We start from the raw sequence: 144,179 nt of genomic DNA, 5'->3' as shown, positions 1-144,179 counted from the left end.
AAATTCAGATTCCCTTGCTAGGGGGAGTATATGGGGGTCCCAGCAGTGGATAGGTGATAAGCTGCTGCTTTCTGGGGGTCTTGCTGCGGGGACCCTCAGCTATCTCAAGAACAGAGGTTTGAAGTTTCTCATTTATAGAAAGGAAGGATATGTGCATGGGCATTTTAAAGTCCCATTTTGGGATCAGTGGGGGTCCCAGCTGTTCTTGGGATTGTTGTCTCAGAGATGAGTCCCCAGAGATCAGCAGTTTATGTGGGACTCATCTCTGAGATAACAATCCCAAGAACAGGGTTCTGACGTGTCCAATTTGTAAGAACCGATCGGGGCGCATGAGCATGGGAACTTTACAACCCCGTTCTTGAGATCAGTGGGGGTCCTAGCTGTGAATAACTGATAGGCTCCTGATCCCTGGGAGTCTCACCTTTGTGACACCAAACAATTCCAAAAACAAAGCTCTGAAGTGTTCTATCTGTAGGAAAAAATAAACTCACATGTATATGGGAACTTCAGAGCCCCATGCTTGGATTGAAGTAATGGATTTTAGTCTCCCCAAAATCCCAAGAATTGAGCTTTTATGTGGCCCATTTGTAGGGTGCAATGGGTGTGCATGCACATAGGCACGTCAGAGCCCCATTCTCAGGGTAAGTGGGGTCCCAACTGTGGATAGGTAATAAGCTGCTGATTGCAGGGTGTTACGCCTAAGGACCCCCTTTCAATCCCAAGAACAGAACTTATAGAGAACAATGCCCACACATACTAATCCGCACTTAGGAGCCTTATGCTGAGATATATGGGGGTCCCATAGGTGTGACCCCCAGTAATAAGTTATCACATACCCCCTAGATAGGTGACACCTTGATAAGTTGGGGCAAATCCTTTAAGATATGATAACGATAGCACAACCCCCAATAAATCATACCCTTTACACAAATCCAGCCATGATCACTAGACACAATTGTTTAGCTACAAGCAGGAAGCGTGCGTATGATAGCAACATGTGACTGTCCAAAAAAGGTGAGTGACACTTAATGATTGTTACATTGTAACAGACAGACCCACCTATGGGGAGTGGGGGGGGGGGTAGGCAATGGGAGCTTTTAAAGTGCTAATGCCCCGTTAAATATAAATGTTTGATTCTTTAAAATCTTCTGTGAATATTTTCATCCGGATTAGGAAGTTTTCAGCGGCTACAATGAGCTGTTTACATCGCCACGTCACTTGTGAGGGTGAGCATTGGTTCATTAGCACAAAGGCTGGAAGGTGATTTCACGATGGTGGCGGGGGGGGACGTTCATAATGTAAAAATAAAAAAAGAGCCCCTGCGACGGACAAAGAGATCTGCAAATGTTTTCAATAGGTTTCCTCAATGAGGAGGACGTGTAGCGGAGTTTGCATTGATGGCTGAGTGTGGCGCCGAAGGCCGAGCACAATTTAATGGGAACTTGCAAATTTATTTGTTGGGAATCACATTTAATTAGCCGCGTACGATCTTTCAGGGACAAAGACGTCTCAATCTGGAGCCAATCTAAAGCTCATTTCTAAACCACGGCTCTTGCAAAAGTCAAAAGAAGCCAGCGAGAGAAAAGGGCCAAGCTTGAAAAGAGGCTGGAGGGTCCACGGGAGGGGTCTGCAGGTGACTGGCACGTGTGGAGACAAGGGCCCCTCTGCGCTATAAAGCTCCATTCAAGGAGAGTGGAAACAAATGGGGGTTTCCTCAGGTTCTGCCTCTTTAAGGTTCAGTAAAAAACAAAAGATTTGAGGGGCTTAAAAGGGAGAATCTCCCGGCAGCCAGGCAAACGAGGGCCATTAAGAGAGCGTCGAAGCAGCGGGGCCACCATTGGTTATGGGAATGCTCCCAAATGGCACCTGAAGTAGTATTTGTGCCGTCTACCTAGCCGTCCGCCCCCGCTCCTTCGCCATTAGTGAACTGGCGGATTACTGCCTTTTTTTGTGTGTTAGAGAAGTGGGTGAGTGGGTGGGGGTCCTCAATATTTAGGTGCTAATTGCCGGCCAGACAGCTGCACAACTCACCGACAACCAGCCAGAAAAATATGGCTGCTGCTGCGGTCTCTATTTCAAGGGTCTGTATATATCAAGGGTATGTGAGGAAATAAACGGGATTGAAGGACCCCCACTTCCAAGAGGGTCTGAAAGTATAAGGAATGCAGGTGCAAACTGAAAACACCCATATTATTGGGCGGTGTATGGTGGTATATGTTTCGTCTTGGCACTATATGGCAGTATTATGTGAGCACCTTAACAGAGAACTATTTGGACCCTGCTTATCATCTTGGAATTATATGGCGGTATAATTTGAGTTTGTTGAAAAATGGTTAGTTAAATCCTCCATGTTATTTTAGCATGTTATGGCAGTTTTACATGGGGTCTTTATGGGAGCATTATTAGTATTCTTGCATAATATATTAGATAGTTTTATGTGAATGTCTTAAGGTAGCATTATTTGGATTCTACATACAGTCATGACCAAAAGTGTTGACACTTGTAAATGTTCCCGGAAATGAAGTATTTCTCCCAGAAAATTATTGCAATTACACATATTTATTTCCTTTCTGTATGTTGGAATAACACAAAAAAAAACACAGAAAAAGGACAAATTGGACATAATTTCACTCAAAAATGGTCAGGACAAAATTGTTGGCACTGTGAGGCAGCAACCGGTCTCATATGCGAGGGTCGCTATGTGTCCCCCAGGATGCGCACTGAAGCTTATTGAGTCTGCTGGAGTGCCTTGCAGTCACAGGCATGGCATTGATTGCAATGCAAAATAAAAGAGTGTTCGCCTTAGGCTGGGGTCACACTTGCGTGTCTCTCGCATCAATACCTGGCACTGCCGCCGGCACTCGGGACCGGAGCGTTCAGCTGCATAGAAATACATGGAGCCTCATTTAAGAGTCTCAAACACGGGACTAGCCAGACACTACCTGGATGGTGGGGCACCACACCTTAGGAGAAGGTGCAGTACCTCTGTGGCGACTGAGCCTCGGGGCGCCACAGGAGCAATGCCTAGTAGACCCTAGGTCTACTAGGCATTGCTCCCACCTAGCCAGAATCCTACTCCACACTGATGAGGGGCAACACCCCGAAACAGCTGTCTGTGGATGGATATCTGGCCTTGGTATTTCCCTTGTCGTATCTGTAAACTCGTAAAGAGCTGGATATTGACTTAAAGGGCCACTTAATATGGTGGTAATGGTGGTTTCCGAAAAGGAGCCACTCCTTGGCTGGGTCCTTCCCTGGAGGAAGATCTGGCTAGTCCCGTGTTTGAGACTCTTAAATGAGGCTCCACGGACTTTATTTGCATATTCGTATTTCCCAGGGAGTAATGCACCTAGGATTTCACTGATTGAGCGCCTTTGCCAGCTGCCGCAGTGTTTTCTTTGACTGGTCTCCCTGAGGTCAGTGATTGTTTTGTGGCATAGAAATACATGCAGCCGCACACTCCGGTCTCGAGTGCCAGCAACAGTGCCGGGAATTGATGCGAGTTTCTTGCATTGCACTCGCAAGTGTGACTCCGGCCTTAGGCAAGTTATTTGTCCATGGCAGATTTAGGAAAGCCTGTCATGGGCTTTTATTTTTTAAATGGACTACAGGTTGGTAGTGGGGCGGTCCGTTTCCTTCCCGGCCGTGTTTTCCATGTGGCCTATGGCCACAGATTCCTTGTCAAAGCCCCTGCAGGAGAGGGTTGGGTGTGTCAGTTTGGTCTTGCAAGCGTGCAGAGCAGGAGGTTCTGCAGAGCTCCACTTGTGTGAAGCAACACAGGCAAGCAGAGCCAAAAGGCATGGCACTCCTCAGCGTACACGGTGGTGCAGTCGCCAACGGCAATAAGTCTGTGTCTATGTAGACTGTCTTGTTTCCGGGCTGCGATCCGGAGGATACCGTGTGCTGTTTGTTTTCTGTGAGCTTGGGAATTAAACACGTTTTGCTTTGAACTTTTCCTGGGTCACTGCCTCATCACTGCACAGTGTGGACACCGCTGCACTACATATGGTTGGAGAATGCGGGCAGTGTGAACTGAGGCATACCCCAAAGCGTGCTGCATGTCGGAGATCAGGCCTGCAACGCTGCAGTCTAAGCCTGCTGACAAGATGGAGGAAATGCTAAGACAGTTGGCTGTCTCTCAAGCGCAACAGCAAAAGGTGCTGTAGTTGCAGCGGCAGCAGCTGTAGCATCAACAACGGCAGCAGGAGCTACATAATCAGCAACCGCAGCAGATAACTAACCTGTTGATGCAGCAGATTTCGACTCTGCTAGAGACCAGGAACCACATTCTGTTCAGAGGCCAGGTACAAAGTCTGGTCAGCGCTGAGGAAGATGATTCCTGAGGACAACATGGAGGCTTTTCTCACCGTCTTCAAGCGCACTGCAGAGCGGGAGAGCTTGCCGATGTCCCAGTGGTGTCCCCCTTCCTGACGGGAGATTCCTAGAAGGTCTACCTGGACTTCAGTCGGGAGGATGCCCTGGACAATGAAAAGCTGAGAGCTGAGATCCTTGCCCGACAGGGGGTTAACACATATGTATGTGCACAGCAGGTATTCCAGTGGTTGTTTGTGGAGTCGTGTCCCTCCAGATCTCAGGCATATGACTTACTGCAGCTGGTAAAAAAAAGGGCTCCAGCCAGAGATCTTAACTCCTTTCTCAATGGTAGAGAGGGTAGTGGTCGACCTACTGGTGAGGGCTCCGCCAGCAGCCATACAGCGTTGGGTGGGGCAAGGGGACCCGAGCACTCTGGACAAGGTGGTTGGACTGGCTGAGTGGTATACAGCCACTCAGGACTTTATATGGGACACTGCTCCACTTCGGCTGTCACATAAGGCCCCGCCAGGTCAAGAGTCTGGGAAAAGTCCACGACCCTTCACTCGGGACAATCCGGACCGAGCCCATACTGAGGGGGGTATCCCGAAGAGGGAGTGACAACAGACCTGTGACCCCTAAATTGGCCCCAAGGCCCACTTGCGCCATAGTTAATAAGTGTTGGCGGTGCCAAGGGCCCGGACATGTGGCTGCCAACTGCCCCCTAACAACTGAACCCATGGACTGCGGATATACTCGCTGAATGTCTATGTACACCCAGCCCGTCTGCACCACAACTACAGGCATTGCTGGCAGTGAGCCCCAATTGGGCCAGGTATTCGTCAACGGGTACCAGACAGAGGCTATCTTGGACTCGGGGAGCTTAGTGACTCTGGTCCATGGGTCCCTTAATGCTGGAGACAACCTCAAGGGACGGAAAGTGGGGGTTGTGTGTATCCATGGGGAACTCAGAGATTACCGGACCGCGGAGGTTACTTTTTCCACACGGAGTGGAGAAATCAAACGTGGTAGGAGAAGTGAATTATAGCGTGTACCAACCCGGAAAAAGGAAACCCGATCAACTGTATCATGTCAACCTGCTAAAAACCTTGAAGGACCGGGAATGTTTGGTAACTGAGGTGACTCCGGTCATACCAACAGGTATCCCTCTGGCAACGGCCCAGGACCCAGTCGGGGGCAGGTTAAGATAAATGACGCTTTCACCAAACAGCAGTGACGGGAGGCTAGGGTTCTTGTGCAACAGAATATGGATGTTTTTTCAGAGCTGCCGGGGCGGACCTTGGTGATCCAGCATGACATAGTCACTGAGCCCCGGGTAAGGGTACTTATGAAACTGTACCGAGTGTCAGAAGCCCGGAGGCAAGCCATCATGGCCAAAGTGAAGCAAATGCTTCAGTTGGGAGTCATCGAGGAGTCACAGAGTGAGTGGGCTAGTCCCGTTGTGCTAATACCAAAGCCAGACGGGTCACTACGATTCTGTAATGACTTCAGAAAATTAAATGAGGTATCAAAATTTGATCTCTATCCCATGCCACGGGTGGACAAGCTGACTGAGAGACTGGGGGAGGCCCAATACTTCACCACGCTTGATGTCACAAAAGGTGACTGGCAGGTCCTGTTAACAGAATCGGCGAAAGAAAAGACGGCTTTTATAATGCCAGAGATCTCTATCAATGTCGTCTTGCGTTTTGGGTTGCATGGGGCTCCGGCCACATTCCAGAGGCTGATGGACATAGTGTTAGAGCCCCATCAGAAACACGCGTCGGCATATGTAGATGACATAGTGAACTTTAGTACAGATTGGAATACCCACCTGTCCCAGGTACAAGCAATGCTGCAGTTTCTTAGAATGTCGGAGTTAACAGCAAACCCAATGAAATGTGCGATAACCCCACGGCCAATAAAGTAACTTAAATACCAGGCTTCCATGAGGCTTATCAAACCCCAAGTAAACAATATCGAAGCCACTAAAAACTGGCCCAAGCCATTAAGTACCAAACAGGAGAGGGCCTTCCTTGGCATCATTGGGTACTACCGCCAATTTATACCCAATTTTGCTGGGAAATTGGCACCCCTAACTGACCTGGTAAAAGGTAAGAAGTCGGTGATGGTCTGGTGAAATCCTCAAGCGGAGAAGCATTCCAGTCCCTGGAGTTGGCGATGTATGGATAACCGGTCTTCATCAGCCCCAACTTCGAGAAACCGTCATCGTACAAACAAATGCCTCAGAGGTAGGCCTAGGAGCAGTGCTGTCGCAAGAGGTGAACGGGGATGAGCATCCAGTCACCTTCTTGAGCAGGAAACTGACCCCAGAAGAGAAAAAGTATAGCGTAGTAGAGAAGGAGTGCTTGGTGATTAAGTGGGACTTGGAGTCCCTACACTATTATTTTCTTGGGCGCCAGTTTTGTTTAGTAACAGACCATTCACCCCTCATCTGGATGAGAAATGCAAAAGAGAGGAATGCTCGAGTAACCCAATGGTTCCTGTTCCTACAAAACATTAGTTTCTCAGTGGAACATCGAGTGGGGAAGTCACAGGGAAATGCGGATACCCTGTAACGGGTCCCATGTATGGGGACAAATGTTCAACCCCACAAGTTTGAACTGAAATGGGGGGTATGTGAGGCAGCGACCGGTGTCATATGTGAGGGTCGCTATGTATCCCCCAGTATGCGCACAGTAGCATATTGAGGCCGTTGGAATGCATTGCAGTCACAGGCATAGCTGTGATTGCAATGCAAAATAAGAGTGTTCGTCTTGGGCAAGCTATTTGTCCAAGGCAGATTTAGGAAAACCTGCCATAGGCTTTTATTTTTGAAACGGACTACAGGATGGTAGTGGGGCGGTCCATTTTCTTCCTGGCTGTGTTTTCCATGTGGCCTACGGTCACAGGTTCCTTGTAATAACCCCTGCAGGAGGGGGTTGGGTGTGTTAATTTGGTCTTGCAAGCGTGCAGAGCAGGAGGCTCTGCAGAGCTCCACCTGTGTGAGGCAAAACAGGCAAGGGAAGCCAAAAGGTCTGACTGCCCTAAGCGTACACGGCAGTGCAGTCGCCAGTGGCAACCGGTGTCGGATGTGGACTGTCTTGTTTCCCGGCTGCGATCCAGAGGATACTGTGTGCTGTTTATTTTCTGTAAGTTTGGACATTAAACATGTTTTCCTTTGAACTTTGAACCTGGGTCACTGCCTCATCACTGCACAGTGTGGACACCGCTGCACTACAGCACCCTCAACTTAATATTTGTTTGCAAATCTTTTTGAACAAGTAACTGAAATCAATCGATTTCTGTAACCATCAAAAGCTTCTTACACCTTTCAACTAGAATTTTGGACCACTCTTCTTTAACAAACTGCTCTGGGTCTCTCATATATGAAGGTGCCTTCTCCCAACAGCAATTTTAAGATCACTCCACTTCAATGGGATTTAGATCCAAACTCATTGCTGGCCACTTCAGAAGTATGTTTGGGGTCATTGTCCCACTGGAAGACCCATGACTTAGGATGCAAACCCAGCTTTCTGACACTGGGCACTCCATTGCCACCGAAAATCAGTTGGTAATCTTCAGATTTCCTGATGCCTTGCACACAGTGAAGGCACCCAATGCCAGGGGCAGCAAACAATCCCAATATATATTTGAACCTCCACCACATTTGACTGTAGGTATTGTGTTCTTTTCTTTTTAGGCCTCATTCCGTTTTTGATAAACAGTAGAATGATGTGCTTTTCCAAAAAACTCTCTCTCTTGGTCTCAACTGTCCACAAGACACTTTCCCTGAATGATTTGACTTAAGTAAATTTTGACATACTGCAGTCTAGCTTTTCTATGTCCCAGTGTCAACATGGAGGTCCTCCTGGATCTCTTGCCATAATGTTGCATTTCATTTCGTTTGTGCTTACACTGTTGCACCCTGAGCCTGCAGGACAGCTTGAATTTCTTTGGAGATTGATTGGGGTGGCGTATTCACCATCTGGATTATCCTGCGTTGCAACCTTTCATCAATTTTTCTCTGCTGTCCAAGGAGATCAGCTACAGTGCCATGGGTTGTAAACTTCTTGATTATGTTGCACACTGTGGACAAAGGAACATCAAGATCTCTGGAGATTCATTTGTAACCTTGAGATTGTTGATACTTTTTAATAATTTTGGTTCTCAAGTCCTCACACAGTTCTCTTCTCTTTCTGTTCTCCATGCTTAGTCTGGCACAAACAGATGCAAAGATTGAGTCGACTTCTTCCCTTTTATCTGGTTTCAGGTGTGATTTTCATATTGCCCACACCTGATACTTGCCACCGGGGAGATTGAATGGGCATCCCATGCTTCAAACAAAGTTGTTTACCCACAATATTGGAAAAGTACCAACAATTTTGTCTGGCATATTTTGTAGTTTTTGTGTGAAATTTTGTCCAATTTGCCTTTTCTTGTCTGTTTTTTTTTTGTGTTGCTCCAATACACATAAAAGAAATAAACATGTGTAATAGCAATAGTTTTCTGGGAGAAATGCTTAATTTTCTGGATAAATTTCAAGGGTGCCACACTTTCGGCCATGACCGTATAATCCTGGCATTGTACGGAAGAATTACTGGGGCTCATTAATAAAGTATTAGTCAGATTCTGCACATTATCTTGGCATTAGTTGGATATTATTTGGATTCTTGTATATTGCACATTATATTGGATACTATTGGGCAATATTATGCAAGCTCTAAAGTGAGTATTGTTTGGATCCTATACAGTTGGTGAAATAAGTATTGAACACGTCATCGATTTTCTGAGTAAATTTATTTCTAAAGGTGATATTGACATGAAATTATCACCAGATGTCAGTAACAACCTCCATCCAATCCACACAGGTAAAGAAAGAAGACCTTAGATGTCCATAAATTAAGCTACAGTTATGAGTGAAAGAATAAGAATGTTTTGAACTTTTGACTTTCAGGCTCCATATCTCACCATCCACTCCTGCTTTCATCATGAGACTACCATCATTTTATAGACAATCATCTTGGTTATCTCATACATAAATTTGACTTGCAGCTATTTAGCATATGATTAGTTATGCAGATTCTTGCCATGTCACTGCATTGTACCTGTTTTGCTTCTGGGGTTGAAAAAAATCTTTTTCTTCCTGAATACTACAAAATACAACCTGTTCTCACATTCCCTAATATCTCAGTGTATTATTGGGTTGATTCCCATGCAAATGTTCACTGGTTCGAATCGAGAAGCAGCCATGAAGACGATTTCCCAAGAAAAAAGAAATAGCATCATCCCGCTCATCAATATTGGTCTCTTGGCCAAGAAAATTGCTGAACTGCATCATGTGAGTGCCATCTCAGCTGGAAAAATACTAAATGAAGTCCGTCCATCCATTCAGAAGCCAAGAGGCGGACGTCCAGGCAAAATATGAGAGTCAACAAGTTGGCTCATCCCAAGGTCTATCAGTTCTGGCGTGGCAAATACGGCAGTGGAGGTGGCTCTTATGCTTCTTAATAGTGATATTACAGACGTCCATGCAAGCACCGTGCGACGCGCATTACACAAGTTTGGAATGGTGGCCCAAAAAAAGGTGAAGAAGCCTCAACTAAATATCGTCATAAGAAACGTTGGCTCGGGTTTACAAACAAGTACGAAAAGTGGCCACTAGAAGATTGTAAATGGGTGATTGGGAGCGATGAGATGAAAGTCAATAGACTAGGCTCTGATGGATGCAAATGGGTCTGGAAGACACCAGGGAAAAAGGGCTAACGGATCGGGAAATTGAAGGAACAGTGAAATTTAATAGAAGAAGCCTGATGATATGGGGTTGTTTCACAGCCAAAGGCGTTGTATACTTGACCAGGATGGATAGTGGTCTCAATGCTGAGCTACATGTGAGAACCCTACAAGATGAGTTACTTCATACACTCGAGTACTATGAAAATGGTGACATAGTGCTCCAGCAGGACAACAACATGAAGCATATGTTGAGATTGTCAAAGACATGGTTCGATAACAATGAAGTAGAGGTGCTGGATTGGTCCCACAGTCCCCAGACCTCAACTCAATCCAACACTTGTCGGTAGAATTGAAGAAAAAAAGCTGTATACATACCCAAGTGAGTCGACCATTATGCACCAACTGAGACAAGGACTGAATCTGATAGAGAACATGCCCAGATGGATTCACTGAATGTTGAGGCCAAAGGTGGATTCACAAGTACTAACATAATAATAATAAAATTAAAAATTAAAATTTAGATCTTTAGGAGCAAAACTAACATTGCAGTGATGCAACAAGTGTTAGGGTTGTGGATCGCACTAAATATAAAATATAATAAAGTGCGATCGCAACCCGGAGTCCACTGTGTAGAGATGGTAAACTGCTGCTCGGTAATGGCGGACACTAGCTGATCACCGATGGAGTAACCGCTGACCCGGTGTGCACAGGAGCGAACACTGTTACAGCACAGAGCTGCAGAAAGAGACACCGAAGCCTGTTACCTCACAGACTACGGCTTAGGGAACCGCTACTGCGGCACCAGGGATTAACCCTAGAGAAACGCTGTGCCCTGTTAGCGCTGGAAAGTGCAGTAACTGCGCATGACACTGTTGAGACTGACACTGCGGTGTATGTGGTACAGAGGTATCTCATGCAGATGACACTCTCTGGCATAACGTGTGAGAGAAGCTGGAAGCACTGCGGCGCTATGCAGTGCCCCCGCTCGGCGCTGACTCAGGACTCTAAATCCTACCAACATGCGTATCAAAGGGAAGGGGTTTCATAATGAGTCATTCAGCGGTTCACAAGCATCCATCATCACACACATCACTACCAATTACTGTCTATACTAGTGCATGGCCGAGCGGCCATACGAACCTTTTATAGCAGCGTCCTTCCGGGACCTTCCTGATGGTCCAATCCGAGCTGGAGAAGGATCTCAACATGTGACCTCTGATTTCCAATGAGAGATCGTCCCACAGGCATGCTCAGTAGACCCAAAGGAGGACTTTGTCCCTGGAGTAGCTCGCTGCTGACCAGCATGCGTTGCTATAGCTGGACCAGAGGTGGCAGCAGCAACCAAACCCACAGAGCTAGTTTGAGCAGAGCGCCGAGATCCACGAGTCTGCTGAGCAGCCTCCTCTGTGGCCGGAGAGGAATGGGACACTGCCGAAGGCAAGGCTCGGGATTCCCGCTGTGCAGCGACAGGAACCTGACGCCTAACAACAAGAATCTGCATAACTAATCGTATGGTAAATAGCTGCAAGTCAAATTTATGTATGCGATAACCAAGGTGACTGTCTATAAAATGATGGTAGTCTCAGGATCAAAGCAGAAGTGGATGGTGAGATATAGAGTCTGAAAGTCAAAAGTTCAAAGCATTGCTACCCTTTTGCTCTTCAATGTATGTGTAATAATGAGAAATGACACAGGGAACAAGTATTGAACACAAGAAGAAAGGTGCAAAAAGCCATTGAAAGTTATGACACCAGCTGAAATCTATCAGTAATTAGAAAGCAATCCTGCCACTTAGTGAAAGCTAATATCATCTGGTTCAACCGATGGCCTATAAAAAAGTGTCTGATTACCATGGTGCGGCACAATAAACATCTCATGATGGATAAAACTAGTGAGCTGTCTCAGAACCTTCTCAAACTTATTGTTGCAAAACATACTGTTGGCATTGGTTACAGAAGAATTTCTAACCTACTGGAAGTGCCAGTGAACACTGTTGTGATAATCTGGAAGTGGAAATAACATAATTTCACCATAAGGCTATGTGCACACGTATGCAGAAAATTTCTGCATGAAAACCTGACTCCTTCCCAGAAAACGGACGCTTTTTTCTGCAAGTTTTCTGTGCATTTTCTGCTCAAAAAATGCATGTTTTTTCTGCGTTTTTTTTTCCGGAGCGGTCCCAGTCACATAGAAAATAGCTAGAAATGCGGAATTTTCCAAGAAATTAATGAGCATGCTGCGTTTTTTTCCGCGATGCGTTTTTTTCGCGGGAAAAAAACGCATCAATATGTACAGAAAGTGCGGAATTCATTAAATTGAATGGGAAGCTTCTTATAAGCGTTTTTTAAACACTTTATTTGGTAAAAACATGAAAAAAATGCAACGTGTGAACACAGCCTAAATCGGCCACAACCAGGTGATCCCTGCAAGATTTCAGACTGAGAAGTGAAAAGAATTATCAGAAGAGTTGTCAAAGCGCTAAGGACCCCCTGTGGAGAGTTATAGAAAGAACTGCAATCAGCTGGTACAATTGTTTCAAAGAAAACTATAAGTAAAGGCCCCGTTACACTTAGCGATGCACAAGCGATTCCGACAATGATACGACCTGGTCAGGATCGCTGGTGCATCGCTCAATGGTCGCTAGTGAGCTGCCAAACAGACAGATATCACTAGCGATGCAGCAGCGGTCGATACTTACCTGTCACACGCAGCGAGGGTGACGTCTTCCGCCTGCGTCCATGGAGTCGCTCGTCGGCGCCAGCAGGAAGCCAGCGACGAGAAATGGACCAGGGCAATCTCGCACGATCAGCGATAGCCAGTGATTTGGCCACTAGGAGGTAAGTGTCAGATGTAGCGAGATCGCTACCGATATCGCTGTTGCATCACTAAATTGGTGGCGCTTTAGCGATATCGCTAGCGATCTTGCTATGTGTGAAGAGGGCTCTATGCACTCAACCTCCATGGCCTGTGTGCATACTCACCACACAAGACTCCATTACTGAGCAAAAAGCATGTCCAATAGAGTTCATAGTTTGCTCAACAGCATTTAGACAAGCCTGTGAAATACTGGGAGAATATAGTCTGCTCAGATGAGATCGAACTCTTTGGATGCCATAATACACACCATGTTTGGAGGCCATAGGGCACTGCATATCACCCCAAAGACAGAATACCAAAAGTGAAGATTGGAGATGAGAACCTCATGGTGTGGGGCTGTTTTTCAGCATACGGCACGGGCAAAATTTTGTATAATTGAAAGAATAGTAAATAGACAAATCTACCAAGACATTCTTGATAAAAATCTGCTGCCATCTACCAGGATTATGAAGATGAAACGAGGGTGGACATTTCAGCAAGACAATGATCCCAAACATACAGTCAAGGAAACTCTCAATTGCTTTCAGAAATAGAAAATAAAGCCGCTAGAATGGTCCAGACAATCACCAGACATAAATACAAGAGAAAATGTATGGATGGAACTAAAGCTCAGAAGTCACAGAAAGAGCCCACGGGACCTTCAGGATGTGAAGAGTGTTTGTGTGGAAGAATGGGCCTAAATCACGCCTGAGCAATGCATGCGACTAGTTTCTCCATACAGGAGGTGTCTTGAAGCTGTCATCTCCAACAAAGCCATTTGTACCAAATATTAAATACATTTCTGTAACCGTGTTCAATACTTCTTGCCTGTGTCATTTCTCATTATTGCACATAATTTATGGACTTCTATGGTTTGAATTCTTTGCCTGTGTGGATTGGATGGGTTGTTACTGATGTCTGGTGAGAATTTCATATCAATATCACCTTTAGAATTATATTTACTCAGAAAATTGGTATTCAATATTTATTTTACCCGCTGCATTCTGAACAATACAGGTAATGAGAATTACACCCAATATACGGGACAAGAGAAGTGAAAATCAGAAAGAAAAAATTGTACACAAGAACCATTGATAAATAAAAATACAAAATTTTATTAACAAAATAAAAAAAACAAACAAGGTAATTAAAAAGTGTGAAACCAGAAACAAATGGCAAAGGAAACTCATCACATGTTGTACAGAGGCACTAGACACAAATAAATAGGCTAATATTCTACACATGATATTACGTCAAAAATACAAAGATCACAGTGCTTGGTATTAAACCATTCATAAATACAGACCTAAAAACAAGACAAAAAAAATAAGTCACAGTAGTACAAAGATTACCTCTGGTGGGTGCCAGTGCCTACCCTTATGTACGTCTCGGCTATTGCTTTCTTCCCCCAGAAGACTACTATGGACTACTACTGTCCCATCATTGGCTAGTTGTCACTGTAGCAGACATAGCCGGATGGGACTAGTAGTCTCATCGGACGATGCCTGCCTACATACAGACCCACACACATGCACACAGACGCCGCACACAGACCTGCACACATTCTCCGCACACACAGTCTCCCCCCACACTCCCGATCTGCAGTGTTTCTCGCTCCCACATCTGCAGCAAATCCGCAGATCTTTTTTACACCAGCGGTTTTGCTGCGGATTTGCCTCACTCAATGGAAGTCAATGGGTGCAGAAACGCTGCAGATCCACAAAAAGAACTGACATGCTGCGGAAAATAAAACACAGTGAATCCGCGTGTATTTTTCTGTAATGTGCACAACAAATCTCCATTTCCCATAGATTAAGGCTAGTTTCACACTAGCGTTACCAAGAGCAGTGCAGTGCCGCAGCTAAGCTCCGCCCCCGGCCATGCCTCCTCTGGTCAGCTCCTCCTCTGATCGCATGACGCTGCATGCGACCAGCGTACCCTATATTTAGTGTTGGGTATGCTGGCCGTGCGCTGGTATGGTTTTGCCGGTGCATGTGTGGCGCCCCTGAGGGTTCAGTCACCACAGAGGTACTGCACCTCCTCCTGAGGTGTAGTATCCCACTCTCCAGGTAAGATGGGAACACCTGACCAGCCTCCAACACCTGCATCCCACACAAACACAGTAGTGTAGCAGATCAACCTTCATGGCTCCCTGCTTGGAACACGAAGAGTGCTGGGAGGTGGGTGGAGCTTAGCCTGCACAAGAGAGTGGGAGAATATTAGGAAATAGGTCAGTCTGTGAGAGAAGATCCCCAGAGAGGAATAGAGTGAAGGAGGTGCTGCAGCAGACTTCAGTGACCTGGAGCTGCTGGCACGGGAAAGGGCAATAGTATGCCTGATACTTCAGAAGGAAGATAGTTTAGTACGGAACGTAATGAGAAGAGAACTAAGGACTAGGGTCAAAGCAGAACCCTTCCTGAAGTTTGAAGCGCATGGTCGGGGTTCGGTCCCCGAGGCTGTTTGTGAAACTAACGTTCCAGCAGCAGACACCGGAGGAATAGGTGCTGTGACCACTCTATTCCCACAAAAGACTCGAAGACATGATGGCAACCTATGTATGAGCCGGGACATGATGGATGGAGTCCTCGAAGCAGGCTACAGTCACTTGTCTTGCGAGTAGAGTTCTAAGGAACATCTGAGAGGAGGAACTTGGGTTTAACACACAACTACAAGTACTTCAGTTTAAGCGCTAGTGAGGAGACGTTCAGAACAGGCACACGAAAGGGAGAGCTGGAAAGGTTAATTCCATCTGCCTGGGAGTTGGCTGAGCCCCTGATCTGGAGACCGCAGCATTGAAGCGGGCACCTGTCTGTGCCAAGAACGTGAGTAAAAGAACTGGAACTGCATTCATCTGTCTCATTGCCTTTTTCCTGCGCCAACCCACTCAGCACTGCTACATCTCTGTGCCTAACCCTGCACCATCTACTTCTCCTCACTATCTCCTCATTAGCCAACCTCAACTACTCTGCCCTGGGACTACAGCCCTACCTGTGGAGGGCTACAACATCATTGCTGCACCACACCATCTGTCCCAGAGAAGCAACCCTGCATCGCTGGTCAAACTGACCAGAAATCACAGGTGGTGTCACGAATCATCTCAATGACTTTATCCCCATCACTCTACCCCTTTTACATTGACCGCCTGAGGCCACGGACCGGGTCACTGCCACTGTGACATCTCCCATTGAAATCAACGGGCCCGGCTCCGAGTACCCCACGGCCTCTGGGGGCGAGTCAATTTTGGCATCACGAACAGGATGACGAAGCCCGGTACCACCGGGTCTTGTGTGCTGAAGATTTATTGGACTTAAGTTTGCTGAAAATGTGCAAAACAACCAAAATGATAGACTGTAAAATAGACTCTCAAAATGGCCGCCGGCGCGGTGAAGAAGGGCGTGACAACATGGGTGGTCCTAAGAAAAGAGCGCGAACTTTCCTGGGCCTCCCCTGCCTGAACTTCTATGCAACAGCAACATGGGCCACCCCCAGAGGGGTTCATATACTGGCTTGGTATGGAGGAAGAGGAAGGAGACGCTGCCCCAGGAAGGAGGAGCAAAGCCCTGTGGCGGGAAAGGAGCCCAGGAAGGAGAGAGAAGCGAGAATGCCAGGATGCCATGTTGGAAGGAGGACGGAGGCCAGGAGAGTGCGGTGGAGAAGAACACCTTTCCACTGGCACAGTGGTCACAAGCACTGGCTGGCTGGAAACCATGGATGTGGAGCAGCTGGAGGAAGAGATTGCCCAGCTGAATGACAGACTGCAGCTGAGGCAGGACTTGCTGAAGCAGCGGAGGCAGCGAGCCCAGGAGGGGCCTGCTGAAGAGGTACCCTTCCCCGCTGCACCAGCCTCATCGCCGGCAGCATCTGCTACCCCCGCAGCACCAGTAACATCGCCGCCAGCGTTTGCTGCCGCCTCCACCCTGGCACCGCTGCCGGACACCGCCGCCTGCCAGGAGGTGATATCCTCGGGTCCAGGGACCGACATCACTGTGTAGGCTGTGCTCCTGCCCGGACCTGATGCGGCTGCGCAGGTCCTGTCACTGACACCTGCTGCTACCGCTGATCTGACATCTCCAACACCGGAGGATGCTCTACCCGACCTGCTGCCGACGCCTGCGAAGGACCTGAGCAGCCATGAGGAAAAAGGTATTGCCGTCTCTCCTAAGGCCTGGGAAGTCCTGTCAGGCCCCATCGGGTCCCCGCCTGTCCCAACAGTCACCGCAGCCTCCATGTCCATAGCAGTTGTGACACCAGCTGCACCCCCACCAACACAGTGCACACCAGCCACACAGACACCGGGTGTGAAATCCATGATCCTGGTGCTAGGCAAGGTGCCTATGGACAGAAATGATCCTGTGCTTGCACAGCCATCAAGTGGCAGTACCCAAGTTTTGCCATGCAAGCGACCAAAGACCAGAACAGTTACCGCACCATCAACAGCTGCTGAGCTACCATCACAGGCAGCCATCCCCAAGGCCCAACAGGAGGAGTACCTGCAGTTTGTGAATCCATCAGCAGGACGTGGACATCCTGAAAATCTCCCCTGGAAGCCGCAAAAGAAGCCCGCTTCCACCACCCCAGGAGGGGACCACAAGTATAAGAACATGCTTACAAATAACTAACTGAACTGTTACCTAGGAGGGTATTGGCACCGTTGTGCCCCATTGTTTATCTTGTTTCCAGTTTTTGCCTAGTTTGGGGCATCAGTTTTCCCCTTTTATACAGAACTGCAGTGATCATGAACTTGAAATGATTCACAAACTTTCCTGTAAATAGTTGCGCCTCTTAAGGTGCTCTTTCTTGGTTTTACATGAACCTTCTTCAAATAAGGACTACCTCAGACCTGGAGTTCTGCTCCAATTCCAAGGACACTGCAAGACATCCTGGCTGGACCAGTGTCTATATCACCCAAGAATGATTGCCCTTAATGTCTTAATAATTAATGCTTAGTATTTTATAGTGAAAGCATTTCTTCTACAAGAATAGGTTGTAGTGGTAGTCTGTAATAAAAATGTTGATAGCAGTAGAATATAGTTATGGAATTGCAACAGATTTTCTATAGAATTTAGTTGGTAGTAATGATTTAATTAAAAAAAAAAATATGAAACTCTGAATAAAAATTTTGAATTCCGGTGACGAACCAGGAATCAGCGGTTGTCACCTATGGGTCTAGAAGAAACAGCAGAATGTGGAAATGTGAATGACAAAAGAAAAAGGTGTTGAAGTGAAAATGGTAATACTTGAACTGGTAGCAAACTTCTTTGCAATGGTTACTGCCAATGGCACTTTAAATTAGGTAAAATGTTAAATTATAGGTAGTCTGTTAACTTGTTATGCAACGTTCAAGCTTTAGTCCTCTCTTTAAGAGAAGCTGTTTGTTACATTGTTAATCTAAAAAGAACATTTTTGTATGTTCTGATAACATCTTAATTCTCAATTGTTTACAGCCCGCGGACGTGCTGCGGTTAACGGAGGGGGTATGTGGCGCCCCTGAGGGTTCAGTCGCCACAGAGGTACTGCACCTCCTCCTGAGGTGTTTTATCCCACTCTCCAGGTAAGATGGGAACACCTGACCAGCCTCCAACACCTGCATCCCACACAAACACAGTAGTGTAGCAGAGCAACCTTCATGGCTCCCTGCTTGGAACACGAAGAGTGCTAGGAGGTGGGTGGAGCTTAGACTGCACAAGAGAGTGGGAGAATATTAGGAAATAGGTCTGTCTGTGAGAGAAAATCCCTAGAGAGAGATGGAGTGAAGGAGGTGCTGCAGCAGTTTTCAGTTACCTGGAGCTGCTGGCACGGGAAAGGGCAATAGAAAGCCTGATTCTTCAGAAGGAATATAGTTTAGTGCAGAATGTAAGGAGAAGAGAACTAAGGACTAGGGTCAGAGCAGAACCCTTCCTGAAGTTTGAAGCGCATGGCCGGGGTCCAGTCCCCGAGGCTGTTTGTGAAACTAATGTTCCAGCAGCAGACACCGGAGGAATAGGAGCTGTGACCACTCTATTTCCACAAAAGACTTGAAGACACGATAGCAACCTATGTGTGAGCCGGGACATGATGGATGGAGTCCCTGAAGCAGGCTACAGTCACTTGTCATGCGAGTAGAGTTCCAAGGAACATCTGAGAGGAGGAACTTGGGTTTAACACACAACTGCAAGTACTTCAGTTTAAGCGCTAGTGAGGAGACGTTCAGAACAGGCACACGAAAGGGAGAGCTGGAAAGGTTAATTCCATCTGCCTGGGAGTTGGCTGAGCCCCTGATCTGGAGGCCGCAGCACTGAAGCAGGCACCTGTCTGTGCCAAGAACGTGAGTAAAAGAACTGGAACTGCATTCATCTGTCTCATTGCCTTCTTCCTGCGCCAACCCACTCAGCACTGCTACATCTCTGTGCCTAACTCTGCACCATCTACTTTTCCTCACTATCTCCTCATTAGCCAACCTCATCCACTCTGCCCTGGGACTACAGCCCTACCTGTGGAGGGCTACAACATCATTGCTGCACCACACCATCTGTCCCAGAGAAGCAACCCTGCAGCGCTGGTCAAACTGACCAGAAACCACAGGTGGCGTCACAAATCATCTCAATGACTTTATCCCCATCACTCTACCCCTTTTATATTGACCACCTGAGGCCACGGACCGGGTCACTGCCACTGTGATATCTCCCATTGAAATCAACGGGCCCGGCTCCGAGTACCCCACGGCCTCTGGGGGCGAGTCACATGCGCCCTTTGTGCGCTGCGCCGAGTGCACAAAAATGCAACAGAGTGCGTTTGGCGCACATCGGCACAGTGCAAAAGGCGCATGCGCCAGCAAAACCATACCAGCGCACAGTCAGCGTACCCAACGCTAAATATAGGTTACGCTGGTCGCATGCAGCGTCATGCGCTCAGAGGAGGAGCTGACCGGAGGGGATGCAGCCAGGGCGGAGCTTACCAGCGGCCCTGCGCTGCGCTTGGTAACGCTAGTGTGAAAGTAGCCTAACATTGGTGGTGCACTACACTGCGGGTTTGATGAAACGTATCAAAATCCGCAACGTGTGCAAAGACCTTCATTTAAAAACTTATGGTTACTTGTGATATCTTTGTTTAATATTTACATTTGTTTGGTGATCTGAAACATTTAAGTGTCACAAACATGCAAAAGAATAGGAAATCAGGAAGGGGCAAACACTTTTTCACACAACTGTACATAAGTAGAGGTTAGGCCGGTTTCACACTAGCGCATTTTCAGCGCGCGCACGGCCGGGGGTAGCTCCGCCCCCGAGCCGGCTCTCTGCCCGGCGTGCCCGCCCCTTGCCTGTAGCGCCGCCTCCTAGCGGACGGCGGCGCCTGCGATCGGCGCACCCTATCTTTAGCATAGGGTGCGCCGATCGTGCGCAGGCCGTGCGCTAGTTGCGCTTTGACCTGCGCTGCGCACTTTTGACGGTGCGCCGTGCGCGCCAAAATCCGAAAAGTTTGATTTTGGCGCGCACGGCGCACCGTCATAAGTGCGCAGCGCAGGTCAAAGCGCAACTAGCGCACGGCCTGCGCACGATCGGCGCACCCTATGCTAAAGATAGGGTGCGCCGATCGCAGGCGCCGCTGTCCGCTAGGAGGCGGCGGGGCGGGCACGACGGGCCGAGAGCCGGATCGGGGGCGGAGCTACCCCCGGCCGTGCGCGCGTTGAAAATGCGCTAGTGTGAAACCGGCCTTAAATACTTATTTCACCCACTGTATATTATGGGTGCTATTTAAGCTGCCATTATTGCATCTCATCCTGGCACTATAAGGGATTGTCACATTGGCTCTTTAGAGGAGAATTAGTTAGATCCTGCATATTATCATGGCCCTATTTGGAAATATTATGCTCCTAATATCCTATAAGGGAGGATTATTGGGACTATGCCTATTTTCTGGGCACTATATGATGATATTTTGTGGGCTAAAATTATAATATAAGAAAAGCTATGACATAATGTCATTGAGAAGCTTTACTTCACCTATTGCCTAGGGTCCCATTTTCTTCCCTGGATGGTCTGACCTCCCGAAACAAGATCACACTTTATCTAAAAGTGGACAATTCCTTTAAGTGTTCACCTTTTGATGTGATGTGGATACAATGTCACCTCCTGTGGCATTGGATCCTCTTACTATGGATGGTACTCTGACACTTTCTCTTCCTTTGAGTCTTATCTACAAAGTCTTTTCCCCCTAGCTGGTATTCATATCAGAGCAGATATCAGCCAATTCTTGAACCCTGAGGCCTCAGATAAGGGAACAGTCAGTGAAGACCTTGGGGCCACAGCATTATCTCCTGTAATCTCACAGGTCTCTCCCATTGAACCTCCCCTGGGAACAAAGTACACTTAATTGAATCCAAGGACCATTAAGCTTTTCCATCACTGGAAGAAAAGAAGATTCTGATGTGTAAATATATAGATTAGGAAGGAAATAAGAGAAAGATAGATAGATATGGGATGGACAGATAGATAGATAGATAGATAGAGAGAGAGATATGAGATAGATAGATAGATATGGGATGGATGGATAGATAGATAGATGGGATAGATAGATAGATGGGATAGATAGATATGAGATAGATAGATAGATAGATAGATAGATGAGACAGATAGATAGATATGGGATAGATAGATAGATAGATAGATAGATGAGACAGATAGATAGATAGATAGATAGATAGATAGATAGATATGGGATAGATAGATGATAGATAGATATGGGACAGATAGATAGATAGATAGATAGATAGATATGGGATAGATAGATAGATAGATAGATATGGGATAGATAGATATGAGATAGATAGATAGATAGATATGGGATAGATAGATAGATAGATAGATAGATATGGGATAGATAGATATGAGATAGATAGATAGATATCCAAAGAAAATAGGAGAAGCAAACAGTCATGAGTGAAATAGAGCTATTTTATTTTAGCCCATAATTGCGACGTTTCAGTCCTGAGTGCAGACCTTTCTCAAGCACTCAGGACCGAAACGTCACCGTTATGGGCTAAAATAAAATAGCTCTATTTCACTCATGACGGTTTGCTTCTCCTATTTTCTTTGGATCTCTGGATACAAGGTTTGGTACTTGCCTTAGGGGGCCCTTTTTTTGCACCCGGACACATTGTTTTTGTATAGTGCTGCTCTATGCTTTTTTGACTCTAGATAGATGATAGATAGATAGATAGATAAATATGAGATGAGATAGATAATAGATATGTGATAGATAAATAGATAGATAGATAGATAGATAGATAGATAGATAGATAGATAGATATAGATAGATAATAGAATCCCTAATATTGAAATAAAAAAAACACCAAGAAGGAGAAGTGGTGGATGATGTAAATCGTGGGACGGAGTCGTCACTGATCTGTAAATAATGGAAAAATCGAAACAACATTATTACTATCTCTGGCTGTGTCTAGTCTGGAGTCTGAGCCCCGTGCAGATGTAGGAGGGTAGATGTATATGTTGTGGCAAGAAAGGGTTAAAATGAATAAGGGTTATATGTTCATTAGTTAGGATTATATGTTTGATAAAAGAGTGTAGTGGCAAGAAAGGGTTAATATGAATAAGTGTTATATGTTCATTAGTTAGTATTATATTTTTGATATAGAGTGTTGCATTTTATCCTTATGGCTGATTTGTTTTTCAGTTCTCCTGGAGGCTTTGCCTCAAGGCCGTCCCTGGAAATGGGGGGAGGTCTTTCCACTATGGGAACCATTCCAGAACATAGAGATATAGTTTGCATCACACCGGGTAGTATTCAGTTAACAACTTGGGATTAGTCCACTAGTTGGGAGAGGTTAGATCAGGTAATAGGAGTAGCACGTCCTGCTTCTTGAGAGTAGAGAATAAAGTTCAGAGTCAGGTGTGTGAGTGGAGTCAGAAGAAGGCTAGACACTACAGTATTAATGTTATGACTCAGATGTCCAGTGACCCCGGACCTGGAGCTCCTTCCCTGTCCCTAGCGCTAGGGGGCACCTAGCTTACCCTGTTACCTGGGATACTTCTGAAGGTGAAGATGCTGAGGCCATGTACCTTGCCATATCTCCAGTATCCACCCTCTGTCTGTTCCCTTCCACCACACAGGGAAGAGGGGAGCTGCCGTGCACCGCGGTACACCAACCCGACAAGGCAACACGAACAGGGCAACTAAAAATACAATGCATACAAATATTCACTCACATATAACAGAGGAATGCATTGGGGAGTGGAGGATGGGTAAACCCAAAGTAAGAGGAGGAAAGAGAATTATCACATTTACTAACCCACGCAACAGTCACAGATAAATCCACCATACTCATCATTTACCTACCAAACACCTCTCCTCTAAGCCATGCAGCATAAGCTACCTCTGACGATGTGTGTCAGTCAGGACTCAGATTATGTAGTGGATAGGAGAGGCTAACCGAGCTCAGCTGAGAGAACATGAAGAAAAAAAATAATTCAGCTCACCCCTGGACGGTTCCTTATGATCTCCAAAGAAGCATGGAATCGCGTCTCTGTCAGACGCTGAATTGATGCTTGTAGAAGAAAGCATGATCCACTTTCTTTAAATAAAATCAAAACTTTTATTCAGAGCCATTAAAATAAAAAAATAGCTGCAAAGACATACTTAGCCGGGGAAACCGGATGAAGGGTGACGATGAGAGAACTGAATGCATTTCGAACACCGCATTTGTTCTTAGACTCAGCTGAGAGCCCTAGCTCCCAACATGGCCAATTAACCCCCATACTGCCAAAAGAAATTTACACCATTTAAAAAGGAGAAGTGCTTCTTTTCAGCGCAAGAGTAGGAGCAATCAGACACTGCGGTCTTCTGGCTCAACTTTGTCATGGTAATCCCGTGATAGTTAACAGGTTCTAAGTCAGTGGATGCAACAGAGGCGACAAGGTTCTGTCAATGCCGAGTCTCCTAACAGTATGAGGACACATCTGAAGGTTTGTGAGGACGCTGGGGCAGTCTTGGGCCTATGGCTCAGAAGAGGCATTTAGTGTCATGTCATTGTCTCCCCTGAGGAAAATGTCAGCAGGGTCTCAGCAAAAGGGAAAGATGGTGGCCCTCAAATAAGAAATACTGCCAGATACAAGGTCCCTGGTATCAACACTGTAGGCTGAGGTATGAGAAAGTTGTGCAGAATGGAGGCAAGGACTGATAGTACACAATACAAAGGGAAAATCACCAAAAAGGGACTTTGTTTCAATCTGTATGCTGCAGCCGTGTGCAGCCGAATTGCACAGTAAAGCTGAACCCGTTAAACCGGACCCAAGGTCTCTGGTCTTGTCTGTAGCCGGATCTGTTTCCAAGGACAAGGAGGTAACAAGGACTCCCAAACTACAAGTGAGTAAAAAGCAAACCCTACAGTACAACACACATAAGTCAGACTCCTGTTTAGAAGAGGGGTTTCAGGGGAAAGATAACTCAGTTCAGTCTCTCAGCAAACTGTCCCTGTATCTCCCTTCACAGAAATCCCAGCACTTCCAGCCTCAGCTGCTGTCACTGATGATAATGGTCATCGGAGGAAGTTTTCTGCCGCTGATAACAAATCATCAGGATCCGCTGATGGCAGCTCCCGTGTGATCACCGACCAATGACGCCCCCAATGTGCTCAATGGAGAGAAGTCCGGAGACGTTTGGGCGTCATATGTGGCTCACAATAGTATGAGAAACACGCTGCTTGGGGTTGTTGTATTGAGACACAGCTCATCGGACACTTTGTAATAATGTCAACACCACTGGTTCCACCACCAAATCAGTGAAATAGCGAGCAGTTACTGCACCAGGAATGATGACCAGAGGGTTCCTGGCATCATACATTATCGCCCCCCCCAATCATAATTTCAGGGGGAGGATCGTTGTGACATTCCCTCTTGAAGGGTTCTTTGTTGCAACTTGTTGAGGAGTGTAGATAGATGTGAGATTTGGGATAAGAATATGGAGGAGACAAAGGAGTCTGCGGGGTATAAAAGAGCCTGGTGGAGGGGTCTGGAGCAGGAGGATAGAGGAAGCTGGAGGGGAAAGAGGAGTCTGGCGGACACAGAGGGATCTGGAGGAGGACAAGGCCACATTCACACATCAGTATTTGGTCAATATTTTACCTTAGTATTTCTAAGCCAAAACCAGGAGAGGAACAATAAGAAGAAAAGTATAAAAGAAACACGTCACCACTTCTGCATTTCTCACCCACTCCTGGTTTTGGCTTACAGATACTGATGTACAATAGTGTTCAAAATAATAGAAGTGTATTCAAAAACATGAGTTTATCTCAAAATCTTTATACTAGTTTTTATTTCCAGCATTGCACACTGTTTTCTAATTCAAAACATGAAAAGAAAAGTATATAACTTTTAACTACTTTACAGAAAATAACAAAAACTGAATAACTGAATATTGGGCTTTTTCTACAAAAATAGCAGTGTCTGCTTTTATCTTTATGAACTCACAATATGTACTTTTTTGTGGATTTAGCATTCCTGTGACTCAATAATCTAATACTTAGTTGTTACCCACAGTTTTTTTTAGGACTGCCTCACATCTATGTTGTATAGAGTCACCCAACTTCTGTCACCTGTTATTCCAGCCTAGGATGCTGGGACTACATCCCACCATTTTTTGGCATTAGTTGGCTTCGACTCAGAAATGTTCTATCAGATTAAGGTCTGGGGATTGGGCTGGCCACTCTATAACCTCAATTTTGTTGGACTGGAACCAAGATTTTGCTCGTTTACTGGTGTGTTTGGGGTCGTTGTCTTGCTGAGACACCCATTTCAAGGGCAAATCCTCTTCAGTGTAAGGCTGTGTGCACGCACTGCGGATTCTGCTGCGGTTCTGCAGCGGATTTGGACGCTGCGTATCCGCAGCAGCTTTTGCTGTGGTGTACAGTACCATAATATCCTATGGATATTAAAAACCACAGTGCAGACAGTGCAGATTTTTCCACGCGGTTTTCCAGCGGCTTCTAAACCGCAGAAAGAATTGACATGTCAATTCTTTCTGCGGATTCCGCTGCGGTTTGCCATCTCCTCCATTGTGGAGATGAAAAACCGCAGGGCAAAACCGCAGAGCAATCCGCAGGTAAAACCACAGGATAATCCGCACCCCAATCCGCAGCGTGTGCACGTAGCCTAAGGCCTCATGACCTCTTCAAGTATTTTAATATATGGAAACTGGTCCATGATCCCTGGCATGGTGTAAATAGGTTCGACACCATAGTAAGAGAAACCTGCCCATATCATGATACTTTGCACCACCATGCTTCACTGTCTTTAGAGTGTACTGTGGCTTGACTACAGAGTTTTGGGATCGTCTGAAGAACTGTCTGCAGCCCTTGGATCCAAAAAGAACAATTTTACGTTCATCATTCCGCAGAATGTTTCTCCATTTCTCTTTAGGCCAGTCAATGTGTTCTTTGGCAGACTGTATCCGCTTCAGTACATGTCTTTTTTTTAACAGCGGGACTTGTGGGGACTTCTTGCTAAGAGATTAGCGTCACACACGCGTCTTCTGTCACAGTACTCACCGGTAACGTGAGACTGTCTGTGATCATCCTGGAGCTGATCATTGGCTGAGCTCTTGCCATTCTGGCTATTCTTCCATTCATTTGAATGGGTCTTCCGTTTTCTTCCACCTCTCTCTGGTTTGGCTTTCCATTTTCAAGCACTGGAGATCATTTTAGCTGAACAGCCGATCATTGTCTGCACTTCTTTATAAGGTTTAACCTCTCCAATCTACTTTATAATCAAAGTATGCTGTTCTTCTGAATAATGTCTCAAACGACCCATATATCTCTGGCTTTCAAGGAGAAATGCATGTACAACATGTCCTGGCTTCACCCTTACATAAGGGCCACCTGACTCACACCTGTTTCTTCACAGAATGACTGACCTCACTGATTGATCTCCACATTGCTATTATTGTGAACACAACCCCTTACAATTAGTTATTCTAATACACAGACTCCAAAACCTGCAGATCATGAATGCGGAGGCTGGTGGTTTTCGTAGAATCTTCTGTGTCAACTGGTAAATTGTTTGACAAGTGGTAATATAATTTATACCAAAGACAGTGATTAATCTGGTTAGTCATATTGGACTGCTATTATTTAAAACACTACTGTAAAATACTGACCAAATACTGAATGTGTGAACGTGGCCTAACACAGGAGTCTGGAGGAGAGAGGTCTGAGAGCACAAACTCTGGCCTACTGGTGAGAATGATGTGATGTCTTTAGTGGCACTGTGACAATGAGCAGCTAGCTTTTCATTATGGCAGATATTCGGGTCTCGCCCCATGCACCATGTAACCCCTGGGGTCACCCTGCCATCCACATATCATGATAAGCACAGGCCGGAGTAGTCTCTTGGAGTCGGCTGGAGGTAGTAGTGCCACTCCCCTTTGCAGGCCATGTGTTCAGTGTCTGGGACACCGCATGTAATGAGCCAGGTGTAAAGAAGCTTAATATCCAGAGAGAAAGACGACAGATTCCTGCAGATCGTGATGTGTCCAGCAGGGTCGCTGGCGAGGAACTGACACTGCACACAATGGCGGGGCCGCACATAATCCCACTGATGAGCGACACCTGCGCCAGATTAGAGCAGCGCTGCCTCGGACACGCGATTAACGAGGATCCAATATCTGACATTATCAGATCCATCACCTCACATTACACGCTTCACTACTACTCCCAACCTCCAGGGACAAACCAATCCAGAAGGACCCAAGTCACTTGTCCAAATCTCACACCACACGGGTACAGCACAGTCCGGATACAGCACAGATACAGAACATAGATACAGCACAGATACTGCAAGGATACAACATAAGGCCCCGTCACACATAGCGACTCACCAGCGATCCCGAGAATGATATGAACTTGTCGGGATCGCTGGTGTGCCGCTACATGATCGCTGGTGAGCTGCCAAACAGACAACTTCACAGCGATCAGCATCAGCTCGCGTCGCTGTGTACCTTAGTTACCAGCGCGCTGGTGCAGGGAGCTGGTAACCAAGGTAAACATCGGGTTTCTAAACGCTGCACGGCACTTAGAAACCCGATGTTTACCTTGGTTACCAGCTCCAGCTCGCTGATCGCTGCTCTCCTGCCTGCCACACGCAGCGATGCGTGCTGGCCAGCGGGAGACCAACGATCCAAAAAAAGTCGAGGGCTTTCGAGCATGATCAGTGATACCGGCAGGGGGGCCGGTCGCTGATACCTGTCACACACAGCGATCTCGCTGATGAGATCGCTGTTGCGTCACAAAACTTGCGACTCAGCAGAGATCTCGCTAGCGAGATCGCTGTGTGTGACGGGGGCTATAGAAACAACATGAATACAGCACAGATACAGAACATAGATAAAGCAAACATACTGCAAGGATACAACTCAGAAACAACATGACTACAGCACAGAAACAACAGGGATACAGCAAAGATACAATATAGCACAGAAACAACATGAATACAGCACAGATACTTAACATACAGCTGTGGCAAAAATTAAGAGACCACTGCACAGTTTTATGAAAATCAGCTTCTCTATATGTCTGACAGCCATTCCATTCCAGGGTCAGTTGAATTCCAACCAGAGTACACCTCATTCTACTTAATGTGCTTCTGATTAGGTGATCACCTGAACCAAATCTTACTTAACAAAGGAAAGTATAAAAAACCCTGCTGTGGTGTTCACAATCCTCTTGCAATAGGACAAGCTGACAAAGCTACAGGCAGAGGGCGAAAACGACTCTCCACTGACCGGGATGACCGTCATCTTATTCGAATGTCACTCAGCAACCGAAATAGCATCACGTGACCTACAAAAGGAATGGCACCCCCACTCAGCGAGGACTGTCCCTCACTGCCCTGTCAATCCATGGTAACATAGGTATGAAAACAATGGTTGATAGTATAGAGATGAACAATAAGAGTGCCCTAGAGCTTATGCAGACATCCCAGAAAAATAAGACAAAAAATTACCACATCATGACAACAAGGTCTACCATATTCCAAAACAGTGCCTTATAAGATGAGGCATACATAGAAGTAAAGAGTCGTGGCCACCTATCATTTGTGGAGTCACGCCAAGGGTGAGAGGGTGCCAACCTCCACGGATAGGAAGGTATCAGTTGAGTTTATTGTAGGGCCTTGCAGCATCTTAGTTTAGGTCTATATTGTGGCATTTGCCATTTTTCACTGGGAATGGGGTGGTTTTATTTTTATATGCAATTAAAGTCGCTTTTATAGGGATTATATGTTGACTTTTTGTTATTGATAATTCATGGAATATTGAACTTTTGCAACAAACTACAAAAGGAATGGCAAGTGGCAGCTGGGGTGACATGCACGGCAAGAACAGTTCGTAACAGGCTCCTAGAGGCAGGGCTCAAGTCTTGTAAAGCTAGAAAAAAGCCTTTCATCAACGAGAAGCAAAGGAGAGCCAGGCTGAAGTTTGCCAAAGACCATAAGGATTGGACCATAGAGGACTGGAGTAAGGTAATCTTCTCGGATGAGTGTAGTTTTCAGCTTTGCCCAACACCTGGTCCTCTAATGGTTAGACGGAGACCTGGAGAGGTGTACAAGCCACAGTGTCTTGCACCCACTGTGAAATTTGGTGGAGGAACGATGATGATCTGGGGATGCTTCAGCAAGGCTGGAATTGGGCAGGTTAATCTTTGCGACGGACGTATGAATCAAGCCGCATACAAGGTTATCCTGGACAAAGAATTGATTTCTTCTGCTCAGGCAATGTTCCCCAACTCTGAGGACTGGTTTTTCCAGCAGGACAATGTGCCATGCCACACAGCAAGGTCAATCAATGTGTGGATGAAGGACCACCACATCAAATCCCTGTCATGGCCAGCCCAATCTCCAGACCTGAACCCCAGTGAAAACCTCTGGAATGTAATCAAGAGGAAGATGGATAGTCACAAGTCATCCAGCAAAGAACTGTTTAAATTTTTGAGCCAGAAGCAGTGTGAAAGACTGGTGGAAAGCATGCCAAGACGCATGAAAGCTGTGATTAAAAATCATGGTTATTCCACAAAATATTGATTTCTGAACTCCTCCTGAGGTAAAACATTAGTATTGTTGTTTCTAAATGATTATGAACTTGTTTTCTTAGCATTATTTGAGGTCTGCAAGCACTGCAATTTTTTTTGACCATTTCTCATTTTCTGAAAATAAATACAAAATTTAGTGCTTGGAAATTCAGAGACATGTTGTCAGAAGTTTAAGAATAAAAGCAATTTACATTTTACTCAAAAAATATACCTATAAAGAGAAAAATCAGACAAACTGAACATTTTTCAGTGGTCGCTTAATTTTTGCCAGAGCTGTATATATAGCAAAGATACAGCACAGAAACAACATGAACACAGTGCAGATCCAGAACACAGATACAGCACAGCTACGACAGGGGAAAAAGCACAGATATATTACGGATACAACAGCAAAGATATAACAGATACAGCAGGATATAACAGGGATAATACTCAGATACAGCAGCGATTCAGCATACATACACATGAAGAAAGGAAGAATCCAGCTCACGAACAGTGAATAGTCTTTGTAACAGAGGATTAAAAGCAAAGTTTTCATGATGATGGCAAGATCGAGGATGACAACTTCAACGTGTTTGGAGTGACCAAGCACCCTTCCTCAATGTTGTGTAAGGGTGCTTAGTCACATGAAGCCGTGATAATGTTACCACCATCATCAAAACTTTGGTTTTAATCCTCTGTTACACATTTGAGAATAAAGACTGTTGGTGAGCTGGATACCTCCTCTCCATGTTGGCAATTTCTACAATGTGACAAAGTTTCCGTGCTCCCTACTACTAAGATGTATCAAACGGTGAGCTGGAGAAGTTCTTCAGACAGCACAAATACAGCACCAAAATAGCAAAGATATAGCAGGGATACAGCTGAGATGCAGCCGGGATCGGAACAGATACAGCAGATATAGCAAAGGTACAGCAGGGATACGGCGTGGAAACAACATGGATACAGCACAGAGACAACAAGATTACAATACAGATACATTGAAATAAAGCAGAGATACAGCAGCCAGTTTCACACAAGGCAGACTTCGATACACGGCTCAGCAGACAGTACCACACAGGATAGGATTAGATACACAGCTCAGCAGTCAGTATCACACAGGATAGGATTAGATACACAGCTCAGCAGACAGTATCACACAGGAGAGGATTAGATAAAGAGCTCAGCAGTCGGTATCACACAGGATAGGATTAGATACACAGCTCAGCAGACAGTATCACACAGGATAGGATTAGATACACGGCTCAGCAGACAGTATCACACAGGATAGGATTAGATACACGGCTCAGAAGGCAATATCATACAGGATAGGATTAGATACACCACCCAGAAGACTGTATCACACAGGATAGGATTAGATACACAGCTCAGCAGACAGTATCACACAGGATAGGATTAGATACACGGCTCAGCAGACAGTATCACACAGCATAGGATTACATACACAGCTCAGCAGACGGTATCACACAGGATAGGATTAGATACACAGCTCAGCAGACGGTATCACACAGGAGAGGATTAGATACACGGCTCAGCAGGCAGTATCACACAGGATAGGATTAGATACATGGCTCAGCAGGCAGTATCACACAGGATAGGATTAGATACACGGCTCAGCAGTCAGTATCACACAGGATAGGATTAGATACACGGCTCAGCAGTCAGTATCACACAGGATAGGATTAGATACACGGCTCAGCAGGCAGTATCACACAGGATAGGATTAGATACACGGCTCAGCAGGCAGTATCACACAGGATAGGATTAGATACACAGCTCAGCAGACAGTATCACACAGGATAGGATTAGATACACAGCTCAGCAGACAGTATCACACAGGAGAGGATTAGATAAAGAGCTCAGCAGTCGGTATCACACAGGATAGGATTAGATACACAGCTCAGCAGACAGTATCACACAGGATAGGATTAGATACACGGCTCAGCAGACAGTATCACAGGATAGGATTAGATACACGGCTCAGAAGGCAATATCATACAGGATAGGATTAGATACACCACCCAGAAGACAGTATCACACAGGATAGGATTAGATACACAGCTCAGCAGACAGTATCACACAGGATAGGATTAGATACACGGCTCAGCAGACAGTATCACACAGCATAGGATTACATACACAGCTCAGCAGACGGTATCACACAGGATAGGATTAGATACACAGCTCAGCAGACGGTATCACACAGGAGAGGATTAGATACACAGCTCAGCAGGCAGTATCACACAGGATAGGATTAGATACATGGCTCAGCAGGCAGTATCACACAGGATAGGATTAGATACACGGCTCAGCAGTCAGTATCACACAGGATAGGATTAGATACACGGCTCAGCAGTCAGTATCACACAGGATAGGATTAGATACACGGCTCAGCAGGCAGTATCACACAGGATAGGATTAGATACACGGCTCAGCAGGCAGTATCACACAGGAGGGGACTAGATACACAGCTCAGCAGACAGTATCGCACAGGATAGTATTAGATACACAGCCCAGCAGACAGTATCGCACAGGATAGGATTAGATACACAGCTCAGCAGACAGTATCGCACAGGATAGGATTAGATACACGGCTCAGCAGTCAGTATCACACAGGATAGGATTAGATATACGGCTCAGCAGTCAGTATCACACAGGACAGGATTAGATACACGGCTCAGCAGTCAGTATCACACAGGATAGGATTAGATACACGGCTCAGCAGTCAGTATCACGCAGGATAGGATTAGATACACGGCTCAACAGTCAGTATCACGCAGGATAGGATTAGATACACGGCTCAGCAGTCAGTATCACACAGGATAGGATTAGATACACGGCTCAGCAGTCAGTATCACGCAGGATAGGATTAGATACACGGCTCAGCAGTCAGTATCACGCAGGATAGGATTAGATACACGGCTCAGCAGTCAGTATCACGCAGGATAGGATTAGATACACGGCTCAGCAGTCACTATCACGCAGGATAGGATTAGATACACGGCTCAGCAGTCAGTATCACGCAGGATAGGATTAGATACACGGCTCAGCAGTCAGTATTACACAGGATAGGATTAGATACACGGCTCAGCAGTCAGTATCACACAGGATAGGATTAGATACACAGCTCAGCAGTCAGTATCACACAGGATAGTATTAGATACACGGCTCAGCATTCAGTATCACACAGGATAAGATTGGATAAATAGCTCAGTGGACAGTATCACACGACATGAGCTTAGATACACCGGCCAGCAGACAGTATCACACAGGATAGGCTATGATACATAGTTCAGTAGACTTTATCACACATGCTATCATTAGATACAGCAGACAGTATCCCACATGACAGTCTTAGATAAATGGCTCAGCATGTTGTCGCTGTAATGTAGATGCTTGTGATACAGCTCTGTTCCTCGGTACACAGAGATGCTTTTGGCCGCAGACGTCGTAGGATGCGCAGGTGGAGTAGAGATGGATGGATAGTGCTGCGGGCCGGACTGACAGCAATAGAGCGGATGAGACAGCCTGTAATGCTGAGTATCGGGATGGGAATTGAAAGTGCAGAATTACAGCAAACATTTCCCTGTAATTCACCCTCGGAGCTCTGTGCCAAGATCACATTTGGCCGAGACCGGGGGGGTAATTGAGCAGTAATGAACTCTGAGGTGTCCCGTAATTGAGGACTGAGCATTGTGTTCCGTGCCAAAGCCATAAATGTCTGAGGATCTGCGGGCGGATGCAATCTCGCAGATATCTGTAAGTACAGCTCGGGCCGCTCCCTGTGGATCCCTTACTATGAATTATAGAAATCCTTCATTAGGACTCTGAGGCTTTTATCACGGGCGGGGCGAGGGGCGAGAAGCAACCACCACTGTCAGTGCGCATTTCTATTAGGATGGTACGTGGGCGTCTCGTTGGCGCGTCCATTACCTGCCATCAGCGGCCATTTTTATAGTCTAGGAGGTGCACTATGGACTGGGGCTTTAGGTTTTTTTAGTCACCCCTGCGGCCTCGTAATGCAGAATGATAGATGACGCTTTGTGCTTGGCGCCCAGGAAGACAATATATACTCTGCAATCTGTACAATGCATAAAGGAAAATTTTTACAATGACCGACATGTGATGGCGTCAGCCCTTTTATGTATGCAACTCCTGCGAAAAGGCCTTAAAGCACGACGCCTACCAGAATGTGACGTGGGATGCCATGCCTGGCACCTAGATCATTAGCACTGGCGGGAACAAGTTGCCAATAGCAACCGCTCAGATTATCGCTTTCATTATTCCATAACAACCAATATGCAGCCAGCTTGAATTTCTCTAGTGCTGGTTAGAAATAAAAGCAGTGAGCTGACTGGTTGCTAGGGGCAAAAACAAGCAATTAGAATTGGCTGCCAAGGGGAACACTTTAGATTGTCCTTAAAATTAACACTCGTTTCCATGCATTATGCCAGATATATTTTGGGCAGACAAAATGTCCACCTCAGGTCAAAGGATTTGATTAGAATCCCTACCACACAAGCTCCGGGTTGAGCTTCGCCCAATGTGTGCTCAGTCCCAGGATGAGGAAAGATCCGGTCACAATTGCCAAAGGGTCCCTTTTTCTTGTTCCCCTTCCCGATCCACCTCCCAGTTTTATAAAAACTTTAATAAAAATATTTAAACACAATTGCCAAAGGGTTTGGGGGGGGGGGGGGGGGGACCAGATGGACAAGAAACTTCTAAAAAATAGCCAGAAATGATAAATTCAAGCAAAGTATGAAATACTGGAGGAATATAGAACATCAGAAATACCTCCATTCCATGTATGCATCTACACAAATCTCTGTAATATGTATCCTCACCCACATATGGTGGAGGATGCGGGCACATTTCTCTATTAGCTGCAGTGCCGGGTTATTGTTAGCAAAACATGGGAGGTTTTTTTTTTCCCTTTTAACAGTTTACTTGACCCTGTATCAGGAGAGCACAGCGGCTGCTCCATCCACAGAAATACCTTAATGTCTCACAAATTTAATATTCAGGAAAACTCCCCTCTTGTCTTCCAGATCTAAGGCCTAATTTAAATTTTCAGCAAATAATATCTGTTGTATTAGTATTACATATCTAGGGGATATCCCCCTGCCCCAGCATGTGTGTTGGTGACTGTGCAGAATATCTCCATATGTACATTTCTATACATGAAGGATTTTTCCATTTTAGTTTTCTTGCTATCATTCTGTCTTAAGAGAAGTGGTGATATCTACCCCTTCAGTAGTGATCTCCTGTCAGGAGAAGAGGGTCCTAAAGAAATTCTCTAATGACAGAGTATTTACTGCGCTTCTACAGGAAAAGTTTGTTGTCCAGAAAAATTAACGGCCTGACCATGTAATGCAATACACACCAGGTCCACTGGAGTAAGGAGTAAAGCCGCTCTCTGATCAAGCTCAATCCTTAAAAAAGACCAAGGACTTTCGCTTCTAGTAACAGCAGTTCTCACAGCCCCGTCCCAAGTATGATATGACTAGGAAGATGCTCCTGAGATGGATAATTAACAGGAAACACCACCCAAAATATTTACTTGCTCCTACAGCAACGGAATCACATGACTAAGGAGAACGCTCAAACTAAGGCCACCATGTCACTCGTTTCCTGAACCAGTTGTAGACCCTAAACCATGACCACCACGGAAAAGCAGTCTTCCAGATATCCAAGAACCAGAAATATCAGATGACCCTCAGGAGCATCACCATAACATATAGGATGAAAAGAAGCCTCAGATCTGCTGGAAAGTTCCACGTCCTCAGATAATGGAGCAGTCACCGCCTCCCCACCACTGCCTTCCCCATAGGCCATTTATTAGTGACAGCGCAGATCACAACAACTTGCAAAGAGAGATGTATGGATGGGAGGATGGATGACTTCTGCCTACATGGCTGATGTCACCGCAGGACCCTCAACACTGCAATTTACAGGGAATAATTGAAAACGGCCGTGATGAAGTACGCATGAACCAGAGCATGTGTGAAGCATGAAATCCAGGGGGAGAGGGGTCTCTGCCATTGGACCCTGTACCCATCCCTTCCTCACTCAGTGGCATGAGGCATGTAAAAGGAAAAGCTGCACCCAGTGCTTGAACCTGACGGGGTGCAGTAGCAGATTTTGTATTTGAGCCCAGAATAATTTTAGTTAATCACAACTTGCCCATCACTCAAAAGCAGATATCCCCAACCAAAAAGAAAATGCAAGCCACTCAAAACTTGATGGACTTCGTGGTCTCATGTGTATGGAGAGCACCACAGCTGCGGGTCAGTGGTACAGACGAGTGAGCGATGCAGAGGGTAGAATATGGGGGTTCACAGCCAGCAATGATGGTATCACACAGCTATTAATAGCTCCGAACACGGAAGAAAAATCACTGGGAACAAAACCAGAAAAAACACAAACATTGTTGGACTCGGATTGATCAGCGCGAGAAAACGTAAAATAACTTTTTTTTTTTTAGAGCCACTTAAAAAAAAACAAAAAACCCCACACAGACAAGTCCATTAAGCATATTTCTTTCCCCAGCACCCCACAGAGATCTCTATGACTCCAGTGCTAATTGTACAACTTCTGCTTTTCACTTTAATTATTAATGTTTCTTCTTTTCATTTCGGCTTAAAATCATATTTTAATTACCGCAATACAAGAGGTTAAGAACCTGCCACCAGGGCTACAAATTACCACCAGAAATTTAAATGTCAGGAATCCCCCCCCCCCCCCCCCCCCCTCAAGAAATTTCAATGTTTTTGTATTTTTTTTTTTCTTTACACAACCCAAAAAGACAACAGACAGCAGGCAAATTTCATCCACAAGCAGGTGTGTGGAGTTTTTTCTTTTTTTTATTATATAGAGTGTAAAATGCAATTGTCAGATAAGACATCTCTGTAACATAATGAATATCATCCAAATGTGATTTTTTATTTTTAATTTGTTAAAACATTTTTTAAAAGGAAGGAAAAAAAAAATAAGTCAAACTCAATTTCCAAAAAAACGGAATGTTCTTAAAGATTAAAATTTGAAATTCACACAAAAAAAAAAAATTAGCTTGAATTCCGTTTTTTCGTCACCCAAAGAAAAACAAAAAAGCAAAAAACAAAATGTCTGTACAAAGAAAAAATAAAATAAAACTACAAACATTCAAAATCACATCCCTTTTATTAAATCAAATGTTTTTTTATTTTTAGCACATACTGTGGTTAATACTAGAGTCTTTACTTTCTAGGATAAATTTGACAATTACATAAGAAAATTTTTAAAACAAAACAAAAAAAAACAAACAAATCAAAAGCGACATGAACAAACCCTGGAGTTAAAAAATAGTTATTACGATTCTTTTTTTTTTTTTCTTTCTTTTTTTAACCTAGGTTTCCACAGTGTTTGCATTTAAAGATTCTTCTTACAGTTGAAACTTTTTTTTTTTTACTTTTTTTCATATTAAAAAATAATAGTATTTATTTCTGACAGCACAAAAAAAGTAAATTTCTGTTATAGCTTGGAAGTCTGATATACAGAGGCATCTTCAGAAGTGATAAACATTGCTTTATAAAATGCCCCACCCTCCCCTGGTCCTACCGGACAAACGCCAATCACATTGCACCGCGACGTGTTAAAATGTTTATCAGGAAGGACAGGGAGGGGAAGGGGTTAACAATCATAATTTTTTTATATTAACCCTTCAAAACCCTAGGTATTGTACAAAGCCTACAAAAATGACCCTGCTCCCCCTCCCCTTTTACCCCCGACACACAATACTTGTCTCAAGAAATAGATCGAAATATTTCCTTTTTAGAACGAGCAATAATTTCCAAGTAACATAGATTGATACTTCTCTTTAAAAAAAAAAAATAAATAAAAAAAAAAAATATTGCAATAAAATCAAAAATACAGTCATAATACCAGAAAAATCAGACGTAAAACATTTAATGAATTTACAGTTAAGAATATTTAAATACACATTTAAAAAATTCAGGAACTGTGTACAGAATTTTATATCATTTTGATAAGACCTCCAAGCTGCATCGTCTGATAGACAAAATGCTACGAAGAAAAAATAAAAATAATGAGACAAATATGTTGCAATATCAGCACCAAAAAAGGGGGCGAAAGGAGCTACACAAATGGAGGAATATACAGATTTTCTCTTTTTTTTGCTGTTTTAGTTTTCTGTTTTTTTCAATATAATCTGATCTGTTCCAAGAAAAAATGAAAAAAAAAAAAAAAAAAGAAAAAAAGAATTCATTTTAACGCTTTTTTTTCAAGGGTAAGAAATGTATACAAAGAAAAATACAAATAAACGAATAAAAATACTCCCAGCACATTTATATCTTTAGTATATTACAGAATCCTGATTCTTAGCAAAGTTCAGTATAGATTTAACCCTATATTCACTAGTGTTTTACAAACAGAAAGAGAAAGTCTTCATCAAAACATATGCAAATCTAGAAACCGGTTACAAATTAAGAATTAAAGGTTCTTCTGCAATGATTCCGAGGGAGGGAGGAAAAAATAAAAAAAAAGGGGAAAAAAAAATATTGAATGGAAACTGCCTGGATTATTGTTCTACTGCTCCTGGAAGACAAGAAAATACAAAAAATAAATAAAATCAGCAAATCTGAAACAAATCAATGAGTAGAAATTCTAGTTAACCTTTAAGTTTTGTTTTTTTTTTAATAAAAAAATATACATTATAAAAGTGCAATCAAAGATAAAACTATTAATACTTCCACAACTAATTATTTATCATCTAGCTTTTTAATTATTTTGGTAACTTTAAAACTGACAAATAAATGGAGTCTGCTTTTGGAGAGGCGCAGCCTTCAGTCACTCACCTGGCTGTGGGTTTGTGTCTGTCCCAGGGACTGCCCATAGTAAGCAGCTTGCTGTCTGTAATACTCTGCCCACGCCATGGTGTAGTCGGGCTGGGAGCTTGGCTGAGACGGGGCACTGGCTGCTTGATCTGACATGAAATACAAATGACAAAAACATCTGAACAATAATCCACTAACACAAGCGTAAGAGAATGAGAGCAGTATGGACAATTCTCAGAGGTAACTCCGAGGACATCGTTCAGCGAGCGCAGACCCCATCCCTACAGAACTCACTCTGCTTCTTGTAGTACTCCTCCCACGCTTTACTGTAATCGGGCTGTGCATTCTGCTGCTGACTCTGCTGACCTGCGACCCAAACACAAGACAGGAGTGAGTGCAAGGAGGAGTATACACAGCGCTCAGTGTACGGCATAATCACACATATAGGAGGCGCAGCGCTCAGTATATGGTATAATCACACATACAGGAGGACGCAGAGCTCTGTATACGGTATACTCACATACAGGAGGCGCAGTGCTCAGTATACGGTATAATCACACATACAGGAGGACGCAGAGCTCTGTATACGGTATACTCACATACAGGAGGCGCAGCGCTCAGTATACGGTATAATCACACATACAAGAGGACGCAGAGCTCTGTATACGGTATACTCACATACAGGAGGTGCAGCGCTCAGTATACGGTATAATCACACATACAGGAGGACGCAGAGCTCTGTATACGGTATACTCACATACAGGAGGTGCAGCGCTCAGTATACGGTATAATCACACATACAGGAGGACGCAGAGCTCTGTATACGGTATACTCACATACAGGACGCAGCGCTCAGTATACGGTATAATCACACATACAGGAGGACGCAGAGCTCTGTATACGGTAATCACACATACAGGACGCAGCGCTCAGTATACGGTATAATCACACATACAGGACGCAGCGCTCAGTATACGGTATAATCACACATACAGGACGCAGCGCTCAGTATACGGTATAATCACACATACAGGACGCAGCGCTCAGTATACGGTATAATCACACATACAGGAGGACGCAGCGCTCAGTATACGGTATAATCACACATACAGGAGGACGCAGCGCTCAGTGTATGGTATAATCACACATACAGGAGGACACAGAGCTCAGTATACGGTATAATCACATACAGGAGAACGCAGAGCTCAATATACTGTATAATCACACATACAGGAGGGAACAGTGCTCAGTATCCGGTATAATCACACATACAGGAGGTCGCAGAGCTCAGTATACGGTATAATCACACATACAGGAGGACGCAGAGCTCAGTGTACGGTATAATCACACATACAGGAGGACGCAGAGCTCAGTGTACGGTATAATCACACATACAGGAGGACGCAGAGCTCAGTATACGGTATAATCACACATACAGGAGGACGCAGTGCTCAGTATATGGTATAATCACACATACAGGAGGACGCAGAGCTCAGTATATGGTATAAGCACACATACAGGAGGACAGTGCTCAGTATACGGTATAATCATGCATACAGGAGGACAGTGCTCAGTATATGGTATAATCACACATACAGGAGGACAGTGCTCAATATACGGTATAATCACACATACAGGGAAGACGCAGAGCTCAGTATACGGTATAATCACATATACAGGAGGCGCAGCGGTCAGTGTACGTTATAATCACACATACAGGAGCACGCAGAGCTCAGTATACGGTATAATCACACATACGAGAAGGACGCAGAGCTCTGTATATGGTATAAGCACACATACAGGAGGACAGTGCTCAGTATCGGGTATAATCACACATACAGGAGGACAGCGCTCAGTATACGGTATAATCACACATACAGGGAAGACGCAGAGCTCAGTATACGGTATAATCACATATACAGGAGGCGTAGCGGTCAGTGTACGTTATAATCACACATACAGGTGCTCTTCCCTGTTTCCTCCCCACCTGACCTCCTCTGCTGAACTGCTCCTCAACCTCAAATCTGTCCTAATGAAACCTAAAACAAGCTGCCTACTCTCCTTCTCCCATCTGCTCTCCCTTTCTCTGCCTCTCCTCACTGCTGGCAACATATCTCCCAATCCTGGACCCCCATAGATCATAACCCCCATTACTACCCCTTCTTACCGCTCCCTATCTAATAAAAACTACCGCAATCTTTCCAACTTAAAACCCGTGCCATTGACACCCAACCCCCTGCTCCCTCTCCCTGGAGCACTTTGGAATGCCCACTCCATCTGCAATAAGCTTTATGTGATTCATGACCTCTTTCTCTCTCGCAATCTTGCCTTTCTCTGCCTCACAGAAACCTGGCTGACACCCTCTGACACTGCCTCCACTTCACCCACACTCCTCGCCCTGGCAACAGACATGGTGGAGGAGAGGGCCTTCTCCTTTCTTCCAACTGCACCTTCAACCCAATACCACCTCTTCCCTCCCTAATCCTCCCCTCTTTTGAAGTCCACTCTGTCCGCATATACTCTCCCTCCAACTGGCCGTCATATACCGACCTCCAGGTCCGACCACTGCCTTCATTGACCAATTATCTACCTGGCTTCTTCACTTTCTTTCAACTGACATCCCCACTATCATCATGGGTGACTTCAACATCCCCACTGATACCCTTCAGTCAGCAGCCTCCAAACTCTTGTCCCTTACTTCATCCTTTGGACTTACTCAGTGGTCCTCCTCAGCCACCCACACAGATGGACATACATTAGACCTGGTCTTCACCCGCCTCTGTTCTCTTTCTAACTTCACCACCTCCCCTCTATCTGACCACCATCTACTCACTTTCTCATCCCTGTACTCCTCTCCTGGCACCCATGTCGTGCAACATGCGCACCCCCACAGAAACCTTGCACACCTAGACACCCACAAGCTCTCTGACTATTTTACCACCGGCATCCATATCCTCACTCCAAGACACAGACAGTGCCACTGCTTTCTACAATACCACTCTTGCATTAGCTATTGACACGGTCGCCCCTCTCGTTCATGGCAGAATGCGACGTACCAACAGACAACCCTGGCACAATAACACCACTAAAAAGCTCCGGCAAGTGTCCAGGGCTGCAGAGCGGCTTTGGAAGAAAACAAATTCGCAAGACGACTTCACTGCACTCAAACAGGCAACACTCGCTTTCAAATCTGCCCTCACCTCTGCTAAACAGGCCTACTTCACAACCCTCGTATCTTCCCTATCCTACAATCCCAAACAGTTATTCAAAACATTCAACTCCCTCCTATGCCCACCACTGTCCCCTCCAACCTCCCTCATCTGTGGTGAGGACTTTGCCACACACTTTAAAAATAAGATCGACCAAACAAGGCAAGTCTTCATTGTTCAACCGCCACAACCCCTTTGTAAACCAGACCAATGCCCAAACCCCATAACCTCACTTTCCAACATCACTGAAGGGGAGCTTAATCGCCTCTTCTCCAAATCACACCTCACAACCTGTGCACTTGACCCCATCCCATCCCACTTCCTCCCCAACCTCACCTCCACACTTATCCCATGCCTAACCCACCTCTTCAACCTATCGCTAACGTCCGGTATCTTCCCTTCTGCGTTTAAACATGCCACAATCAGGCCAATCCTTAAAAAGACAACTCTCGACCCAACCGCTATGTCCAGCTATCACCCAATATCACTGCTTCCATTCGCTTCCAAACTCCTGGAGCTGCACGTCCACGCTGAACTTACCTCCCACCTCTCATCTAACTTGCTCTTTGACAATCTACAATCTGGTTTCCACCCCCATCACTCCACTGAGACAGCCCTGACCAAAATTACTAACAACCTACTTACAGCCAAAGCAAATGGACAATACTCTATACTCCTGCTTCTAGACCTGTCCTCTGCATTCGACACAGTTGACCACTGCCTCCTACTACAGATCCTCTCCTCCTTTGGCATCAAAGACCTCGCCCTATCCTGGATCTCCTCATACCTCAGTGTCTGTGGGAGTGTCTCCCACTCCCACAGTACCTCCTCATCCCACCCTCTCTTTTTTGGAGTCCCCCAAGGCTCTGTTCTAGGACCCCTACTCTTCTGAATTTATACCCTTGGCGTGGGTCAACTCAAAATCCCATGGATTCCAGTACGACCTTATGCTGACGACACTCAGATCGACCTCTCTGGCCCAGACGTCCCCTCTCTGCTGTCCAGAATCCCGGAGTGTCTATCAGCCATATCCTCCTTCTCCTCTCGCTTCCTCAAGCTCAATGTGGACAAATCCGAACTCATCATCTTTCCTCCATCTCACAGATCTTCCTTACCTGACCTACCACAATTAATGACATCACGCTTTCCCCAGTACCGGAAGTACACTGCCTCGGAATAACCCTCGACTCTGCCCTGTCCTTCAAACCATACATCCAAGCTCTTTCTACCTCCTGTTGCCTCCAGCTCAAAAATATTTCCATATTTCCGTCCTTTCCTCAACCTTCAATCTACTAAAGTGCTTGTGCACGCCCTCACCTCCCGCCTTGACTACTGCAACATCCTTTTCTGTGGTCTTCCTGCTAACATCCTCACACCTCTCCAGTTCATCCTTAACTCTGCTGCCAGACTAATCCATCTCTCTCCTTGCTACTCCTCCGCTTCTCCCCTCTGCAAATCTCTTCACTGGCTTTCAGCACATGTGAAAAAGACTTGGGTATACTAATAGATCACAGACTGAATATGAGTCAACAGTGTGATGCAGCAGCAAAAAAGGCAAATGCAATTCTAGGATGTATTAACAGAAGCATACAGTCTAGATCACGTGAAGTCATTATTTCCCTCTACTCCTCTTTGGTCAGACCTCATCTGGAATATTGTGTCCAGTTTTGGGCACCACATTTTAAAAAAGACATCAACAAACTGGAGCAAGTTCAGAAAAGAGCGACCAGAATGGTGACCGGTCTGCAAACCCTGTCTTATGAGGAAAGGTTGCAGGATTTGGGAATTTTTAGTTTGCAAAAGAGAAGACTGAGAGGAGACTTAATAGCTGTCTACAAATATCTAAAGGGCTGTCACATTGTAGAAGGATCAACTTTATTCTCATTTGCACAAGGAAAGACTAGAAGCAATGGGATGAAACTGAATGGGAGGAGACACAGATTAGATATTAGAAAAAACTTTTTGACAGTTAGAGTGATCAATGAGTGGAACAGGCTGCCACGAGAAGTGGTGAGTTCTCCTTCAATGGAAGTCTTCAAACAGAGGCTGGACAGACATCTGACTGGGATGATTTAGCGAATCCTGCTTTGAGCAGGGGGTTGGACCAGATGGCCCAGGAGGTCCCTTCCAACTCTACGATTCTATGATTCTAAATTCAATCCCTCAGCATATCCAGTTCAAATTACTAATATTGACCTACAAAGCTGTCTATAACCTGTCTCCTCCATATATCTCTGAATTAATCTCCCGATACCTTCCCTGACGTAATCTCCGGTCCTCCCAAGACCTCCTTCTCTCCTCCACACTTATTCGCTCCTCACCCCACCGTCTCCAATACTTCTCCCGAATATCCCCCATCCTCTGGAATTCTTTGCCCCAATATGTCCGACTATCAACCACATTCGGATCCTTCAGACGGAACCTGAAAACCCACCTCTTCGAGAAAGCCTACAGCCTGTAATGACCTCACGACCTCCTCACCACTGCTGGAGATATCACCTCAACCAACACCGGAAGTGCTGCAACCCCCCAACCTACTGTCTCCTTCCCCACAATACTGTAGCATGTAAACCCGAAAGGGCAGGGTCCTCTCCCCTCTATCAGTCTGTCATTTTAAGTTTGTTTACTGTGATATCTGTAATTTGTATGTAACCCCTTCTTATGTACAGCACCATGGAATCAATAGCGCTATATAAATAAATAATACAGGTGGATGCAGCGCTCAGTATACGGTATAATTACACAGAGGTGGACGCAGCGCTCAGTGTACGGTATAATCACACAGTAGGATGCAGCGCTCACTATACAGTATAATCACACTTCCAGGAGGACACAGCGCTCAGTATATGGTATAATCACACATGGGAGGGCGCAGTGTTCAGTATACGGTATAATCACACATACAGGAGGACAGCGCTCAGTATACGGTATAATCACACAGGACGACAGCGCTCAGTATATAGTATTTCACATACGGAGGGGACAGCGCTCAGTATACGGTATAATCACACATACAGGAGGACGCAGCGCTCAGTATACGGTATAATCACACATACAGGAGGACGCAGCGCTCAGTATACGGTATAATCACACATACAGGAGGGCACAGTGCTCAGTATACAGTATAATCACACATACAGAGTATACAGTATAATCACACATACAGGAGGACACAGTGCTCAGTATATGGTAAAATCACAAATGGGGGGGCACAGTGTTCAGTATACGGTATAATCACACATACAGGAGGACACAGCACTCAGTATACAGTAAAATCACACACAGGACACAGCTCAGTTTTCGTTATAATCACACATACAGGAGGGCACAGAGCTCAGTATACGGTATAATCACACATACAGGAGGGCACAGTGCTCAGTATAATCACACATACAGAAGGACGCAGTGCTCAGTATACGGTATAATCACACAAGAGGACACAGCGCTCAGTATACGGTATAATCACACATACAGGAGGACGCAGCGCTCAGTATACGGTATAATCACAGATACAGGAGTACGCAGCGCTCAGTATACGGTATAATCACACATACAGGAGGGCACAGTGCTCAGTATACAGTATAATCACACATACAGAGTATACAGTATAATCACACATACAGGAGGACACAGTGCTCAGTATATCGTATAATCACACATGGGAGCACAGTGTTCAGTATACGGTATAATCACACATACAGGAGGACACAGCGCTCAGTATACGGTATAATCACACACAGGACAGCTCAGTATATGGTATAATCACACATACAGGAGGGCACAGTGCTCAGTATATGGTATAATCACACATACAGGAGGGCACAGTGCTCAGTATAATCACACAGAGGAGGACACAGCGCTCAGTATACGGTATAATCACACATAAAGGAGGACACAGCGCACAGTATATAGTATTTCACATACGGGGGGGACGCAGCGCTCAGTATACGGTATAATCACACACACACAAGAGCACACAGCACTCAGTATACTGTATAATCACACATACAGGAGGGCACAGTGCTCAGTATACGGTATAAGCACACATACAGGAGGACACAGCGCTCAGTATACGGTATAATCACACATACTGGAGGGCACAGTGCTCAGTATACGGTATAAGCACACATACAGGAGGGCACAGTGCTCAGTATACGGTATAAGCACACATACAGGAGGGCACAGTGCTCAGTATACGGTATAATCACAGATACAGGAGGACGCGGTGCTCAGTATACGGTATAATCACACAAACAGGGAGGACGCAGTGCTCAGTATACGGTATAATCACACATACAGGAGGGCACAGTGCTCAGTATACGGTATAATCATACAGGAGGGCACAGTGCTCAGTATACGGTATAATCATACAGGAGGGCACAGTGCTCAGTATAATCACACATACAGAAGGACGCAGTGCTCAGTATACGGTATAATCACACAAGAGGACACAGCGCTCAGTATACGGTATAATCACACATACAGGAGGACGCAGCGCTCAGTATACGGTATAATCACAGATACAGGAGTACGCAGCGCTCAGTATACGGTATAATCACACATACAGGAGGGCACAGTGCTCAGTATACAGTATAATCACACATACAGAGTATACAGTATAATCACACATACAGGAGGACACAGTGCTCAGTATATCGTATAATCACACATGGGAGCACAGTGTTCAGTATACGGTATAATCACACATACAGGAGGACACAGCGCTCAGTATACGGTATAATCACACATACAGGAGGGCACAGTGCTCAGTATAATCACACAGAGGAGGACACAGCGCTCAGTATACGGTATAATCACACATACAGGAGGACACAGCGCACAGTATATAGTATTTCACATACGGGGGGACGCAGCGCTCAGTATACGGTATAATCACACACACAAGAGCACACAGCACTCAGTATACTGTATAATCACACATACAGGAGGGCACAGTGCTCAGTATACGGTATAAGCACACATACAGGAGGACACAGCGCTCAGTATACGGTATAATCACACATACAGGAGGGCACAGTGCTCAGTATACGGTATAAGCACACATACAGGAGGGCACAGCGCTCAGTATACGGTATAAGCACACATACAGGAGGACACAGCGCTCAGTATACGGTATAATCACACATACAGGAGGGCACAGTGCTCAGTATACGGTATAAGCACACATACAGGAGGACACAGCGCTCAGTGTACGGTATAATCACACATACAGGAGGGCACAGTGCTCAGTATACGGTATAAGCACACATACAGAAGGGCACAGTGCTCAGTATACGGTATAATCACACATACAGGAGGACGCAGAGCTCAGTATACGGTATAATCACACATACAGGAGGGCACAGTGCTCAGTATACGGTATAAGCACACATACAGGAGGACACAGCGCTCAGTATACGGTATAATCACACATACAGGAGGGCACAGTGCTCAGTATACGGTATAAGCACACATACAGGAGGGCACAGTGCTCAGTATACGGTATAATCACACATACAGAAGGACGCAGTGCTCAGAATAAGGTATAATCACACATACAGGAGGACACAGTGCTCAGTATATGGTATAATCACATATGGGAGGGCACAGTGTTCAGTATACGGTATAATCACACATACAGGAGGACACAGCGCTCAGTATATAGTATAATCACACATACAAGAAGGACGCAGCGCTCAGTATACGGTATAATCACACACAGGACAGCTTAGTATACGGTATAATCACACATACAGGAGGGCACAGTGCTCAGTATACAGTATAATTACACATACAGGAGGACACAGCGTTTAGTATATAGTATTTCACATACGGGGGGACGCAGCGCTCTGTATACGGTATAATCACACACACACACACACAAGAGCACACAGCACTCAGTATACGGTATAATCACACATATAGGAAGGCACAGTGCTCCGTATAATCAGACATACAGGAGGACAAAGCGCTCAGTATATAGTATTTCACATACAGGAGGACGCAGAGCTCAGTATACGGTATAAGCACACATACAGAAGGACGCAGTGCTCAGTATACGGTATAATCACACAAACAGGGAGGACGCAGTGCTCAGTATACGGTATAATCACACAAACAGGGAGGACGCAGTGCTCAGTATACGGTATAATCACACAAACAGGAGGACGCAGCGTTCAGTATACGGTATAATCACACATACAGGAGGACGCAGTGTTCAGTATACGGTATAATCACACAAACAGGAGGACGCAGCGTTCAGTATACGGTATAATCACACAAACAGGAGGACGCAGCGTTCAGTATACGGTATAATCACACATACAGGAGGACGCAGCGTTCAGTATACGGTATAATCACACATACAGGAGGACGCAGCGTTCAGTATACGGTATAATCACACAAACAGGAGGACGCAGCGTTCAGTATACGGTATAATCACACAAACAGGAGGACGCAGCGTTCAGTATAATCACACAAACAGGAGGACGCAGTGCTCAGTATATGGTATAATCACATATACAGAGAGGTTGCAGCGCTCAGTATACGGTATAATCACACATACAGGAGGACACAGCGCTCAGTATATAGTATTTCACATACGGGGAGACGCAGCGCTAGGAATACCATACAGCACGTTAAGATTATGTGCTCTTTATATTTCCCCCATTTGGACAACCTTTCCGGGTCTGCCCTGTTAACACTGGATGTTAGGTAGAGATACCATGGCTTTGATCCAGCCGACTGCTCAAGAAAGCGAGAACAGTGACTTTAGAGAACTGTTCTGGAAACGGCTTATGGTGGAGGGGGTGGAGGCCTTGCCATACTGATATCAGATTAGGAGCCAAGAGGGAGGTGAGCAGATAAATGCAGTATACAAATCAATGAGCCAAGCTCCTCATACATGGCAGCCAGGCTCTGTTGGTGGATGACTACTCCTATGGGCAACATACCTCTCGTAGTATTCCCACTCTAGTCATGATGTATTGTGCATATAGTTTCAACATTGAGTCCTATATACTTCTATGGCAATCCATATATCTGAACAAGATCTAATCGAAGTCCGAAATATCATATACGTTCACTGTGGATTGCAAATAAATCATCTTTGTTCTACATCAATTGAGTGCCAAGTTCTTCATAGATACACTACAGACTGGGCTCCTTACGTGTGCTCTACTACTACATACCTAATATTGTCAGGGTGGGGGCTCCTGCGAGTTAAGGACTTCTTACAACTTGAGTCATACACCACCATCACCTACTCACCATCTATATAAGAGTGGTAGCCGCACACGCCGAATACTTCCCAGTGGTGGAGACACACTGACTACCGCCTCACTCACCATATATTGTAGTGGTGGTCACACACGCTCACCATCATCCCACTCACAGTCTATAGGAGTGGTGGTCACACACACGTTCACTACCACCGACCTACTCACCGACTATAGCAGTGATGATGACACACGCTCACTACTGTGCCACTCACCATGTATTGTAGTGGTGGTCACACGCTCACTACCGCTCCAATCACACAGGTGACTTTAGGCACTCAATTTACAAAACTGATTGTGGGGTCCCCACCAGCCGGACCCTAGCAATCATAAGTCTTTTCCTACACATAGGTGATAACTTTTTTTATTCTCCCTGTGATTGTTCGATCGCTTCGTCTAAAGGTACTGTCACACTTAGCGATGTACCAGCGATCCCGACCAGCCATATGACGCGGTCAGGATCGCTGGTACATCGCTAAGTGGTCGCTAGTGAGCTGCCACACAGGCAGATCTCACCAACGACATCGCTGGGGACGGGGGTCGCTACTTACCTGTCTCACTAGGCGATCCTGCGTCCTCCCACCCCCGGCCACGCTCGTCTCTCCACAGGAAGCGCCGCAGGAAGCTGACGACGAGAAACGGTCCAGCCTGTTCTCGCGCGATCAGCGATAACCAGCGGGGGAGCGGGTGGTAGGTAAGTATCACACATAGCGATGTCGCTAGCAATATCGCTATAACGTCACAAGTTATAGCGATATTGCTAGCGATATCGCTTAGTGTGACAGGCCCATAACACTTCAAGACTACAGTATATAGTGACATTAACAATCTCCTATGAATACCAGGCTGGGCTTTATGGGAGTACAAAGTTAGTGTGATGGGAACCTTCAGTAGGTTCTCTGCGATCACATTACGAAAGAGGCTGTGACATGCACCAATGCAGATGGCAAATGAATGGTTAAGTAGCAATGATCGGCGCTAGCTCTGATCACTGTTGTACGGCCAATGTCCCGACATGTAAGGAGCGGGTGCAGCTCCTGAGCACACAGCCGATATCAGAAAGTTAGGAATTGTACAATGAGCAGTTGCAAAAACAGAAGGCCTCTTCACAGGGAGCTGAATGCTCAGTGAAATACCACCAAACAAACATCGCAAATGGGACCACACGTAAACCCTTCCAAAAACTGGATATAATCTAATTTTATTACAATTTACAAAGAAACTATAAGGAAGCTATGAGAGAGGCATAAAAAGCATCAGGAATGGGTTAAGGGTTGACCACTGCCACAAGTCAGTCCAATGTCCCTTTATCAATGACTCAGGGGTCACATAAAGAGCCCACCTGCCAGTCCCCACAATAGGGAGCTCAATCAATGGCCTTTCTTTGGAAAGTCATTGAGGGACACGCCAATTAATGGACTGCAGGCTGGCATGTTTAACCTCATCCACGGCTTTATATGTCTGCGAGGGAGGATTGTAGGATTGTAAGGAGCAATAAACCCCTCCATGTTTAGATCACTGGTTTGGACTTGGTGGTGGTGATTGGGGGGGGGGGGTCTCGCTCGCTCAATTTGTCCACCAGTTGGAAGATGAAGTTACTGACGCTCGTTGCTTGCATACAATACAACCTGCTGCGGGGATGGGACTGGCACCAAATAATGTAGTTGGAGAGGATTACAGCCACGAGATGGAGCCCATCTCCCCGCTTGCTTCCTATATCCCTCTCAGCGGGAAGCCTCGGCCCGGATCGATATCTCATACTCTGCTCAAGCAAAGGAAAGTGATCTGAGGCTTGCGGGTAGGCAGGAATCAAGCCTAAAACAGGGCTATCAGTTTATGATTATACTGGCTTCATGCCTCACGTGCGGAAGGACATGGAAAAAAAAAAATAGCCATGTGTCCCTTCATTAAATGGGCTGTCTGCTTAGCTTTTCCCAAAAGCAGGAGACCCACAGGGAGAATGCAGCAATGCACTGCTGCTTATGTAGTGCACAGATCTGCCTTACTCTGGGGGGCGCTTCCCCCTCTATTTGGGGATGACGTCAGCATGCATCTCTTTATGGATATGCCATCTGAGAGTTCATCAGACATGGTAGCTGGCAAGTAGGAAACGTGCAGGGTCACGTCTGTACCATCTAACCTGGCTTCACTCCCCTGGAGCGAGAGCCTGTACGTAGGAATACAGGATGGAGGGCAATGTCGTAGGCATACATGTACAGTTCACCTTGGAGACCATGAATAGCGTGCACATGATAGACAACAGCAGGGATGGTGATCATTAACGTATTAGCATGTGATATTCCTCCCTGGATCACAACAATTATCATCCGCAAATCCTCTTCTGCGAGGAAAAGTAACCCAGACAACGTAGCTGTAATGCACAGGCTCAAGCAGTCCAGAAAGCTCATATGGGTGTAGAACTACAAGTACCAGCTGCTGTCAACAGATAATGTGGCAATAAGCAATTTATGGAAAACAAATTAAACTGTGAACCTACCTGGAAGCTGCTGAGTAGGCTGCTGCCATGCTTGGTAAGTGCTACCCCAACCCTGTGTTACGAACGCCTGAGGACCACTGAAAAAAAATATATAGAAATTAATGACACCATAAGCTCATAGGGATTACTAAATCACACAGGCAAGAGAAGTGCAAACAGAACTCCCTGCAATACAGGAATAGCCAGTTGCATGGAAAGACTGACAAGGCATAGGGATTAATTGTTCCAGGGATCATAGAGATTTAGGCTGCAGATGCAGAAGTGCAAAAAGCCAACATAATCTTCTAGGTAAGGAAAGCGCATACATAGCAATTCCCACATAAGAGTAGCAAGCCAAGAAAAACGAATCACCTTATAATAGGTTTTTATTAATTACACCAAAAAACCACAACATGATAAAAACAAATTAAAAGGCCTAAAAAGGCAAAGAAGAAAATACTCCCGGACCAACCTATTATATAGCTTAAGTCTCACCAAGCAAGAGTTAAATGCAATCAGTTGAATAAAATCAGACAAAATAAAAGAATAAGTCACAAAAAATATGTAAATATGTATATATATTTTATATATATGTATTCGTATACCACACCAGCGTAACCAAAAAGAAAAATGCATATACAAATATAACTACCGTATATACTCGAGTATAAGCCGACCCCCCTTAATTTTGCCACAAAAAACTGGGAAAACTTATTGACTCGAGTATAAGCCTAGGGTGGGAAATGCTCCATAGATTATTCCCCCATATGGTGTCCCCAGAAGAAGCTCCATAGATTATTCCCCCATATGCTGACCCCATAAGGAGCTCCTTAGATTATTCCCCCATATGCTGAACCCATAAGAAGCTCCTTATATTATTCCCCCATATGCTGACCCCATAAGAAGCTCCTTAGATTATTCCCCCATATGCTGACCCCATAAGAAGCTCCTTAGATTATTCCCCCATATGCTGACCTCATAAGAAGCTTCTTAGATTATCCCCCCATATGCTTACCCCATAAGAAGCTCCTTAGATTATTCCCCCATATGCTGAACCCATAAGAAGCTCCTTATATTATTCCCCCATATGCTGACCCCATAAGAAGCTCCTTAGATTATTCCCCCATGTGCTGCCGCTGCTGCATGTAAAAATAAAAAAAATGACACACTCACCTCTCCGTCGCTGGGTGTCAGATACTCACCTATCCTGCGTCCAAGGCTGCTCACCGCTATCTGCCACGTCATCGGTCAGTGACGTTCAGACTGCAGGGGGCGCGGCGCGCACTAATCACGTCACCGCGCCCTCTGCTGTCTGAAGTCACTGACCGATGACAGACAGCAGCAAGCAGCCATGGATGCACGACAGGTGAGTATCGCTATACTTACCCGTCCTGACGCTGTCTCTTGAGCCCCCAGCTTCTCCGCGCTCTCTCTTCCTGCGTTCAGCGGTCATGTGATACCGCTCATTAAAACTCATGAATATGCGCATATTCATGAGCTTTAATGAGCGGTACCATGTGACCGCTGAAGGCAGGAAGAGAGAGCGCGGAGAAGCTGGGGGCTCAAGAGACAGCGTCAGGACGGGTAAGTATGACCTGACACCCCCGCCCTCCCGGTGTATATGACTCGAATATAAGCCGACTCGAATATAAGCCGAGAGGGGGACTTTCAGCCCAAAAAAATGGGCTGAAAATCTCGGCTTATATTCGAGTATATACGGTATATCAAACAGGCTGAATTCATACTGAATGGATATACAGCCAACAGTTCAAACCTATAAAAAAAAAGAAACGCTGCCATGGCCTATAAAGACCCAAATAAGGGTTAAACGAGTACGGACATGTAATAATACCCATGGGGCAAAGATCAAGAATAATAATAATATATATCAGAAATAAACACTTGTAATAGATCACACTATTTATAATGACTAATATGAGTTTCACTTTTTGTATTGAAGAACTGAGATAAATTTACTTTTTAATATTCTAATTTTGTGAGCACCAGATGTATATATATAATTAATTTAAAATTTTAACTTTTTTAAATTAGAAAAAGGAAAATAGGTCAATGCAAACGTTTGTGCACCCTGCATGGTTAGTACCTAATAGCACCCCCTTCTGCAAGTATTACAGCTTTTAAACGTTTTTTGTATCCAGACAAGAGTCTTTCAGTTCTTGTTTGAAGGATTTTCATCCATTTTTCCTTGGAAAATGTTTCCAGTTCTATGAGATTCCTGGGTCATCTTGCATCCTCTGCTATTATGAAGTCTAGCCACAGATTTTCAATGATATTCAGATCAGGGGACTGTAAGGGCCATTGCAAAACCTTCAGCTTGCGGCTCTTAAGATAGTCTATTGTAGATTTTGACGCGCGTGTGGAGAGACAGCATTGTATCTTAATTAGCTAGACGACCATTTTTAGCAAGCCAGAAAGAATAGGCTGTTATCTATATGACGACTTTTGAATTTAAGCATTTCATTCTGGCTGGTCAAGAAAACAGACCTTTGTTTGTGTAAACCTGTAATACGGAACTGTAAGCTGATATTTCATATAACAAATCTCCCCCTCCGTGTCTCCACAGTGTGTTTAGGATAATTGTCCATTTGTAGAAGCCATCCTCTTTTCAACTTCAGCTTTTTTACAGATGGTGTTATGTTTGAACCATTTGAAATTTCATTGAATCCATTCTTCCCTCTACCCATAAAATGTTCCCCGTGCCACTGGCTGACTTTGGTATTAATTTACTTGTTTTAGTGTGCCTAAGGTGATCTCTATTATAGAGGTGGTGCTAAAGTACATAGCAAATCCTCATTCCTATTCGTAACATAAACCAGTTGCAAAAAAATGTGAATAATGTGATCCAAAGGTGTAAAAAAAAAAACAAAAACAAAAAAAAAACAAAAAACACTCAAGAGACACCCAGCCCATGCGTCGAGCCCCACACTTACTTCTGATGAGGTGTCGCGTGTGCCTGGTTGAAAGGACTCTGACCAAAGCTGCTCGGGGCTCCGATGGCAGAACCCTGGAAGAGGAAATGGTTAAACCTCAGAAATGAAATGTCAGAGAGCAGCAAAGCCCGCTGTACAAAAGTGTGGGGGTCCAATTTAACTGCTGGCTCCGGATACGGTGTAACCTACCCCAACTTTCTCATCAATGAGATGCCGGGCCAGCTCGATCTGCTGTGGGAGGCCTCGGATGGTGAATATTCGAACGCCAGGGTCCGTGTTGGGAGGTGGATTTCTCTGAAGCTCCACGTGGGCTCCTGATTGCTGGTTTATGCTTTTGATATTTTCACCCCCTGCAAAAAAATATTTATATAAACGAATGTTTTAAAATAAAATATTAAAAGTTAAAGCCTTTACACCATTCCCAACAAAAAAAAACAAAAAACGTCCCCCCCACACTGTAGCTGCTCCTTTATTTCCTTATAGTGACTAAACAGAAAAAGGCAGCGTCGTTTTAGATAAGGGAATTATCCAATTACCCAGAGATTACTAGTCATAGGCTAATTATGGCAGTAATGACAGCTAATAGAAGCATATTGTTCTGTGCCGCCGCCCCAGACGTGCCGCGCTCCTACACAACAGACTGCCAGGACGGAGCATATGGGAGCTTGGCGTCTGCAAACAAGTCAGCAGGGTACAGAGAATTGATTAAAGCATGTCCTCTTGCTGTATAGTGACACTGCACCGTTACGGACAGCAGGGGGCGCAGCGGAGGCAACCCATCATTGCTTAGCTATTCATTACTGGCACGACCCCTGACCACTACACCCTGGTCTTATATTCATGACCGTCCCACACACAGGACACAGACACAAAGCATATCGAGCAAAGGGGGGAGTCTGATGCGTAATATACAGACTCCTGCCATGGACTATAGCCTGTTAAGTCCCAGACAGGGTTACAGGAAAGATATATATCTTTGTACCGTGTTATCCAGTAGATAGAAGAATATTTAGAATTGAGAGTCCTCAGTGGCTGATACCTTTTAATGGCTAACTGAAAAGATGGTAACACACTGCAAGCTTTCTTACTCTAGCCTGATGAAGAGACCTGAGCAGTCTCAAAAGCTTGCAATGTGTTACCATCAGTTCAGTTAGCCATTAAAAGGTAACAGACAGGGTTAGTCGCTGATGAGAACACACACATCAGCAATAGAGCTGGAATCTGGGAGGTACCGGAACATCATGTAACGAGCGGAGCGCCTGCTATGTATACTCTGTGCGCTGAACACTGCTCACCGAACAATTCCTATCACTTAGCAACAAGCGCCACGAGCGGTCACCACGTTAATAACGGCACAGAGTGAATTCTGATGGCTACAGGTTGCTAAGTAGAGAAAGCTATCTAGATGCTGCACCCAAGGTGCAGGGTCTGGGAGTGAAGGTCTGATCCTGAGAGATGGACTCACATCCATCAGCCGTAACGCACTAAATCACCAGCCTAATAGTGCAGGCCTCCACTGTGACCCAACTGTCATTTATACATACCAGGAAGCACCCGGCAAGATCCGCTACCATATACTGGGAAGCACCCTGCAAGACCCCCCACCGTATAACAGGAAGCCACCTGCAAGACACCCACCGTATACTGGGGAGCACCCCACAAGACCCCCCGCCGTGTAACAGGGAGCCAACTGCAAGACCAGCCATAGACCAGGGACACTCCACAATACCGCACATTTTGAAGACAGCCCAGTCACACATGACAGATGGGCCCTTGTTGATTATTACATTTGCCCATTTTTCCTGCTCACAACACTTCCACTCCCTCGTCTTGTCCCCAGGTAATCAGTTGTATCCGACACGATGGTATTAATGTTATGGCAGTTGGGTGTATTGCTGCAACTCAAGCAGAATTTGTGATTCTCTTTTAAACTATAGGCAAGATCTCTGCAGTCTGTGGGGAAAAACCCCCCAAAACATTCTTGGTCACATTCACCATTTTCTGCTGACGATGAATTGACAGAGGAACCAGGCAATTGATAGACAGGTTTTCAGCCTCTAGGAGGAAGCTAGTCACAGACATCAAGCAGAGATCTTACCTATAGTGAAAAACTAAAATGCAAAGTTACAAAACTTTATTATAAAGGGATAAAAATGTAGTACAACCCCTTATATTGTCAAATATGTCTTCTATCTCCATATATAGTATAAAGTGCCCCCAACAGTGTGATCTGGAGTCGGGACGGCACAGTGTGGGGACGGGGGTAGTCTATGGTTTATCTTCCAGGAGCAGAGATGGAATTTGTTTCGCTTTCTATACCGGCATGATTCCTACATATAAACAGCCTCATATAGCTTTGCCCCAATTTGTTCCTCAGACCGAGTCACAATGCAGTGGCCACTGCCCCTTTTCTATTTGCAGGGACCACATTGGTAAAAAAAAATAAAAATAAAAAAATAAAAGAAGAGGATATGTGCAGGGGTCAGCGAGTGACAAATTGTAAGGCAATTTATCAAGTCAGTTTAAAGGCAGGAAGGACAGCCACCCACCCCGCCTCTCTGTTTATCATGGAAATGTGACTGGGCCAAGGAGCAGGCGCGGATGGAGCCCCATTCATATGGACATTGCTGAAAAACGTAACCAGCGCCAAGCCATAGTAACTCCATTACTGTGGGGAAAACAAAAGTCAGAACAGTGAGCAATAATCTGGTTTGAGCCAGCACCGCAGAGGTTAAAGAGCTATACACCAAAATAAGTGGACTTGGCACACAATCCCAAAATTAGGCTGTGAAAGGCTGGCGAAACACCAACCATCCTCCATCCATAAACGCAAGTAAGAAAAACAAGAAAACACAACAGCGTTATTATAGTCCATTAACACGAGTCAGAACAGTACAAATGTGCTTTATGTGGACACCACATTAACAGCACACAGCTTTGCTGAACCCGACAAGCAAGCACAATTTTCAAGCAGAGAGAGGGCAAGCTGGGGAAGCAAATTGGCTCTAAATATTCTTAAGTGCCCGGGCATCTAATCGTTATGTGATTATAATCTAATTATACCGCCACGCTTCACCAGGCGAAGGAAGCACAAGAGATTTGTGAACGCTGGGAGCTTACAAAAACTCCTGAGCCGCACAAAAATCACAAGAGAGGATGCCGAATTACAGGGGAAGAGACAGCGTGACAAAAGGTAAAAAAATTTTTTTTTAAAAATCCACCTGTATCCTGACAACACTGATTACAGGGAAGCCGGATGAAAACTTTCTAAGTACAATTTTCAGATCTCACCATTGTCATGTATGTAGTAAGAATTGCACTTTGCAGAATGGGAGCAGCAGGGTCTCTGCTCCTCTAAGGCCCCTGTACAATGTGGATGTGATGCAGCACAAGTTGCAGTCGTGTAAAACGCAATGCACAAACGCTGCTGCGGCCACTGTACCTTTGCCTATGACGAGACCGCATTTGTCAGCCGGCACCGTGTACGTGATCTCTTGCATCCCACCTGTGCAATAATTCCATTCGCTTCGGGTACGCCCTTTCCCTCTTGTCATGGCCAGACTCCCAAACCCATCTCTTTCCTACAGAAAAAAAAAATGAAAATATTATACAAATTGGAAAGTGACCGCCTTCATTCTTAATGTTTGTCCTGACCTTTTAAAGAGATATGACTGGAAGCTTTCCTTTAGCTCTAAAGATCATAAAGAGGTTGTAATGTCTAAAGAAATGTAACACTACCATGTGACTGATGTCAGGCAGCTTACACATGATGCCCACAGCACAGCAAGCGGAGGGTTAAGTGCCATGTCTGCAGTCTCACCTGTGCGGTCAGGATCAGCTCATTGATGATGTGTGCTGCGTGCTGACACCGGTCAGGGAGGCCCATTACTTGCGCCATTCTCTCAGGGCTGATTCCGTCATCTGCAGGAGGGAGACACAACCAAAGCAAAACATTAATCCCCTGGCGGTCGTGCAGTGAAGCTTCACATCGTTGCATCCAAGAATCAACAGCAGCAAACACAAACGTTACGCTCAGATGGAAAAACACCATCCTGCAGTAACACAACGGAAACTACAAAGTTTATACCCTTCAAGTTCAGAAGATGGGAGAAGGGAAGTGTGACATAACGCCATGACCATCAAACAAACCTGGTTTGAACTGAATTCTTACGCCGGCGTCGTTCTGGATTTTCTTTATCATCTCACCGTTTCTGCCAATTACAATTCCAACAGCAAACCTTGGGACGGAGACCTGGTTGGGATGGAAAAGAAAGGAGGGGACATTACAGAAAAATACGGCATCATTGGTGTTGGCATCTACTCAGGCTGATATATAAAATCGCAGGGCTGATCAGATTACAGCATGCTGGGAGTTGTAGTATGAGTTATGTGTTACAATGCTGTAGACCAGTGGTTCACAAACTCCAGTCCTCGCGGACCCCAACAGGTCATGTTTTCAGTATTTCCTTAGTATTTCACAGGTGATGAAAGTATCATCAAGGTATCAGGAATTCTCTCACATGTGTAACACTATGGAAATCCTGAAAACATGGGGTCCGCAAGGACTGGAGTTTGGGAACCACTGCTGTAGACGGACCACAGTGAAAGGGGCCATACACGGAATCATGGCAATAGTCCACCGAACCATCAGAAATTCAGAGGCTAAAACAGATCGTGATATCTTGGTTGCTCCAAATTAGCCCAATATTGCCCCCCATAGAAGTGTTATTGATTTAGCTGCCTAATGAATAAGTATGACATGAAACTGCATCCTTTTCTGTGTGGCATACCTCTATACTGCCCCCCATCCTGGAGCTCAGGTCGCTGCGAACCCCTCTGAAGTCAGCCACTTCCTTTTCTCGGATGATTTCTAAGACCAAATCTCTTGCTTGCTGCAAAACAAAAAGAGGAAAATAATAAAATCAAAGGTTCACTGGCAGTGTGATTCATTACGGCATGAGGGTCTGCACTAGCACAAGGGTCTCTGGTTAAAACAATGTCAACTATTATTAAGGCTGCGATTCAGACGCCTCTATTATAGCTGGAAAACTCATGATCTGAGGGAGATATAGGCTGCTGCATGCAAGACCCAAATAATGGTGAACAGTTAGCCAATTGCTGGGATCATCACCCAAAAAGTGCACCTGAGCGAGGGGGAATGGGTGGCACCAAGTCTTCCCATTAAGACATGAAAAGATCACGGTCACCCTTCATGTTACAGGCATCAACTAAAAAAGCTCTATGGCGTGAAAACAGCTCTTGTATTTCAGCATCTTAGCCCGCTCTGAACATGACACGGCCGGGAGTGAAACATGGAGCGTCCCTGCAATCGGTAACAACTTCCATGTGACATTTTGGCTGCAGTGCTGCTTTAAGGTCCAGGATTAGTCTGTCAGCCCTCACCACTTTTACCAATTTACTGTTTATCTTTCCTATTTGGCCGATCTCCCACCTGCACCTTGTACTTTGTGCATAAACAAACTTATTATTAGAAGCTATGGGGCGGGGGAAGGGCGCACATGAAGCTGGAAATTAGGAACAAGAAATTAGTGCATGCTCCTTTAATATTACACTGCATGCAAGAACATTTCATGATGATCTGAAAGTGACACTATGATGAGCGCAAGTGCTTATTACTCGAGTTTGCACCAAGTACCGTGGGTGCTCGGTGACATGTTCATGGCCCCATGTTTCGCAGCTGTTAAGGCAGACATAAAATACGTGGGGATTGCCTATGTTTGTCAGGCAATCCCCGCATGTTTTGTGGTTGTTTAAGAGCTGCAAAACAAGGAGCTGAGGGGACTCGAAGGCTACGTTCCCACGATTCGGAAAGAGCAGCGCTTTATAAGAAGCGTGTTTTTGAAGCGTCCAAAACACTGCCCTCTACTGAATGCAGGCAAATCCGTATGTGTTCACTGAACCGTGTGGATTTGCCACGTCCAATACATTATTTTGATTACATTTCTGCTGCGGAGATTAGAGTCTCCGCAAGAGAAATGGACGTGCTGTGGTCCTGAAAGACGCTACATGTCAGTGTCCGTGGGTGATACGCAGGCGCACATACACGCATAGTGGACCTGGGATTTCTAGAAATCCCTTCCACTATGCTGTAACATCTGGACGCTGCGGGTTGGACGATGCATAAATACGCAGCAACAAAACCGCAGCAATTCCTGAAAGTGGAAACGTACCCGAACATGTCACTCGAGCACCTGCAACAATCTGTGCCAACCCTAGCACTCTAGGCAAACTTGATAACAAGCACTTGTGCTCATCACTAGAGACATATAATGTTTAATACGCCGGGGGAATATGTTGGGTATGTATGTATCTCTCCTGAAATTATAGAACAGTGAAGGGCAGCATGCTGCACGGAGTGGCAGAGGAGCTGGGTACCTTGAGGGAGCTCTCTGGCCACGACTCAGGTCTAGTGGAGGATAGGTCACTGATCGGTCTATAAATACTTCTATAACCCGCACCCACACAAGGCTCCAGTTCTCCATAGTTTGGTCCAACAAGCTGGTTGGACCTATCTGAAATGTTGCAAAATTCAGCCCGTTTGCAACTCGTCTCATTTTAACGGCACCTCTGCAAAATGTAATTTATTTTTAAAGTGGGTGGAGCTTATGTAGGAGGCGTGCCGATTTATCACAATATATGGTGCAAAGTGCTGTAAATCCCAGCATCCCCTGACAGGGGAACATTTTGTTCATTGGCGAATAGCTGTGGGAAGATGCGCCCACTGTTTAACGGTCTGAAGTGGACCCTTCGTCTAGAATGACGTGCAAAGTGTTCAACTATTTGCTGCTGCCACGGCGTTCAGAAGAGCTTTCGCCAGTACCTGCACTTTGTATGGGTCTCCTGTGATCCGAAGGGGCTTGTCGGCACCGGTTGGTAATGGGCCATCTTGGATCATAATCATTTTTACACCAGTTCTCTCCTGTGCAAACGGATGAAAGGTTATTTCAGAAAAGGCAGGGAAAAAATTGACATTAGCTAAATGCAGCTTATGTTACTGACAATCAGGCAGCACATGAGTAACTAGTGTGCGGCGGTATTGACTGCCGCAGAGCACCACACTCCTTCATTAGTGGTGTCTGGTATGATAAGTCAGATCTATCCCCATAAATACCATGCACAGCCATGGAAAACAGTGGAAGGAGGCAGCCATGTTTTATCCTACACTTCTAACTAGGCAATAATTGTAACGGAATCTCGGTTTGTGGTAATCCTGGTGCCCCTGGTGGCTTTATACAGTTGCTCGGATCTAAACTCTGCATTTCTTCCTCCACATATTCTTCTGACCCCATGACAGGAGTGACACAGTAGCAATCGTGCCCTCAATCATCCGGCCCCTCCTCCTCTCCTGGCGCTGACATTTCTAGTACCTGTCACCTGAGGACCTGACTGACGAGCGACTGCTCATTACGTAACTGCAACCAGTGATTATTGGCGTTCGCCCAACATTCAAGAAGTGTAAAACATCTTGCTTCATTCTTTAGTTTGTATTTTTTTTTTTTTTTTATTAAAAACCAAAGAAATAAAAACAAAAGCCAAAAAAGAAATCCCCCATAAGAAAAAAAAGAAAAAAAAGTTTATTAGCGTTTTACTTTCTTTTTACGGCGCTGCGGTTACCAGAAATTAAGTGTTAATTAGCGTCAGACTGAACTCCTGCAAATTAACATCCTACAAAGCCCGCACCACACTGAGCGTAATTACACGCTTATACCTGCCGCAGAGCAAAACTATTAGCAAAATGGTGTAGATGGAAAAAAAAAAAAAAAGAAAAAAAAAAAAAAATAGTACTGGGAGGAGAGTGTGGAGGATGATGGTGGTGGTGGTAGGTAGGTCATAGGGAATTATGAATTAACCCTCACAGGGCCAGGATCCATTACCTGAAGCTGTTTGATGGTCTCCCCTCCTTTACCGATCACCAGACCAACTTTGGAAGCCGGGATGAGTATTTCCTGGACAGTGCTGTTTCCGTCCATGTCGTTATGGAAACCGGGGCCATTCCGGCAGCGCTCCACGATCTGACTCAGGAGACGCTTCGCCTGCCTGTGGAGACGCAGTAAAAATGGAAATAGGGTCAGACAGAGTAACTAATAATCCACTGAAGGGGGAAGGGGAGATGCAATCCTCTACAGTGTTGGTCTGCAACTTGTGGCTCTACAGCTGCTGCAAAACCTGTCGGTGCATGATGGGAGTTGTAGTTTTTGCAAGAGCTGGAGAAGAAAGCTTGGAGACCACTGCCATAGAAAGACTACAAGCCTATCAGTGCCATAGAAAGACTATAAGCCTATCAATACATACTGGAAGTTGTAGTTTTGTAACATCTGGAGACAAACCGTTTGACATGGTCTTAAGGTTACATAACCTAAGCCGTTCTGGGTATGTACCATTACTTACGGGGCATCTAGATCCATATAAACACATGACCCTCCCAAATGTGCAACTCCCACCCTGAACTTTAGCCGTAAAACCTTGCCGCACTGAAGCGGCGCAGCACAAAGACCCAGCTGCCTGATAGCTGCCAATTGCAACCGAGGTGCAGGTTTCTTAAAATGAAGTGGTGACAGAACCCCTTAAAGAGGCATTCCCATTTCATACCCACTTGTGGGCAGCATATCCCAATATAAATGAGAATATCCTTCCCTCCCTTTAAACTCATCTAAGATCGCCGCTCGCCAGCCAGGCATGAAAGGGTTAAAGCGCGTGGCTGCTGCCACAATGATTTCTTTGCACAGTAATGGGTATATCTTCAAGAAAGAGAAGAAAAAAAAAAAAAACACAAAACAAAGCCGATACTTGGGCGCTTGCTGTGTAATATGCAGTTGCCAATAACACTTATTCCAGTTCAGCAGTCACAGCAGCCCGGCAGGAATGAGGGGGCTATTGAAGACTCGGGAGACTTGCTGGGGTGCAGTGAAACCAGTTATCTGCACAGAGTCTGGGAACGGCGGGCGAACGGTTGGCCATCGCCTGCTCTGAGCAAAGATGGGGGCACAGAGAGGAGAGGGAAGAAAGAACCCTGTGCAGCATCACCTCCACCCGCTGGGTTACCTTTACCGACTTTTGTGTTCACTCACCAAGCGGAAAAAGAAAAGAAAAAAAAAAAAAAAAAGGAAAAATAAAAAGTGCAGTAATTGTGGAAAGAGAATGTAGGGACGAGGATGGAGGACGGCAGAGATCGGAGACGGAATACACTAAGCACTGCAGCAGTGAGATACAAAGGGAAATTGCTATTGGCGCTGCAGCAGGCAAGGGGCTTACTCGATGCTTTCTGGGGCTCCAGTAAGAACACAGGGTCTCTCAGGCATCCCTCCGCTATCTGAAAGAAAAACAAAAACACTGTGAATCCGGGTGCTTGAGGTAACAGGCACATTACAGGTATTCCCTGCCAGCGTGCTGCTTTTTGGGAATCGCAGCTTTGTATGCTGCTGCTCTGTAGATGGAAGCAGCATCACAAGATTTTTTTTTGTGTTATGGCCATTGTGGTGCCATCTAAACCATGCAAATGTGGACAGAGCGTGAGCTGCTGATTTCAAGGCATAAATGCAGCAAGAATTGTGTGCAGATGAACACAGACCAGAAAAAAAAGCACAATGCTAATATAAAGGGGATGCCAGCCAGACCAACAGCCATAGTAAGGTATTACTCAAGCTCCCTAAAGGACACTCCAAAATATAACTTTATAAACAAGGAGGACACAATAGAGTAAAGAGTCCATATTAATGAAAAAAATTGTAAATTTATTAAACAATTCCACAAAAATGACAATACATGTATAAGTATATAAATAGATAGACAATACAAGCTGGTGCGCACCTTGATAAAAAGTGAAAGCGAAACACGCGTCGATTGCTGCGGGCTTTGGTCTAGGTCAGCACAATATGGGTAAGCACTATGCTTGAGCAACTTAATAGACTCCAGCTTATTGTCTGTGCACATGTTTAAAGACTTATTAGCGGAGGTATTAGCCCATTAACCCCTTATTGTTGCTTGCACTTCTGGCAAATTAGCACTCTCTATTTTATTACTGGTGACCTTAAGCCATCATTGCCTGATCCTTGTATTGTCCATCTACTTATTTATATACTTATGCATGTATTGTCATTTTTGTGGAATGGTTTAAAAAATTTATAATTTTTTCATACATTGTGTCCTCCTTGTTTATAAAGAATTGTGTGCAGGTCTGTGGATGAAGAGATTCACCAGAAATGGATGCAGATCACATGAGTGCAACATCATTCTTGTGACGTGAGGCAAACATGACCACTAATCAGTAGAGGTGCTGAGGTCCCAAAAAACAGATTGCAGGGCTCTGGTCAGGTGATCACAGACATGGCTATCAGACATCTCACTATAGACCCACAGCCCAGCCCCATAACCCTATTCCATCACACCCCTATCCCTACATTGTCATAACTCCATCTAGCACTACAGCCCTACACCACAGCCCTATAACCCTCTTCCACTGTACCCTTACTATGGCCCCACACCCCTATTCTATTCTGCTATCACTCCCTATACCAGTACAGCCCCACACCAAAGCCCTATAACCCTATTCCACTGTAACCCTACGATTTATGGCCCCACACCCCTATTCTATTCTGCTATAACTCCCTATACCAGTACAGCCCCACACCACAACCCTATAACCCTATTCCACTGTACCCCTACTACTTTGGCCCCAAACCCCTATTCTAGGGTGCCATGCATACCAGGATTGGGGGGGGGGGGGTGTGAGGGTACCATGCATACCAGGATAGGAATGAGGGGTGCCATGCTTACCAGGATAGGAGGGTGGCAGCACATACCAGGATGTGAGACCATATACCATTTAAAATGCTTGCCACCCGGGCATAGAACGGGTTCATAGCTAGTTCTGCTATAACTCCCTAAACCAGTACAGCCCCACACCTCAGCCCTATAACCCTATTTCACTGTACCCGTACTACTATGGCCCCACACCCCTATTCTATTCTGCTATAATTCCCTATACCAGTACAGCCCCACACCACAACCCTATTCCAGTGTACCCCTACTATGGCCCCACACCCCTATTCTATTCTGCTATAACTCCCTATACCAATACAGCCCCACACCACAACCCTATAACTCTATTCCACTGTACCCCTACTGCTATGACCCCACATCACTATTCTGCTATAACTCCCTCTACCACTACAGCCCCACATCACTGACATATTTCTAGCCATATTTACCTGGTGCAATCTGAATCTTGCATCCGGATTCTGTCTGGATTCTTGAGATCTGCTCCCCTCCTCGCCCAATAACTAGGAGAGAACAAAAGTGATCAGCAGCAAACAGCACAACCAGACACTGATGAAATCCAAGCTCTTTTATAAAAGTTATTTCTCCTTTAATTGAAAATAAATCACAGGCAAATCTAACTTTTTAAAAACCACAGTTGCTTTAATCTGACAGGTGATAACCCTACAGGGGGTTTACAGCTTAAGCCCCCGTTACACATAGCGATATCGCTAGCAATATCGCTGTAACATCACCGATTTTGTGACGTTATAGCGATATCGCTATGTCTGATACTTACCTCCGACCGCTCCCCCGCTGCTCATCGCTGATCGCACGAGAAGGTCCTGGATCATTTCTCGTCGGGCGCTTCCTGCTGGGCTTCTTGTGGCGCCGACGAGCGACGCGTGGAGGCAGGCAGAGGACGTCTGGATCGCCGTGTCTGACAGGTAAGTAGTGACCCCTGCGATGTCGCTGGTGAGATCTGCCTGTGTGGCAGCTCACTAGCGACCACTTAGCGATGCACCAGTGATCCATATCGTTGTCGGGATCGCTGGTGCATCGCTAAGTGTAACGGTACCCTTAGACTGGGGAGTGACCTTGTTTTCCTTCGCCCCTGAAGGGCCGACGAGCCAAAATGTCTCCATGCCAAGGACCACATAAGACACTGCACACTTACTGAATCCCACCATCTTGTCAGGCACTTTAAATTCTTCAGTCATCACAGTCCTGGAAAGAAAAAGGAAAAAAAAAAAAACAAACAGAAGTCAGGGGCAAAAAAAAAAAAAAAAAAAAAAAAAGTCTGATCATGGTAAATAATGTTGGAGCCAAAAATGCAATGAGGGGATCAAACCAGCACCCTGAATCCTATTACTACAAGGATGTAACAGAACCCCCATGGTGGCTGCGGTTCATAGGGTTCACAGAAGAGGTGGGGGAACATTTACACTTCGCCTCCTCAAATGCCACTCACTGAATAAATCTACAATGTGGTCTACCATGTTGCAATCTCCCTGTCCTCCCTGGAGGGCTGCTCCACTCTGCGCGAGTGAGGTTTTTAATAGCATCATAGACCTGTACCTCTTCTTCTATTATGACCCCACCCTTCACATGCTCAGGACCCGCTTTAGTCTGAGCGCCCCCCCCCCCCCCCCCATGGCATGGTTGACATTTACTAGTCACAAAACTCCTTTCTATAAAATGCCTGACGTCATGGAGCGTAGCCATGAATCAAAAACTTTATCATCTGTAGACTGTGAGCCCTCGCGGGCAGGGTCCTCTCTCCTTCTGTACTTGTGTGTCCCTTGTCTTACACATGTTTATTGTACTTGTCTATGTTTCCCCTTTTCACATGTAAAGTGCCATTGAAAAAATGGCGCTATATAAATGTATAATAATAATCATCATCAACCTCCCCCCCTTTTTACTCCACACGCTGGACATTGTTTGAACTACACCCCCCATCTCAGAGTACAGATGGTGGATCAATACGCAATTAGTTTCCGATCAATAGATAATAAAATGGAGCCCGCGGCTTTACCTTTGATGTACCAGGGCCCCGAGCTGGGCACCAACTGTGGAAGAGAAGAAGAAAAAAAATCATAAGTATGAAAATAACAGATAACGTGAGGTCCGAATGAGGGAGGGGGAAGGGTGCAGACCTTGTACATTAGGTCTATAAATGGTAGGAAGCAGCTGGACATCGATCTGAGGCTTTCATGTGAGGATCTGGAGAATAATGCACTGATGGACCCCCATAACCAAAATGTCCAAAAAAAAAAAAAAAAAAAATATTTAAATGCTCCCCACTGGCCGCCAAATTAAAGATGATGTAAAGAGCGGCAGATTGGTGTCCGGCCGGACATATGTCTGCGCTTGTAAACGCCGATCGATACAAGGACATTGACGCGTCCACTGGGAGTTGCGACTCCTCTGGGTCCTCCCACTTCCGTACTGCGACCTCCTCCATTACAGCAGGTGCCACCGCGACGGGAGACTGGCTGATACCAGCAGAATGAGAGCCCGCTGAATCCAGGTCAACCACGTGATACCAATTCTTTTATCATTCTCTGCTTGCTGTCAGTGAATGGAAGCATCCTCGCTTACACTGCGGACGTACGTACAGCTGCTCACAGAGCAGAGACAGCTCTAATCTGGCCACCTGCTACAATGTAGATAAAAAGTATCAAGCTGAAAACCCCAGCATTGTCTACCAGGTTCGAAAATAAATATAGAAAAGTTAAAGGGGATATCGGGGACTTTATGAAAAAACAAAAAATATACCTAAGCACTAACAGTCAGGTAACTGCAACTTCCCTGCCAGTAACGCACGGTGGTGTGCATCCCCGGCACAGAGCGGTCACACACCACTCCTGTCGGGGATTCAGCTACCTCTGCTGACGCAATGGGGTGGGACTTCCAACATCATTTGATTGACAGCCGGCTCCTCTAGTTTGATAGTCGGATTCCCGCTGCCTATCAGACTGACATCGGAAGTCCTGCCACATCGACAGAGCGGAGCAGAAAAGAAGCCTCCTCTCTGTAGACGCGACATCAGCAGAGACTTCTGTGCCGGTGAAGAATGGCACCGTGCCCAACAGGCAGGTAGGTTTCAATTACTTGCCTGTTAGTGCTTTGGTACATTTTTTTTTCTATAGTCCCGGATATACCCTTTAAGGCTGGGTTCACACGTAGCGGAACTCTCGCGGAAATTACCGCAAGAATTCCGGAATTCCATTCTGCGGGAAAATCGCATTTTAAATTCCCGCGGAAAAACTAGCATTTTGCAAGCGTAATTAGCTTGCAGAATTGCTAGCGTTTTCCAAGCGATCTGTAGCATCGCTTGGAGAACTGATTGACAGGTTGGTCACACTCGTCAAACAGTGTTTGACGAGTGTGACCAACTTTTTACTATTGAAGCTGCCTATGTGGCATCAATAGTAAAAGATAGAATGTAAAAAATAATAATAATAATAAAAAAATATTGTTATTCTCACCTTCCGACGTCCCGCGCAGCCTTCCCGCCTTTCTCCACGCTCCCGGTCCCAGTAATCCTTTGCGACAATTACCGCGATGTCCGTCATCGCGGAATCGCGCCGTCTCGCGACGTCTCGCGGTCATTCGCCATGACGTCGCGCAAATGACCGCGAGACTTCGCGATCCCGCGAGAACGGACGTCATCGCTCGCAAAGGCTTACTGGGACCGGGAGCGTGGCGGGAAGGCTGCGTGGGACGTCGGAAGGTGAGAATAACAATATTTTTTATTTTAAGTTCTATTTTTTACAGGGATATGGTACCCGGAGGACAGTCTCCTCTCCTCCGGACCGTGGGTACCATCCGCAAAAGTTCTGCTTACTTTTCGCATGGTGTGCACAGCCACATGCGGAAAGTAAGCAGAACAATGCATTCCTATGGGTGCGGGATCGCCGCGATTCCGCAAAATTAATGAGCATGCTGCGGTTTTTACCGCGAAGCGATTCCGCTGTGGTAAAAACCGCAGCATTAGCACAGCATTGCGGAATCCCATAGGAATGCATGGGATGCTTATTTTTTGCGTTTTCGCGGCAAAAACGCGCCTGAAATACCGCTGCGGAAATGCGAAAAAATGGTACGTGTGAACGAGGCTTAATAGTTCAACACTGCGCCTCAAGGAGTGCAGGAGCAGGAGAACCGTGGTGGCCAAATGTAAAATCCAAGCCGAAAAAAGTAAATTCCAGCTAATTAAAAATTCAAAACTATATTGGAAAAGATTAAAATTGATTCCATGTCACAATCAAATGCCAATTGATTGTGGCAGTGAATCCATTTTATTTTATTCTTTTCAATATTTAGAAATTTTAAAGGAGAGTGAATGTAGCAAACCCTCCGCTGTGAGATGTCTGGGCAGGCTGTTACTGGGGAAGAGAGAAAAGAAGGATTTTTGGTACTCACCAAAATCTCTGAAAATCGCTGAAATCTCTTTTTTGGAGCCTTCATTGGGGGACACAGGGTTACCATGGGTGTATGCTGCTGCTGCTAGGAGGCTGACACTATGCAAAATAAGAAGAGTAGCTCCTCCCTCGGCAGTATACACCCACCGACAGGCACCAAGTATCTCAGCTGGTGAAAAAAGCAGTAGAAGTAACATGAACTCACAAAATATGTACCAACTCAACAAGAGGCTCGTAGGCCCAACATGGTACAACTTAAACAGGGTGGGTGCTGTGACCCCCAATGAAGGCTCCAAGAAAGATTTTACGGTGAGTACCAAAAATCCTCCTTTATTGCTTCATTGGGGGACACAGGTTACCATGGGACGTCCCAAAGCAGTCTCAAGGGTGGGAAAGAACTTAGGCAACATGAAGAAAGGACTTAGGTCGGAAGGTGAGCTACCGCCGCCTGCAGTACCTTCCTACCTAAGCTTGCATCGGACGAGGCCTGGGTATGAACCCTGTAGAACCTCGTAAAAGTGTGCAAGGACGACCGTGTTGCGGCCCTGCAGATCTGCAGTGCCGAAGCTTGGTGACGGACAGCCCACGAAGCCCCTACAGCTCGGGTGGAGTGGGCTCTCACTCCCGGAGTAGGCAGTTTGTCCCCAACACGGTAGGCTTCCAGTATCGCAGAACGAATGCAGCGAGCGATTGTGGATTTGGAAGCCAGGAGTCCCTTCGGGCGACCTTCAGAGATGACAAGCAGGGCATCGGATTGATGAAGAGAGGCTGTCCTAGAAGGATAGACTCGAATGGCTCTGACGACATCCAGCTTGTGGAGAGACTTCTCCAGCGGGTGAACAGGTGAAGGACAAAAGGAGGGAAGGACGATGTCCTCGTTGAGAGGTTACCACTTGGGAAGGAACGAAGGAATGAGCCAGAGGACAAGCTTATCTTGATGAAGAACCAGGTACAAGGAACGACAGGATAAAGCCGCTAGCTCAGAGACTCTCCTAATGGACGTAATGGCAATTAGGAAGGTCACTTTCCATGACAGGAGGGAAAGAGGAATGTCCTGAATGGGCTGGAAAGGCACACTTTGGAGAGAGCTAAGGACGAGGTTAAGATACTACAGATCAATCGGAGGATGGTAGGGAGGGGCCAGGTGGGCAACTCCCTGGAGAAAAGTCTTAAGCTGTGGTATGGAGGACAGATCCCTATGGAAAAGATAAGGGATAAGTGCAACATTTATTCAGTATTTTATGCTATGATTAAGGGTCAAATATGATCCGAAACGCGTAAGCCTACACATGCTTTTATCATCACTGGAATTGCATTTTTTAATTATGGATTAAATAAAGGCTTTTCTTAATTTTTTCACATCGTGTGCTGGAACCATAAAATACTTTTTTTTTCATTGAGCATTTCTCCCAGATGGGGATGGATCCACTCCGTGCACCGAGATTATGGAAAGGAGGACTGGGCAGGCTGAACCAGGTGAGCTGAAGATCAATTCTACATTGTTTGAAGGAAGCCAGGGATGGATGGAAGGGAGAAGGACATTGAAAATACATGGTTGTCGTCACACCACCTTCCAGTACCTACAGTAAATGCGGGAAGATGCAGGTTTTCTAGCTCTGATCATGGTCTGGATGACTTGGTGGGACAGACCAGATTCCCTCAAAACCGCGTCGCCAACGGCCATGCCATTAAACTCAGAGACTGAACTCTGGTGGTAGAGGGGGCCTTGTGAGAGAAGATCCGGACGGTCTCTAAGTCTCCAGGGGACGTCCGAGAGCATGTTCACTAGCTCCGCATACCAAGGCCGTCTTGGCCAATCTGGAGCTATCAGAATGACTGAAATGCCCTCTGACTATCTTTTTTAAAACTCTTGGATCAAGGCAAGGGGTGGGAACAGATAAGGGAGTCTAAATTGGGACCACGGAATCACCAGTGCGTCGCAACCGATGGCCAGAGGGACTCTGGACCTGCCTACGAAGCGTGGGACCTTGTGGTTCATCTGAGACGCCATGAGGTCAACGTCCGAAGTGCCCCATCACTGACAGATCTGGCTGAAGGTCGTGGGGTGGAGAGACCACTCGCCTGATGCTAGGCCCTGGCGGCTTAGGAAGTCGGACGCACAATTTTCCACCCCCGGAATGCCAACAGCCGAGATGGCTGGAACATGACTTTCTGCCCAGAGCAGGATCTTTGCAACTTCAGCGATTACTCGTTTGCTGCGAGTTCCGTCCTGGTGATTTATGTACGCCACAGCCGTGGCGTTGTCTGATTGAATGTGGACTGGTTTGCCCGCGAGAAGACTGCCAGCCAAGGAGAGCAAGGAAGATTGCCCTGATTTCCAGAAGGTTGATGGGAAGAAGGGCGTCCTGGGCATTCCACCCGAGAAGGCTGGCGTCGGTGGTGATGACCTGCCACTGAAGAGGGAGAAATGATCTCCCATGTAGGATTGCGGAAGGCAGCGTCCACCAGGCGAGGGATTGCCTCATCTTGAGGCAGGAGAATGGTGCGGTCCAGAGAGACTGAAGTCTTGTCCCAGGCAGAAAGGAACTGGGCAAAGGTGACGGCTTCCATAGAGGCTATCATCCTCCCCAGGATTCTCATGCAGAACCAAAGGGGAATGGGGAGTGGCCGATTCAGGGATCGGATTCCCTTCAAGAGAGCAGTAACCTTGTCCTTCGGAAGGAACACCCGGGCCGGGTTAGTGTCGAACTCCATCCCCAGGAAAGCTAGTCGCTGAGTGGGGTATAGAGTGGACTTCTCAGTGTTGATTAGCCAGCCGAGACGGGTCAGAGTGTCGAGGGTGATCTGAAGACTGTGAAGGCAATCTCAGCGGGATGTGCCCTTGATCAATAGATCGTCCAGGTAATGGATTATCAGAATCCCCCTGGACCGAAGGATGGACATGACGGCTGCCATGACCTTCGTGAAGACCCTGGGAGCCGATGCTAGGCCAAAGGGGAGAGCTGTGAATTTGTAGTGATCGTCCTGGATCACAAATCGAAGGAACCTTTGGTGCTGCACACAGAGAGAGATGTGGAGATACGCATCCTGAATGTCTATAGAGCAGAGGTATTCCCCCGGTTCCATGGAGGCGATCACTGAGCGTAGGGACTCCATCCTGAAGTGGCTGATTCGAACGTGCTGATTCAGAAGTTTGAGGTCTAAGATTGGACGGAGCGAGCTGTCTTTTTTCGGGACTACGAAGAGATTCGAATAGAACCCTGAAAACCGTTCGTCCTAAAGGAACAGGTACAATTACCCCGGTGAATAGGAGGGAAGAGACGGCTTGAATGAACCCTGGAGTCTGAGAAGGCTGTTTCGGAAGACTAGACAGAAAGAAGAGTGGGAGGGAAGAAAATTTGATTTTCTAACCTGACGTAATGATTTCCCTTACCCAGGAGTCGTCGACAACCGACAGCCACTCTTCCCTGAAGGAAAGAAGTCTGCCTCCCACCTTGGAAAAACTTGGAACGGGAACCAGAGGGCTTGGGGGTCCTGCCCTTTGGTCTCCAGTGGTGCGAGGGTTTGAATGATGGTCTCCTCCGCTCTCCGGAGGTAGCGGGGCGGTCCTGGTGTGAGGAACCTTCCGAAGAATGGAAGGGTCGAAAGGACCTAAACAGCAGGTGAGGCTTTCTGTTAAAGAAGCGCTTAGGTCTAGACTGAGGAAGCGAGGTGGTCTTACCTACAGTCACATCAGATATATGGTCCAGACTGGCTCCAAAGAGCCTGGACCCTTGGAATGCTAGTTTAGTGAGCGACTTCTTAGAGGTGGTGTCTGCATTCCATGACTTCAACCAAAACATGCCGCATATGGCCACGCTGTTGCTGTTTGCTCTTGCGGAGTACCCAGCTGCATCCATGGAGGCAGCGAGAAGGTATTTGCCTGCATGATCAATTTGATCTGCTAATTCCGCTAGCTCATCTTGAGGAGCTGATGCAAAAATGCCCTTAAGAAGTATCTTTGCCCAGGCTGAGATGGCTTTCGCCACCTAAGTGGAGGCAAAGCTGGGGCAGAGAGAGGCGCCAGTCGCCTCAAAAATAGATTTTGTCAGTGATTCGATCTGCCTGTCCGTCGACGCACCGTCCGGTAGAGATACGACTGTCTTGGAAGACAGGCGAGAGATCGGCGGATCTACCTTAGGAGACTCGGCCCATTCTGTGAGAAGGTCCGAGGTTAAAGGGATATAGCACGCCCAGCTGCTAGCGTCCTGAAAAACGCTTTTCTGGGTGTTCCCAGTGTTTGGATAAGGTAGCATTGAACTCTGTTTGCGAAAGGTTTAGGAGGGAGGCCTTGAAGGTTTAAATGAGACAGAGGAGTCCAGTGTAGGCATCTCGCCCTCCTTTAACCTTAGCGTTTGAGTAATAGCCGAGATAAGGCTATCTACCATGTCCTGTGTTTTGGACATGTGGTCTGTATCTGAATCTGACCCGGACTGTGAATCTACACTCACTGGCCACTTTATTAGGTACACCTGTCCAACTGTGTGTTAAGACTTAATTTCTAATCTGCCAATCACATGGCGGCAACTCAGTGCATTTAGGCATGTAGACATGGTCAAGACAATCTCCTGCAGTTCAAACCGAGCATCAGTATGGGGAAGAAAGGTGATTTGAGTGCCTTTGAACGTGGCATGATTGTTGGTGCCAGAAGGGCTGGTCTGAGTATTTCAGAAACTGCTGATCTACTGGGATTTTCACGCACAACCATCTCTAGGGTTTACAGAGAATGGTCCGAAAAAGAAAAAAAATCCAGTGAGCGGCAGTTCTGTGGCCGGAAATGCCTTGTTGATGCCAGAGGTCAGAGGAGAATGGGCAGACTGGTTCGAGCTGATAGAAAGGCAACAGTGACTCAAATTGCCACCCGTTACAACCAAGGTAGGCAGAAGAGCATCTCTGAACGCACAGTGCGTCGAACTTTGAGGCAGATGGGCTACAGCAGCAGAAGACCACACCGGGTACCACTCCTCTCAGCTAAGAACAGGAAACTGAGGCTACAATTTGCACAAGCTCATCGAAATTGGACAGTAGAAGATTGGAAAAACGTTGCCTGGTCTGATGAGTCTCGATTTCTGCTGCGACATTCGGATGGTAGGGTCAGAATTTGGCGTAAACAACATGAAAGCATGGATCCATCCTGCCTTGTATCAACGGTTCAGGCTGGTGGTGGTGGTGTCATGGTGTGGGGAATTTTTTCTTGGCACTCTTTGGGCCCCTTGGTACCAATTGAGCATCGTTGCAACGCCACAGCCTACCTGAGTATTGTTGCTGACCATGTCCATCCCTTTATGACCACAATGTACCCAACATCTGATGGCTACTTTCAGCAGGATAATGCGCCATGTCATAAAGCTCGAATCATCTCAGATTGGTTTCTTGAACATGACAATGAGTTCACTGTACTCAAATGGCCTCCTCAGTCACCAGATCTCAATCCAATAGAGCATCTTTGGGATGTGGTGGAACGGGAGATTCGCATCAGGGATGTGCAGCCGACAAATCTGCGCAAACTGTGTGATGCCATCATGTCAATATGGTCCAATATCTCTGAGGAATGCTTCCAGCACCTTGTTGAATCTCTGCCACGAAGAATTGAGGCAGTTCTGAAGGCAAAAGGGGGTCCAACCCGTTACTAGCATGGTGTACCTAATAAAGTGGCCAGTGAGTGTATATCTGACCCAAGGTCCGCTTCCGAAGAAGGGGGCTGGGACAAAGAAAGCAGCCTGGATGTTGCGGAGGGTCCTGGTGAGCTGGAAGAAGAGCCAGACAGAGGTCGCGGTCAGGCGCTGGCGGCTCGCCGTGAGAGGCGGTCGGAGCACTGGTGGCTGTAGACAGCTGTGGAAGTCGTTCTAAGACCTGGACCAGGGACTGGGATACTACTTTAGTCAGGTCTGCGACCGACTGAGACATTGCAACGGCCCACTCCGGTGGAGGGGGAGTGTTCTCATCCCGGGAGTCAGTGTGCTCCTGTGGGGCAGACATGCTGGAGGTACTGCAGGACAGGCAGAGAGACGACGACTGTCAGGTCCACTTTTACTTACAGCGTGCACAGGCGTAATGAGTTACGGTGGGCCTAGCAAGGGGAGCCCTTGTGGAGTTGGGCATATGTAGAGAGTAACACTCTCTAGTGAGGTAAAGATACTGCAAGGGAGGGAGTAACGCTTTCTGGTGAGGTAAAAATACTGCAGGGGAGTGCTATAAGGTGGCCCAGGGAGAAGGACAGAGCCTACCCGTTACCAGCGACCCGCAGCAAACAGGAGTGTGACTGTGTCCCCTGAATAGTAAGTCCGTGTGCTGCCAGGGCAGTGCACGAGGTGCTGGGCAGCATTATGATGCTGGAGCAGTGAAGGACCTTAGCGGTGGGCGTGGCTAGAGTCCGAATGGTGTGATAGGCTGTTGTCAGAAAAAGGGGGGGTATTACATAAAGAGTCCCCACGATTGGCTGGGCTGAGGAGAGGGGCGTGCCTCATGCGGACTTCCAGGCCTGACTATGAAGGAAAAATAAGCGGCAAAAAAGCGCGCTGAACAGGGAAAACCCCTGTGAAAATGAAAGTGAAGCCTGACAGGAAAAGCACTATGTACTAGGGTGAAGCCGATACCCCGGAGAGGAGGGGGGGGTCAGTGATAGCGGTGAGGACACCGAAGGGCTCGGGCACTGAGTGAACTATGAAGCTATTAATAAAGTGCACGGCCATGAGGGGTTGTGGTACCGTAGACGTCTATGTGGAGCGTCAGTCTTCTTTTACCCTTCGCCACGACAGCACCCAATGGAGGTATCGGATCCTCCCCATTTGGAACAGGAAACTCTACAGGAAAGATAAAAGGGGCGGTCCGCCTTTCCTCCTCAGTTTTGGTTTCCTGTTCCAAACGGAGCCACGATATCCTTCAGGAAAAGAATACCTGGGCCAGGCATGCCGCCTGTGCAGTCTCCTTGGGAACGGCAGGGGCTGCGGTCCAGAGGCAGCGTCGGGGGAGATTCCGTTAGACGGCTCCCCCCTCGTCTGGTGAGCGAAGGGTGATGACGGGGTCCGGGGATGGCCGCCCCGTCTCACCCAGGAGAGCGCCGGCAGGCACCGGGACGCACCGCTGCTGGGAGTGGTAAGAGCGCCAGTGGCGCAGAAGAAAAAAAAAAAAAAAAAAAAAGGGAGGTCTCCTTTTGAATGGAGGCGCCAGCGGCGGTGGCGGTGCATGGAGAAGGCAGCGCGGTAAAGCGGCGCGGTAGCCGGCCGGCGCACAGTCTCCTGACCCCCCCAGAAGTAATGGTTGAACTTCCGGGGCGGGATGGCCGAGAGAGCGTCGGGCACGCGCGCGGTGATCCCTGGGAGGAGGAGCAACTTCCGGGGGGACGGCAAAGAAAAAAAAAAAAAAAAAAGAGTAGCAAGTTATTTAAACAGCGGCGCAGCTGAGCGGCGATGCAGCAATGTCGTCCCCAACGGAAGCACACGCTCCAGCGGGGGATTCTGCAGGAGGTAGCTCCACCAGGGACCGCAACACCGGCCGCAGGAATGAAGCAGGAGAATCAAGGCCTAGGACGTCTCAGCCATCTGATCCGGTAATATAAGGCTTCACTGGGTGAGTGTGCAAAGTATATACTCTGCCTACTAAGCTGACCTCTCCTACCCCCCCCCCCGCCTTGGTGTCCCCTTCTAGACCAAGAAAAAGGATAAATCCAAGCATAAAGAATGTGCGCTATGCTCGGAACCTCTCCCTGACTCCTACCCTAAGAAGCTCTGTAAACAGTGCACCAAAGAGACAAAGCAAGGGACCGCATTGTCGACAAAGGACATTAGAGCTATAATCAGGGAGGAGATACAGGCTATTAACCGCGCCAAAACTCCCTCAGAGACTGGCAGCAAGAAGCTGTTAACCCTCAGCTCAGAGTCAGAAGAAGAAGGGGGGTTAATCTCTGACTCCTCACTAACATCCTCGTCATCATCAGACATGGAGGGACAGTCATGTTTCCCCCTAGATAGTGTGGACAACCTAGTCAAGTCGGTGAGAAGCACTATGGGGTGTGAGGAACCAAGGGGTGCCCAAACCGCACAGGACATAATGTTTGCGGGATTGCCTGAAAAGAAAAGGAGAGCGTTCCCGGTAATACCGGCAATTAAGACCCTAATAAAGAGGGAATGGGAAAAAAATGACCAAAGAAGTTTTCTCCCATCAGCCTCAAAAAGAAAGTATCCTTTCAGCGATGAGGAGCTATTAAAATGGACCAAAGTGCCAAAAGTGGATGCCGTTATATCCTCTACTTCGAGACAATCGGCTATACCAGTAGAGGACGCAGGCTTGTTGGCAGACCCGTTAGACCGCAAGGCGGAATCATCATTGAAGAGGTCTTGGGAGTCTACCACGGGTATATTTAAGCCAGCGGTAGCCACCACATGCACCACTAGATCCATGCTCGTGTGGTTGGACCAGCTGGATCAACAAATCGAGCAAAAGGTGTCCAGAGAAAAATTAAGGGCCGCTATCCCATTGATAAGGGGGGCAGCTGCCTTTATGGCTGATGCGTCGGCAGACACTCTACGGCTGGCAGCAAGATCAGCAGCTCTAGTGAACAACGCCAGAAGGGTGTTGTGGATGAAGAGCTGGAAGGGGGACGCGCAATCAAAGGCTAAGATCTGTGCAACCCCGTGTGAGGGTGAGTTTCTCTTCGGGAAAGCCCTAGACGAGATACTCGCCAAAGCAAAGGAAAGGAAGAAGGCGTTCCCTGACTCTTCTATCCCTTTCTATAGGAGAACCTTTAAGAGGCGACCGTTTGGAAGAAGGAGGCAAACGGAAAGACCAAATAGATGGGCCACAAAAGAAGAGAAACAAAAGGGTACCATGTTCAGGGGTCCAACGTTCCGAAGTGAAAATAGAAATTAAAGAATCAGACCCACCTGTAGGGGGTAGATTACGGTTCTTTTATCCAAAATGGGAACAAATATCCTCAAACCCATGGATCTTGAGTATTATTAAAGAAGGAATGAAAATAGAATTCCTTCAAAATCCTTATGATTTCTTTGTCCTAACCCGCCTTAACTCTATGACCCAACAAAAGGCCCTCGAAGAAGAGATTCGGAGCCTACTATGCAAAGGGGTTTTAGTAGAGGTCCCAGAGGGACAGGAAGGTAGAGGCTTCTACTCTCCCTTATTTTTAATTTCCAAACCAGATGGTACATTTAGAACAATTATTAATTTAAGGAAGCTTAATACGTTTATTAAAAATTATAAGTTTAAGATGGAATCAATCAGATCCACCATAAAGCTTCTCTTTCCAAATTGTGTGATGGCGGGGATTGACTTAAAAGATGCTTATTATCATCTTCCTATCCATAATAGATACCAAAAATATCTAAGGGTCGCAGTGGTATTCGATGGCAAGGTCCGTCATTTTCAATACACAGCCATGCCTTTCGGCCTCTCAACAGCACCAAGAATCTTCACCAAGGTGATGGCAGAGGTGATGGCCTATGTTTGTCAAAAAGATACTTTAATTGTACCTTACTTAGACGACTTCCTAATAATCGGGAACTCAGATACCCAATGTACCGAAAGAGTGGCTGATGCAATCTCGTCTTTACAGGACCTAGGCTGGATCATCAATATACAGAAGTCCAGGCTCGTTCCGCAATCCCTCCAGATGTTTTTGGGGTTCCAATTGAACTCCATAACCCAGAAATGTCTACTTCCGCAGGTAAAGATTGCACTAACAAAAGAGAAAGTAGAGGCAGCCATAGATAGACCACGCATGTCTCTGAGAGGGGCAATGTCGCTATTGGGGTCGCTAGATTCCTGTGCCCCTGCAGTCCGGTGGGCCCATTATCATGTCCGCACACTCCAGCATCATATCCTCCAGGAGGAGAGGCGACATGGTGGTCACCTCGAGAGCAAGATAACTCTAACGCAGGAGGTCTTGACTTCTCTGGAATGGTGGTTAGAGGATGACCATCTATCCTCGGGAGTCCCATGGGTCATAGTACCATCTAGTATCCTAACCACCGACGCTAGCCCCCAAGGCTGGGGAGCCCATATGGGGAATAGCTTTTGTCAAGGAAGATGGAATAGAGAGGAAAGAGAATACTCATCTAATTTAAAAGAACTGACAGCAGTATACTATGCTCTACATTATTTCCTTCCACAGCTCCAACAGAAACATGTCAGGATCCTGTCGGACAACACCACCACAGTGGCCTACATAAACAGACAAGGAGGTACTCGATCAGAGACTCTGATGTCTTCTGCGGCAAGAATCTTAGACTTAGCCGAAAGCAATTTGTTGTCCCTCTCAGCTCTTCATATCAGAGGAGAGGACAATCAAGAAGCAGATTTCTTAAGCCGACACACACTTCGGCAAGGGGAGTGGTGCCTCAATCACCAGATCTTCCAGAACATAGTGGCTCTATGGGGGCATCCTCAAGTGGACCTCTTTGCCACAAGGGAAAACAGACAAACAAAGACCTTTGCTTCCCTGTCTCCAGCAGATCACCCAGACATACTGGATGCCCTCCAGGAACCATGGAGATTCAAGCTGGCATACGCCTTCCCTCCATTGATTCTCCTGCCACAAGTGATTCAGAAAATCAGAGAGGAAAAGGCGAGAGTAATCCTGATAGCACCATTCTGGCCCAAGAGACCGTGGTTCTCGTGGCTACGAATTATGTCAGTGACAGATCCTTGGGTTCTCCCCTCAAACCCCAACCTACTCTCCCAAGGCCCTTTTTTCCACCCTCAAGTGGACAACTTACACTTGACGGCGTGGAACTTGAAAGGCACCTATTAAGATCAAGAGGGTTTTCGCAATCATTAATTACTACGCTCCTGCAGAGCAGGAAGCAGTCCACAACCCAAATTTATAAAAGAATATGGAAGAAATTCCTAGAGTTTCATACAGCATCTCATACAGCAGAAGTCCCGATAGTCCCTATCTTAGAGTTCCTACAAAAGGGAAAGGAATTGGGCTTGTCAGTAAACACACTGAAAGTACAGGTGTCTGCGTTGGGGGCGCTGTATGGCCATAATATAGCAGGGAATAAGTGGATATCACGATTCATTACGGCATGTGAAAGAATAACTCCGGTTCACATACCCACAATCCCTACATGGGACTTAATCTTGGTGTTAGACGCCCTTACAGAAGAACCTTTTGAACCGATAGATACGATATCCCTTAAATATTTATCATTTAAGACGGCCCTCTTGGTAGCACTGACATCCGCTAGGAGAGTGGGTGATATCCAGGCCCTGTCCATAGATCCACCCTTTTTGCAGGTATATCGGGATAGATTAATATTGAAGCCAGACCCCTCATACCTGCCTAAGGTATCAACAAGGTACCATAGGTCTCAGGAGATACTCCTCCCAACCTTCTTTGAAGATCCCTCCACTCCGGAAGAGCAGAAATTCCACACTTTGGACGTCAGAAGAACTGTCCTAAAGTATATTGAAAGGTCCGAGAGCTGGAGGCAGTGTAGGACTCTCTTCATTTCTTTTCAGGGCCGTAAAAAAGGGTATGGAGTCACAAAGAGCACCATTTCCCGATGGATCAGGGATGCCATTCGTTTAGCCTACTCTGCAAAAAATGAAGAACCTCCAGGAAACATCAGAGCACATTCCACCAGAGCAATGGCGGCTTCCTGGGCGGAGAGGGGAGACGTTCCAATTGAAACCATATGTAAGGCGGCAATTTGGTCATCCCCTTCTACCTTCTATAGACACTATAGACTTGATCTTTCGTCTACCTCTGACCTAAGCTTTGGCAGGACTGTCCTTGGCACGGTGGTCCCACCCAGGTGATGGTCTCTGGAATCTCTCCAGTGGGTGCTGTCGTGGCGAAGGGTAAAAAGCCGGATTACTTACCGGTAATGCTCTTTTAATGAGTCCACGACAGCACCCGCTCACTTCCCTCCCTGCTACAAATATCAATGTTAAAAGTATATCTGCTAAAGTTGGATAAGTAAAGATATAAGTAAAAGACATTGCCTAATCCTTGGCGGTCCTCCTGGTACTCTGAAATGCAAAACTGAGGAGGAAAGGCGGACCGCCCCTTTTATCTTTCCTGTACAGTTTCCTGTTCCAAATGGGGCGGATCCGATACCTCCAGTGGGTGCTGTCGTGGACTCATTAAAAGAGCATTACCGGTAAGTAATCCGGCTTTTTTGGTATATAATGAGGAGGCATACCGCAGGGGCCCCTGGATGGAGAGGGTCGCTGGGAGACATTATCCTCCTTCCCGCACTGTTCCTACAGTGCAGAAGGCAGCGTCAACTCCTTCAGCGGAGGGGGGAGGTCACCGCCGGTGACCACCATCTTCCTCTCAGCCCTCTCCGGAGAGAGGGGTGAGTGGGGGAATCGGCAAGGACTAGCCGCCGGTTATCACCCAGAAGCACCCATCAGGGTGGTAGGGGATAAAGTCCTGCCTGCGGCCTGAGGGATGCGATGCGGGCGACACCACACTGCTAGCTCAGCCGCATAATATGGGAAGGCAGGGTGAGAATTTACACCGTTTCCCCGAAGCTGTATCTGAAAAAGAAATGGAAAAAGGTTAATAAAAAACAACAAAACCTGAAAGGAAAAAGGTTAGTTGCGGATCTGGGAAGATCCATGTCCGCCTCCTACAGACACTAAGCACAAACTGAGGTGCTTGGTGCCTGTCGGTGGGTGTATACTGCTGAGGGAGGAGCTACTTTTCTTATTTTGCATAGTGTTAGCCTCCTAGCAGCATACACCCATGGTAACCTGTGCCCCCCTATGAAGCGATAAAGAAAAGACTTGCAGGTCCTAATCAGCAACCACTTTGCTCCTTCAGGGAAGTGCCGACCAGACATCATGACTTTGTGGGGGACTTGTGCTACTGAGGGGTGCCCATGACACCGGCATTGAAGGGCCGCCTGGGTGCCAAGCACTGACATGGACGCTGGACCAGAGAACTGCAAATCTTTTTGCTCACCTAGTTACAGCTCCTGGTTGAGAAGAATTGCTTTGAGTCACTGACCACAAGCAGAGATCTCATAAAAGAGGAGCACAATATTTGGCATCAGTTTATAGAGCATTTTGTGTCTTTCTTTTAATCATTTATAAACATCATTTTTATTTGGAGCTTGTCACACAGACATCTCTGGTGGCGTATTCCTGGTTATTACTGGGGAGGCTCACAAAGTGGTGACATTTCTAGACAGAAGATTACACGTCCGACAGCAGCTACATGTCCACAAACAGCTGATTGTTAAAGGGAGCATACACATTTTTTTTTACAGATCACACAAGGACGCACTACAGTAAGGCAATTACTTTACCATTTTATGCTTTAATTTGGTCTTGTGCAGTGTTGTAAAGTGTCAACTGGGCGTGGCCAGAACAAGGAAGTGTCCTGGCTTTCATCCTGACTGACACCACTTAAATCCTTCACATGCTCAGCAGGGTGGATTTGATTTAAATCACTAGTCAGTAAGGCTTGATTTAAATCAGTGATTTAAATCAAAGTTTCTACCTAAACTAGTTCTTGCTACTCTAACATGCAAGTAGATGAAGATTTTTAGAATCACTTTTTAGATTACTTTTTTCTCCCCAGTTTAATGGGTTAATCATTCATATTTGGACACCACTGTTCTGTTGTACTTAGGAAGGAGAAAAATAATCCTGACCTTAACAATTTAAATAGATTTATTCAACTGAAACAATAACATTACAGCATAAGTTATTTGCTTAAACAAACATCCATGTTTGTTAACTAATTTGGCTAAACAAAATATATATATATTTTAAGAAACTTAGACTGTCAGCCCAGCCGACACATGAAAAACTTAAATACTACTGTCCCTGCTGTCCTCTGTAGCTCACTTGTCGTCATCTTCATCATCATCTTCTTCTTTGTTCCTATTCATAATCTGGAAAAGAAAAACAAGCTTTCCTGCTTTATTGGGTCCCAACCGATTTCTCAATTTAGAATGAATGAGTCCAAAGGAAGAGAATATCCTTTCAACGCCTGCAGAAGCTACTGCTGTTAAAAGTGAAATCATTACTTGAACAGTCTCTAAATCCAAGCGCTTAAGTGACTTCCACCAGTTTACTGGTGTGACCTTCCTTAAAATATCTTCAGCAAACATATATTTCTTGAATGGTTCCCCCTTAGCTCTGAAGTTTATTATAGTTGGCATTAAAGATGGATGATTGCTGGATACCCATGTCATAGCTAACTCCTCTTCCTCAGCACTTAGGTTTTGACCCTGATATTGGATATTGACAATATTTGCCAAAAAATGAGCTGGAGTCAGTGCTTGTCCCATTCGTTTGTTTACTGCTTGTAATTTAATTCTGTCCATGTGTAGTTCTGTTTTTAAGTGTTCACTCAGTTCCTTCCAAATTTCAACAGCATCCGCAATAAAACAGCTATTTTTCTGTATTTTGTTTAAAGCTTGAGAGATGGGTTTCAGGAATCTCAGCATATGTTCAACATTTCTCTTAAGCCCAATGTTGAGGATTTTGGCCGTGACAGTGCCATCTATTTTATCTCGATTTTCTTCACAAAGTGTCATCAGAATAGGCCAGTTTTTGATATACTGCTCAAAACATTCCACCACAGAGTTCCATCTAACATCTTGTGGGAGCGTTAGCTTGGTTCCACCCATCCTTTTCAGAGCTGCTGCAGCAAAATGATTATTACGGAAGTATTTAGCAATTTCAACAACATTAGCCTTTATTTCTGGAGCACTTAAGTCTTTGGCTAAGAGGTGCAGCAAATGAGCACTGCAACCATATGTTATTAGCAGCTTTGTATTCCCTCCCTGCTCTTCTAAATCTCTTCTCATCTTGGATACGTTTGCAGCATTGTCAGTGACCAAACTGCGTACTAGACATTTGAATTTTTGTTCACATGTCGTTATAGCTTTTATTGCCACTTCTTGTAAGTATTCTGCTGTGTGTGCATTTCCTGACGTATCAGTTGTTTGTGCAAGGAAGACTTTACCTTCTTCTGTTGTTATACAAGCACATACAATAGGATCATTGTGGACATTACTCCACCCATCAATACTTAGGTTAACAATTTTACCCTCCAGAGCTGTTGCACATTGCTCCATTTCTCTGTCATACACTTGATCCAGCAGTTTCCCTGCAACATCAGCTCTGCTGGGTGGACTGTATCCTGGTCTCAGTGACTGAACCATATTAATGAAATGTGGGTTCTCAGTCAGACGGAAAGAAGAGTTCGTTGCATAAATAAACTGGGCAATTTTTTCATCAATCAACTCTTTTTCTAATCTGCTAGTTCTTATCACAAACCTATCTATGGTGGTTCCAGGAGGTAAAGGTTTTTTCTTCCTTTTGGGTGATGGTGATATGTGGCTGTGGGTGTCTGATGATGATGCTGCTGCTGCTAATGAAGCACTATCCTGGATGGATAACTTTGAAACTGTAGAACAGGATGATGGTGATCTTGGAGGTGGATAGTTTCCAGAATTCATGAATTCCCCTAAGCAAAAAAAGTCAATGCTGTTATTTTATTGTTTATACAATTTCTGCTTATAGTACACAAAACATCACTGCCCCTGCCCCAAAAGGAATATTTGTTTTTCTTCATAACTGTACCAAATGACAGTAACATGCAGTAATAAGAAATATAATTTTTCTCACACATGACAGTTCAGTCTTTAGAAATAGGATTCAATAAAAATGTTTACCAACCTGAAGATCCTGCCTGTTCAGAAGTGTTTCTTTGGTCATCTTCATCACCGCACTTCTCATGATGTTGCCTCATTCGCGCCACCAGGCCTTGCATCTCTTTGTTGCATCGTTTGCATTTTGCACGCATGCCTGCCTTACCGATAGGTGAAGGAGCTTCATTAAAATATTCCCAAACTGGGTCTCTTTTACGATCTGCTGCCATTATAAGGAAAGAATGTAATAAACCTCAGATCGTACACACAAACAGATCCAGACTTGTCTGTCTGTGGCTATGCTGCAGTATTGTGCTCAAAGTTTCACTTTCATTTACTTGTCTGCTTGCCCTTCCTCCTCCTCACACTTAGATTCACATTCTTCTTGTGTTGTGCAGATCTATTCCACTCCAAACAATCAGAAACATATTGTCTAACTTCTTGGACTTGGCACTGAAGGGGTTGATTCTGTATTCATAGGTTTGTAGAACAATAGGATTAAGGTCTTTTTCTCAACTCTGTTCATGTTGTAACATTTTTGCCGTGAAGAAGAGGCTGGGACCTCTGCGGAGTCAAATTCAGTTTTGAGAACTGCGTAAGTAAAGCGAGCGTCTGTGATAATATAGGAGAGAAACTGCCCACTAATCCTACAGAAACCTCTGGAAGAGCATGGCATTGTGAATATTACACATATACAGCCTTTATTCTACTGAGTTAAACAACTCAGCTTTATCTCATGATGGAAGAACCTTTGGATGGTAAAATATTTTCCTCAAAAAGCAGTTTATTGAAAAAAATCCTATTTAAATAAAAAAAAATCAGATTTAAATAAAAAAAATCCGATTTTTTTTTTAAAAAAACATTGATTTTTATCCACCCTGATGCTCAGTGACTTCCCGTACTGCAGTCAGGGACCTCCTGAGCATGAGCCGCTCTCTGCTGTGTCCTCTAATATACAGTGATGCTTCTAGTTATGAACGCAGCCAAGAAGTACACAGAAGAGTACAGATCTATAAAGACGGGTGCAGTGCTCGGTTCCCAGGTTCATTTATAGCGCAGCATTGTGTGAATAGAGAGATTGAGTATAGCTGGACGCATTCAGAAGCATTTCAGCAGATGTGCGCAAATACACAGAGGGCGACCAGAAGGTGCACCTTAACCATGCCCACCGAGGGCAGCTCCACCCTACTGTCCTCACCACACCTGCTCAGAGAACGCCCTGCTGAGTGGAGGTGAAGTAAGGAGGAATCGCCCTGTCCACCCCCAGCAATGCCACGGATTAACTCTCAGGACCCCCTGGCCGGCCTCCCCTGGAGATAGTGAGGTTTGCTCTTGATAGCCGAGGTAATTTTGTACTGCAGCTGCTCGCCCGTGCCCTGCTCCCGCCACCCTCGTGCTGCTCGCTCCATAAGAGTTTCCCAATGTTCCACGGCTGTGCAACGCCACAACTCCAGGAGATCAGATGACGCGACAGATGTCATTTATACGCCGAATAAACAAGAGCAGAGAGACGCAGGTCGTAAATCCAAAGCTCCTGGAGCACACAACTACAAATCCCAGGAATCAAGGAACCATGAGCGTCACTATGTGCTGCCCCGTAATAGGCTGTGGAGCTACCACCTGTACTTCCACCAGTTACCCCATTACGTCTTGCGAACCCACAAAATAACCCTTCAATCCTCCAACCAGGAGCCAACGCCGGCACCACATCGTGGTAATTACAGACCAGACCTCATTACAATCATACAATCACTGGGATTGGTGGCCACACAAGCTTCAGGAGATCCTCCAGTGAAAGGCTGATCACGGGGGTCCCAGTGCCAACATGACGACCTGACAAGATGTCCCTATAGATGGATTATACCAGTACTCTGGAGACACACAGGAATGGAAGCAGTCTGTGCTCCGGAGCAGCATGCAATATGTTACAAGCATGAACATCTCCAGCTCCGGAGGCGACATCGGGCACCCTCCGGGAGGCGACATCGCGCACCCTCCGGGAGGCGACATCGCGCACCCTGCAGGAGGCGACATCGCGCACCCTGCGGGAGGCGACATCGCGCACCCTCCGGGAGGCGACATCGCGCACCCTCCGGGAGGCGCGGAGGAGACATCGCGCACCCTCCGGGAGGCGCGGAGGAGACATCGCGCACCCTCCGGGAGGCGCGGAGGAGACATCGCGCACCCTCCGGGAGGCGCGGAGGAGACATCGCGCACCCTCCGGGAGGCGCGGAGGAGACATCGCGCACCCTCCGGGAGGCGCGGAGGAGACATCGCGCACCCTCCGGGAGGCGCGGAGGAGACATCGCGCACCCTCCGGGAGGCGCGGAGGAGACATCGCGCACCCTCTGGGAGGCGCGGAGGAGACATCGCGCACCCTCCGGGAGGCGCGGAGGAGACATCGCGCACCCTCCGGGAGGCGCGGAGGAGACATCGCGCACCCTCTAAGACGTGCATTGCGGTGACATCGCGCACCCTCCAGGACGCGCATGGTGGTGAAATTGCATACCCCACAGAGCGCACACGGTGGCTACGACATTGCACACACGGAGGTCACGAAGAACACTCAACAGGGTGTGCATGGCAGCATCATAGCAGACACACCACAGGGAGCATGTGGCGACCACACTACACACCCCAAAGGGTGAGTACGGCGGCTACGACATTGTGCACACACACCACAGGACGCAGCGACAGCATCACAGGGTTATGCATAAGGTTTCTCCCTTTCACTAGATTATGACATAATACACTGAAAATAAAAGCTGCAGATATTTGGCGCTACCTCCATCATCCAGGGGTCTTTTCTGGATGCCATATCCATACAATGAGGGGTCCACGAGCGGTCCGGAATTATTCAAGTGTGGGATTCCATCAATCTTAGCAGCGATCTGTAAAATAGATATAAAAGAAAATGGTCATGGGGGTTTAGGACTGCAAGGGAATAGAAAGGGTTAAGACCTCCTCGCCGCTACAGTAAGTGGTCTACATTGCCACCTGTTGCTTCCAGCAGGGTGGTACACAGATCAGGCCCGGGCAACAGCTGGCGAGGAGCAGTGACTGACATGTTGTAGAGTTCACGCCACAGGCCCAAAGAAAGCGCAGGCGGAGAGCCAACGTGACACCAGGGGATAGAGACGACTCTAGTTCGCACTCAGACTTAATCTTGCTGTGTGACCTTGGAGTGAGCGTCACAACGTGCGGCTGACACAGAGCTGCTGGCTGCAAGTGCAACAAGGGGTTAATAGCACCACTGGGAGGAAGAAAAATGGAGGCCGTGAATATGCTGCAGTGTGATGCAATCCTGACCGCAGCAGTGCCAGGTGTTATCGGCATGTGTTGCCATGTCACCACATTAGGGAATCGCATTCCATGCAACTTCCCAAGAATACTGGTAATATTCCCAATATAAGCGAGTCATGGAAAGCCACAGCGGCATGCACTTCCCATCATGTACCTGTGAATATGTAGAGGAGAATTGTGAGGTCTTCATACAGGGATACTGCTCACAATACAATTCCCTAACGGTTAACAGTGAATCACAATTTTATGGATTTTCATTGTGATGATAAGATCCAAGCCAAACTACATCTCCCAACATGCAGATAGCTGGCAAAGCATGCTGGTAGTCTTTACAGCAGCTAAAGGCGTCAGCCGTCCTATTGTGCAAAGTTGATAAAAAAAAGAATAAAATTAGAAAATGGGGCTACTACATGGCGGAGCTGTGACGGCGGCGGCCATATCGGATGCACCCATGCACCTGGCAAATCTAGGAGATAACATTAGGGTCTGATCATGAATACAGTGCTGGGAACAACATATTCTGATCTTCCCGCCCAGACCATACGGGGGGGGGGGGGGGGGGGGTACAGGAAACACCCAGCACCCATCTGCCTGCAGAAAAGCAGATAAGGGGCCACATTGAAGAGCAAAACTTTATTAGAGACAGAGTCACAGTCGGAAGTTACAGAAAGACAGTAGCAGAAGAAATCGGGAAAGGGCAATGAGTCCTGATGCTACATCTTCCAACAATGGTTTTAACTAGAGTTATCATACCTAAATTTGATCATTAATGTCAAAATATGTAAATTGGGCAACTCAAAGCATTATTAGAATCCACAGAAAACTGAGTTCAAAACAAGCCCAGCCAATATGAACAAAGTATTCAGCACGAAAACAGCAGTTTTTTAATACATGCAAATATTCATTTTATTCAATTTTAATAAATACATGTATACTAAAAAAAGGCAGACATACAAATGAGAGTATATATAAGGTGGTAGAACCAAAACACAGACCATCCAGCACATAAATTGCTCACATTGAAAGGGTCTCCATTCAAGTAAGGTGATCAATGGCAAAATGGGTGCATATAAAGTCAATGCAGCCTAAGTGCCAGTAAATAGATAATACATTTTTAATACGTTTTATATCATATCATTTGCTCACCTTAATGAACAGGGAGAGGGAGCATATAATGGTTAGGCCTCACTGCCTGCTGTCTACTCCACGTCCCCTCCCCCAAATCCATGGACAACTACCATTGAGACAACATGAACAGCATCTTACCCATGTGGGTGGTCGGATGGTCCGGCTAATGGTCCGGCTAATGCCCCGACGCGTTTCGCTGTAGGGCTTCCTCGGGGGGCTGTGTGACCGGTATTATGGCCATTTAGGGCTATTTATACTATCCATAACTTTTGAAAGAGCGCGCGGTCATTTAGACCAGCGCATGCACAGTCAGTGTCCGCTACGGCATTTCTGGTTAAACCGGAAGCCGCAATGTATCATCGTCCCCATGGTGACACAGAGGGGAAACAGCCACCATAGCCTGCGCACGCGCAGTCGACATCTGTGTCCTGCGACGTCATTTCCGGCCATCCCGTCATGGCATCCACGGTCACCATGGAAACCCGATGTGTACCAGCTCCGTATGGATGCCTTCCACAACAGCGCAGGTCAGCCGGCCACGCGAGTGCACAGACTTGCCAGTGGCATAAAGCTACAGGAATGTAACTGCAATAGTAACATGTTCAAAGCTGCAGAAGTCAATTATCCTATTTGCTATCTCTATGAATCAATATTGGTGATGTACAAAACCTAGTCTAAAGGGCATGTCACACTAAGAGATATCGCTAGCAATATCGCTATAACTAGTGACGTTATAGCGATATTGCTAGCGATATCGCTGTGTCTGATACTTACCTACGACCGGCTCCCCCGCTGGTTATCGCTGATCGCGTGAGAACGTTCAGGACTGTTTCTCGTCGTCAGCTTCCTGCGGCGCTTCCTGCTGTGAAGACGAGCGACGCGTGGAGCCGGGCGAGAGGACGCAGGATCGCCTGGTGTGACAGGTAAGTAGCGACCCCCGTCCCCAGCGATGTCGCTAGTGAGATCTGCCTATGTGGCAGCTCACTAGCGACCACTTAGCGATGTACCAGCGATCCTGACCGCGTCATATCGCTGGTCGGGATCGCTGGTACATCGCTAAGTGTGACAGTACCTTAAGTGGGACAAACAATTTGTCTACAATAAAAATGCAGATTAAACAAAAACCCACATAAGCCTATATATAACAAGATATATAAAAAACCACAATAATGCTACTAGAACGCATGCGTTATTATTTGAAAAAGGACATCAAAATGAATGTCCCATATAAATGAAGGACGTAATATAAACCCAGATATCTACACAAATCCTTCATATTACCGTACACCACAACAGCTGCAGCATATGCATTCTATACTAGAGAAACAACTCTGTTTCTGAATGCCACACTTTCTGGGAGTATATAGGACCCAACAATGGTCGTGCTGAATACTTTGTTCATATTGGCTGGGCTTGTTTTGAACTCAGTTTTCTGTGGACTCTAATAATGCTTTGAGTTGCCCAATTTACATATTTTGTAAATACTCCCAACAATGGATATGCTGGGAGTTGTAGTTTCATCCCAGCTCTAGAGGCTACAACCCACTGAGATAAAAGATGTACAGATGCAACAAGGATAAGACAAGGATGGTCAGTCGAAGGTCACACATCGGCATGTCACACTACAGACCGGCCGAGGTCTTCATACCCCAACTAGAAAGCCTCATAAAAGTCTATTTGGCTGTGAAGTCAGTTTAGGGACAGGGCAGTGAAGGTGGCTTGCTGGGTCTTACAGTTCTTCAGCTGCTGCAAAGTTGAAAAAGAAACTTTTGTATATAATTTTATTTATAATTTTATTTGTTGAAGTCCTGTAATTCTATATAGTTAAGTGGGGGTCAGAGTCCTGAGACCCCACAGATTGCATGCACAAGGGAGAGTAGATTCAATAGTCATGAGCCATCTACTCACCCTGCACTCTGCTTGGTGGTCTCAGGACCCGGACCCCCACTGATGTATGCAAGCTTCTAATTTTACATTAATGAGTGTACAGTGATACGACAAATCCTAGCACATACTACTTTGGAGGCTGTGCTGGGAGTTGTAGTTCTGGTTTAAAATTTATGCCGTACTCTTACATATTGGCAAAAATGGGGACAAACTATAAAAACCGTATTGAGATAGTGGGGATAGTACAGCGTAAGCTCTAGGGAAAACGTACCAGCGGTGATGCATGGTGGTCACATGACTACAGCAGGCGAGGAAATGGAATCACAAGTCCCAGCATGCATTTTGCATACTGAATCTCATATTTTCACAGCAGAAACAATTGGGCAAAGAGTCACATTTGGGAAGGAATAAGAACAGAGAAATTGGCAAAGTGTGAGCTCTGTGGACCGGGCAGTGGAGGAAAATTTGAGGGTGGAGGTCACGGCGGCAGAGGACATGCGCGGAGCTAGGGGGTCACGGAGGAACAATGGGGGTGGTCATAAAGAAAGAGCCAAGCTTAGATGGGGGATTGTGGCGGCAGAAATGCAATGAGAGGAGGGAACTGTGACAAATGTGATGAGTTGGGGTTTGCGGTTGGGCACACAGGGTTGGGGAGTTGCAGCGGTGTCAAAGGGCACGGCAGAAGAGGGCACTGGGGGGTCGTGATGTCTGAGAAGTGCACTCAGGTCAAGGTGATGAAAGAGCAGGCTGGGCGGCGTAACGACGGAGAAATAGGCTGGGGGGGTCTTGATGGCGGGGAAGTGCACGCCAGGTGGGAGGTCGCGGCGGGGAAGTGCACGCCAGGCGGGGCTGGGGGGCATCAGCAGAGGAGCGCACTGGGTTGGGGGGCGTAATGGTGGAGGAGTGGGTCATAATGACAGGAGTGTGCTGGGGGGTCGTGGTGGCACATGCTGGGAGTTGTAGTTTCACAGCTGCAAAGAAAACTTGTTGTAAACATGTGCACTGAGAAGCCGGCAAGATGGCGTGGGACTACAGAGCCCAGCAGGCACAGTGATCCTGCTAACAGCTGTGTCCAGTCAGATGATCAGGGCCGCCCCCGAGTGTCAGTTCTGCGGCCGAGCCCTGGTGACAGCGGGGGGATGGGCAGGGCCTAGCAGCAGCGCTGACCTTCCTCCACACAGCGCCGGCATGAGGAGATCCAGAACAGCGCTCCCCCGAGGACCCGCCACTACCAAGCGCCCGGGCCCACCCCTCCCCTAGGATCCGCGGCCTGCTCCCCTCCTACATACGTCCGACCTCACCTGCCGGACCCGGTGGTGCAGCGCGTCCGCCAATCCGTCAGACTTGATCCCCACGGCAGCCGCACTCTGTCCCTGTGCCAGCTCCGCCATGGTACCAGCCACCCACAGGAGGAGGCCGCCGCCGTTACACCGACCTCACTCACTGCGCCCGGGGACCCGGAAACGGAAATCAACAGCAAGAACTACTTCCTCCGGAACTACGTCACCCACGCGCAACCATTGCGGCAACCTAATAGACAGATTTCAGGATTGCGTCATCTGACTGAGACCGAGGCTGCGGCGTAGCGGAAATAGCTTATGGGGACATGTGAGGGACAGAGCCTTGCGCAGCTCGGGAGTCTCCGGTCTGGGGGTCTCCGTGCCCCTTCAGCATGGTTAACTCGTCAGTGTCCTGCCGTTTACCGTTTATTGCACTGGTTTCAGGCGGGAGAGCGCCCGTCTCACATCAGGCCTTCACTTCTGCCACGTGGATCAGTGGGAAGCTGAGCCCGGCCTGGGGATTGTGGTGTCTGTGGGGGGTTGTATAAGGGCCCATGGGGAAGCTGGCTGACACCCACTGTGTCCTGTTTTGCAGCCAAGGTTGTCAGACCTGGCACTTATTGATTCTTCTCAGTGGAGCTGTGAGATGTTAATGATTTTCGAGAGCGGAACCATCACTGCGATGCTGATTTACAACATTTTTTTTCTTCATATTTTAAAGCTCAAAAAAGCTTCAGCACTTTGCTATAAACATTTTTTCCACCATTTTTCCTTTCCTGTGGATGGAGCTGTTCTGTGTGGTGAGAGGACGGTTTCATTGGGATTATACCACATTTTGCTCACTTTGTATGTTTAGTACTGCAAGAAACAAAAAGCAATTTTGGGGTCTCCAGTAATTCTTTTTACAGGGTTAACGCAGCACAGGGTAAATAATCAGACATTTTGGTCTGGCCAGTGATACCAGATGTGCTAACTTTTTTGTGTTAGGAAAAGAATGCGATCAAAATGTTCTTGGTTTGTTTGTTTTTTTTGTTTTTTTTTTTTTTACATTTTTTTGGATTACTTTTTGTTTAATCCTTTCCTCCTAGGAAACTGTAGTAACATTACTAATCTCTTCCGTAGCCTGGACACCGGCTTGGCTTCACAGGAGCACAAAGATGGCAGCGACAGGAGTCTTCAATAGTTCGTCTGCCAGGGCAACCCATCGTGTCACAGGCAGGAGCAGTGGATTGACACCCAAATCAGCACTCACTAGTGACCTATACCAATAAAAATGACATCATTACTGTAGTCTCTGATCATAGCTGTGCCCTAAGAGAGCAGAGCTGTAGTGTAAAGCATGAAGGTGAGACTTAATGGAGCCTTGAAACACATGAGAGAAAGGAAGTGGATTGCAGTGGGTGAGGCAGCTAAGCTGGATCATTGCAGTCTCTTACAGAGAAGAGCTGTAGTGTAAAGCATGAGGGATTGACATAATAGATTCTGATTTTGTCTGCCGTTGTCTGACTCCTCTCCGGGAGACAATCAATTCTCCACATCCCATAAGTTGTTAACAGTTTGGTCACATTACTAATCACTGGGATTTCCTAACATCTTGTATCCTTGACCTCCACAGCACAGCGGATTTACACTTCTGCCGATTACTCAGCTGCCTGTTCCTGCCACGAAAATGCAGAGAAATTAGTAAACTTAATACAATATCAATTACAGAACGCAGTTGAAGATTCATGGACAGATGCCATGAAAGTTTGCCAAGATCACAGAACGGAGGTGGGCGCCATCTATGTGCCATGTCGAGGGACGCATGACTGCAGCCAGGACACAACAGGGTTATTGAAACGAGAAATGTTATTCTAATAATTGGATGTACAGGTAGACACTGACAGTTGCCCCTAGCAACAAATCAGATCATTGTTTTCATTTTCCTAGCAATGTCAAGATATGGTGCAACTGACTCCGAGCAACCAATTGGATCCTGCCTTTTATTTTCCAGGGAAAATGTAAAACTAGAATCTGGTTGCAAGAAGTAGCAGCTTTATTTTATGGATAGCCCTCAGCAACCAATCAGATCATTAGTAAATGTGGTACAACGTCCCACTAGCAACCAATTAGATCATTACTAAATGTGGCGCAACGTCCCACTAGCAACCAGTCAGATCCTGCCTATTTTCTATAGTGTTCAGGGAATATGTAAACTGGAATCTGATTGGGAGGGATTTGCCCCTCGCACCCAATGAAATCACTGAATATATGGAGCAGCTGCCTACTAGCAACCAATCAGATTCTGGCTCTCATTTTCTAAAGTGCTCAGGGAACATGTAAATTGGAATCTGGTTGCAGAGATTTAGATAAAATGGAGGATTTGCACCTAGCAACCAGATTACTGATGCGGAGCAGATCTTAAGGCACGATTACTTTTTACTACCTGTAGTGGAAATATTCAGTGTTCCCTTTTATACGCCTCCATTGTTGCTTATGAGCTTACAAACATTTTCTCCAAGTGGTTATAATTCAGAAGTTAAAAATATAAACCTATGTAATAATATCACTTGTGTCAGAAAATGCCATTACGTACAGACGGGTTGTGGTAATCAAGCCGCTGCATCACATCTGTCTGAGGCCTAAATCTGTCATGACCGTTCTGATAATTAGCGTGGTGATGGTGAACCCAATTGTCTATAGGGTGTGTGTGGGTGGGTGGGTTGGTAACGAATACCCCGGTAGGGCTGCAGGTCTTACAGTTGTTCTTCCCTCCTGGGATGAGTTGTGATGATGTCACCACGTAGCGCCAGTGACATCATCAGTGGTGGAAAACCATGCTCGTCATTTTAAGGGGTGAGTATGAGGGAGAGAAAGCAAAGCACCCATGTGACCCATACACCTGGTGCTGTGCCCATATGTGCACATTCATTAAAGGATTGGGAAGATGGTGCTGTGTCAGTAGGCATCCATACGCGGAATGATTGTTTCAAGCAATCTGAAAGTTTGAATGTTTGATATAAACGTACCTTTATCGACCAAGACCGGAGTCCTTTGACCTATGTCTGGTGGCCATGTTTTTTCCACCCCCACGACAGCACCAGAACAAGAGAGCGGATCCACCCCCAAGCCTATCTTCCCGCTCCAGTGGTTTCCTGTCCTTGGAGATAGACCTACAGTCAACTGGTGATGCCAGGGTTACCCGGTACTCAATTTTTCTTCCCCATCGCGGGGGATGGATTCTTGAGGCAAGAGCAGTCATAGGAGTTCTTGGCAGATCGCCCAGCTGAAACGGGGCGCTAGCTGCAGTGCCAACAGACGTATTTTAGGTTGAGTGTTGGTTCCGGGGTACGTTGCATGTGCGGAAGGGGGGAAAAAATGGACCAGTGCCTAACGTCAATTCCGAGGATTCAGCTGTTCCATCAGCGGGAGATTTGAAGTGACACCTCATTATTATAAAAGGTGCACTTCCAGCTGCAACAGATGCCTTCAGCAAAATGGAAGAAGGGGGAGCCAGGCCAGAGATCCTGAGGAAGAAGCAGACCCTCCGTGCATGGTAGTTCATGAAAACTGAAGACATTAAGGAGTCTAAAACGATACAGGATGTGATGTTTGGAGGCTAGAAAGCAGAAATGCTTTCAGGTACGGGGGGGGGGCGGCGATCATTAAAGATTCCCCCTGACCCACTTCTACTTATCATAGGATGCTGAAACTGCACATGTTTAATGATATAAGTCGCTATAAGTTATGTGCCAATTTGAAACTCGGAACTGATAAGTCTTGATTTTACAGGTGCTGAAGTGGTGTGAGGTTTGATAATGGTTCCAGTGGCATACAGAGCAGTCATCAAGTTCCTTTACTTGAAAGGCCGCACACTAAAGGGAGACGTTCAATGAGATGAAAGAGGCTTATGGTGATGATTCCCCATCATATGATGTAGTCAAGGACTGGCATCGTCAATTCAAATGTGGTCGGACTTCGGTGCAGACAGCTGCAATTTCAGGGCGACCCCACTCTGCTGTTGATAAACACACCATCCAGCATTCCATTTTGGAAAATCGCCACGTGACCATTCGCCACCTAGCCCAAAATGTCAAGATTAGTGTGGGGTCCATGGAAAAAATCATCCAAGACCATCTTCACATGTATAAGTTATCTGCTCGCTGGGTTCCCTGGCTGCTCACACCTTTCCAAAAGCAGGAATGAGTCAAATGCGCTCAGGCTCTATTGACAATGTGCCATGTAAACCAGGAGGACGTTTTCAACAGACTGATCACACAGGAGGAAAGCTGGGGCAATCAATATGATCTTGAGACTAAAGTCAATTAGATGCAATGGAAGCATTATGACTCAACGCTTCCAAAGGATGCACATGCCCAACCCTCAGCAGGCAAGGTTATGCTCACAACAATCCAATCATATATTAGACCTCATATCATAGGAATATATAACATGGATCCCTTCAAAAATCAATCTATGATACCAAAGGAGAACACAAAGGGACAAAAATCCAAAAAATACAAAATTTATTTCAATAGTACAAAATCACACCATAATAAAATATGTATATAGCAAAGCACATATAAGGAGGTAAATACCTCACCTGAATATATAGAAAAGCTATGTGATAGACAGGTAGAATTGCATAGGGTCACAACCATAGGCTGAACCAGCAAAAATACATATAAATCCTTATATTACATCCCAGGGAAACGTAGGGATAATATAATTTGCACTAGTGAAAAGAATAATGTCGTTCACCAAATGTTAAAGACCTCCCAGATCATCAGGGACGATCTTGTCACCCCCATAGGATGTAAAGTGAACAAATAGTAAGGCAAAGATTAAATAATCCATATACCTGTAGTCATGCTGCTGCCTGGTTGTAGACCCATGACGCACCCCGACGCGCGTTTCACCGCCTCTGCAGTTTCATCAGGAGGTATGTAAGCGTTGGGTCAGACCCTTTAAATAGCCCCCTCATGTGTCTCTGAACACCCACAGCTGTGTGCGGCGCATCAGCGCCATGTTGTGACGCGGCGAGGAGGGCGGCGCTCAGGACGCCCGTCACATGGTCCGGTCACGTGACCGGGCATGTAACCAGGCAACGCGCTATCCACAAGAACGCCAGCCGCCTCACCACACCACAGAGCATGCGCGGTGTGCGCTCAAGCCTGCGATCACAGAGAGACTCCCAATAACATCTCCAATAGATATAATAATAAATTGCTGGATATCATGAATGGGTAATATAACTATCAAACAGTTGTGAGTCAATCTAATTAATGAAAAAGACCATACAAAATCCGCTTTTGCGTATATATCAGGGGTAACCACTATAAGAGTGAGCAATTACAAAAATGTATATATAAATGAATAATCATTCAATAAATGCATCATAAGGGAATAATAATATCTAAATATGGATACACACACATCATAATCTTATACAAAATACATCAAATATGTGGTCCATTAATAACATAGATGGATAAATATTCCATTGAACTGTCTTAAAAGTTCATACATGCAATACATATATAAATATTAATATTATCATCACGGATCATCTCATATATCCTAATGGCAGTTCAAACTTAAATCTTCCCATTACGAAACTTCCAGGATGATCAACGTTTTCATTCTCATCAAGTGGCATCCCCCATCGATAGAATATATATTGGTCACTAGATAAACAAATGCAAATGAGAACACATAAAGGAGCAAAAAGGCAGGATCCAAATGTGCCAAATACATAATAAAAAACAAATTATATACAATAAAATTCGCGCTTACTTAAAGGACTTGAAGCTCAATGTTTCATTAAGGCCCTTCGGAGCACACGTATCCAATACAACCATCCATTTTGTTTCTCTTTTTAACAACTTCTTATAATCACCTCCCCGGATACCCAACTGAACTTTATCTATACCCTTAACTCTAAGATATTTAGGACTGCTATTATGACACATCCGAAAGTGTCTCGGTATCTTCTGGAAAATTGATAGCTCTTCCACCGTTGCCGCATTTTTGATGTCTCTCATATGTTCTAAAATCCTAGTTTTTAACTGCCTAGTTGTCATCCCAATGTAAATAAATTTACAGGGACAATAGGCATAATACACTACCATATCCGTAGTGCATGTGATGTGATGTGTGATTGTATATGTTTTTGTAGCTTCACTATTCTCAAATGTGAACGATCTTTCTACAAAATTACATGCTGTACAGCTGCCACATTGGAAACATCCCCATTTGGGGCCTATCCTTTCTGAGAAGAATGATTTCTGTGGAGCTACATAGTGACTCCGTGTCAGGAGATCCTTGAGATTTTTTGAACGTCTCCACGTAACACTGGGATGGGCTGGCAAAAGTTTACAAAGATCATCATCAGCTCTGAGGATCGACCAATGCTTTCTTAGTATGTTCATAATATCCGTCAAACCTAGAATTAAAGGTCGTAATAAGACGTACCGGTTGTTCCACTGTTACTTTGTGTTTTTGCATCTAGGTGTGGATTGGGCCCGTCTATATCCAGCTCTAATAGTTTTGTGATTATATCCCCTTTGTCTCAAATTGGAAGTAAGAATCTCTGCCTGTTTATGAAACTTAATATCATCAGAACAGATACGTTTCATACGCAATAATTGATCCACCGGTATCGCCCTAACCGTCTGTGGGTGGTGGGCCGAGTTAGTATGTAGGAGCGAGTTTGTAGCTGTACTTTTACGGAACACATCTGTAGTAATGAAATTATGTTCATCGACTTCCAACAGAACGTCCAAAAATTCCATTTGTTTCTTACTATACTTAAACGTCAGTTTAATATTCAATAGATTATCATTTAATTTATCAATGAACAAAAAATCTGTCCTTAAAAGTAAAAATATTATGAGTAAAACTAAAATTTTTTTACTTTTAAGGACAGATTTTTCCTACAGCTCCAGGGCACAGCTATGGGGGCAACTTGTGCGCCCTCGTATGCTAACCTGTTCCTGGGGCTGTGGGAAAGAGAAACTGTCTATAATATGGAGGACTTGGCTGCCGTAATGTCATGGTCTCGCTATATCGACGATATATTGTTTATATGGCAGGGTTCAGTAACATCATTAAATTCGTTTATTGATAAATTAAATGATAATCTATTGAATATTAAACTGACGTTTAAGTATAGTAAGAAACAAATGGAATTTTTGGACGTTGTGTTGGAAGTCTATGAACATAATTTCATTACTACAGATGTGTTCCGTAAAAGCACAGCTACAAACTCGCTCCTACATGCTAACTCGGCCCACCACCCACAGACGGTTAGGGCGATACCGGTGGGTCAATTTTTGCGTATGAAACGTATCTGTTCTGATGATATTAAGTTTCATAAACAGGCAGAGATTCTTACTTCCAATTTGAGACAAAGGGGATATAATCACAAAACTATTAGAGCTGGATATTGACGGGCCCAATCCACACCTAGAAATAAACTTTTGAAACAAAAACACAAAGTAACTGGAACAACCGGTACGTCTTATTACGACCTTTAATTCTAGGTGGACGGATATTATGATCATACTAAGAAAGCATTGGTCGATCCTCAGAGCTGATGATGATCTTTGTAAAGTTTTGCCAGCCCATCCCAGTGTTACGTGGAGACGTTCAAAAAATCTCAAGGATCTCCTGACACGGAGTCACTATGTAGCTCCACAGAAATCATTCTTCTCAGAAAGGATAGGCCCCAAATGGGGATGTTTCCAATGTGGCAGCTGTACAGCATGTAATTTTGTAGAAAGATCGTTCACATTTGAGAATAGTGAAGCTACAAAAACATATACAATCACACATCACATGTACTACGGATATGGTAGTGTATCATGCCTATTGTCCCTGTAAATTTATACATTGGGATGACAACTAGGCAGTTAAAAACTAGGATTTTAGAACATGTGAGAGACATCAAAAATGCGGCAACGGTGGAAGATCTATCAATTCTCTAGACGATACTGAGACACTTTCGGATGTGTTAAAATAGCAGTCCTAAATATCTTAGAGTTAAGGGTATAGAGTTCAGTTGGGTATCCAGGGAGGTGATTATAAGAAGGAGTTGTTAAAAAGAGAAACAAAATGGATGGTTGTATTGAATACGTGTGCCCCGAAGGGCCTGAATGAAACATTGAGCTTCAAGTCCTTTCATTAAGTAAGCGCAAATTTTATTGTATATAATTTGTTTTTTATTTATGGATTTGGCACATTTGGGTCCTGCTCTTTTGCTCCTTTATGTGTACTCATTTGCATTTGTTTGTTTATCTAGTGACCAATATATATTCTATCGATGGGGGATGCCACTTAATGAGAATGAAAACGTGGATCATCCTGGAAGTTTCGTAATGGGAAGATTTAAGTTTGAACTGCCATTATGATATATGAGATGATCCATGATGATAATAATATTTATATACAGTGGGGCAAAAAAGTATTTAGTCTGTCAGCAATAGTGCAAGTTCCACCACTTAAAAAGATGAGAGGCGTCTGTAATTTACATCATAGGTAGACCTCAACTATGGGAGACAAACTGAGAAAAAAAAATCCAGAAAATCACATTGTCCGTTTTTTTTTTCATTTTATTTGCATATTATGGTGGAAAATGAAGCAGTGATAGAGCAGTGATGTTTTTGGCTTTTCGCTTGGCAACACGGACTTTCAACTCCCTCCAAAGGTTTTCTATAGGGTTGAGATCTGGAGACTGGCTAGGCCACTCCAGGACCTTGAAATGCTTCTTACGAAGCCACTCCGTTGCCCTGGCGGTGTGCTTTGGATCATTGTCATGTTGAAAGACCCAGCCACGTTTCATCTTCAATGCCCTTGCTGATGGAAGGAGGTTTGCACTCAAAATCTCACGATACATGGCCCCATTCATTCTTTCATGTACCCTGATCAGCCGTCCTGGCCCCTTTGCAGAGAAACAGCCCCAAAGCATGATGTTTCCACCACCATGCTTTACAGTAGGTATGGTGTTTGATGGATGCAACTCAGTATTCTTTTTCCTCCAAACACGACAAGTTGTGTTTCTACCAAACAGTTCCAGTTTGGTTTCATCAGACCATAGGACATTCTCCCAAAACTCCTCTGGATCATCCAAATGCTCTCTAGCAAACTTCAGACGGGCCCGGACATGTACAGGCTTAAGCAGTGGGACACGTCTGGCACTGCAGGATCTGAGTCCATGGTGGCGTAGTGTGTTACTTATGGTAGGCCTTGTTACATTGGTCCCAGCTCTCTGCAGTTCATTCACTAGGTCCCCCGCGTGGTTCTGGGATTTTTGCTCACCGTTCTTGTTTTCATTCTGACCCCACGGGGTGGGATTTTGCGTGGAGCACCAGATCGAGGGAGATTATCAGTGGTCTTGTATGTCTTCCATTTTCTAATTATTGCTCCCACAGTTGATTTCTTCACTCCAAGCTGGTTAGCTATTGCAGATTCAGTCTTCCCAGCCTGGTGCAGGGCTACAATTTTGTTTCTGGTGTCCTTCGACAGCTCTTTGGTCTTCACCATAGTGGAGTTTGGAGTCAGACTGTTTGAGGGTGTGCACAGGTGTCTTTTTATACTGATAACAAGTTTAAACAGGTGCCATTACTACAGGTAATGAGTGGAGGAAAGAGGAGACTCTTAAGAAGTTACAGGTCTGTGAGAGCCAGAAATCTTGATTGCTTGTTTCTGACCAAATACTTATTTTCCACCATATATGCAAATAAAATGAAAAAAAAACAGACAATGTGATTGTCTGGATTTTTTTTTCTCAGTTTGTCTCCCATAGTTGAGGTCTACCTATGATGTAAATTACAGACGCCTCTCATCTTTTTAAGTGGTGGAACTTGCACTATTGCTGACTGACTAAATACTTTTTTGCCCCACTGTATGTATTGCATGTATGAACTTTTAAGACAGTTCAATGGAATATTTATCCATCTATGTTATTAATGGACCACATATTTGATGTATTTTGTATAAGATTATGATGTGTGTGTATATCCATATTTACATATTATTATTCCCTTATGATGCATTTATTGAATGATTATTCATTTATATATACATTTTTGTAATTGCTCTTATAGTGGTTACCCCTGATATATACGCAAAAGCGGATTTTGTATGGTTTTTTTCATTAATTAGATTGACTCACAACTGTTGGATAGTTATATTACCCATTCATGATATCCAGCAATTTATTATTATATCTATTGGAGATGTTATTGAGTCTCTCTGTGATCGCAGGCTTGAGCGCACACCGCGCATGCTCTCTGGTGTGGTGAGGCGGCTGGTGTTCTTGTGGATAGCGCGTTGCCTGGTTACATGCCCGGTCACGTGACCGGACCATGTGATGGGGTGACGGGCGTCCTGAGCGCTGCCCTCCTCGCCGCGTCACAACATGGCGCTGATGCGCCGCACACAGCTGTGGGTGTTCAGAGACACATGAGGGGGCTATTTAAAGGGTCTGACCCAACGCTTACATACCTCCTGATGAAACTGCAGAGGCGGTGAAATGCGCGTCGGGGTGCGTCACGGGTCTACAACCAGGCAGCAGCATGACTACAGGTATATGGATTATTTAATCTTTGCCTTACTATTTGTTCACTTTACATCCTATGGGGGTGACAAGATCTTCCCTGATGATCTGGGAGGTCTTTAACATTTGGTGAACGACATTATTCTTTTCACCAGTGCAAATTATGTTATCCCTACGTTTCCCTGGGATGTAATATAAGGATTTATATGTACTTTTGCTGGTTCAGCCTATGGTTGTGACCCTATGCAATTCTACCTGTCTATCACATAGCTTTTCTATATATTCAGGTGAGGTATTTACCTCCTTATACAGTGATGGCCAAAAGTATTGACACCCCTGCAATTCTGTCAGATAAGATTCAGTTTCTTCCTGAAAATGATTGCAAACACAAATTCTTTGGTATTATTATCTTCATTTAATTTGTCTTAAATGAAAAAACACAAAAGAGAATGAAGCAAAAAGCAAAACATTGATCATTTCACACAAAACTCCAAAAATGGGCCGGACAAAAGTATTGGCACCCTCAGCCTAATACTTGGTTGCACAACCTTTAGCCAAAATAACTGCGACCAACCGCTTCCGGTAACCATCAATGAGTTTCTTACAATGCTCTGCTGGAATTTTAGACCATTCTTCTTTGGCAAACTACTCCAGGTCCCTGATATTTGAAGGGTGCCTTCTCCAAACTGCCATTTTTAGATCTCTCCACAGGTGTTCTATGGGATTCAGGTCTGGACTCATTGCTGGCCACCTTAGATGTCTCCAGTGCTTTCTCTCAAACCATTTTCTAGTGCTTTTTGAAGTGTGTTTTGGGTCATTGTCCTGCTGGAAGACCCATGACCTCTGAGGGAGACCCAGCTTTCTCACACTGGGCCCTACATTATGCTGCAAAATTTGTTGGTAGTCTTCAGACTTCATAATGCCATGCACACGGTCAAGCAGTCCAGTGCCAGAGGCAGCAAAGCAACCCCAAAACATCAGGGAACCTCCACCATGTTTGACTGTAGGGACCGTGTACTTTTCTTTGAATGCATCTTTTTTCTCCTGTAAACTATGTTGATGCTTTTGCCCTAAAAGCTCTACTTTTGTCTCATCTGACCAGAGAACATTCTTCCAAAATGTTTTAGGCTTTTTCAGGTAAGTTTTGGCAAACTCCAGCCTGGCTTTTTTATGTCTCGGGGTAAGAAGTGGAGTCTTCCTGGGTCTCCTACCATACAGTCCCTTTTCATTCAGACGCCGACGGATTGTACGGGTTGACACCGTTGTACCCTCGGACTGCAGGGCAGCTTGAACTTGTTTGGATGTTAGTGGAGGTTCTTTATCCAACATCCGCACAATCTTGCGTTGAAATCTCTTGTCAATTTTTCTTTTCTGGCCACATCTAGGGAGGTTAGCCACAGTGCCATGGGCTTTAAACTTCTTGATGACACTGTGCACGGTACACACAGGAACATTCAGGTCTTTGGAGATGGACTTGTAGCCTTGAAATTGCTCATGCTTCCTCACAATTTGGTTTCTCAAGTCCTCAGACAGTTCTTTGGTCTTCTTTCTTTTCTCCATGCTCAATGTGGTACACACAAGGACACAGGACAGAGGTTGAGTCAACTTTAATCCATGTTAACTGGCTGCAAGTGTGATTTAGTTATTGCCAACACCTGTTAGGTGCCACAGGTAAGTTACAGGTGCTGTTAATTACATAAATTAGAGAAGCATCACATGATTTTTCAAACAGTGCCAATACTTTTGTCCACCCTCTTTGTTATGTTTGGTGTGGAATTATATCCAATTTGGCTTTAGGACAATTCTTTTTGTGTTTTTTCATTTAAAGACAAATTAAATGAAGATAATAATACCAAAGAATTTGTGTTTGCAATCATTTTCAGGAAGAAACTGAGTATTATCTGACAGAATTGCAGGGGTGTCAATACTTTTGGCCATGACTGTATGTGCTTTGTTATATACATATTTCATTATGGTGTGATTTTGTACTATTGAAATAAATTTTGTATTTTTTGGATTTTTGTCCCTTTGTGTTCTCCTTTGGTATCAAAGGTTATGCTCACAGTATTTTGGGACCATCACGGAGTAGTATTCATGGATTTCCCAGCAAAGGGTACCATGATCACAGGGGCATACTATGCTTCACTGCTGCGGAAATTGCAGGAGGCCATCAAAACTAAGAGGTGGCATGCTCACCAAAGGTGTCTGCGTTCTGCAAGACAATGCACCAGTTCACAACTCACATGTTGCCCAAATGTAAGCATGCTCCTGTGTCTTTGAAATTCTTCCGCATCCCCCTTATTCACCCGACGTCGCACCATCGGACTTCCACCTCTTTCCAACAATGAAGTTATTTTTGAAGGGCAAGCATTTTCCAGATGATGAGACTCTGTTTTCCGAAGTCACAACATGGCTTTTGAAGCAACCTGTCAACTTCTACAAGTGAGGTGTTTACAGTTGCTTAAAGACATGGGAGACGTGTGTGTTTCTAGGTGGCACCTATGTAGAGAAGGACTAATAACTGTGCCAATTTTCATTGCTCTCAGTCCACAGGAAGTGGATCGGGGGAAATCTTTAATGAATGCCCCTCATACATAAGAGCATATTCTCCTTGATAAAGAGGGATTGGAAGAAGCCTGATAAGAGGCTTCGTTCCAAAAGGAGTTACAAGAAAATACCTTTTTGAAGTTGATATTTTGGAGTGTTGGAAATGGCCTCCAAAATCGATGCTGCGATTTTACATGTATCCTGTAAATTGGCTTTGCCATTTGATGACAGTGTCACAGGGCTTAAAAGACCCCCTTGGATAAAAAGGCAGAGGATTTCCTCAAAAGAGCCTGGGAGTTGGGGGTTACAGCATTTAAGCACATATTGCTGCAATATGTACAGCAAGATCTTATTTTTATGATTAGATCAACTGCATTCTTAGATCAAAAATGTCCGTAAGATCAGAAATTAGCCAGTTTTCCGACCATTCAAAAAGCAGATGATTATTTAGCAGACTCCTCCACAGATGCAATCAGGCTCACGGCCCAATCATGCGTATTATCTAACTCTGCTCGTCATGCTCTTTGGTTAAAGAATTGGTCAGTGGATCTTCAGTCAAAAAGTAAGCTATGCGGTATCTCATGTCAAGAAGAATTCCTTTTCAGACCACTCCAGGATCAAATACTAGATGCAGCAGATATCAGGAAAGGGTTTCCTGCTAATTCATCTCAGAGGAAATCCTTTCATTCTGGAAAAAGACAGTTTGGGTCGACAAGGACCAGAGATCCAAAGGCACCAAGAACTAAGTGGAAAGTCTTGTGGGGTGAATGCTTTTCTCCACAAATGGTCTCAGGAGTCAGCCTATGCCTTTCTAGCAATCTCCCTGATCGTGTTAGTTTTAAGGAACATTCAATCAAACCAAGCCGAAGTGATCCTGATAGCACCTTTTTGGCGAAAGAGATCATAGCTCACTTGGTTAAGACTAAAAGCAGTGGGTTGTCCTGGAAATCCTGGAGCTACTCTCCCAGAGTCCAGTCTTTTGCCCGGGAGTAAGGAATCTCCAACTGATATGGTATGAGTCAGCACCTGGAATCAATAATTTTCCAAAAATCCAGTTTCTACCCTGATGGGGTGTGGAAAGAAGGAAACAAGATTTATGCAAGGGTCTGAAAGGTTTTTTTTTGTTTACATTTCTCACAGATAAATCCCTTTTTGAATAACTTAGTAGCATGGACTAGAATCTTAGAATTCTTACAGAAAGGCCTGGAGCTAAATATGTCTGTTAACACACTTAAGGTACAGATATCAGCCTTTGGCGTTTTTTTTTTTAAGAAAAAAATTTCTGACCACCCATGGGTAGTGAGTTTTATTCATTTGGTGGGCAGGTCTAGACCTGTGGTTTGGTTTTAGGTCCCACCATGGGACCTTAATTTAGTCTTGGATGCCCTTACTACATCCCCATTTGAGCTGTTAGCCGAAGTACAGCTTAAAGTTCTAACCTATAAAACTATCCTACTAGTGGCCCTTATCTCAGGTAGGATAGGGGAATTACAGGTTCTATTAATAAACCAACCAATTACCAATATTTTCGCTGATAGAGTGGTCATTAGACCAGACCCATCTTTTTTCCCCTAAGGTGTTCTCAAGATCATTTTGCCCTCTTTTTTTGTAATGACCCCAAGAATGAGAAGGAGGCTAGATTCCTTTACATGTCAGGAGGTGTATATTTCAATACTTATGGCTGAAAACCACCTCCTTTTCTTCTCTTTCAGGGTATGAACAAAGGCCAGGTGGCATCTAAAGGGACCCTGGCTAGATGAGTTACAGCGACAATTTCATTAGCCTGTTCTTCAAGCGGACAACCACTGCGGAGAATTTGAAAGCTCTTTACGAGAGCAGTATCTACCTTGGCACAAAGGGCCAATTCCTCTCTTGAACAAATTTGTAGGGCAGCAAATTGGTCTTCACTATCCACCTTATTTAAAGACTACTGGATGGATTTGATTGCTTCTGATCTTTCCTTTGGGGGAGAGGTTCTTCAAGCGGTGGTCCCTCAAAGGATTTTGTTATCTCTAGTTATGGTGCGGTTTTGAGGATGGGAAAAATGATAATGACTTACCAGTAATTTGATTCTTTTGGAACCCACGACAGCACTCTTCGTTATTTCCACTTCTATGGGTTTGGGGGTTTTCTTTACTCTTTTCACTTGGCGCAGCAGAAAAAAGTTTGGGGAAGTTAGTAAGGAAGGATTTTCCTACATATATGTTGTGGTAGATCGGCTCACTCGGCTGCATATTATGGATAGTGCATAACCCAGTGCAGAGTTGGCAAAGAAAGCAAACACAGCCATTCTGGCTTAATAAAAACGTAATACAAAGTACAGCCCTTGTAATTGCGAGGTTTTTCCCGCTCAGGATAAGCAGGACATTGGTTCAGGCTAGCACAAGCACCTTTCTAGAGTTAGCCTCTCCAGACACATTGAACACTGTCTCAGAAGGCCAAATTTTTATATCCTCCGACCCCACCCTGGGGTGGAGATAAGGTGGACAACCTCCCACCCGCTCTATGGTTGTTCGCAATAAAACAGGCCTTAAAATGTCAACCCCTCTCAACACGTAGTGTGCTGGAGCAAACGTCTGATTTTCACTTATGCTACTAGTCTCAGTGAAACATATCTTTCCTCCAGCACTTTGTCAATTACTTTGACATATATCCCCACCCAAAGCCGGGCGTTTTTGGTACCTTCACTCTAAACAGGGAAGTCTGGACAGGGCATCTGCGCCAAGCCTGTGTACCACATGAAAACAAGTCCTGGAGCGCTAGAAACCACTAAGGGTCCTGTTACATTTAGCGAGGCACCAGCGATCCCTACAAAGATACGACCTGGTCAGGATCTCTGGTGCATCGCTAAATGGTCGCTAGTGAGCTGCCAAACAGGCAGATCTCACCAGCGACGCAGCAGCGATAAGCGATCCTTCGGCGGTCGCTCTTACCTGTCACACCGCAGCGATGACGACTTCCGCCTGCGTCCATGCGTCACTCGTCGGCGCCAACGAGGAAAAATGGCCCAGGACATTCGAGCGTGATCAGCAATATCCAGCGGGGGGGGGCGGTCGCAGGTATGTGTCACACAAAGCGAGATCGCTGTTGCGTCACAAAATCGGTGACGCTTTAGCAATATTGCTAGCGCTCTCGCTATGTGTAAAAGGCCCTCTAGTCACCTGGCCAATCTTCCCCTTTATTTCTCTCAACCTTCTTAGGGGAACATGATCTGATACTAGCCTGAACTTTTCCAGCCTAACAGGCGTGTCAGTTGCCCATTTGATGTCCAAGCACTCTTTCTTATCAATGGCGTAGTTTTTCTCACAGGCAGAGAGTTTTCTGCTTATGTATAGGATGTCATGTTCCTACCCGTTTACTTCTTGGGACAACACTGCCCCCAACCTGACCTCTGAGGCGTCCATCTTAATGAAGTCTAGTGCGACCAAGACTGCTTGTTTGCATAGTGTGAGCTTTAACTCCTGGAATGCCACCTCCGCTGCTTGGACCATTTGACCATTGACGTCTTTGTGCCCTTAACAAGATCAATCAGGGGTGGGGCGGCCATCATGGCGAAATTCAGGATAAATCACCGAAAGTATAATAATGTTCTCAGACGCTCCCTAGCCTGCTTTTTGGAGACCAGTAGTGGCCAGTTCTGGATTGCATCTACCTTATTTATTTGCGGCTTGATTTTGTCCCTTCTGACTGTATAGCCCAAGTATTTCTCCTCCTCTTTCCCCATGACGCACTTCTTTGGGTTTATGGCAAAGTCTGCCTTCCTCAGTTCATCCACTTGCACCTTCTGTAAATGACTTCCCCTATCTGGGCTGAAGATTACAATGTCATTCAGGTAAGCTGCGGCGTACTTTTTGTGAGAGGCTAGGATCCAATCCATGGCCCTCTGGAAAGTAGCTGGGGATCCCTGCAGACCGAAAGGCATCCTGGTATACTAAAAGCACCCGTCAGGCATAGAGCAGGCCATATTCTCCTTGGCACTTTGGAACAAGAGAATTTGCCAGTACCCTTTCATTACGTCCAGGGTGGTGATACATCTGGCTGACCCTAGTCTCTCAATGAGCTCATTGACCCAGGGTATTGGACATACATCGAACATGGACACCTCATTTAGTTTCCTGTAGTCATTACAGAAACACCACTCTTCATCTGGGCACAAGGAGAATAGGGCTTGAACACCCACTCTTTGACTTCTCTAATGCCCAGACTCAATATTCTCACCGCCTTGGAGATAACCTCCCGGGATCCGATACGGCTTTTAGTTCACCTTCACATGCCGTTCCATCAGGATTTGTGCTCCACAATCTGCGTACAACCTGGCAACTCTGAAAACAGACCTCAGTTCTGCTGAAGCAGCTATCGGCACTGTTGCTTCTAGGCCGGTGTGTCACGTCCTCCTGGGAGATCTGGGTTAAGCGATCTTTATGTACTGTGCATCGGAGGTCTTCCATTTAGCCTGTGGGTTTTGTTCTTCATATTAAATGGACTTCATTTCTTTTGGCGCTAAAGAGGTTAACGACTCTTTATATGCTGGTTAGAGACATGCAGCTCCTCACATGCTCATTTTCTCTCTGTATAAAACCTGGCCAGACCTCATCCCTGCCTGTTACTGTGCAGTTTACTTCCTGGCTTTCTGGACTTGGTGTGCTAAGGTTGAAGTTCGTAGTTGCTGCTGGAGATTGATGTTTTTGGGTGTATGCTTTCTCCATTATCCTATTTCCAGTTGGTTTGTACCTTCCTATCCTTCCCTTTATTCCTCTGTACCCTTGGTGAGTGTTTTTGTATGTAAGTTGCTTTTTGTTATCCCTGTTTGTCATATGTTTATACAGTAACATCTGTCCCAGGCCTCCTGGGGGAGGGGACAGCTTAGGACAATAACAGGAGCATACTAAGGTCGGAGACTCGGGCCTCTCTACCTTTTAAGAGTACCCCTGGGAAAGGCATAGTTAGGGTTTCAGGGACAGTTTGAGGCCCCCCCTTCCTTACTGATGATTGTCATAGCGTGACATTTTCACAGGCCCTACATTTTTTCATCTAGACATAGATCTTGTCACTAGCCTTGCAGGACAGCTGCAGAGTTTGTCTTGTGAGCTATCAGACCTATGGTCTAAGATTTCTTCACACCAGACAGCTGGAATGGAATCTAAATTGGTGCTCCCGGACAGGTTTTCGAGAGGTTGGCACAAATTTGTCGTGTTCCGAGAAGCTTGTAAGATCTATTTCGAGCTAGTCTCTTGTCACTTGGGAGTAAGGTACAGAGGGTGGAGACTGTTGTCTCCCTCTTTCAAGGAGACCCTCAATCCTGGAACTTCTCACTTCCTTTTGATTCATTGTCACTCATGTCGATGTATGGATTTTTTGGGGCTCTTGGCCTCGTTTGTGATAACCCAGACCGAGTCTCCCTTGCGGAATCTAAACTACAGAAGATACAGTCATATGTAAAAGTTTGGGCACCCCTATCAATGTTAACCTTTTTTCTTTATAACAATTTTGGTTTTTGCAACAGCTATTTCAGTTTCATATATCTAATAACTGATGGACTCAGTTATATTTCTTGATTCAAATGAGGTTTATTGTACTAACAGAAAATGTGCAATCTGCATTTAAACAAAATTTGACCGGTGCAAAAGTATGGGCACCCTTATCGTTTTCTTGATTTGAACACTCCTAACTACTTTTTACTGACTTCCTGAAGCACTAAATTGGTTTTGTAACCTCATTGAGCTTTGAACTTCATAGCCAGGTGTATCAAATCATGAGAAAAGGTATTTAAAGTGGCCACTTGCAAGTAGTTCTCCTATTTGATTCTCCTATGAAGAGTGGCATCATGGGCATCTCAAAACAACTCTCAAATGATCTGAAAACAAAGATTATTCAACATAGCTTTTCAGGGGAAGGATACAAAAAGTTGTCTCAGAGATTTAACCTGTCAGTTTCCACTGTGAGGAACATAGTAAGGAAATGGAAGAACACAGGTACAGTTCTTGTTAAGCCCAGAAGTGGCAGGCCAAGAAAAATATCAGAAAGGCAGAGAAGAAGAATGGTGAGAACAGTCAAGGACAATCCACAGACCACCTCCAAAGACCAGCAGCATCATCTTGCTGCAGATGGTGTCACTGTGCATCGGTCAACAATACAGCGCATGCATAACGCCTTTTTGTATGACCAAACAACTCAATCTTTGTTTCATCAGTCCACAGGACCTTCTTCCAAAATGTAACTGGCTTGTCCAAATGTGCTTTTGCATACCTCAGGCGACTCTGTTTGTGGCGTGCTTGCAGAAACGGCTTCTTTCGCATCACTCTCCCATACAGCTTCTCCTTGTGCAAAGTGCGCTGTATTGTTGACCGATGCACAGTGACACCATCTGCAGCAAGATGATGCTGCAGGTCTTTGGAGGTGGTCTGTGGATTGTCCTTGACTGTTCTCACCATTCTTCTTCTCTGCCTTTCTGATATTTTTCTTGGCCTGCCACTTCTGGGCTTAACAAGAACTGTACCTGTGTTCTTCCATTTCCTTACTATGTTCCTCACAGTGGAAATTGACAGGTTAAATCTCTGAGACAACTTTTTGTATCCTTCCCCTGAAAAGCTATGTTGAATAATCTTTGTTTTCAGATCATTTGAGAGTTGTTTTGAGGAGCCCATGATGCCACTCTTCATAGGAGAATCAAATAGGAGAACTACTTGCAAGTGGCCACTTTAAATACCTTTTCTCATGATTTGATACACCTGGCTATGAAGTTCAAAGCTCAATGAGGTTACAAAACCAATTTAGTGCTTCAGGAAGTCAGTAAAAAGTAGTTAGGAGTGTTCAAATCAAGAAAATGATAAGGGTGCCCATACTTTTGCACCGGTCAAATTTTGTTTAAATGCAGATTGCACATTTTCTGTTAGTACAATAAACCTCATTTGAATCCAGAAATATAACTGAATCCATCAGTTATTAGATATATGAAACTGAAATACCTGTTGCAAAAACCAAAATTGTTATAAAGAAAAAAGGTTAACATTAATAGGGGTGCCCAAACTTTTACATATGACTGTATAGAAGGGAGACCGACCAGCAGGTGAATTTTGTTCAGAATTCCGTAGATGGGCCATTGACACCGAGTGGAATGACCTCGCTCTTAGGAGTCAGTTTTATCAGGGCCTATCTGAACGTTAAAAGATACATTGTTGCTGTATGAAATTCCAGCGTGTTGGAGGCTGCCATGGCTCTTGCCATTTCTATAGATGCCTCCGGGATAGACCAGTAGTGGCCCCATCACCTGTGGAACTTTCTAGGACTGAAGTTCTCCCCGTATTCTCTGAAGAACCTACGCAGTTAGAAGTGCTTCTCCCTGTTATGGGTCTCATGCTGTTCACGGCAAGACAGGGGTGTGCTTTTACTATGGTAAAAAGCGTAATTTTTTTTGAGGTTTGTCCCTCTATACCAGGGATCCTCAAACTTTTTAAATGGGGCCAGATCACCCTCCCTTGGACCATTGGAGGGCCGGAATATAGTTTTAAAACAAATTAGGAACAAATACAATATTAAAAATGAAGAAGTAAAGTTAAATCATCAAACTTACTGATTTTTTTTTGGGGTTCTTCGAATATCCTACACTTCGAGTCAATTTTTTCTCTTTCTTGATATCATTGTTTCCTTGGGATACAAAATTGCTATTAGTAAAATACCAACATATATACAGCACTACAAAAACAATATACCAGCAATAAAATTGCCCACTCAGAGACATACAGACTGCATTGCTCATCAATGCAACCTGATCAGTGCCCATCAATGCAGTCTTATCAGTGCCCGTGAATGCAGCCTGATCAGTTGCCATCAATGCAGCCTGACCAGTGCCCATCAATGCAGCCTGATCAGTGCCCATCAATGCAGTCTGATCAGTGCCCATCTGTGCAGCCTAATCAGTGCCCATCAGTGCAGCCTGATCAGTGCCCATCAATGCAGCCTGATCAGTGCTCATCAATGCAGCCTGATCAGTGCCCATCAACGCAGCTTGATCAGTGCCTATCAATGCAGTCTGATCAGTGCCCATCAATGCAGCCTCACCAGTGCCCATATTGGTGGAACTACACTTTTACCTCATGGTCAGACTGGTGTGCCGCCAGAATCCCCAATAGACAGCATTGATCCCTAAAATGCAGGTAAATGTCCCCAATAGGCAGCATAAGTCTCCAATAGGCAGGTAAATGTCCCCAAAAGGTAGCACAGGTCCCCAATAGGTAGCACATGTCCCCAATAGGAAGGTAAATGTCCTCAATAGGCAGTTAAATGTCCCCAATAGGTAGCACAGGTACTCAATAGGCAGCATAGGTCCCCAGTAGGAAGGTAAATATCCCCAATAGGCAACACAGGTCCCCAATAGGCAGGTAAATTTCCCCAATAGGCAGCACAGGTCCCAATAGGCAGGAAAATGTCCCCAAAAGGTAGCACAGGTCCCCAATAGGCAGGAAAATGTCCCCAATAGGCAGGAAAATGTCCCCAATAGGTAGCACAGGTCCCCAAAAGGCAGCACAGGTCCCCAATAGGCAGGTAACATAGTAACATACATAGTAAGGCCGAAAAAAGACATTAGTCCATCCAGTTCAGCCTATAAAATTCTGTCAGAATAAATCCCCAGATCTACGTCCTTCTAAAGAACCTAACAATAACTTGAACCCTTCGACTGAGTTCGCCATCACCACCTCCTCAGGCAGGGAATTCCACATTCTCACTGCCCTAACAGTAAAGAATCCTCTTCTATGTTGGTGGAAAAACCTTTTCTCCTCCAGTCGTAGAGAATGCCCCCTTGTGACCGTCACCTTCCTTGGTATAAACAGATCCTCGGAGAGATATTTGAATTGTCCCCTTATATATTTATACATGGTTATTAGATCACCCTCAGTCGTCTTTTTTCTAGACTAAATAATCCTAATTTTGCTAATCTCTCTGGGTATTGTAGTTCCCCCATCCCCTTTATTAATTTTGTTGCCCTCCTTTGTACCCTCTCTAGTTCCATTATATCCTTCCTGAGCACCGGTGCCCAAAACTGTACACAGTACTCCATGTGCGGTCTAACCAGAGATTTGTGCAGAGGCAGTATAATGCTCTCATCATGTGTATCCAGACCTATTTTAATGCACCCTATGATCCTGTTTGCCTTGGCAGCCGCTGCCTGGCACTGGCTGCTCCAGGTAAGTTTATCATTAACTAGGATCCCCAAGTCCTTCTCCATGTCAGATTTACCCAGTGGTTTACCGTTCAGTGTGTAATGGTGATATTGATTCCTTCTTCCCATGTGTATAACCTTACATTTATCATTGTTAAACTGCATCTGCCACCTTTCGGCCCAAGTTCTCAACTTATCCAGATCCATCTGTAGCAGAATACTATCTTCTCTTGTATTGACTGCTTTACATAGTTTTGTATCATCTGCAAATATCGATATTTTACTGTGCAAACCTTCTACCAGATCGTTAATAAATATGTTGAAGAGAATAGGTCCCAACACCGACCCCTGCGGTACCCCACTGGTCACAGCGACCCAGTTAGAGAATATACCATTTATAACCACCCTCTGCTTTCTATCACTAAGCCAGTTACTTACCCATTTACACACATTTTCCCCCAGACCCAGCATTCTCATTTTGTGTACCAACCTCTTGTGTGGCACGGTATCAAACGCGTTGGAAAAATCAAGATATACCACATCCAATGACTTACCTTGGTCCAGTCTATAGCTTACCTTTTCATAAAAACTGATTAGATTGGTTTGACAGGAGCGATTCCTCATAAACCCATGCTGATATGGCGTTAAACAGTTATTCTCATTGAGATAATCCAGAATAACATCCCTCAGAAACCCTTCAAATATTTTACCAACAATAGAGGTTAGACTTACTGGCCTATAATTTCCAGGTTCACTTTTAGAGCCCTTTTTGAATATTGGTACCACATTTGCTATGCGCCAGTCCTGTGGAACAGACCCCGTCGCTATAGAGTCTCTAAATATAAGAAATAATGGTTTGTCTATTACATTACTTAGTTCTCTTAGTACTCGTGGGTGTATGCCATCCGGACCCGGAGATTTATCTATTTTAATCTTATTTAGCCGGTTTTGCACCTCTTCTTGGGTTAGATTGGTGACCCTTAATATAGGGTTTTCTTTGTCTCTCGGCATTTCATCTAGCATTTCATTTTCCACCGTGAATACCGTGGAGAAGAAGGTGTTTAATATATTAGCTTTGTCCTCATCATCTAAAACCATACTTTCCTCACAATTTTTTTAATGGGCCTACACTTTCACTTTTGATTCTTTTACTATTGATATAGTTGAAGAACAGCTTGGGATTAGTTTTACTCTCCTTAGCAATGTGCTTCTCTGAATCCTTTTTCGCAGCTTTAATTATTTTTTTAGATAAAGAATTTTTCTCCTTAGTTTTTTAGAGCTTCAACAGTGCCATCCTGCTTTAGTAGTTTAAATGCTTTCTTTTTACTGTTAATTGCCCCTCTTACTTTTTTGTTTAGCCACATTGGGTTTTTCCTATTTCTTGTCCTTTTATTCCCACAAGGTATAAACCGCTTACAGTGTCTATTAAGGATGTTCTTAAACATTTCCCATTTATTTTCTGTATTCTTATTTCTGAGGACATTGTCCCAGTCAACCAGATTAAGGGCATCTCTAAGCTGGTCAAACTTTGCCTTCCTAAAGTTCAGTGTTTTTGTGACTCCCTGACATGTCCCCCTAGCGAAAGACAAGTGAAACTGTAGAATATTGTGGTCGCTATTTCCTAGATGCCCTGCAGATTTGTTATTCTGTCAGGTCTGTTAGATAGTATTAGGTCTAAAAGTGCTGCTCTTCTGGTTGGATTCTGCACCAATTGTGAAAGATAATTATTCTTGGCTATTAGCAGAAACCTGTTGCCTTTATGGGTTTCGCAGGTCTCTGTTTCCCAGTTAATATCCGGGTAGTTAAAGTCCCCCATAACAAGGACCTCATTATGGGTTGCAGCTTCATCTATCTGCCTTAGTAGTAAACTTTCCATGATTTCTGTTATATTTGGGGGTTTGTAACAGACCCCAAAGAGAATTTTCTTACTATTTTTCCCTCCATGTATTTCGACCCATATGGACTCGACATCCTCATTCCCTTCGCTAATATCTTCCCTTAAAGTGGACTTTAGACAAGACTTTACATAAAGACAAACCCCTCCTCCACTCCGATTTTTACGATCCTTTCTAAACAGAAAAGCAGGGTGAATTTCTCTGACACACGTGACCCTGGATACACCGCCTCCAGTAGGGCAAATTTAAATAATATAACGTGCAGCCAGATACACCGCATCCAGCAGGCGAATTTCAGAATTACACATGTATCTGGATACACCGTCTCCAGCATTGCGAATTTAAATAATAAGGGGAAACACCAGGGACACCGATACAATGGAGGGCCCTGTGATAGGGAACGGGAACGTGGAGACCTCCCCTGAGCCAGTCTCCACTCCTAACAGTCCCTATACAGGCTCCGCACCTGTTGCCGAGCTGGAACCTAAGAACCCTAGCTCGCCCTGCACCTAGCCCTTTCTAATGAAATGGACGGTGCAGAAACTAATCCCACCACTGCACTGAAACACATAAGGGAAGTCACAAACAGGGAAACACCACTTAGCTTTGCTCTGTTGCTCTTGCTCCCAGCAACAGAGTCCACCACCAGAATGCAGCTTCCCTCCTGAATAGCTGCCACCAAGCTCTGTCAGAGCTGCAAGGAAATCCCCTCTGTGACTCCTTCCACACCAGGACTCTGACTGTGCTGTAAGGAACTCTCTCTAGCTCCTTCCTCCACCAAGGATGGTTGGAAATTACCACTATCACCAACAGTGATTGCAACACCTGACACTCTTTTATAGCAGAGCCAGAGCAATCACACCTGCTATATAATCACGTGCACTAAACTAAAGTAACCAGTGTGCAATGACCCTAATGGCCACCGGGGGTAAAACTATCTTTAATCACCACAGCTTAAGGAAAGAAAAAGGTTACTAGTGCATTTTATCTGTCATGATCCAACATGGATCATGACAGTGGGGTGTTCAGATTTGCGACGCTGCGAGTGTTCAGTAGTGAGGGTTCCGCTAACATTTTGTGAAAGCTGGGAGCCCCTGCATTTCCATGATTTACTGTGCGGTGGACTCCGGTAAAGTGGCTGCATGAAGCGGTGCATGCGCAGATGGAGATCTTGGCGCTGAGATCTCATCTCCCGAAATCTTGGTGCTGAGACCTCCATCTGCTCATGCACCGCCCCCGGCAGCCATTTTCCTGAAGTCGACTGCATAGTAAACCATGGAAGTGCGGGGGCTCCCGGCTTTCACAAAATGTTGGCGGAGCACCCTCAGCAGCGCACATCTGAACACCCCCTTATCCCAGCCTGCAGCCTGTAGCAATGCTCCACTCTTGCCTCCTCCAGCTGGGACCCTGCGCCACCTCGCCCGGAAAGTATATTCGCATTATTAAATGCACCCCCATTTCCCCCCCAAATTTGGGGGAAAAAAGTGCGTCTTATAATCCGAAAAATATGGTAACTAAGTGGAGTGATTTTTGCAAGACTAATTGCCTAGGTACTGTTATCTCTAATGTCTCCACTAAAAGCATTCCATTTTTTTGTCTGATTATGAGGAGGTCTTCTCTGAAAAGGGGTGTCAAGAACTGCCACCCATTGTGTGTATGATTGTTCTGTGAACTTGCTTCCCGATGCAAAGTTGCCAAAAACCAGATTAAATAATCTGTCAGGTGGTGAGAGGCAGGATATGAAAGACTATATCTCTGAGTCTCTTGCCAAGGGACATATTAGACCCTCATCTTCGCCTGTAGCAGTGGGTATTTTTTTCATTAAAAAGAAAGATGGGGGCCTGCATCCCTGTTTAGACTTTCGCGAGTTAAACCGGATTAATATCTGGGAACCATATCGCCCTCCCACTCATTCCTGATTTGTTCAATCAGATTATTGGGGCAAAATTGTTCTCCAAGTTGGATCTCCGGGGAGCCTATAATCTGATTAGGATTACGGAGGGGATGAGTGGAAAACTGCTTTTAACACTCCAGAAGGGCATTATGAAAATCTTGTCATGCCTTTTGGTATGACTAATGCTCCCTCGGTGTTCCATCATTTTGTTAATGACTTTCTCCCTCACTTCGTGGGTAGGTTTGTAGTAGTGTTTCTTGACTATGTTTTGATCTACTCAGCCATTCTCAAGTTTCATCAAGTATATGTCAGGCAGTATTACAAGTTCTACAGGATAATAAACTGTATGCCAAGTTGAAGAAGTGTGTATTTGCCGTACAGGAGTTTCAGTTCCTAGGTTTCCTAGTGTCAGCTGCAGGTTTCCGCATGGATCCTCATAAGGTCCGAGCAGTCCTGGAATGGAACTTACCAGAAAATCTGACAGGATTACAATGCTTTTTGGGGTTTGCAAACTATTACCGGAAATTTATCCGAAACCTTTCATCTTTTGTCAAATCCCTCACTGGCGTGACTATTAGCTCAACAGGCATTTTCTTCTTTGAAGAGATGTTTTTCCACTGCCCCAGTACTCATACAACCCAATGCTTCTCAACGAGTTATTTTCGAGGTTGATGTTTTGGAGGTGGTGGTCGGGGCTGTATGTCTCAAAGGTCATCACCTAGTAAATGTCATCCATGTGCCATCTTCTCTGAAAAGTTATCGGCCAAAAGAAACTATGATGTAGGCAATAGGGAACTTTTGGCCATTAAGTAGGCATGTTAGAAATGGCATCATTTTTTTGGAGGGGGCAGTTCATCCGGTGACAGTCATAACTAATCATAAAAACTTGATCTACCTAGAATCTGCTAAATGACTGAATCCTAGGCAAGGAAACCTGTCAGCAGGATTGTGCTCAGTAACCTACAGACAATGTCAGGAGTGTCAGGTTGGCGCCGTTATGCTAATTAAAATGATACCTTGGCTGATGAAATCCTTCTTGTGGTTGTTGTTTAATCTTTATTTTCAGTTTTGAGTTAATGATATGCTCGTGCTCCGGGGTGGCCTGTGGGGAATCTCCATGTGGTGCTCTGCTAAGGTATTCATGCTGATGGCTTCTGACAAGTCAATGATCCCTCACTGATCTGCCCCCTAGTTTACATAATGAATAATATATACTGTATATTGTATATTGAAAAAAAAATCATCTGCAGTCAGGCAGTGGCACATACGCTGCAGCATGATCACATGTGTAATGTGCATTTAATTATTTTATTTGATGCTATGAATAAATTCATTAAAAAAGTTTCAAAATGGAGCCGCCTGCGCAGTAGCCACTATCGGCGATCCTAGGACCTGGGGTGAATGAGTTGGTATGGCTGTCCACCAAAAATATCAAACTGAAAGTTCCGTCTTGGAAACTAGGTACTAGATTTATTGGTCCTTATAAGTTGGTCACCGTAATCAACCTTGTAACTTTTCATCTCAAGATTCTTAATGGTTTCCACAGGTCTTTACTCAAAAAAATGTTGCACCTGTGGTATCGCCACCTTTGCCACCGGTTATTATTGATGGCAACTTAGAATTTCAGGTAGCGAGAATCATTGATTCACATAAGGTTTGGTGCTCTGTACAGTACCTGGTACAATGGAAGGAGTATGGTCCTGAAGAGAGGATGTGAGTGCTGGCATCTGTTGATACAGTCCTTTCTTTTGGCCCATCTGTATAAACCTGGCCCCTAGTAGAAGTGTGGGGGGGTACTGTCACAAGTGTGTTATGTCCTCCTGGAAGATCTGTGGTTAGGCAGTCTTTATGTACTGTGAATCGAAGGTCTTCCATTTAGCCTGTTGGTTTTGTTCCTCATATTAGCCCCTTAGTGACAGCCAATTTGGTACTTAATGACCAGGCCAATTTTTATAATTCTGACCACTGTCGCTTTATGAGGTTATAGCTCTAGAATGCTGCAACATATCCCACTGATTGTGAGAATGTTTTTTCGTGACATATCGTACTTCATGATAGTGGTAAAATTTCTTCGATATAACTTTAGTTTATTTATGAAAAACACAGAAATGTGGCAAAAATCTTGAAAATTTTGCAATTTTCAAACTTTTAATTTTTGTACCCTTAAATCAGAGAGTGGTGTCACACAAAATAGTTAATAAATAACATTTCCCACATGTCAACTTTACATCAGCACAATTTTGGAAACATAATTTTTTTTTGTAAGGACATTATACTCTGTGCGGGCTTCCATATGTCTTGCAGGAGAGGCCCGACTAGTGGAGGGCTGCAGTGACAGTTGACTTTGTGGAACTTTCTCCCATCTCCCTACTGCATCAGTGCAGCTCAGCCACAGTGATCATGGGGTTCTTCTTTACCTCTCTCACCAATGCTCTTCTCCCATGATTTCTCAGTTTGGCTGGATGGCCTGGTCTTGGAAGAACTTCTGGTGGTCCCAAACTTCTTCCATTTAAGGATTATGGAGGCCACTGTGCTTTCAGTAAACTTTAGTACTGTAGAAATTCTTTTGTAACCTTGGCCAGATGTGAGTCTTGCTACAATTCTGTCTCTGAGCTCCTTGGCCAGTCCCTTTGACCTCATGATTTTCATTTGGTGTGACATGCACTGTGAGCTGTGAGGTCTTATATAGACAGGTGTGTGCCTTTACAAATCAAGTCCTATCAGTTTAATTAAACACAGCTGGACTCCAAAGAAGGAGTAGAACCATCTCAAGGAGGATCACAAGGAAATGGACAGCATGAGTATGAGTCTCTGAGCAAAGGGTCTGAATACTTGTGGCCATGTGATATTTCAGTTTTTCTATTTTAATAAATTTGCAAAAAAATTCTACATTTGTTTTCAGTCAAGATGGGGTGCAGAGTGTACATTAATGAGAAAAAAATGAACTTTTTTGAATTCACTAAATGGCTGCAATGAAACAGAGTGAAAAATTTAAACGGGTCTGAATACTTTCCATACCCACTGTAAGGGTTAAAAGTTGACCAGCGATTTCTTATTTCTCCAACAAAATTTACAAAACCATTTTTTTAGGGACCACCTCAAATACCCAAAAGTGACACCATTCTAAAAACTGCACCCCTCAAGGTGGGCAAAACCACATTCAAGAAGTTTATTAACCCTTCAGGTGCTTCATGAGTACTAAAGCAATGTGGAAGTAAAAAATGACCTTTTTTTCACAAAAAATTTATTTTGGAACCATTTGTTTTATTTTCACAAGGGTATCTGGAGAAAATGGACCACAAAATTTGTTGTGCAATTTCTCCTGAGTATGCCATTATCCCATATGTGGGGGAAAGCCACTGTTTGGGCGCATGGCAGGGCTCAGAGTGAAGGGAGCACCATTTGACTTTTTGAACGCAAAATTGGCTGGAATCAATGGTGGCGCCATGGTGCGTTTGGAGACCCCCGGATGTACCTAAACAGTGGAACCCCCCAATTTTAACTCCAACCCTAACATCAACACATCCCTAACCCTAATCACACCCCAACCCTAGCCATAACCCTAACCACAAACCTAACCCTAACACACCCCTAATCCCAACCCTAACCACACCCTTAACTTAAGCCCAACCTTAACCCTAGCCCCAACCCTAACTCTAACCCAACTCTAATCCTACCTTTAGCCCAATTTTAACCCTAATGGAAAAATGGAAATATATATATTTTTTGTTGTTTTTACCTAAGGGTTTGATGAAAGGGTGTTTGACTATTTTTTTATTTTGATCACTGTGATAGGGTCTATCACAGTGATCAAAATGAACCAATAGGAAAAATGTCTTATTGTTGCCGGCACGCGCACTGCGCATGCATCCACCTTTTTCTTCCCGGAAGAGGACGCCTACGGCAGGGGGACTTCACAGGGGGATGCAAGGACACCGGAGGTACCGGGGGGGGGTAATTGGGGGACCCAATTTCTCTCTCCTCTGATGTGTGATCACATCAGAGGAGAGAGAAATTAAATGGCTAATCAGACTTTTTTTTCGGTCACCGTTATTCATGGAATAACGGCGATTGCAACCACGATGTCGGTAAAAACAGACCCGAATCATGTTCTCTGGGGTCTCAGCTACCCCTGATAGTCAAGACCCCAGAGAAATTCTGACTCTGGGGGGCACTATACACTTAATTTTCAGCACCGTTAAAAAGCAGCGCTGAGGCATAAGTACCTTTAACTGCCACCGTTAAAAGGCGTATTGGCGGTCGTTATGTTAAATGGACTTCGTTTTCTTTGGTGCTGAAGAGGTTAACGACTTTGCTGATTAGAGACATGCAACTCCATCCCACAACTGCTCCTGACCTGCTCATTTTCTCGCTCTATAAAACCTGGCCAGATCTTATCATCCCTGCTTGTGAAAGTTTATTTCCTGGCTTGCTGAAGTTGGTATGCTGAAGTTGGAGTTCGTAGTTGCTGCTGGAGATTGTTGTTTGCTCTTTATGGGTGTATGTTTTCTACAATATCTTATTGCCAGTTGGTTTGTACCTTCCTATCCTTTCCTTTATTCCTCTGTGCCCTTGGTGAGTGTTTTTGCATTTAAGTTGCTTTTTGTTATCCCTGTTTGTCTTACGTGTTTATACACTAACGTATCTGTCCCAGGCCTCCTGGGAGAGGGGGAGGGGACAGCTTAGGACATTAGCAAGAGCATAGTAAGGTCAAAGAATTGGGCTTCTCTTTAGGAGAACCCCCGGTACTTGGATAGTTCTGGTTACAGGGACAGTTTGAAGCCCCCCTTCCTTACTGAAGACCGTCACAGTGTGACACGGTGACAGTGTCTCTGTCACTGTGACATCCCCGACCAGGATTGATCCCAGGCACATAGCTTCTACCGGTTCAGTGTCTCACAATGGTTTGAGCAGGTTAATGTGGTACACCTGGTTCAGCTCTCTTCTCCCTGGTTGGTGGACCTTGTAGTTGAAGCCACTCAACTTTTCGACCACTTCATATGGCCTTTGCCACTTGGCCAGGAACCTACTTTCCACCTTGGAGATCAACATCCATTCACTAGCGCTAAACTGTCTCAGTCTCGCAGACCGATTGTAGACCCTTGCCTGGGCCTCTTTTGCTTGATGGGGATGCACCCTCGCGATACTGTCCTGCATTTGGGCCACATGTTCGCTGACGCTTCGGTGGGGTGTTATCTCTGCTTTCCGTGTATAATTTGCAATGTCCAGAAATCCCCGAGGGTGCTGTCCATATAGCAGTTTGAACCGTGAGAATCCTGTAGAGGCCTGTGAAACTTCTCTAAGGGAGAACAGTAGGTACGGTAGCAGACAATCCCAGTCTGTACCGTCCTACTCTACGTCCTACTCGACCTTCTTAAACATAGATTTCAAAGTCTTGTTGAACCTCTCCACCATGCCATCTGTGCGGATGGTACACCAACGTCCGGAGTTGGGTAATCTGGAGAGCCTTATACAACTCCCTCATCACTTTGGACATAAAAGGAGTCCGTCGGGATCTCCTTTCGCAAGCCCGTCCAGGAGAAAATATGAACCAGCTTTCCCACCATACTACTGGCAGAAAAGTTTGTCAGTGGTACCACCTCTGGGCACCATGTTGCAGTGTCCATTACCACCAGGATGTATTGGTGACCCCCGGCTGACTTAACTAAAGGCCTGACAAAGTCCATGACAATTTGGTTAAATGGGACCTGTATAATGGGCAATGGCAGTAGGGGACTATGGAAGTGGGATACTGGAACAGATAGCTGACAGGGCGGGATCGGCAGAAATAAACAATATCTCGGTGACACCCAGGCCAGTAGAACCTCTGAAGAATCCATTCTTGAGTTTTGTCAACTCCCAGGTATAGATGCCCACATGAGAATGGGCCAGAACTAATACTCTACACTTATAGAGACCCGGAACCAACAACTGCTTGATTACTTCCCCTCTTGGTTTAGTGACCCGATATAGAAGGTCTTCATTTAAAGTGAAATATGGAACCTGTTGTCGGCCCCCGACTCTTGAGCAATCCCATTTATCATCATCACATTGTCAAATGCACTTTTTAATGTAAGATCCTGCATTTGGGCATTCCTAAAATTCACCCCAGAAACCCCCAACTCAGGAATTTAGGCCTCATTGGTCACCGTCTTGGTGGGGGGGGACTCATCCACTTCTGACTTTGATTCGGGATTCATCATGGCTCACTTGGTTCCTGTCTGAGTCACTTGGTAGCCCCGCCTTTTTTTCGCCATAAGTCCTAGAGCAGGCTAAAGTTTCGCTCTATTATCACCAGCTGTAGCAGGTCCTAGGGAGGGAGTGAATGAATCTGTCCATGACAACCTGCTCTACCATCTGAGCTGGAGTGCAGGACTCCGGCCGCAACCACTTCTGTACAAGATGCAGTAAGTCGAACATTTGGGAGCCAGGGGGGGTTGTCATCATAATACGCCCAGTGGTGAACCATATGTGCTCTGACCGACAGTTACTCCTGTGTGTCAAGATTTCAGTTTTTAATTTGTCATACTCCTGTGCATCCTATAATGCCAGTTCATAATAACCCTTTTGGGGCTCACGAGTTAGGGTGCCAGCACCTCCGCACACTGCTCTGGGGGCAGCTTCTCTCGCTCCGCTACCTGTTCAAAAACAGTCAAAATGCCTCCACATCATCCCCTGGGGTAATTTCTTGCATGGCTTGTCTTACCGCTTTCTGGACGTACAAGTCATCACCTGGATTTGGGGAAGGGACTGTTGGCCTCCCACAAATGGCCTCTGCAAGGAGTTCCACTTGCCATGTAAGCACCTCCTGCTGCTGTCACTGCTGCTGCTGTTGGGGCTGCTGCATCAACAGTTTGTTTCCTGTTGCGCCAGCTGCTGCTGTTGTACCTGCTGTTGCTGCTGCTGTTTGCACCTGGACCAAATGCTTTTAAAGCTCCTCCATGCTGTCTGTCATTGTTTCCTGGCTTATGGCCGCCTTTACCCAGGACATGTAGTTCATTCACTGCCGCTATACGTGTTCCTGGAATGTTGCCTGCATTTGAAAACACCACCAGTGGTAGAACGGATCACTCGACTGCATGTGAAGGAGACTCAGGAAAGTTGTCTCTTTAAACCTCAGACTGGTTTATGATGGATACTGCATAACCCAGTGCAGAGTTGGCAAAGAAAATATACACAGCCTTTCTGGCCTAAGAAAAAAAACGTAATACAAATCTTATCCCTTGTAGTTGCGGGGTTCCGCCCGCTCAGGGTTAGCAAGACACTGGTTCATGTTAGCACAATCACAAACACTTCTCTGGAGTTGGCCTCTCCAGACACACTGAATGCCTCGGAAGGCTGACTATTTAAACCCCAGACCACATCCTGGGGTGGAGATAAGGAGGGCAACCTCCCACTCACTCTATAGTTGCCCACAAGAACTGAGCCCTTAAAATGGCAGAATAACGCCTCTCAATGCCCATTGTGCTTTAGCACTTTTCTGGATTTCAAGCTTGCAGCCTCAAGGCGCCATTCTCCGCACGTCCCTTGAGTGATTTTGGAAAAAGTGGAAAAGCAGATTTAAGTCATCCTGATTTCTGCTGATTGATTTTACGTCTCCTAGTGACAAGTTACTCGGCTGTGGCTCTGGGGACCACCATAATTGCATCTATCTACTGAGTTGGAACACAGAGAAACACAATTACAACAAACGTGAAAAAATACTCTGCTGTAAAAAATTTTTCTCAACAAACAGCCAGTGCTAGTAAAAAGATAATAGCAAAACAGGGTATTTAGTTGATACCTTTTTTGCAAAAAATGTATGCCAAGCCGCTCTACCAACGCCAAGGTATACCCATGAGAGCAGTCCTATCCAATGTATTTAAAACCTGGCCATGTGAACAGTACCTATATGAGCAGGGTTCAGAGAGGTAATGTCTGATGTGGACATGCTGTGTGTCATGGTTAGGACATGGTTAATGTCCTGTTCTCACAGGGTTAACTTTTGCCGGCCTCTCTTTGGATCTGGGAGGGGTATTTATACTCACTCCAGACTAGGATTCCCTGTCAGCTATACTGTTATTCTGGCTGTGTGTCTGATCCCCCCTGGTGTGCGTGTATAGTGCATCGCTTGTTTGATTCTCGTGTCTGACCCGGTCTGTCCCCTCACTCTGAACTCCGTCTCTCGTTTTGGTACTATTGTCTTCTCCGGTTCTGACCTTCTGGCTTGGCTATTGTTACTCCGTTACAGTTTGTCCCTATTGTACCGTCCATTGCCCGTTCTGGTTTTCTGATCTATTGCTACGTCCTGACTATTCGCTCTGTCCAACCCTTTGGTACTGTCCTGCTATCTTGTAGTTTGACCCCGGCTTGATCTGGTTTCTGTCTCTGTCTATGCCCCTTGGTAACTTGTCCTGTAGTTACCTTTCTAGGAGTTTCCCTGCAGCTCCAGGCTCTGTGGAGCTTAGGTCATGCCCCCAGCAGTCACATGCTTCAGGTCCTGATAGTCTGAAGCACGCATCGTCACCGCTGCTGTCCCACTCCACAGGTATCTTTCAGCACTGTTTTTGTACTCAGGACACGCACACTGGCTCAGTGAGCAAGTGCAGTGCGGTGTTCTTGACATTATAGCTGACCATTTCAGGTTCTTTTTCCTCTGAAGGAAAAAAAAAAGTGTGTTATCCTCATGGATCCCATACAAGCTTTGGCTGATCAGGTCAAGCACCTGACCCAAATGTTCCACAAACTTAATGTGGAACAGCACACGATGGCCCATACCAGCAACAGTTGGTGGATACTGTGCAGGGGGCTGTCGCTGCAGGGGCTCCTAGTACTGGGGGGTAGAGATGTGTCATTGGCATCCCCCGAATCTCCGGTCAAATTGCCAGACCCTTTCTCAGGGGATAAAAGGGAGTTCAGGTCGTTCAGAGAAGGATGCAAGCTTTTTTTTTTCTCTGAGGCCCCGCTCCTCCGGGGATGAGTTCCAGAGGGTGGGGGTCATCATTTCCCTACTTCGGGGGGACTCCACAGGCATGGGCTTTCTCTCTCTCTTCCTCTGCTCCTGAACACATGTCTGTGAATTTGTTCTTTGAGGCTCTGGGGCACATTTATGATGAGCTTGACAAAGTGCGTCTGGCAGAGGATATGGTGATGAGTGTGACACAGGGGAGGCACTCTGCTGAATGGTTCTGCTCAGAGTTTAGACGTTGGACGTCCGAAGTATCCTGGAATGACGCCGCCCTGAGGGGGTTGTTCCGCAGGGGCCTGTCTGACCATCTGCAGAATGCTCTGGCATTACATCCTCCTCCTGATAACCTGGAGGACGCCATGATGCAGGCGGTCCGTATGGACCGGAGACTCCGCGCTAGAGGAATGATGCAACAAGAGTCTCCCTTGTACCCCAAATTGTGTGACACTGCACTTGTATCTGAGCCCATGGAGGTTGGGTCAGTCTCGGTTAAGGAGAAAGAGAGAAGGCACCGTAGAGACAGTCTACTATGCTTTTACTGTGGAGCCTCTGGACATTGGAAAAGGAATTGCCCCTCCTGCCCTTCAGAGAAATGACTGAGTCTGGGCAACAATTGAGGAGGTTGTCCAGACTCCCAGGTACATTTTTTCTCACATACAAAACTGGTGCTCCAGGTTGAATTGGAACTTGCTGGCGGTCCTGTTATGTCCACCGCCTTTGTTGACTGTGGTTCCTCCATTAATCTGATTGATGCCCAAGTTGTGACTCTTAATAAGATAGGGACAGTCAGGTTAAAAGACCCTGTTAAAATTGTGGCTGTGGATTCATCCCCTTTTACCCAGGATGGAATTTGTTTTATGTCTGAAGATTTTTCTATGAAAGTGGGTTCCACTCATGTGGAAAATTTAAGTTGTTTCATTATGAATAATCTGCCTGCAGGACTGGTATTGGGAATGTCCTGGTTGCAACGCCACAATCCTCTTATTGATTGGGTGAAGGGGGAGATCACCCGATGGGGATGTAATGATAATGGTCTGTGTTGTAACCTGGTTCCTTTTGTCAATCCGATAAAATCTGTATCTGTGTCATCTGTCGGTCTGGAGGGTATTCCGGAGTACCTGAGAGACTTTGAAGATGTGATTTCCGAAAGCGAGGCTGAGGCGCTCCCACCACATAGACCATATGATTGTGCTATCGATTTAGTACCTGGAGCCAAACTACCCAAGGCTCGTTTGCTTAATTTGTCCATGCCTGAGCGCCAAGCCTTGAAAGAGTACATCAAAGAAAGCCTTCGCAAAGGGCATATTCGGCCCTCTGTCTCACCCGTGGCAGCGGGGTTTTTCTTTGCAAAGAAAAAACATGGTGGGTTGCGACCGTGCCTCGACTTTTGGGAACTGAACAAAATTACTGTTAAGAACACGTACCCTCTCCCGTTGATTCCTGATCTATGCAACCAACTCACAGGGGCCAAATGGTTTTCTAAGCTCGATCTATGAGTGGCTTATAACCTTATAAGGATCCGGGAGGGGGACGTGTTATGAATGAGTCACCGTAGGAGGCAAAAACAGAAATACAAGCTAAGTCCAGAAAACCAGAGAAGTTGGCAACTATCAGATTTCAGACCCCTGAACCTATCAACACAACTAGCAGTAGCCGTGGGGGGTTCCTACGATGCCCTAGACCCCTCGATCACAGCTGGAGAATTAAATAGGCCTAAAGAAAGAAAGGGGAAATCTAAACTGCCCCAGAGCAGACCCCAAAGCAATAGGCAGCCCCCAACATATAATGATGGTGAAGCAAGATGAAAGCACTAACACAGACAGAAAGATAGACTGAGCAAAGACAGGGCCCAAAACTACCTAGATAGGAAAGGACAGGAAGGCTGCTGTCTGCAATCTGCCAAAACCCTATCAAAGACAAGCCAACAAGCTGATATGAAAAAGGCCCTGAAGCAGCTAGGCTTCAAAAACTAAATCAGCACTCAGGTATTTTCAGAAGACAGAGCTAAAGGAATTCAGCACACCCAGCAGGGAATGGCAGAAATCCAGAAAAACAAAGCAAAACAAAGTCAAAGCACCAATCCAAAAGGCCGAGCAGCAAACTTAGCTTTAGAGGAGCAGGAATTCAGACTGGTCTCCAAGGATCCCACAGAGAAATCACCCGCAGGGCAGAAGGGCGTCGGCAGCCTTATATCCAGTCAGTGACTCCACTCAGCCAGTCATCATCATCAGCCTCAGGTGTTTGATAATCAGGCTCACTACCTTTACCAGAAGAGGGAGTTCCTCGGGCCTCAGTAATGAAGGGGAAAATGAACTCACAACAGGGACGAATGGAAAACAGCGTTCCTGACAACTGAGGGGCTGTTTGAAAACCTGGTTATGCCCTTCGGCCTCACTAACGCTCCTGCTGTTTTTCAGAACTTTATTAATGTTGTTTTTTCTGACTTGATTGGACGTTATGTAGTCATTTACCTGGATGACATCTTGATTTACTCTGAAGACAGTCAGTCACACTTACACCATCTTCGTACGGTTCTTATGAGACTCCGGGAGAACCATTTGTATGCTAAGCTGGAGAAGTGCTCATTTTTTATGCAAGAACTATCTTTTCTGGGTGTAATTGTATCCGGGGAGGGATCCAGGGAAGGTTCAGGCCATTACAGATTGGGTGCAGCCTTATGACCTGAAGGGGTTGCAGCGATTTCTGGGCTTCGCTAATTATTATAGGAAGTTCATTAAAGGGTTCTCGCAGGTGGTGACACCCTTGACGGACCTCACTCTTAAAGGGGCAGATGTAAAAAATTGGTCTGTGGCTGCAAAAAATTCCTTCCTTACATTAAAGAAGTGTTTTACTACAGCCTCTGTGTTGGTACAACCCAATTCATCAAGACCTTTTATCGTCGAGGTCGACGCTTCGGCAGTTCGGGTGGGGGCAGTATTGTCACAGGGCCCCCCTACTGTTGTGAGTTCATTTTCCCCTTCGTCACTGAGATCTTGTGAACTCCCTATTCTGGTAAAGGAAGGTAATGAGCCTGATTATCAGGCACCTGAGTCTGAGGATGACTGGCTGAGTGGAGTCACGGACTGGATATAAGGCTGCCGACGCCCTTCTGCCCTGCGGGTGATTTCTCTGTGGACTTCTAGGACACCAGTCTGATTCCTGCTCCCCTAAAGCTAAGTTTTTTGCTTTGCCTGTTGCATTTGTGTTTTGTTTTTGTTTTCCTTGCTTTTCTGAATCTGCCATTCCCTGCTGGGGTGAGCTGAATCTCCTTTTGCTTGTTGCTCTGTCTTCAGAATATTCCTGAGTACTGACATAGCTTTTTGAAGCCTAGCGTCTTCAGGGCCTTTTTCACTGTCAGTCTGTTGGCTCTTATTTTCATAGCGTTTTTCACGGATTGCAGACAGCAGCCTTCCTGTCCTTTCCTATGTAGTTAGCTTGGGCCCCGTCTTTGCTCAGTCTATCTTTCTGTCTGTGTTAGTGTTTTCATCTTGCTTCACCGTCATTATATGTTGGGGGCTGCCTATTGCTTTGGGGTCTGCTCTGGGGCAGTTTACATTTCCCCTTTCTTTCTTTAGGCCTATTTAATTCTCCGGCTGTGATCGAGGGGTCTAGGGCATCATAGCAACCCCCCACGGCTACTGCTAGTTGTGTTGATAAGTTCAGGGGTCTGCAATCCGATAGCTGCCAACTTCTCTGGTTTTCTGGACTTAGCTAGCATTTCTATTTTTGCCTCCTACGGTGACTCAATCATAACACCCTACCCTGACTAACCTCAAACCCTGTGCCTTTTTCTCTAAGAAGTTCTCTTCGGCCGAGAGAAACTATGATGTCGGTAACAGGGAATTGTTAGCAGTTAAATTCGCCTTCGAAGAATGGAGGCATTTTTTGGAGGGGGCCGCTCATCCCATCACTGATCATAAAAATCTGACCTATATCGAGTCTGCTAAGAGGTTGACCCCCAGACTGGCTCGGTGGGCACTTTTTTTTTCTCGATTTCATTTTACCATCACGTTCCGACCAGGGTCTAAAAATGTAAAGGCGGATGCTTTATCCCGAAGTTTTGATTCTGTGTCCCCTCCAGAACCTCCTTCCTCCATTCTTCAACCGGGAGTGGTTGTAGCTGAAATCTCCTCTGAGCTACAGAGAGAGATTTTGGAAGCACAAGCTCCCAGGAATAAACCCCCAGGTAAATTGTTTGTACAAGAACAATTCCGTCTCACACTCCTTCAAGAATTTCATGATTCTGTGTTAAGTGCTGTGAGAATCATGTGGGAATAGTGGATGAGGGCAGGTATATCTCGCCCAGATGCCTTTCCTATGTGGCCTAGTCTGGTCAGTATCACACCTGGTGAGTAATGAATAATGGGAGGCGGATATAAAAGGATGCCAGGTGGTTGTGTGTGTCTCAGCCTGGGAACACAGAGAGCCTGTCTGTGTGAGAGACACACACGTGAGTGAAAGCAGTGCCCACTGCAACTGTGGTTTGGCTGGACGGGAGAAGCCCGCCAGTTGGTAGTTAGGTTGTACTTTGTTTAGTTAGTGCCGGACAGGCAAGGATTTGTATTATGTTTTTTTCCTTTATGCATTGCTTTCGCCTTTAATAAACCTGACCCAGTGTCAGTTATACCCGGACCCCGGCTGTGCGCCTGAGTTTCATGCTGAACGCACGTGACCTTTGACCCCAGCAAAGGCGACCCCGGGTTGTTTTATCACAGTGCACACCCTGGTATTGCAGCTACCTGGGGGGCAGTAGCTAGGGGTTTTTGGTGGCCCTCTATGGGTACTGATATAAAAAGGTTTGTAAATGCTTGTGGGGTGTGCGCTCGCTCTAAAAGCTCTCAGGTCCGGCCGGCCGGGGAATTGGTGCCTTTGCCAATTCCAGATAAACCATGGACACACCTGTCCATGGACTTTATCACTAATCTTCCATCTTCCAAGGGCAACTCAGTGGTATGGGTAGTTGTTGATAGATTTTCTAAGCAAGCCCACTTTGTGCCATTACCTTCCTTACCATCTGCTGAAACCTTGGCCCGCTTGTTTATACAGCACATTGTTCGGCTGCATGGAGTGCCTGTGAACGTGGTGTCGGACAGGGGTGTGCAATTTGTGGCCAGGTTTTGGAGAGCGATTTGTATGAAGTTGGGGGTCACGTTGTTGTGGGGCCCCCAGGAGTATGGTCGCCACAGTGGCATTACCTTCCTCCTAAGGAGTGTGATGTCATGCCTGAAAGCAATGAAGGGTCTCTCTAGCAGTTAATAAATACACACAACACAGTTCTCATTCCAGGGCAGCAGAGGGAGCTCTGAACCAAAACTGGGGGAAGAGCTACTCTCTGGGGTCCAGGAAGGGAAAAAGTAGTTCTGTGAGGAGAGCAACATGTGTGGACGTGAGGAGAAGAGCTGGGAGATTGAGCAGAGAGTTGAGGCTCATTCCCAGCTAGAGCGCATGATCTGGAGCCCGGTCTCCAAGGTTGTATGGATACTGATGTTCCTGCATCAGAAACCGGCGGAATACGAAGCTGTAAATGCTCTGTTCCCATATAAGACTCGGAGGCACAACAGCAACTGGTGAGCCAGAAGAGATAGAAGGCTACAGCTGTCTGTCATACGAGGGAGTTCTAAAAGAGAGCAAGAAGGAGGAACTTCAGTGTAATACAGTACTGCAAGTACCTCAAATAAGCGCTAGAAAGGAGACTACACAACCCATCTGATAGAGAGATTCCTAAGTTGCTTCCAGGCCGGCCAGCCTCTGTTCCATCTGTAATCTGGAATTCTGGACTGCATTTACCAAGCAAAGTAAAGGTTAAAGAAACTGCACCCTATTGTGTCCTTGCCTTCTTCCTGCAAACTCTCCAGCACTGCTACATCTCTGTGCCAGACACTACACCCTCTTCCTCAACACCTATCCTCTTCATCTACTCTGCCCTGGGACTACAGCCCTACCTGTGGAGGGCTACACCATCATTGCTGCACCACACCATCTGTCCCAGAGGATCTGTCTGCAGCGTCGGCTTAACACCTTCATTGCCGAGCACCACAGGTAGCGTCACGTACCATCCACTTATAAACTTTAATCAGTCACTCTTAACCCCTTTTACATGGACGCCCAGGGCCACGGACCGGGTCACCGCTACTGTGACACTTCCCTCTGAGATACCGGCCCGGTACCGAGTACCCCACTGCCCTGGCGGGCGACCCATTTTGGCGTCACAAACAGGATTTACGGAGCCCGGTGTCCCCGGGTCCTGTGTGCCAGAGACTGTGCTGTGTGCCATAGACTATTTGCGCAGTTGCCGCCATTACCCCGCCGCTTGGCGCACGCGGGAAGAAAATGGTGTGGGCTGTCGTGGGCGGAGCCAGCCGAAGACCGTGAAAAAGTGAAGCGCTGCGCGGGAAGAGACCAGCGCGCAGGAAGTGAGAAGCCGAGGCCTGCAGTCCCGGCGTCGCCCGATCATCCAGCCTGCAGAGCGGCAGCCGGTAAGCCAGCGCAACCCCGGACCTGGACAACGTTAACTGGGGGGGAGGAGGTTGTCTGAGGCAAGAGCAGATGCAGCGGTGGACAGCACAGTACCCCCCACAGCGCCGCAAGATGCAGGGGCCAGTGCAGCTGCGGCTCTAATGGCGTCACAGAACCCAGCAGCCAGCGCCACCGCCAGAGCGCAGCAGGAACAAGTGCCCACTGCAACAGTCCCCATAATGCCGCTGTCTATGCCCTATATACCGGGAGCTGTCTGGCTACCGCAGTATTCAGGGGAGTCACATACCCTGAGTGAATTTAAAGAGAGACTGTGCAGTTTTTTTTGAGTTGTAGCCTCTGTCTGAAAGCCATAAAGTGAACATCCTTATAGGGCAGCTAACTGGTGCAGCACAGAGGGAAGTAAAAGCCTGACAGGACACTGATAAAGAGACTGTTAAAAAGATTCTGGCTAAGCTAGGAAGCACCTTTGACACCCGCACTACAGCTGAAATAAAAATGAGATTCTTTGGGCGTAAGCAGAGAGCGCAGGACATTATACGGGACTATGCCCTTACCCTGCAGGAGGCGCTGCGAGCCATCAAGCAGATTGATCCAGACAGTGTGAAAGATGGAGGGTGAAAAATGAGGATGAATGAACTCATGGAGATCAACATCCAACACTGCGGAGACACCATCAAATGTTTCTCAACGCAGTGATTCTAGAGCAATGCCCGCATCCCTTATGGGAAATATGTAAAAACATGCAAAACACAAGCCGCAGAGACACCATCACATGTTTCTCAACGCAAGCAATGACTAGCCATGTCTTTCCCCGGGAAGGAACAACCACGGGAAGGGCAGTCTCCAATGAAGGAAACCACTTATGCCAAAACATGGTATCCATCCACAGACAGCTGTTTCGGGGTATTGCCCCTCATCAGTGTGGAGTAGGAAACTGGCCAGTAGGAGCAATGCCTAGTAGAAGACTGTGAAAAATGAGGATGAATGAACTCATGGAGATCAACATCCAACACTGTTTTGGCATAGGTGGTTTCCTTCACTGGAGACTGCCCTTCCCGTGGTTGTTCCTTCCCGGGGAAAGACCTGGCTAGTCATTGCTTGCGTTGAGAAACATGTGATGGTGTCTCCGCGGCTTGTGTTTTGCATGTTTTTGCATATTTCCATAAGGGATGGGGGCATTGCTCTAGAATCACTGCGTTGAGAAACGTGATGGTGTCTCCGCAATGTTGGATGTTGATCTCCATGAGTTCATTCATCCTCATTTTTCACAGTCTTCTACTAGGCATTGCTCCTACTGGCCAGTTTCCTACTCCACACTGATGAGGGGCAATACCCCGAAACAGCTGTCTGTGGATGGATACCATGTTTTGGCATAGGTGGTTTCCTTCATTGGAGACTGCCCTTCCCGTGGTTGTTCCTTCCCGGGGAAAGACCTGGCTAGTCATTGCTTGCGTTGAGAAACATGTGATGGTGTCTCCACGGCTTGTGTTTTGAGTGTGAAAGATGGAGACACACTGTAAAAGGAGCAGTTTATTGAGGGACTCCTATCCAGTACACACAGAGCACAGCTGCGCATCATAGCCCTACAGAACCCTGATCTAGACTTTGCAGACTTCAAAGACAGGGCTATTCGGGTGTTGCATGAACAGAATGTCAGCCATCCAGCGCCCACTAGATGCACAGCGATCACATACCACCAAGAAGCATCATGTTTCTGTCATGATCCAGGATGGGCTTTGTCTTTGGCCCATCCTGTCAGACAGGGGATAATTGTTTCTGCCTCTCTCTGGCAGAGGGCAGCTATTTAATGCTCACTTTACCTAGGTCCGGTGTCAGTTATACTCCTGCCCTCGGCTGAGTTAGTTGACCTTGTGCGTACGTGTGCCTTGTGCCTGATATCTTGCTTGCTTGTTTGGTTTTGATCCAGCTCTGTCCCTGTTACGAGTTCTGCCTGTCCCTCTTGTACTGCGCTACCTCTCTGTTTATGACCCTCTGCCTGTGACTTGACTATTCTCTGCTCGTCCCTCTGGTACCGCACAGCCCTCTCCGTGTACGAACCCTCGCTTGTCTGACCTGCGTTTTCCTCTCCTCTTCTACAGTTTCCCTGCAGTAGATACATTATATCATCTGCAGCAGTAGGACGCTAAGCCCCGCCCCCTGCAGTCACATGATCTAGGTCCTGGGACTCCTTACTATTTTCAGTGCCGCAGGTCCTGTCTGCTTAAACTGTCACTACTGTATTGGACCCCGCGCTCTCCCATAGTGTGGGTAAGTCACCCTGCCCTGCGTGGCAGTTTGCCGACGCTGACAGGGTCCTGACATTAGAATCCTGACATTATAACTGACCGTTACTATTTTTTTTCTCTGCTCCCTTTCTCCTGTGTGTGTGATGGATCCTATGCACGCTCTTTCTGATCAGGTAAAGCACCTGACTCAGATGTCTCAGAGACTCCCGGGGGAACAACTCGCCCTGGCTCAGTCTCAGCAGTTGATCGCTGACACTGTGCAGGGGGTTTTATCATCAGGGGCTCGGGATGTTACATTAATTTCCCCTGAGTCTCCGGTTGAGTTACCAGATACCTTTTCTGGAGATAAAAGGGAATTCAAAGTGTTCAAGGAGGGCTGTAAGTTTTTTTTTTTCATTGAGACCACACTCTTCTGGGGATGAAAGAGAGTGGGGGTCATTATGTCTCTGTTAAGGGGAGCTCCCCAGGCTTGGACTTTCTCCCTTCCGATCACTGCCCCTGAGCGTATGACTGTGGATGCATTTTTTGAGGCCCTGGGGCATATTTATGATGATCCTGATCGGATGCGTATGGCTGAGGACAGGGTGATGAGTGTGTGCCAGGGGAAGCACTCAGCCGAGTGGTTTTGCTCAGAGTTCAGACGCTGGGCTGCTGAGGTCTGCTGGAATGATGCCGCCCTCCGGGGTTTGTTCCGTAGAGGCCTGCCTGAACGTCTGAAGGATGCCTTGGCTCTCCACCCTCCGCCTGATTCCCTGGAGGATGCTATGACACAAGCCGTCCGAATGGATCGCAGGCTACGGTCCAGGGGAGTGATGCAGATTGAAACCCCATTATTTTCCCAAGGAAGGGGAGCCAGTCCTACATTGGAAACCATGGAGATGGGAACCATCGACGTCAAGGAGAAAGAAAAGAGACAACGGCGCTTGGGAAAATGCTGTTTTCACTGTGGTGATTTCGGACATTGGAAAAAGGATTGCCCCTCCTGTCCACTGACCAGCAAGCGACTGAGCCCGGGTGATTGTCGTGGAGGTCACCCAGGCTCTCAGGTACCTTTTTCTCCATTTTCAAAAATGTTGTTGCAAGTGGAACTTTGTTGTGGGAGTGTCTCCACACCCACTTCTGCTTTCGTGGATTGCGGATTGTCGTTGAACTTTATTGACTCTGACTTGGTGTCCAGGTGTAAGTTAGAGACAGTTAGGCTGCAGACTCCTATCCACGTTGTTGCCATTGACAAAACACCACTGGCTAAGAATGATGTCATATTTCTTACAGAGGAGTTTCTCCTTAAAATGAGTTCCTTGCACCAGGAACATATTTCATGCTTTGTTATGGACAACCTTCCCGCGGGACTGGTGTTGGGGTTCCCCTGGTTACAATTACATAATCCAGTGATTAATTGGGAATCTTGGGACATTGTTAAATGGGGTCCCTATTGTTCTGAAAAATGTCTTGCTACTGTGTCTGTGTCGTCCGTGGGTCTGGAAGGTATTCCGGAGTACCTAAAAGACTATACGGACGTTTTCTCTGAAAAAGAGGCTGAGGTTTTACCACCACACCGCCCATTTGATTGTGCCATTGACCTGGTTCCAGGTGCTAAATTGCCCAAGGCCTGCTTGTATAACCTTTCGGGTCCCGAACGGGCTGCTATGAAGGAATACATTTCCGAGAGTCTCCGTAAGGGACACATTCGTCCTTTTGTTTTTTTTCGTAAAGAAAAAAGACGGTGGTTTACACCCATGCCACGATTATCGATAGTTAAATAAGATAACTGTGAGAAATACGTATCCCCTCCCACTTATTACTGATTTATACAACCAGTTGTCCGGAGCTAAGTGGTTTTCGAAATTAGATCTATGGGGAGCGTATAACCTTATCCGAGTCTGGAAAGGAGATGAGTGGAAAACTGCTTTTCTCACTACTGAAGGGTTGTTTGAAAATTAGGTCATGCCTTTCGGTCTGACCAATACTCCAGCGGTCTTCCAAAATTTCATAAATCACGTGTTCTCTGATTTTATTGGACGTTTTATGGTGGTGTATTTGGATGACATACTGATCTAGTCTCCTGATAAACAGGCTCACATTGGTCATATTCGAGCAGTCCTCCAAAGGCTTCGGGAGAACTGTCTCTTTGCTAAACTAGAGAAATGTTTATTTTTTGTACAGGAACTGTCTTTTCTGGGGTTCATTGTGTCTGCTGAGGGGTATCGCATGGATCCTAATAAGGTGCAGGCCATTGTCGATTGGGTCCAACCTTGTGATTTAAAAGCTCTGCAGCGTTTCCTAGGATTCACCAATTATTATCGCAAATTTATAAGGGGGTTCTCACAGATGGTTAAACCCCTCACTGACATGACTCAAAAGGGGGCCGATATCAAGAATTGGTCAGCCGCAGCGATAGCGGCGTTTCAGTTTTTAAAAAAATGTTTCATGTCTGCTCTGGTTCTTATTCAACCGGACCCTTCTGAACCATTTATTGTTGAGGTGGATGCCTCAGAGGTGGGGTGGGGGCGGTATTGTCCCAGGGACCTGCCACTTTGACTAATTTGAGACCTTGCGCCTTTTTCTCGAAGAAATTCTCCCCTGCGGAGAGAAACTATGATGTTGGGAATCGAGAACTTCTGGCCGTGAAGTTGGCCTTTGAAGAATGGAGGCATTTTTTGGAGGGGGCTGTCCATCCTATAACCGTAATTACAGACCACAAGAACCTAGCTTACATTGAGTCAGCTAAAAGGTTGACTCCTAGACAGGCTAGATGGTCACTTTTTTTTTCCCGATTCCACTTCTCTCTCACTTTTCGGCCAGGATCCAAAAATGTTAGAGCTGATGCCTTGTCACGCAGTCTAGATCCAGTTTCCCCCCCCCCGAACCTCCATCCTCCATTCTTCAGCCCGGGGTGGTGGTGGCAGGTATTTCTAATATGTTGGAACGGGAGATTCGGGAAGCCCAGTCTCTTGCACCTCCAGCTAAGCCAGTGGATAAACTTTTCGTACCAGCTCAGTTTCGTCTCAAGGTCCTCCGGGAGTTCCATGACTCAGTTCTGGGTGGACATCCAGGGATCTCGGCTACCCGGAAGGCCATTGCTAGAGTATTCTGGTGGTCTTCTTTAGCCTCTGATGTTGGGGAATATGTGTCTGTGTGTGATGTTTGTGCCTGTGCGAAAACCCCCCATAACCGGCCGGCCGGGGAATTGGTACCACTGCTAATTCCTGAGAGACCATGGACTCATTTGTCCATGGATTTCATCACCAACCTTCCCCCCTCCAAGGGTAATACCGTCGTTTGGGTTGTGGTGGACAGGTTTAGTAAGGAGGCACATTTTGTACCTTTGGCAGCTCTACCTAATGCGGAAACTTTGTCCAGATTGTTTGTTGAGCATGTGGTGCGGTTGCATGGGGTACCCTTGAATGTGGTGTCTGATAGAGGAGTACAATTTGTTTCCAGATTTTGGAGGGCATTTTGTAAGAGGTTGGGTATTGGTCTGTCCTTTTCATCCGCTTACCATCCAGAGACTAATGGGCAGACCGAGCGGACCAATCAGTCTCTGGAGCAAATTCTGCGTTGCTTGACCTCAGCCCGACAGGATGATTGGTGTACTGCATTACCTTTGGCCGAGTTTGCGTTTAACAACCGCATTAACCAGTCTACGGGTACATCTCCCTTTTTCTGCAACTATGGGTTTCATCCTCATTTCGGAGAGTTATCCCGTTTGGACTCTGGGTGTCCTGGGGCGGATGAGACTATCCAGCGGTTGGGGGAGGTATGGCAGGAGGTCCAGAGTAACATTACGAAGGCCCAGGATAAATATAAGCTTTTTGCAGACAAAAAACGGTCCGCGGGGCCGGTGTTCCAGATTGGGGATAAGGTATGGTTATCTACCAAGAATATAAGGCTCAAGGTCCCCTCTGCGAAGCTTGGACCTAAGTTTATTGGTCCCTATGAAATTACCGAAGCAGTTAACCCGGTGGCTTTTCGGTTGCTTCTCCCGCCATCTCTACGGATCCCCAATGTTTTCCATAGGGCCTTTTTGAAACCTGTGAGGTCCTGTGGGGAGGGATCATCGTCTTCCCCACCACCGGTTTTGGTAGACGGCAGTCTGAATACGAGGTGGAACGAATTGTTGACTCTAGCTTGGTCCGTTGTGCCCTTCAATATCTTGTACATTGGAAACGCTACGGTCCTGAAGACCGGTCGTGGATTCCTGCTCGATCGGTTCATGCGGATCGGTTGGTCCAGGCCTTTCACGCCAAGTATCCTGAGAGACCCGGGGGTCCAGTGGCCCCCCCATTGAGAGGAGGGTACTGTCATGATCCAGGATGGACTTTGTCTTTGGCCCGTCCTGGTCAGACAGGAGTTAATTGTTTCTGCCTCTCTCTGGCAGAGGGCGGCTATTTAATGCTCACTTGACCAAGGTCCGGTGTCAGTTATACTCCTTCCCTCGGCTGAGTTAGTTGACCTTGTGCGTACTTGTGCCTTGTGCCTGATATCTTGCTTGCTTGTTTGGTTTTGATCCGGTTCTGTCCCTGTTACGAGTTCTGCCTGTCCCTCTTGTACTGCGCTACCTCTCTGTGTATGACCCTCTGCCTGTGACTTGACTATTCTCTGCTCATCCCTCTGGTACCGCACAGCCCTCTCCGTGTACGAACCCTCGCTTGTCTGACCTGCGTTTTCCTCTCCTCTTCTACAGTTTCCGTGCAGTAGGTACATTATATCATCTGCAGCAGTAGGACGCTAAGCCCCGCCCCCTGCAGTCACATGATCTAGGTTCTGGGACTCCTTACTATTTTCAGTGTCGCAGGTCCTGTCTGCTTGAACCGTCACTACTGTATTGGACCCCGCGCTCTTCCATAGTGTGGGTAAGTCACCCTGCCCTGCGTGGCAGTTTGAAGACGCTGACAGGGTCCTGACATTAGAATCCTGACAGTTTCCCTCCCAGTCCTGTGGGGGCTGATGCACAGACTCTGGATAATGATCCATCTACAGAACTGCGCCTTCAGGTCCAAGAGCTGACCAAAAGTATGGCTGCACTTGCTAAAACTGTGTGGGTCGCCCTCTCAGGGCGGTGGGGTACTCGGTACCGGGCCGGTATCTCAGAGGGAAGTGTCACAGTAGCGGTGACCCGGTCCGTGGCCCTGGGCGTCCATGTAAAAGAGTTAAGAGTGGCTGGTTAAAGTTTATAAGTGGATGATTCGTGACGCCACCTGTGGTGTTCGGCAATGAAGGTGTTAAGCCGACGCTGCAGACAGATCCTCTGGGACAGATGGTGTGGTGCAGCAATGATGGTGTAGCCCTCCACAGGCAGGGCTGTAGTCCCAGGGCAAAGTAGATGAAGAGGACAGGTGTTGAGGAAGAGGGTGTAGTGTCTGGCACAGAGATGTAGCAGTGCTGGAGAGTTTGCAGGAAGAAGGCAAGGACACAATAGGGTGCAGTTTCTTTTACCTTTACTTTGCTTGGTAAATGCAGTCCAGAATTCCAGATTACAGATGGAACAGAGGCTGGCCGGCCTGGAAGCAACTTAGTAATCTCTCTATCAGATGGGTTGTGTAGTCTCCTTTCTAGCGCTTATTTTAGGTACTTGCAGTACTGTGATACACTGAAGTTCCACTTGCTTGTTCTCTCTTACAACTCCCTCGTATGGCAGACAGCTGTAGCCTTCTTCTTCTTCTGGCTCACCCGTTGCTGTTGTACCTCCGAGTCTTATATGGGAACAGAGCATTTACAGCTTCCTATTCCTCTGGTTTCTGCTGCAGGAACATCAGTATCCATACAACCTTGGAGACTGGGCTCCAGATCATGTGCTATAGCTAGAAGTGAGCACTCAACTCTGCTCAATCTTCCAGCTCCTCTCCTCACATCCACACACGTTGCCCTCCTCACACGACCTCCCTCAATTTCCCCTTCCCGGCCCCCAGAGAGCAGCTCTTCCCCCAGTTTTGGGTTCAGAGCTCCCTCTGCTGGCCTGGAGTGGGAACTGTGTTGTGTTTTGTGATTAACTGAGAGAGACCCTTTATTGCTTCCAAGCATGACATCACACTCACTAGGAGGAAGGTAATGCCACTGTGGCGACCACACTTCTGGGGGCGCCACATTCCCCCCTAGTGCAATTCAGTACTCCCGGACTGAAGAAAACATGCAAAAACATATTAAATTAACAATTATAACTGTAACAAGATTTAAAAAATGAAAAATTACAAAAACCAAAGCTCAAAAATAGTCCTGATGACGATTAGTCCATGCGTCAATGTCCATGTTCCATTTTCTGAGCAGTTGGTAACTATGTACAAGATAGTTTTGACCACACATAGTCCTGTGGTCCAATTGTCCATTAAAACAAAATAAGATTGTTCAAAAAGGGTTCTTACAGAGTGTAGGCACATAAGCTTGAAAAGGTTGCATATTTACAGTTTACCATTTACATTAGTTATTTATATACGAAACCTTATGGGTGTTATACCTTGGGTACTACGGACAGACCTACTTAGCACTGGTGTTGTTGGGGACCTTACTGGATGCCTTGTGTTAACTACTACTGGTGTAGTGTGTGTTGTACAGGCTACATTACTGTTGGTTCTGCGTAGCACAGGGATACTAGGTTTCCTAGGATCACTTCTACTCACTGTGGGCATGACAGATTCACCACTGGCATGGTGAGAATTCTCTTGTTCCACCGCTGGTGTAGCATCCACTGCTTGTACTTGCTGGTTTTCAGGGTGGTCTTGAGTCACTTCTTCTTTCACTACCAGTTGGGGAAAGGTCAAAACTGACACCACTATGGTCTGATTCGCTCTAGTCCAATTTGCAGGGAATTCTCAGAGTACAGTGCTGCCCTTTTCTTCTTCTTCCTCTATGGCATTCTGTCCTTTAGTTGGTCAGGGCACAGTTTCAGATGATCCCTCGATACTGCTGATGAGGTTTCCCCTCCATCCTTACTGATAAGGCACACTTTAGTGTTGTCAAAGTTTGATGGTAGGACGGTGTAGGGTTCAGCTTCCCATTGGTCATCCAATTTATGCATCCTCCTTTTCCTCTTTAGGACTTGTTCTCCTGGTGACAAGGGGACTGCAGGTGCATGTTGATTGTAGTTCTTTTCCTGTTTTTGTCTCGCCTGAGCTAGACTCTTTTCTACGCGCTCTTGTACTCTTCGGTATTGCTGTGTCCCAATCAGCATCTGGTGATGTCACCTCAGGTGTAAGGACTCCCATATCTAAATCAATAGGCAATTTGCCAGGCCTCGCTCTCATTAGGTAGGCTGGAGTACAGTTGGTGGAATTCACAGGAATGTGATTGTAGAGGTCGACCAGATCTGGCAACTTCTCTGGCCACAGATTCCT

General features: G+C 45.8%; 1 protein-coding gene across 1 annotated transcript; it reads right to left on the bottom strand.

The window, feature by feature from the left end:
• Positions 1-36,792: 36,792 nt before the first annotated feature.
• FUBP3 (far upstream element binding protein 3) lies at positions 36,793-93,375 on the bottom strand. Its single transcript, XM_073555927.1, has 18 exons — positions 93,173-93,375; positions 88,339-88,444; positions 67,530-67,563; positions 66,669-66,718; positions 65,944-66,015; positions 63,989-64,046; positions 62,611-62,773; positions 61,557-61,655; positions 59,506-59,607; positions 58,865-58,967; positions 58,536-58,636; positions 58,158-58,296; positions 54,905-55,065; positions 54,716-54,789; positions 51,786-51,862; positions 39,097-39,168; positions 38,824-38,951; positions 36,793-38,563 (listed from the first exon to the last, which is right to left on the bottom strand). Exons 1-18 carry the CDS (start codon positions 93,260-93,262, stop codon positions 38,555-38,557), a joined length of 1,638 nt encoding a protein of 545 aa, XP_073412028.1. The 5' UTR covers positions 93,263-93,375; the 3' UTR covers positions 36,793-38,554.
• Positions 93,376-144,179: the final 50,804 nt, after the last annotated feature.

The sequence above is a fragment of the Dendrobates tinctorius genome, unplaced genomic scaffold (genome assembly GCF_039654945.1).
Source record: "Dendrobates tinctorius isolate UK_male_01 unplaced genomic scaffold, ASM3965494v1 ptg000231l, whole genome shotgun sequence".
Taxonomy (NCBI): Eukaryota; Metazoa; Chordata; class Amphibia; order Anura; family Dendrobatidae; genus Dendrobates; species Dendrobates tinctorius.
Note: the sequence above shows the minus strand (reverse complement) of the source record. Positions and strands in the feature narration are given on the sequence as shown.

Bases quoted from the DNA above. Each gene is read 5' to 3' on its own strand.
- FUBP3 (XM_073555927.1), bottom strand. From the start codon at position 93,262: ATGGCGGAGCTGGCACAGGGACAGAGTGCGGCTGCCGTGGGGATCAAG. The intron at 88,445-93,172 runs GTGAGGTCGGAC...TCTATTTTACAG, and splicing joins TGCACCACCGGGTCCGGCAG to ATCGCTGCTAAGATTGATGG. The intron at 38,952-39,096 runs GTGAGTTCTGTA...ATTTCATGTCAG, and splicing joins GGAGTACTACAAGAAGCAGA to ATCAAGCAGCCAGTGCCCCG.